At 38.5% G+C, this 144179-nt stretch overlaps 7 protein-coding genes across 9 annotated transcripts in view; 4 read left to right on the plus strand and 3 right to left on the minus strand.

The window, feature by feature from the left end:
- The first annotated feature begins 8102 nt into the window (after window positions 1-8102).
- Window positions 8103-11412, plus strand: LOC128361909 (E3 ubiquitin-protein ligase RNF14-like). The gene is made up of 8 exons (XM_053322494.1): window positions 8103-8376; window positions 8900-9030; window positions 9148-9364; window positions 9656-9960; window positions 10138-10216; window positions 10556-10759; window positions 10977-11149; window positions 11281-11412. Exons 1-8 carry the CDS (start codon window positions 8223-8225, stop codon window positions 11392-11394), a joined length of 1377 nt encoding a protein of 458 aa, XP_053178469.1. The 5' UTR covers window positions 8103-8222; the 3' UTR covers window positions 11395-11412.
- A 9974-nt stretch (window positions 11413-21386) lies between these two features.
- On the minus strand, window positions 21387-31468 carry zmat3 (zinc finger, matrin-type 3). The gene is made up of 6 exons (XM_053323036.1): window positions 31345-31468; window positions 24993-25735; window positions 24761-24901; window positions 23930-24093; window positions 23555-23658; window positions 21387-21595 (listed from the first exon to the last, which is right to left on the minus strand). The coding sequence occupies exons 1-6, from the start codon at window positions 31466-31468 to the stop codon at window positions 21387-21389; spliced, it is 1485 nt and encodes a 494-aa protein (XP_053179011.1).
- A 5570-nt stretch (window positions 31469-37038) lies between these two features.
- On the plus strand, window positions 37039-59639 carry pik3ca (phosphatidylinositol-4,5-bisphosphate 3-kinase, catalytic subunit alpha). The gene is made up of 26 exons (XM_053321744.1): window positions 37039-37320; window positions 37696-37772; window positions 41524-41630; window positions 41880-42048; window positions 42422-42548; window positions 42898-43107; window positions 43556-43650; window positions 43848-44003; window positions 44631-44876; window positions 45417-45502; window positions 46111-46216; window positions 48279-48431; window positions 48580-48714; window positions 51545-51669; window positions 52743-52824; window positions 53196-53360; window positions 53787-53890; window positions 54064-54235; window positions 54818-54924; window positions 55049-55170; window positions 55826-55904; window positions 56073-56243; window positions 56556-56673; window positions 57762-57913; window positions 58467-58629; window positions 59348-59639. The coding sequence occupies exons 3-26, from the start codon at window positions 41575-41577 to the stop codon at window positions 59453-59455; spliced, it is 3207 nt and encodes a 1068-aa protein (XP_053177719.1). The 5' UTR covers window positions 37039-37320; window positions 37696-37772; window positions 41524-41574; the 3' UTR covers window positions 59456-59639.
- A 5343-nt stretch (window positions 59640-64982) lies between these two features.
- Window positions 64983-71550, minus strand: kng1 (kininogen 1). 2 transcript variants are annotated; one of them, XM_053321783.1, is made up of 9 exons: window positions 71396-71550; window positions 71120-71216; window positions 69740-69886; window positions 69017-69133; window positions 68635-68707; window positions 66745-66917; window positions 66540-66650; window positions 66352-66447; window positions 64983-65768 (listed from the first exon to the last, which is right to left on the minus strand). In XM_053321783.1, exons 2-9 carry the CDS (start codon window positions 71183-71185, stop codon window positions 65448-65450), a joined length of 1104 nt encoding a protein of 367 aa, XP_053177758.1. In that variant the 5' UTR covers window positions 71186-71216; window positions 71396-71550; the 3' UTR covers window positions 64983-65447. The 2 variants fall into 2 exon arrangements, with proteins under 2 accessions (XP_053177758.1, XP_053177759.1); XM_053321784.1 differs by having other exon boundaries at window positions 71120-71211; window positions 71396-71498.
- A 3859-nt stretch (window positions 71551-75409) lies between these two features.
- Window positions 75410-78392, plus strand: LOC128362296 (lysosome-associated membrane glycoprotein 3). Its single transcript, XM_053323037.1, has 6 exons — window positions 75410-75422; window positions 75826-75908; window positions 76235-76360; window positions 76858-76930; window positions 77087-77257; window positions 78179-78392. Exons 1-6 carry the CDS (start codon window positions 75410-75412, stop codon window positions 78316-78318), a joined length of 606 nt encoding a protein of 201 aa, XP_053179012.1. The 3' UTR covers window positions 78319-78392.
- Window positions 78393-79321: 929 nt separating this feature from the next.
- Window positions 79322-90651, plus strand: mccc1 (methylcrotonyl-CoA carboxylase subunit). The gene is made up of 19 exons (XM_053322358.1): window positions 79322-79430; window positions 80634-80677; window positions 81813-81952; window positions 82110-82205; window positions 82491-82612; window positions 82747-82894; window positions 82999-83120; window positions 83238-83349; window positions 84356-84437; window positions 84532-84659; window positions 84810-84993; window positions 85723-85832; window positions 85964-86180; window positions 86280-86366; window positions 87231-87280; window positions 87835-87972; window positions 88527-88634; window positions 90228-90299; window positions 90480-90651. Exons 1-19 carry the CDS (start codon window positions 79375-79377, stop codon window positions 90612-90614), a joined length of 2151 nt encoding a protein of 716 aa, XP_053178333.1. The 5' UTR covers window positions 79322-79374; the 3' UTR covers window positions 90615-90651.
- A 6322-nt stretch (window positions 90652-96973) lies between these two features.
- The window catches only part of atp11b (ATPase phospholipid transporting 11B (putative)), a 59837-nt gene continuing 12631 nt past the window's right edge, over window positions 96974-144179 (minus strand). Inside the window, exons 2-30 of one of the 2 annotated variants that reach the window (XM_053321846.1) lie at window positions 143631-143747; window positions 142936-143025; window positions 140621-140701; window positions 138833-138940; window positions 135751-135879; window positions 133431-133534; window positions 132016-132063; window positions 131659-131723; window positions 131216-131297; window positions 130971-131121; window positions 129285-129482; window positions 129027-129185; window positions 128736-128923; window positions 127481-127549; window positions 127195-127268; window positions 126817-126920; window positions 125922-126103; window positions 123352-123555; window positions 122442-122595; window positions 121634-121736; window positions 121398-121543; window positions 120941-121000; window positions 120406-120533; window positions 119453-119591; window positions 116994-117059; window positions 116388-116491; window positions 115126-115291; window positions 105283-105440; window positions 96974-99218 (exon numbers count right to left, since the gene is read on the minus strand). In XM_053321846.1, the coding sequence (XP_053177821.1) occupies window positions 99137-99218; window positions 105283-105440; window positions 115126-115291; window positions 116388-116491; window positions 116994-117059; window positions 119453-119591; window positions 120406-120533; window positions 120941-121000; window positions 121398-121543; window positions 121634-121736; window positions 122442-122595; window positions 123352-123555; window positions 125922-126103; window positions 126817-126920; window positions 127195-127268; window positions 127481-127549; window positions 128736-128923; window positions 129027-129185; window positions 129285-129482; window positions 130971-131121; window positions 131216-131297; window positions 131659-131723; window positions 132016-132063; window positions 133431-133534; window positions 135751-135879; window positions 138833-138940; window positions 140621-140701; window positions 142936-143025; window positions 143631-143747 (3459 nt within the window). In that variant the 3' untranslated portion in view covers window positions 96974-99136. Of the gene's footprint in view, window positions 99219-105107; window positions 105441-115125; window positions 115292-116387; window positions 116492-116993; window positions 117060-119452; window positions 119592-120405; window positions 120534-120940; window positions 121001-121397; window positions 121544-121633; window positions 121737-122441; window positions 122596-123351; window positions 123556-125921; window positions 126104-126816; window positions 126921-127194; window positions 127269-127480; window positions 127550-128735; window positions 128924-129026; window positions 129186-129284; window positions 129483-130970; window positions 131122-131215; window positions 131298-131658; window positions 131724-132015; window positions 132064-133430; window positions 133535-135750; window positions 135880-138832; window positions 138941-140620; window positions 140702-142935; window positions 143026-143630; window positions 143748-144179 lie in introns of those variants that run through there. The other variant, XM_053321845.1, reaches the window with a different exon arrangement.

The raw sequence follows: 144179 nt of genomic DNA on the forward strand, positions 1-144179 counted from the left end.
GTTATTACAAAGATAACACAAGTTAAAAAAACCCACAGCTACACACTTTGAAAAGGTACAGAGGGATTTTTCTTTCACATCAAAATGAGCATCTACAGTAAAACATGGTGTAAATAAATCAGACAGTAAAGGTGAGATGGAGCAAAGAACAAAGAGGAATAACAGTGGTGTCACTGATGTGAATCCAGCTGAAGATACACAATTATTCTATTATTTATTAACATTGTGAAATAAGGGATATCTGATCAGTATCACAATTTCTCATCTATCACTGAACTTCCTTATATCATCTTTTTTCTGACGGCCACTTGAATCAAATAAAAAAAAATGTCTTCCTCATCACAGTCTATCACTGTATATTTTGATGCAAATCCAGAAACAGATGAAAAATACACAAATCTCTTCTCATTAAAACAGCTTCTATCAGCAAAGACTGGTACACTGCTGCAGTGTGTGAAGAAAAAGGACTGTTTCTTTCTCACATGGTGAAAAGCAGATGACCACTGAAGGTGCTGTGGTGATTTTCACTGTCATGTATCCTTGTGTTGTGTTGCTGACGCAAAAACACAACATCTCCAACCTCTAGAAGCAGTGTGGCACCATTGGCAGTGCGCCCATAACCATTAGTTTGATGCTGATATGCCATAAAAATATGCTCTCCATTCTTGACCAACCAAGCACCTGTAGCATGTGAATTCTGTCCCCATGCACCTATGTAGAACTCGAAGTGGTAGGCTCCTCTCACTGGTGCAATGAAAAACCCTGTGGGACATTTTTTGTCATTTGATATGAATGGAGAATCAACTGTTGAATTAATTGTTAAAATATGTGAATTCAAGTACCTGTGTTTGGGTTGTAGGTGTTTCCAATGTTTGTGACGACGTGTCTGAAGACCAGAGGAGTGTCTGCGTTAATTGGTCCGACATCTCCATGGCCTGAAGCCAACAGAGAGGCAGAGAAAGCCACCTGTTTGACTGAGAGTGAGAGAAACATATTTTAATACTGGCTGATATTACTGTAATATTATTAATAAATATGAATCCACTTTATAAAACCTTTATTGTATATCTATTATAATATAATATTGTAATTATGATAACAATTAAACTCTTCATATGAATTAGTTTTGAGTCTTACCTTCTCCATCTCTCTTCAGAGTCTCCACCTCGTTTTCTGTGACATTTGTCCTGGCTTGAATGGTGATCAGTTCAGCTGTAGAAAAAAAAATCATTATCACTGTTTCCATTAAGCTTTGATTTATCCACTCAAATCTGAATATTTTCTAATAAAACATTGTCCAGAGAAATCCAGTTACTCATTTTAATCCTTTGTAAATACATTTAGGAAAACTAGCTTTCATTGACCTCATTGTTTCTCATTTATAATTTTGAATCATAGACATTGTTCAATATATATATACTATATTTCTAGAACCATGATGACTTGACATCAGTTCCTGTAGTTTCAGTAATGATCACTAATTTAAAATGTGTCTGAGTAGTTTGAGGCAGGAATGATCAGTCATGATGATTTCCACACCTTGTAGCTGTTGCTTCAGATTGTCCATTTCAGTCATCAGCGTTGCTGTCTGTGCTAAAAATAAACAAAAAAAACAAGAAGAAGAAGGGACTATATCATGAGAAAGATTTTTTTTAAATGACAACAGTCTCATATGTCATTCCTCCACACCCCTACTGTACCTTCATTATCTCTCTGTAAGTGAATCATCTCCTGCTTCAAGTTGTCCACCACAGTCTTCTGCCCCTCCAGCTTTGCTGCCTGTGCTACCACCATAGTCATTTGTGCTGAAACAATAGAATTGAAGAAACATGCATGATTGGACATATTCTATGCAAACAATATTTCTGTCTTGTCCTTCATTTCCTGACATACTACTGTACCTTCATTATCTTTCTGTAGCTGCCTGATCTCCACCCTCTGTTCAGCCAACAAGGCAGTCATCTCTCTCAGCACAGCATGAATGTCTTGTGGACAGGCTGGTTGGTGATCAGAGGCATTTGCTGGTTCTCCTCCCCTGGATTCAGTCTGTTTTCCTTGTGGAATAATTTCATTGTCAGGCTCCTCTTGAAGCTGAGCTGTGGAGAAAGAGCAGATCAGCAGCAGCAGTGGAATAAACATAGTCGTCTCCATTCTGTGACTGTCAGTCTGTGTATCTAAACTTTGTAGTTTCTGTGTTAATCCCAGCCTTATATAGTGTTTTACCCTGGTCAGTCATTACCAGATTTTCTTTGATCAAACTCACGTGCAGGTAGATAACACATGGAGCACGTTATCTGGAAAACAACAATAAAAACACAACACACATATTAAACAAGATACATGATCTATCAGTAACTTTAGTGGTTCATACATTCATGACATAGTCAGATAAAGTTATTTTTATGTCATCATAAGAAAAAGTTAAGTTTGTAAACATTGAATATACTTTAATAAACAAGTCATGGAAGGAGTAGTCAGCAAAAAAACATCACATCTACCTGCTCAAACATTAACATGGTCAGATATTGTGAAACCTCTCAGATTGTGAATCGGCTGTGGTAAGCAAATACTTGATGAAACCACAATTAAAAGGTCAATGAGAGGGTAACTTTGTCTTTGCTTCCTCAATAAATCAATCATGTAATAAAGTCTGGCTTTTTGAAAAACAACAACACGTATGTTACACCTACTTTCAATTTTCCCTCACTGACAAGAAACTGGCTTCTCCTCAAACCATAAAATAAATGTTAGGTCATAATGTGGGACTCCTATCTGCATGTAAAAATCAAAACAAAAAGACACAGGGCACACAAACACACACACACACACACACACACACAACACAGAACACTGTATTAAACGTATTATAATCTCATGAACAAGTAAAACACAGTCAGTTTAAGTCAGATTATATTTATTTACACTCACAATATAAAGTACAGTTTGTGTTTAGGTGGTGAGTCTAACCTTTGTTCAACCATAAACATACTTTTGGCCAATCTATCACTTCCTACTGCCAGCTATTATCACTTAGAAACACAACAGTCTACAAATAGTACTGCAGTGATGTTTATTATTTTATTAAAATATAAGAGAATACAATCATAAAAAAGACACTTAAAATGTACAAACTATTGATGTTATTATTGCATACTTAGATATTTACAAATAAAAAAGAATACACAGCTACACGCTTTGAAAAGGTACAGAGGGATTTTTCTTTCACATCAAAATGAGCATCTACAGTAAAACATGGTGTAAATAAATCAGACAGTAAAGGTGAGATGGAGCAAAGAACAAAGAGGAATAACAGTGGTGTCACTGATGTGAATCCAGCTGAAGATACAATATTTTTCTATTATTTATTCACATTGTGAAACACAGGATTTTTGATCAGTATCACAATTTTCTCCAGAAACTGATGTAAAATGCACAAACCTCTTCTCATTAAACAGTTTCTATCAACAAAGACTGGTACACTGCTACAGTGTGTGAAGAAAAAGGACTGTTTCTTTCTTACATGGTGAAAAGCAGATGACCACTGAAGGTGCTGTGGTGATTATGATTGTCATGTATCCTTGTGTTTTGTTGCTGATGCAAAAACACAACATCTCCAACCTCTAGAAGCAGTGTGGCACCATTGGCAGAAGTCCCATAACCATTAGTTTGATGTTCATATGCCATACAAATATGTTCTCCATTCTTGGCCAACCAAGCAGCTGAAGCATATGAATTTTGTCCCCTTCCACCTATGTAGAGCTCGAAGTGGTAGGCTCCTCTCACTGGTGCAATGAAAAACCCTGTGGGACATTTTTTGTCATTTGATATGAATGGAGAATCAACTGTTGTAATAAAAAGTCAAATTGTTAATATATGTGAATTCAAGTACCTGTGTTTGGGTTGTAGGCGTTTCCAATGTTTGTGATGACGTGTCTGAAGACTAGAAGAGTGTGTGCGTTAATCGGTCCGACATATCCATCACCTGAAGCCAACAGAGAGGCAGAGAAAGCCACCTGTTTGGCTGAGAGTGAGAGAAACATGTTTTAACACTGGCTGATATTACTGTTATATGGTTTATAATTATTAATACACTTTTAAAACCTTTATTCTAGGTATTATAATATTATATTTTGAATAATGTAATTATGATAACAATGAAACTCTTCATATAAATTAGTTTTGAGTCTTACCTTCTCCATCTCTCTTCAGAGTCTCCACCTCGTTTTCTGTCACATTTGTCCTGGCTTGAATTGTGATCAGTTCAGCTGTATGTGCTGAAAAAAAGTAGCTCATTATCACTGTTTCCATTAAGCTTTGTTTTATCCACTGAAATCTGAATATTTTCAAATAAAATATTGTCCAGAGAAATCCAGTTATTCATTTTAATCCTTTGTAAATACATTTAGGAAAACTAGCTTTCATTGACCTCATTGTTTCTCATTTGTAATTTTAAATTATAGTTATTGTTCAATATATACTATATTTCTAGTACCATGATGACTTAACATCAGTTCCTGAAGGATCAATAGTTATCACTAAATTAAAATGTATCTGAGTAATTTTAAGCAGGAATGTCTTCTGCTTCACTCCACAAAACCCCTACTGTACCTTCATTATCTCTCTGTAAGTGAATCATCTCCTGCTTCAAGTTGTCCACTTCAGTCATTTGTGCTGAAACAATAGAATTGAAGAAAGATGCATGACTTGACATTTTCTATGCAAACAATATTTCTATCTCATCCCTAACTCCCTGACATACTACTGTACCTTCATTATCTCTCTGTAAGTGACTGATCTCCTGCTTCAAGTTGTTTGCCTCAGTCTTTTGTGCTGAAAAAATGGAATTGAAGAAAGATGTATGATTAGACATATTTCATGCAAACTATATTTCTGTCTTGTCTCTCACTTCTTGATGTACGACTGTACCTTCATTATCTCTCTGTAAGTGACTCATCTCCTGCTTCAAGTTGTCCACCACAGTCTTCTGCCCCTCCAGCTTTGCTGCCTGTGCTAAAATAAAAAAGGAATGAAAATGTATGATGAGACATATTCTCAACAAACTATATTTCTATCTCATCCCTAACTCCCTGACATACTACTGTACCTTCATTATCTCTCTGTAGCTGCCTGATCTCCACCCTCTGTTCAGTCAACAAGGCAGTCATCTCTCTCAGCACAGCATGAATGTCTTGTGGACAGGCTGGTTGGTGATCAGAGGCATTTCCTGGTTCTCCTCCCCTGGATTCAGTCTGTTTTCCATGTGGAATAATTTCATTGTCAGGCTCCTCTTGAAGCTGAGCCGTGGAGAAAGAGCAGATCAGCAGCAGCAGTGGAATAAACATAGTCATCTCCATTCTGTGACTGTCAGTCTGTGTATCTAAACTTTGTAGTTTCTGTGTTAATCCCAGCCATATATAGTGTTTTACCCTGGTCAGTCATTACCAGATTTTCTTTGATCAAACTCACGTGCAGGTAGATAACACATGGAGCATGTTATCTGGAAAACAACAGTAAAAGCACACAAATATAAAACAAGTCATGGAAGGTGTAGTCAGCAAAAAAACATAAACATAATCTCTACCTGCTCAAACATTAACCACATGATCAGATATTGTGAGGCCTTTTAGATTGTGAGGTAAGCAAATACTTAATGAAAACATAATTAAAAGGTCAATGAGAGGGTAGTTTTGTCTTTGCTTCCTCAATAAATCAATCATGTAATAAAGTCTGGCTTTTTGAAAAACAACAACACATATTTTACACCTACTTTCAATTTTCTCCCAGTGATAAGAAACTGGCTTCTCCCCAAACCATAAAATAAATGTGAGGTCATAATGTGGGACTGTTGTGACTGTTGCAGCACAGTAAAGCTGATACATTTTAAACATGTATATTAGGCTGCTTTTTGATTGAAATAAATGCATATTTAATCATTTTTCCATTAGGATTTATCACTCTTATTACAGTGCAATTTTCCATATTTAGTCTCTGATTAACAACTAAGAATATTTAAATCTGAACATACAGGTATATTTTCAGACGCTGGGGCAAAGAAGGAAACACAAACACAGAAAAGATGTTAAGACAATGATGGATAACAGCACCTATTTCTGACATATTTTGTTTATTTTTAAAAGGCAATAATATTAACCTAAATGAACTGAAACCAACACCAAGCTGTAAGCAGTCAGTGCACGGCTGGTGACATACCTCTAGACGACCATCTCCACCAACCAGCTGGAGTAAAGTGACACTGCAGGAGAAGTCAGAGTCAGACTCACAGGGGTTCAGGTAAAGGCCTGCATCCTTTCTTTGATGTTGGCAACCATTTACACTCAGTATATGTTACAGCCTGTAAGTAAGGTGCTGGTATTTAGTTTTAGTTTTATTAGACTGTGTTTGTCCAGTGTCCTATGACAATTTATTTTGAGTGCTTTCATTTTATATTGGATATATGAGGAACTAAATATCATTAACAGTTTATAATAATGCAATCCAATGCAACATAAAAATAACTATCAATAAAGTTTGGGATCAACACCTCAATGATACTAAAGAATAATGGAACATTTTGAACATCACAATAACCTAAAGATGTTTTAATATACTACATAGTAATTCAGTATTTTCCAAATTGGAGATTGAGACCACCATTGTCCAGTTTTTAGGAATTTCCCATTTACATTTACATTTTTGTATGTAATAAATTACAAAATAATTCTGCTTCAGTTTTCTATAAATAAAAATCACCTAAAATCAAAATTAAGGGTTAGTATTTGATTGAAATAATCACCTTTTGACATGAGGAAAGAAAGAAAAAACGACACAATTTCTGTCCTTTCTCACTCCCCAACATACTGCTGTACCTTCATTATCAGCTATGATCATTTAGAAACACAACAGTCTACAAATAGTACTGCAGTGATGTTCATTATTTTATTAAAATATATGTGAATACAATCATAAAAAGACACTTAAAATGTACAAACTATTGATGTTGTTATTGCATACTTTGATACAAGTTTAAAAAAATGCACAGCTCTACGCTTGAGCATCTACATTTCTATAGAACAAAGTAAAACATGGTGTAAATAAATCAGACAGTAAAGGTGAGATGGAGCAACTAGCAAGCCTTATAGTGTGCTATAAAGCATTTATTAAATGTTTCTATAGTGCTTATAAATGTTAAATAGTGGGGACAGTTTCATCCTTCCAGTAAACCTTATGCTAATTTATGACACCACCCATAACCTTTCCTGTAGCACCACCCTCTGGACAAACAATGGTCTGTAGTACTGTACTATACAAAAAAACCAAAAAGTGGCGTTTTTTTTTTTTTTAAAGAGATTAGACTACTGATGTTTTGTTGTGGCTCACCTACTGAATTACTGAATGATATGCAAATGAAGTTATGTTGAAAGAGGTCAAAGCTGCAAAAATAACAACTTTATAATGAGATCAGTGTGTTTCACCATCTGGGTCCACAGGCTGAAACACATTAAAAATTCATTTTTACTTTTGTACATACGTAGTACATTTCAGAGCCTGTAGCCTACATTCTTACTTTAAAAAAATGTGAAATTAGTTTAATCAAACTTCTTCTTTTACCACAGTTTTCTTTACACAAGTACCTGTATCTACTACTTAAGTACTGAATGTGAGCAGCCTACTTTTGCCACCTCTGAATGAATGAATGAATGAATGTAGTGGAGTAAAAAGTAAATCATTTCCCTCTCAAATGTAGTGGAGTGGAAGTATTTGAAGTAGCAGAAAATGGAAATACTCATGCAAAGTACAAGTACCTCATAGTTGTAGACTACTTTGTTACTTTTCCCTACTACTAAAGGACTAATAAACTAATAAAGGTGTTTGATATCCTAAACTACTCTCAGGTATTACATCTAACTTCTTTCTAGGCTGACTCCACCTATATTATATGACCTGATCAACATAAGGTAGTTTGGCCTGTTTTCCATGACGGCAGCACTGCTGGCTGGTTGCTGATGTATATTACGTCTTGCATCGTCATCACACACAGATGAGTCAACAGTGGGCAGGCCACTCCTGGACTAATTACAGCCTCACTGAACAGCGAGGATATGAACCAATAGGTTATTTTAAAGCCACAAAGTGACTAAAGTATCTAAATTCGAGAGGTCGACTTTAAGGAAACTAATCTAAATCAGACATTTTACTTGCAACAAGCAGCTTCTATGTGAGGGATGACTGCGGACTTGGAAGAGCAGGAAGAAGAAATGCTGGCTCTCCAGAGTATTTTTGATCCGGAGGAGTTCTTCCGGAATGAGTCGAAGTGTGCCGGAGAAATCCGAGTGTCCGTAGAGCTGCCTTCAGCTTTCACGGTGTCTCTGAGAGAGGGTAAATATGTCAATTAGACCATTTATTTGTTGCATGTTGACATATCTTCTACACAAGTGTGGGTTATAAACATCCTTGGCATGTGACCTGTAAGCTTGATTCGTAGTTAGCTGTTGTTTTGTCTTTTAATCTAAATGAATCTACATAGGTTTTGGAGTAAGGCCATCAATAAAAGCTGTAATGTGAAAATAAGTTAATCACCTCAATAATTATTTGAAATCAAGACTTTTCTTTTCTAAAGCTGTATTACTTGGAAAAGCTAAACAGACCTATATAACTATAAATAAGAAAAATGCTGGTATGTTTGGGTTTTCATGTAGTAGTAGCAGTACTGTATATTTGTAAATAGTCTTTTTTATCATTTTATAATTATTTTTTAAAACAAAATGAAAGACTGTCTAGCCACAATTCACAATATTGATTAATGTTCATTTATGTGTGGTGTGATGTACTTTGTTTATGTTGCGTATGTGTAGATATCCCCATTGTGGGACTAAAAAAAGGAATATCTTATTTTCCTAAGGTGAAACGTTGAGGCAGTATGAGATATCATTCCTCCCACCTCTGATTCTGACCTTTGAGCTCCCAGAGAACTATCCTTCCTCCTCCCCTCCCTCCTTCACGCTCACCTGCAGTTGGCTGACTCACACACAGGTAATCTGTAAAAGCCATTTGAGTCGATGAAAAACTGTGGGTGTGAAAGAGTATTTTGGATTGCCGATGTTCCATAAAGATTACACCAGCAGTCTCTTTCTTCATTTCTCCCTCCAGCTGTCTGCACTGACTGCTCATCTAATCGATCTCTACCAGACCAGTGGAGGCGCTGTGGTGCTCTTCTCCTGGGTACAGTTTCTAAGAGAGGATGCTCTCAGATTCCTGGATATTGATTCTCGTCTGGAGCTCCCCTCTGATGAGCACAACACCCTGAACTCTAGCCTGGATACACAAAGCTGTAATGTTTCTGCACCATCCTCTGAAGCAGACCCGGGTAATGCTGACTCTCAGGGAGCTGTGGCATCAGATTCCTGCAAAAATGACCAAGATAATATTACCTTGAGCCACAGCAAACTCAGCCAGAATGATGTAAACTCAGAGCCAAACAGGGATAATCAAAACACTCTTCCTTTACAGACCAAGGTCCAAAATACTTCTAATGATTTTGACCAATTTGCACAACCCTCAGATGTTTGCAAGCCTGGACATATCTTCCAAACCCTGGAGTTTAGGGATGAACACCACAACGATCTGTTCTCAGAAGCAAGAGAAGCTCATCTCACAGAACCCCCTCCAAACAAAGCCCAATCCCCCTCTAGTCTCTCCCTCACTCCAGCACAAGCTCTCCAGTCTCAGCTCTTGATCTACGATGCAGCCCAGAAGCAGAAAGTGTTTGCCAGCACGTTTTTTGACTGTGGTGTGTGTTTTATGGGCTGGCCCGGTTCGCAGTGTGTGCAGTTAATGGAGTGCAGTCATGTCTTCTGTAAGGCTTGTCTTGCCAATTTCTGTGAGGTCCAGATAAAAGAAGGGAACGTCCAGGGTGTCACCTGTCCTCAGGCGGACTGCACTGCCACCCCGGCACCTGCAGAGGTACTGTACAAGCTGGGCTGAATATCCAGAAACATTATATTTTTCCATCACCAAAAAAATGCTATTAATTGTCAAAAGAAGCATCTGAAACTGGATTTAGTGACTGATTTATCTAACAGACTTGCTTTTTTGCATATTTCTGTCCTTTTCTATTCTTTATTTTTCCCTCTTTGGAAGATAAAAAGTATTGTAGGGGAGGAGCTGTTCAGCCGCTATGACCGTCTCCTGTTACAGTCCACTCTGGACAGTATGCCAGGTGTGATTCTCTTATATTCTGTCAAAACATTTGTACTTTAAAATGATCAGCGATCTGGTAATAATTAAGAGTAAAGTCATTTGTCTCAGAAAGCCAAAGAATTGAACTGAATTTTATATTGGTCACTTCATAATAGTGTATTAAAGATAGTTTTTTGTTTCATTTCATTTTGGTTTTCATCTGATATATATATATATATATATATATTATATATATATATCTGATATAGATTCAACTGTGAAAGTAAGACACAATTAGCAAACTAGGAACATAAAAACATCCTTAGTGCTTCCATATTAATGGCAAAACTCACAGATTTTTCTTCTCCCCTTATCTCAGATGTGGTGTACTGTCCACGGCGCACTTGTGGATCTGCTGTCATTCTGGAGAAGGGCAGCAATGTGGCAATTTGCTCTGTATGTAACTTCGTTTTCTGTGTCACCTGCAAAAAGACCTACGATGGAACAGGTGTCTGCTGTAAAAAGAAGAAACAGACAGTAAAAGATTCACTTAAAGCTCTTGTAGACCTCCCACAGTCTAAAGGTACACAAGGATGTGTGTGTGTGTGTGTGTGTGTGTGTGTGTGTGTGTGCTTATTATGCTTATGTTTTTTTTATTTAGAATCATAAAATCTCATTAAACTTAAATCTCAACATGTATACTATTGAAATGGTTTACTTGCTTACTGCCCCATTTCTGGATTGGTTGATTAGTTTGTGTGTCTCCATGAAGCAGTGTTGTGTTGCTATGTGTGTCTCAGAGGGTTTGATGGCTCTGTGGGATGACTACGTCAGTGGCAGCAAGCAGAGGAAGCACCTGCTGGAGAGCAGGTACGGCAGTAACACCTTGAACGTCACTGTGGAGGGGTGTCTGACTGAAAATTGGTTGGTTTTGAATAGCAAGAACTGTCCTTACTGCTTCTGCAGGATACAGGTATGCATTTACATTTATTGCACTATAAGAAATTTACGAATGTTTCTCAAATGTGGCATGCTTTTTTTCTGTGTTGTATTTTAAATGTGTCTGATTTGCTTATACATACTGCATGGTGTTTTGTGTTGCAGAAAGACCAAGGATGTAACAGAATGATTTGTTCTCAGTGTAATCGGCTGTTCTGCTGGGGCTGTCTGGCTAAAGTGGGACCAGGTAGCAATCACTTTAGGGACTGCACAGCATAGCAGTACCCAACCTAGTTCTTCAACTGCTATAATATTTGTTACACTTTTTTCCACATTTGTTACAGTTGTTTATTGCAAGTAAACATATTACTTCGCAATAAATAAATTATTATTTGCAATAAACAAATTACTACCTCTTTTGTTGCCAATGGCTCTGCAGTCACCAAATGTCACTCTGCTCTTGGTGCATTAGTGTTGCATTTGATGGAAGCATCCACATGCAGATGTTTTTATTTCTAAGTGCACTTTTGACAGATGACAGACCACATAAATGCAGATATTTTTTAAATACAAATATTTTTTTTTAAATAAAAAGTTTTTCCAAATAGTAATAATCCCAAAGAAGATTAAATCTATTCATTTAAATTTCATTTCATTTTAAAATTCAACCTGTTTTAAGTTAGTAATTTCTACTGAAGCCTTAGTCATTCACTAAATCACACAATCTGTCAAACTGTGTAATGACCACTAGATGGAGCCAAATAACAAGAATGCCAAGAGCCTTAACTCTGGCTGCAGCTGCTTCACTCACTAGAGATCAATTTTGTCTCACTATTAATCAGTATTTAATAACCAGTTAATTATTATTATTAATATACCTTACTCTAAGCAGTTATCTGGCATGGCATATGTATTCACAGTTATGAGTATAAAGATTAATAATCTTTAAAAAGAAATGTTCCTGTGTGCCTTTTTGAACACAGTCAAACCATTCCTACCTAAGTCATGCATACTTCCTCCTCAGGTACGGTTAGGATATCCAGGGAATCACTTTTTAAACTGTTTCAACTTCAATTTTTATCTCCCAGTTGCGAATTATTTTCTTTACTGAAATGCAATATTTTTTCTGCAGTCATATTATAAAATGTTTAATTAATATTGTAAAACCGAAACATTTTCAATAGATTCCAAAATGGGACATTAAACAAAGTGAATGTCTATTTGATGCTCGTTTTCTTTGTGATTTTTTTAACCAACAGATCTCATCTAAGTCCTTCAGCGTCACAGTAACTTTTGAGCACAGAGGTAAAAATGCAGATTATTTTTAGACACAGTCACAGTCCTCGGTTTTAAAGACTTCTGGGAAATCTTCTGGCCTCTCCTCCCTGTACTTTAACCTATTCAGCTCCTGCTCTTCAGAAATGCACAGTACTGCATCATATATAGACATTTTCATTCCCTTCAATGGGCACTCTGCAGGTGGTTATTTTCCATTTTGCATTTACTACTCACTGATTGACTTCCTGTTTTTAAAATGTCTCCCTCCCTTCCTGCACTCGTCTGTCATAACAGTGGAACAAAGACCACTGTTGCACGTCCCCAGGCTGTCCGAGACATGATCGGAAATCTACAGCTGTCTCTCATATGAAGCCAAGAAATACTGGCTCTCTCTCTGTCTCTCTCTCTCTGTCTCTCTCGCTGTCTGTGTGTGTTTGTGTGTGTATCTTCCAGGAAAAATCCAGTTTCCACACAGGGGTCATCACTTCCTCGTAAAAAGTCTAAACAACTGTTTTCTGTAATGACCTTCAGTCCTCTTTCAGGGCCTGGAGGACTGGGCATGTGTGTGTGGTTGTCAAGCTTCTTTGGAACTGCATATGAGATATAAAATACAAATGAAAGATTAACATAAAGGAATAAAGCCCAGCAGCTATACAATGCCTAGAAAAAACAAAGTGTCATTAAGCCAAAAGTTTAAGTGGGATTAAGAACAGAATGCAGAAATCCTAAATTCACATTGTATTGGGGAGCTTTTTGCATAATTGTCAAAAATGTAGCAAAAGCTTTTAAAGTTGCACCAAAGACAGACTGGCAGTAATACTCAGTGCCATGTAAGGACTGCCAAAGTATCTGGTTTAAACTTGAAAGGTCTTTTATGTTAAGCCACAATGAACCACATGGGGCAGACCAATCTATCATCTGTCAAAGGCAAAACACCTGCAGTGAGATCATTCATTGGAGCATGGCCAAAAGTGCAACACGAATAAACTTACAGAAGGCAGTACGGTGGCAGTGGTTTTTATATAATCTAGTTGACTTCTTGCAAGGTTCACTGCAAGATTTGACTCTGGTTAACACTGATGGTGCATCGACTGAGCCTGATCATGTAGTTGTCACTGCAACAGATACATTTTTTTGTCATTGTAAGAAACATACAGGTGTAACTACTGTTAATAGGCCTATTAGCAAGTGTCTCAATGGTGATGTTTCTCCACAATGTAATAATTATATGAACTAGGTGTTATAGAAATAAAATAAAGCATTCAGATTTCAGATTTCTGACCTCAAATTGGTTGAGATACTGATTTTATGTGTCCAGAGCAACTGTTAACACAAAAATCTGAACCAAACACCAATGATAGCCCAGAGTGATGTGTTTCCAGTCAGCTTTATAGGAAAGGTTCATGTTGTCTCAGTGAAGGAGAGAGCTGTCAATCATCTACTTGAATTGCCTGTTTGAAGCAAATGCTTTGTGAGTCTCGCTGGATCAAAGTGATGAGAACATTTTGAGCTGGTGTTGCATGGATAAAGGGAATTGTGATGGAAGTCTTCTTAATTTGAGGGCACAAAATACTTATTTGTGATATGAAATTATCAAAAGGATTTACCCCTGATAACAGAGCTTCATGAACAGAAGCTCTTACCCAGCAATATTTCAACTGAACCAGATCACATATTGTACCAAAAATAACAGCTGCACATTATTGCCTCCTCTGGTTGTTTGTTTTAACACATGACACTAATTACACGATTGATGTCTACATTTATTAGAAAGTGGTAGTGAGTAATAAGTAAAAGTACTGAAGAAACTGAATGTGCCAGCACTCCATCCCAGTAAATATTTGACCAATTCGAGCAGCTGGTTTCATTGTTATGGTTAATTTTTTTTTTTTTTTTAAAACAAGTGAAATTTAATAAGTTAGACCTGAGGCCAGCACACCACATTTCAGACAATCTGTTCATAAGGTTTGTGAGATATCCTGCTTATAGACCAACAAACACACTACCAGAGGCGAAAAAAGCAGCCTTCTTGGCAGAAGTAATATCAGCAATAATGAGTAAAGCTTGGGTATCAGTGCAGTGGAAACTAGGCTATGGAGAGCGTGTTCTCCCTGTGAGCCAATTACCTCATCAGCTAACAGAATGGTTATTTCCCCCGGAGCGGTATGAGCCGAGTTGTGGTGGGAGAACACGAGACACACATTTGTTGTAAGAATCATCAACTCAGTTCAGTTATTAATATCATCTGCACGTTTATTCATCTGTCAGAAAACACACACACGGCCTCAGAAATCAGAATATCAGTCATCCATTCAGTCAGTCAGTCAGTGGTACATTGGCAACATTGTTCAGAGGCACTGAAAGTGTGCTGAGGTCTTCACAGAGTGTACAGGAGTACATACTGTACTGCAGGGGCGCTGCTAGGAGGTTTGTGGCCCCTGGCAGTCGGTGGAGGTGGGGGGTCCTGAATTTTGTCAGCGTACAACACTGACTCAGTCTGTAAACCAGGATAAATGGGCTTTTATGTGAGGCAGGCAGAACCTACTGTATAAATTGTTATTGAGTAACAACATCAGGAACCAAAGTAGCTGCAGCTCAGAGGCATGTACAGTACGTTTGACATTTTGGGAAATTAAGCTTATTGGCTTTCTTGCCAAGACTGGTGATCAAAACCTCTCTCATGTTTATGCATTAAATGTGGAGTTAGAGCCAGGAGGTGATTATCTTGGTGTAGAGGGAAACATCTGGCCTAGTTTTTTCCTAAAGTTCAAAAATACACCTCCCAGCAAAAGATAATAAAAAATGACAATTGATTTTTTTACAAAGAGTTACCACAAACAAACTTAATACAAAAGGTGCTATTGGGTGTTGTTTTGAACATTTAGACAGAGCTATAGTAGGTTAGTGGTTTCCCTCTGCTTCTACTCTTTATGCTAAGCTAAGCTGATTTGTGCCTGGCTTCAGCACCATACTCCATTCAACTGACAGACATGAGAGTGGTATCAATCTAATCATTCTATTTTTGGCACAAAGGCATCCATTTATCAGTTTTTTGCTTTTCAGCATTGGAGCTTATCTGGGGCCGGGTTGTGGTGGTAGCAGACTGAGTAAAGTCTGCAAGAGAACATATTTCCACAAATGCCAGGTTAGCATATTTACCAAAATTCCTTCATGCTACTACAAATCCTGCTATAAAAACCCCTCAAAGCAAGACATTTCGTCCCTGATAAATCCAAATCACTGGACCTGATTGTAGACATTTTGCTTTTAATCCAAAAGCTTTGTTCAGTTCTAATTGTTGAGAACATGATAGTGACTCAATGTGTCCTCATTTTGGGTGGTCCCGCCGTTCTGGTGGTCATGGTCACCTCACAGGGATAAAATAATACAGGCCAGAGTTTGTTTCTCTGTCAAACTGATTCTCCATTCTCTGGGGTTAGGGCTTAGTTCATTTTAATCAATGTAGAAACACTGGTTGGAGTAACGGTAAGATTGGGTTGAGGTTTTAAGCCTCACAGAAGATGTTTGCTTCAATACAGAAACACACAACACAATGGGGAACACTATTCCTCATACTTAAGACGTCTTTTGTCTTCAACCAGAACTCCAACTTCAATGATTTAGATTCAACTTCGTCCAGAAATAAATAGATAATATAAGCACCCAACTATTAGCGACTGTTGGTCCATTTGTTTGTGCCAATCACATATTTAGTAGAAATTAAACTTGTGTCCTTGAACACTCCTCTTATCAGCAGCTGAAAATCTTGTTTTTTACTGACCTACAGTGGTTAAACTCCTCACTCTGCTGCAGTGATGTACAAGTTTCTCCAGTGTCAGCGCACCATGGCATCACTGTGTAGCTATAGGTGCAATAAAGCACACTTCTGTCTGCACACAAATTAGAAGTGAAACAGACTTAAAGCTTTCAACCACAGAGGGTAGTAAAACTGAACTTTACAGCCTGGTTTTTAAGTTACTCTGTAATGACAGCTACAGTCCAATCACTGCAATGATTTAAAAAAAGCACCAAACTCCTTTTAGTTTAGTCAAAATGAGAACAGTAGTGTCTGACTTCATTGCAGTGATTCTGTGTCAGACATATTAGCACAGGTTCCTACCTGACCTCGCAGTATTGCCCATCTACCCTGGTCTGATTAGTCCAACAGTGCAACACATGGACAAACACACAGTTACAAATATGATACACATCCATAACAGCTTCAACTTCTCACCTTGTAAACATTAGGATAAACATTATTATTATTGAGGCAAATAATGACAATGGTAGCAAAGTCTTCACTTAAACTAAACATCATATGGTAACATAATTGTCATTATAAACACCAGTGTCTCTTTTTTAATACTCAGTGCAAAATAATGATTCTTTCCGATGCCTCTTCATAGATACAGCACAGCAAATTATAATCATTTCCAACCTCATAAAAAACATTCGTGAACAGCATCTTCACTGTCATATTTTCTCTCTACAGTAGAAACATTTCAACAGATATTAAGTATGACATGCACAAAATAAACCGGGTACAATTTATACAGTGCAATATGTAAAACATCTCTGTCATTTACAACAAAGCACTGAAGCGAGTTCAACTTATAACTTTATGGTGCTGAAACACATCAGTGTTCAGTTAACAGCGTTGGTTAAAAACAGTGAAAGCAATAATTATCAGTATACTATAGCTATCGACCGTCATATTCTCTAACAAATAAACACAGAAACAGAATCGGTAGCCCAGGTATTTAAACTATTTCAACATGTTACCAGACTAAACAACAACTAAACAACCCTTTTTATCAACATTAATGTGATCAAATCCATTTTATAGCAGAGCAAAAGTGCTCTTTGATGACATATTAAGCCGGTTAATGACGACAAGGTCATGAAGATGCCTTTATTTACCACAGTGTCTCATGATCTGGTTGGCTTTTGACTGCTTAAAACATTAGTGTAACAACTGAAGATCGTCAGATGCAGAATAGTATTTCACTGCAACAAAGTCAATCCAAAAGTATCACTTAAAAAAACCAACTTAACAAGCAGTTTACCAGATATTTGATATGTTTTAGATCATTGACTACAAATTGTGTTACATCATTACAGACAATCCCATTACCACATTTTCTTGAATCAAGTCAAATTAATCAAATTATCTTGTTTATAAGGTTGTAGATATCAATCTATTTATTACACATCAGCTTCCCAAATAAGAAAAACTGTGAATAGAAACAATTAGATAGAAAGTCCTTTTTCACTCGGGATAGAGTGATATTTCTTGCAGTGTTCCTTTCAAGCTCATTCAAAGCAGGAAAGAGTCTTTGGTTCAACCTTTCAGTACATCTTTAAAAATACATGTAAATTTAATGTTGTGTAAGTCATCTTATGGCCTCCTGCGGTGTTCTGACTCACATGGTGACAACCAGTGTTCCCAGAAACAAAACCAGTCTACAACCACAATCTGCTATGATGGTTGTGTTATCTGGGTTAGAACAATGCTTTCCAACCTGGGACAAGATTATTTCAGAGCTAAGAAAAAAAAACGTCTCTAAATTTGTTGCTTTTTCCTTTTTAAATCCAGGATACTTTTCACCTTTTCTGGGCCTCTAATTAACTTATAAGGTTCCTATTGAGTTCAGTCCATCAGGCAACATCATACTAAACATGGCAATGAGATGTTGCCTCATTTTAATGGATCAGAAGCCAAACAGAGTGTGAACCACTGGTTTAGAGGGTCCAAAAATGACTGCACAGTGAAAAAAAGCAGGTTTATAGACTTTTTTGGATGATGCCTGTTAGGAGTCTGTTATTTCCCTCTAATCTACTCATGTGCTTCATTCCTTTACTGTGTATTATTTCATTTGATGAAAGTGTCTATGCAGTAGCTGTATCTGAGTGTAATTCTAGTTTTGAATCCAGGAGCCTGTAAACATAACAAAAGGTTATGTTACCTATGTAAGACAAAGCATGTTATTTCAAGGAGGAGGGGAGAAATGCTAATAACAGATAGCAATGCCATCTAAAGTAAAGAATTCATAAACTAGCTGTGTTGCACCCACAGCTCTGCTTTCATCAGCTTTGCTTTGTCCGTTTTGATTAAACTGTACAGCACAGTCGCCTATACTGAACCTGCGTCCCATTTTATTTACTCTGTTTGTCTCTCTCTCTCTCTCCCTCTCTCTCCCCCGTATTCAAATCTCTAAACACCACAGTACCTTGTCTTCACAGTGCTATTCTCCTGAGTGTCCTCATGTGTGCGATCAGGTGTGTGTTTGTGCTCTAGAGACAAGTGTAAGATGTGAACAGCTGCCTCTTCCCACAGCTAACTATGCCAAACCAGAGAGAAGGCCAGGATATTGCTTTCATTTCACTTTACAACACATGTAATTATGTGACCTGATCTGGCCTTTGACTGATTGAATTACATTTGAGTGTGTGTGTGTGTGTGTGTGCATCTGTGTGTGCACCGATTTAATGTAGGCAAAGCTGGGAAAGCAAATTTAAAGTCAAATAGAACTGGATACACAGTGGAAAATAAGCGAAAACACACGGGAAAAAAGGGAATCATTCATACTATATAACAAATAAGTGCAAATGAGTGTATTAAGATAGTATGAAGACCAAAGTCTGCATGCTCAGAAAAGTAAATCAATTAAATCCTTGTGAACTGAAAAGGTGAAAAATGTCAGCATCTCTGAATCTATCTGCAAAACCATTTTTACTGCTACATAAAATATTTGGATGTGGAAAAAGGACCAAAGAATTTGAGTAGCAAGAGTTTGAGTTTCACACAATAAATAGGTTGATTTTTTTTTTACCCTCTCAATGTCTTCTGTGATGCACCATTGATCACAGCGAACATTAAAGGCACAGTACACTCTTTTAGTCATTTTAAAGTATAACTGTAGAACTCCAAATGCCTTGTGACTGCACTGTGTTCAGCTCAGCGCCAAGACACCCGGGCACAGGAACAGAAAATCACATAAACACAAAATCTAATTTGATACCAATTACATAACTGATCTTTTCAAGATGAGATAAACACTGAAAAACAGCTGGACCTGGGTCATATGGGGTAAAAAAAACAAAAAAAAACAAAACAAAAATCTAATTTGTCTGCGAATCCAGATAAAAAACCATGTCACTCCTACTGCAGCCGTTTCACACTGCAGGAAAACCTGGTTACGTCCCCCTTTGGGATTCAAGATTGAGTGGGAGAATTGAATGATATGTCTTACAACCAGAAACCTTCACAAGGTCTGCACACTTTCATTTGCAATTTGCCATCTAATTAGAAGTTTGGAGTTAAATGCTTCCTGCTTGCACGCATCACAATACATTTCCGACGTGTTTGCACATTTTCGCCTCACAATGCCTGCTTGGCTGGCTGTCAGGGCAGAGATTCAGTCTGCCTCAAAAGGAAGTTTACAGAGACAACCACTCCTGGCATGCGGTCCTTCTGAACAGTCAAAATGATGAAACTAGCAGCTTTTAACTACACACTGTTACTCTACCAATGGACAAACAAACCACCCACAGTGGTATGGAGGGCTTTAACAGTAAAATCCACACACAAACATACAGTGCTGATAGGTAGACATTCAGTCAGTGCACACTTTGTACAAGATTCCTGATAATCATTAAATAGATTATGAATATTTACATTATACGATAGGCTAACATTAACCAAAGAATCAATAGTATTTGTGTATATTACTCTATATTTACATCTATAATGTAATTTGAGGATATTATTTACATAACATTTGTGTGGATTTACTACAGGAAGAGAGATGACACAGAATATAGAAAATCCCAATCATTAGATTGGTTTCCACTACATTGCCAAAATGGCTAGCCAAAGCTTACTCTTTAGCGTAATTCGCACTAAAGGCACAAACAAGGCTAGCCAGGGGTGTAGCCTTTAGCCTGATACAACAGATTCATGTAACACTGTTTCTACTAGATGATGGTGGTTGTGCTTTGTCTTCAGATCAGCAAATAGTGCTTCGGATTTTATTATCTGTATTAAGTTATAAAGATGTTGAATTCACTCTTTTGTGTCCTGCGTGGCTTTATAAGTGGCCCTGAAGTCCCTAATTCAGGGCCTGTAAAAATACATGTATGGCTGTTTCACAGACAAGATTTGAAAAGTCTTAAGCTAAAACTTTGTACTCAGTGATGATTATTTTGCTTAGGATGAGACTTGTACTGATCTAAAAGTATTTGGCTCTATATCTCTGTTCCTTACACTTCAACCACCAATTTTTGAACAACTTTCTGATCCCTCTCAATACTCAAACCCTCTGCATGATCTTCTACTTTTGTGTTATTGTGTCTCCTCTCTTTTCCTGTTCGCTCTATGTACACCAGTCTAATGCTCTCTTTTTAGCCTGAAAAAGCTCAAGATCTTCTAGCAGTTCATTTGTATTTACAGCTATCCTGAGTAATAATTTGTTCCATTAAAATCATTGGATGATAGTTGCTCAGAAACAGTGTAATAAAAGGTGATGGATCAAAAATGCAATTTAATACAAAAAGCAGACTTAGAGTTTTTATTTTGCTTTTAAAATCTTCTTAGGATTTTGGAAAAAATTAAAGTTGTATGCTAATATCCACCTTTCACTAAACAGCACAGATCCTGTGTTTTGCACACGTTACATCCTGCATTGCTTCCACTGACTGAATTTCAGAAAATGGGTAATACCCAGATCAAATAAATCCATCAAAAAGGCTTCATACGATGGAGCAATATGCCAAATATGAGGATTTAAATGTTTGATCCATATATCAAATGGATTGCAACAAGATCTTGAGGCCATCTGACTAATCTCTTCACTAAAAATGCCTCTAAAAAAGTATTTGCTTCCCTGCACTTTGGTCTTGTGCTGTCTCTTCGCCCTATTCTGTCCCCTTTCCTAGTCTGCTAGTCTTCATCTCCCCTCTCATCCACCCTCCTTCCTCCCTTCTGGTGTCTCTTAGCTGTAGCCCAGGTTCTCCATCTCGTTGCGGTATCTTAACTCGGATACTTTAGCTTTGTGCTGCTTGCTCTCCAGATGTTGCCTGAAGTCTGTTTCCTGTTCGGCCCCGCAGTTGCACATGGAGCAGTAGAACTGTCCGCTGGGGGTCACGCACATAGCTAAGTCCCTGGGGATGCGCTGCCTTGGTCTGGGGTTGTAATATGGCCCTTAGGGGAGAAACAGAGGGACATGAGAAAAGTTAGGAGAGGCGACAGATAAAGAGGCTGATTTATATCAGACTTAACAATCATGACAGCTGGATGGATACTATAATATAGTTAGTAATATTTAATAAGGTACAGTATTTGTCAATAATTAAAACTTTTCCTGTGAAGGCATGTTTAATAATATCACAACTATGTTTTACTACATTGTCATTCATTACATTTATGGGTGACCAGAGGAGGAGTGTATTATAAACATTTTTGTTCATAAATTGCTTATAAATGCTAAATAAAATGACTTAAAGTAAACTGTAACAAACTGTTTTTTATTATCAGTTATCCATCCAAAAATATTCTGATTACAAACATATTAAGCCAGCAAATGTTTGATATTTTTGTTTGATAAATAACCTACATACATTTATCGATTATTAAAATACATTGAACCACCAATCATTCTTCACACATCAAATTTCTGTCATACCCAAAATCACATTAGAAACAGATTCAAATATAGAGCAGCAGCATGCCCTGATGTATAACTGACAGGTGTGGTAAAGACACACAAAACCACTAAGTCATCTGGGATTACAATTAGGTGGATCAGTGGAAAAAATAAGAGCATCGCTTGTTTGTGTGAGTGTGTGTTAACACAGCAGAAAAACGAGATGAACATAAGGAGAGAGATAAAAAGACAGTGAGAAGGCAACCGCAGGAGAGAGTGCAGCTATTTTGGGGTTTGTCCATCAAGAAAACTGATTAAATCAGCAGAACGTTGTGGTGTGTGTGTGCGTGAGAGAGAGAGCGAGCGAGAGACAGAAATATTGTAAATGAGGGAGAGTCAGAGAGGAAGGGAATTGGCTTTACTGGATGATTTATGTTTTATCTTAAGCTAAGGAGCTAGTGTTTCTGTCTGTGGAGTAAAAGACAGCAAGGAAGAGATGGGTCTTTGACGTCAGTAGAAAGTCTGATGTTACTCTACTCTGTATCTGTTTTCACAAACACACAAAGCCGAGTGCAGGCGGTCACACCAACACACACAGGAAACATGGTGAAGTAAAAAAGAAGCTTTCAAACAAAATGTTGGCACATCCTGATTAGTATTCAGTCTGATGAAACATGGGTAAAATTTAATTTATAGAAATACAGTTGCCGATATTTTGGGAGTCTTGTGAGTCCTTCCAATAACTGGGTTGATGAGTATTTAGAGTCAGAAACTAAATCAAATGGCTGTATTTTGCGTACAGCACCATTGCTACAGCGAAGAAACAGGCTCGAAAGCTGTTCAGACTAATGTGTCTACTGGTAGAGTATGCTTCAATGAACCATTAAAATTGCAAGTTAAAATGTTATTATACTAATTATCCATATGTCACAGTCTATTTTTAGGAATAAAATGTTTCGTGTAGTGTGTTGACTGCATCTTTTTAGCCAGCTGCATCAGTTCATTTGCACTGATGTATTCTGACATCAGTGGATGGAAGAACTGCATATGATTTTTTTTTCTCTATTTGCCCCCAGGGTGTCCACTACAGCTCAGTCAGCTATTGGAGTTGAGAATTGCATTCTGGACAGCCAAGTAGACTTCCTAGCATATATAGGGCATTATAGATTATATCACACAGTATGAAACATCCTAGATGTGTGCCCAGTTGCACGCCATCCTGCACTTTCAGTTTCACAGTGGACTGATGCAGATGCTAGTGGAAAAGAAGCACTGGAGTGTGTCACAATTGAAGCATTACATTTTAGTATATGGCCTAATATGTCATATTTGTTGTGGTCATGATTTCAAGAAGTGTCCCACATATGTGGTCCGCTATATCTGCTGGCTATATCTGCTGGCTATATCTGCTGGCTATATCTTGTTTTTATTATTTTATTGCAGCTGCAAACAGATTCATATGTGATGAAAATTATACCGGTATTGCCCTTTAATTTAATCACTTTTTAATGTTTTACCTGGCATGGAGGGAGGTAGCTGTTGGCTACGACGATTTTTCACCAGTCTGTATTCACTGCCATCTTTCCTGTTTCTTCTTGGGGTTGCTTCACTACTGCCTTCCCTGAAACAACACATCAAAATCACATCAGTTTGGTCTAAAATGTGGGCAAAACACAACAAATATTTAACTTCTGTCTCCACAAGTTAAAGTGGATTTTTTACACTAAACTGCCCTCTTAAAGGTTTTAAGTCTGTCTTCCACATCCACCATCATTACTGGGTGCGGTTAGAACCCTTATTGCAGCTGTAACCACACCCGACATTGATGTCATGGGGTCCTGGACCTGTACATCATTGCAGCATGGTGCGCAGTTAAACCACAGAAGCCCTACATGTTGGTGTTCTGCTGAGCCTCAGCGAGCCGCAGTTTCTTGGCGTGGTTCTTGCCCTGGTAGTGGGCCTGTGCAACTGCCGGCGAGCTGAAGGAGGCATCACACAGCTTACAATAGTCGTTCTCTGTGGCCAAAATGACCCGTGTAGCCCCCTTATACAGTGCCTGCGGACACAGGACAAAGCAGTACAGTGTTTGTGGTGAGATGAGTCAGGGAGTAAACACTGAGAAAGGCAAGAAAGAAATGTTTAGGTCTGGTGGGAGAAAGAAAGGAATTCCTTGCACAACTAAACTAGAAAATATTCACTGATAAATGTTATTGATTCATGAAATAAATCTCAAATCATTTTACTTTTAGTTAAGGTCACATGCAAAAAGGGAAGTTTGTGCAACATTCTTTATATATTTACTTGCTAAACTGCTTTTATCCAAACTGTATAACAATGAGAAGACCATATGTATAGTAATAATGCTTCACCAATATAGTAAAATTGAAAATCTAGTATTAACATCTTGTTCATCTTGTCCTTTTTCAATATTTCTTCAGGACTTTCATAAATGGCACTGGCAAAAGAACACTGACAAAAGAAAGTAAGTACAGTAAGTGGATTTTTGTTTTTTTAAGCAGTATTCTTTCAGTACAAAAGTGCAGCTAGAATGAGTGAGCAGGGACAGAAATTCTTCAAAAGAATGACTGTGCACCTCTCTACCACCTCCTCAGAGGAATATAACCTCTATCAGCAGATTGTCCACTTTTGCAGTACTCCCACCTCCTCAACTAACACTTTATTTCTCGGTTGTTTGGTGCTGAAATGTTGAGTTTGTGCCTGACCTGCTTCCCAGTGTCACCGTCGGTGGACCCTGAGCCAAGGGCCGTCTGGCCATCCGCCTCGAGGGACTCTGGGATCCTGATGGCAGGCGGCTGTTGACTACCAGCGTAGAAATTTCTCAGCTTTTTGCTGTGGTTCTTCCCCTATAGGGAGGGATAGGAATATTTGTGTGTGTGTGTGTGCATGTATCTTAATGTTTTACATGCATGTGTGTGTATGCTTGATTCAACTAACCTGGTAGTGAGCCTGTGCCTGCTGAGCGGAGTTGAGGGTAACGTTGCAGAGTTTACAGTACAGCGGTTTACACAGTTCTTCCAGCCCCAGAGAGTCCTCCTGCTCCTCCATGCCCAGTGGAGAGCCCTCGTCCTGTGGCTGCTCGCTGGCTGGGGCTGCCTGACCCGGGAGAGGACCGGGTATGAGACCGGACACTGGGGCTGGGATGAGGACCGGTCCTGGGGGCCTTGGGGGTAGCTGTGAGTGGTCTGGGACTGGAGCGAGAGGGCAGGATAGGGGGCTTGGAGGGAGCGGGTATCTGCCAGCTCCGGGCGCCACTACAGGTGGGGGCATCAGTGCATGTGCAGGATTCAGAGGTGGAGGCCCCAATGGTTGTGTGAGGTCCATGGCTGAAGGCACCATTGCTTGTGTGTGGTCTATCGGTGGTGGCCCCAAGGTGTGTGCCATTGGTGGAGGCCCCAGTGGCTGTGGGGGAGCCATTGGAGGAGGGCCTAAACTGTGTGTGGGGGTAATAGGTGGAGGCCTTAAGGTGTGAGTAGCAGTGATTGGAGGGGGCCCAAGGGTCTGGGTGGGAGCCATAGTTGGGGGTCCAATTGCTTGAGCAGGGGCCATTGGTGGTGGGCCGAGAGGCTGTGTAGGCGCCATTGGTGGAGGTCCCAGCTGGTGCAGAGAGTCCATATGATGGAAAGGTTGATGTGGATGGCTGAAGAGACTGAGCGGAGGCTTTAACATGGTCTCAGGGCCTGGAGAAAGAGGAGGGTATGCAATATATATACAGTCAATATTACTTCTGAACACTTTTCTTCAAGAAAAGTTTACATCTTAATGGCAGTGAAGTCAGTGAACATTCAGTTCAGTTGCTGTTTCTATATTTTCTCTGAATTGCATGACAATCTTTATGCTTTAAGACTACATGGCCATAAAAGCTTGAAACACTGGTATGAGCATTAGTTGTATTCTATTTAAGGAAACTAGAAAGCAGTCATGAAGTACATACAAAAATAGAACCAACTCAGATTTTTTTACTGTGCATCTGGATCTGGGCCTGCATCAAAATACACACAATGATATACTATCACCACAGATATCTTAGGAATATAAGGGCTTAGTACACAGATGAATTCTGCAAGTTCTTAAGTGTGTCAGAAAAAACATTTTTCAGACCTGTCTAAATAGGCTATGTACCAAATTTGAGAGGAGAGGAGCAAAATATCAAAATGGCAGAAATCAGTTTATAAACAGCTATTCTGACTGAAGCAAGAAATCTAGGAAAATGAATCTTTAGTTTATGCCTGCACAGTTGAAAGGTTTATATAAATATAAATTGCATTGAAAGTTAGGCCATCATATCTCCAAATTTAATTAAAATTAATATACAGTATATGTATTTTTTTCATGCCAACAAAGAAAGAAACAAGAAACATAAAAGTATACAAAAATATAACATCCTCTGCAGATATATATGTGTGATATAAACTCGATTAGACTTGATGAATGCGTTCAATGTATACTGCGGATTTCAGAGGATACTGTCTATAAACAGATTTTGACATTCAGAAGCAACTCCAATGACCAATATAAAGTAACATTAAGAGAAGGCATGTACTTCTCGGAGCCCTGCGGCTGGAGATGTGTAGAGAGATGGGCGAATGGAAACACATTCTCAGACAGAGGAGCTTCACACTCCAGTGGGCATCAGAAAGATTAAGCTGAGCCTGCAGCGCCTGCAGTCATGCATACGGGACATTACATACACATGCACACACACACACACAAACAGAAACAGTGACAATAAATCCTCAAGCTTCTCTGATCAGAAGAGATCAGAGCCTGAAGTGTGACTGCTTGAATAGGTTGATACAGTGTGTGTGTGTGTGTGTGCATGGTAGGCATGAGTGTGTCTGTAAGAATAACACAAAGATAAGAGGAATGACACTGCACTGATTAGCATTTGTGTTTGTCTGTGCTGTGTTAATGCTCTATTTCAATGTGTGAGAGAGAGAGAGAGAGAGAGAGAGAGAGAGAGAGAGAGAGAGAGAGAGAGAGAGAGAGAGAGAGAGAGAGAGAGAGAGAGAGAGAGAGAGAGAGAGAGAGAGAGAATACATTGTTGGGTCAGTAATAGGTCAACAGCTGTGTCAAAACTCACTGTGCTGGAAGCTTTCATCTGGAATTCAATCGGACGCCCAATGACTGTGATTCATGGACCCAAAATAACACATCGGGGTGTTTGTGTTTCCGATTGCTGCTCGATGTCAGCGTGTCTGTCCAGTCTGCCTGTCTGTCACCTGGCCTGGCTGACCTCACGAGAAAGGTATGCTGGGTGAGGCACTGACCTTACTATAGTTCTCTCAACTGCAAGATGAGACTGTGACAGATTGTGTTGTCTATATGCAGCTTCGTACTACTCATCTGCATTAAATATCCCGCTCTTTGAAGCTTTTACATTTGCTGTTTTTTGAAGCTCTTTCTTAGAAAATATTGTGTGACTTCCTTAGCGGGAAGCGGCATCGATTTAATTGTAATAAACAGAGAGACCGGATTAGCATTAAGTAGACAGGCTAAGAAAAGCAGCTCTAACAGAACCTTAAGCTACATCAACAGAACATTTCGACACAGTTCAAGACACACTTTGACTGACATGTGACCTCTGAGAAAAGTACCACAGAAATGCCACAATTACACTGGCTTATGAGACCAAAAATAAAGACAAAATAGTTAAAAATATGGGTTTAATGTTTCAATGAACAAGAATCATTAAAATAAAATGAAATTAAATTTCAGATCAAAATGTGTAATTTCTTTTTCAGAAGCTCATGTTTTGCTGATGTTAAATCAGACCAGCCTGAAGTGCCAAGGTTAGACACCTCCTTAACACTTAAACAAACAGCATTGAGATCATTCAGAAGCAGATTCACTCACATTACACATGTATCATCAATCTCATGAGCCACAGCCTCACGGGAACCTTCGGACCCCTGAGACAGTCTGCACAGCGGTTCAGAAACCTTTCTATAACATCACTTACCGGCAGAAAAAACAACCGACCCTTTCAGCTTCACATGGTCCATTAAGCAGTTCAGAGGACACAACGTGCCAGCAAGCACACAATAAACATGAGTAGGTAACAGTAAGGTAAGGTGGAAGTTGTGCAAATGTGACATTATCACGGTAAATGGTAAATGGACTGTATTTAGATAGCACCTTTCTAGTCTTAACAACCACTCAAAGCACTTTGCAATACAAGCCAACATTCACCCATTCACACACACACACACACACACACACACACACACACACACACACTGATGGCAGAGGCTGTCATGCAAGGTGCCAATCTGCTCACCAGGAGCTTCGTAGTGTTTCCTCTCCAAAGTGCCCCAAAATGTTTCTAACAATCAAATTGCTGTAGCTGTTGGTATTTTCACTTTTCACAGATGCCAGAGCAAATGAGCAATAATTGCTGCATTTTATTGACACTACACTGCCTATCCTGACTTAGTCATGATTATGTTTAAGTGTTTCAATAGCAGTGATGACTGTAAGTGTGTCCCCCCCCCCCCCCCTTTCCTTTTTATTATGTATTATGTGTATTATTATGTATGTGCCAATCTGCTCTTATTATGATTATGATAAAAGCATGCATTATGAGCGATGCCTCTTCATCTGATTTGGTCTGAAGAAAAATTAAGCTTAATTATGATTATCACTTTTTCTAGCAGATGTGAAAATCTTTCAGTGAGGGGACAATAATTGCCAGCGATCTGAGCAAAACATGTCTTTAATATCTAGTAGAAAGCCAAGAAGCTGCTACGTAGCTGTATTGCATTTAGTTACAAATAGCTCTATGCACACAATGTGGTGAGGGAAACTATCGGTAAATATTCCTTTCTATGATGTGATAAAAAACTGGATCCTCACACAAGAACATCGCAGCTGAGCAAATACTGTAGCTTTAATTATACCACTGCACATGCAATAAAAGAAAAGGCTGGTGCTTGACTAAATCTGTTAGTTTGACATTACTAAGAGATATAGGGTTGCTACTAACAATTACTTTCATTATTGATTAATCTGTTAATTATTTTCTCCATTAACTGATTCATTGTTTGGTTCATAGTCCACAATCCAAACACGTTCAGTTTATTATCATAGAAATACTAAAGTAATATAGTATTTCAAATTTAAGAAGATCTAGATCATTTTAGTCAATTAATCAGCTCTACAAGGGTGTCAGAAAACCACAATTACTTGGATGTTACTCTGCTCTAGTTTTAATCTACTGAAAGCATGCACTGAATGTAGATAGGCCAAGGTCAGTTTTGTCCTCTTCCTCAGATACCCAGATCCATGCCCACAAAGTCCTGCCTACAGTGGTGAAGCACATGTACACGCACGTTGCCGCAGAGTCAAAAAACCTTTGTTGTTTTGCATTCTATGTTTTGAAAAAAAAAAGACACAATCAACTTTGCAAGTCAAAATCAAGCTCATGTAATGTTGCTCTGAAACTGGAGGAGGCTGGTGATCGGTAGATTTACAACTCAGACACGCTCGATATAAAATCTAAGAATACTTTTCTAACAAGTCTCTGAAGAATCAAAACGAACGCCTGCAGCACATTTTCTCAACTTGAAACTACGTCAGAAGTTACTTCATCCCTTGTCAGATTTTTTTGCTTGACTCAAGTGTTCTTGGTTTTCCTGTGACACACACACACACACACACACACACACACACTAACACACACACTAACACACACACACAAACGCCCCGTCCTGTCCTGCAGCCTGATAATCTCATTGCGTCCACTGAGAATCTCTAAATAGGCCAAGTGTTCATTTTCTCCAGAGCTTCTCTTGCTGTACTGTGTTGTGTCACATCAATTATGGAGCGATGAGAAGCACGTGTCTTCTGCACTTATTCCATCAGCTTCACTGGCCATTGGATGAGCGTAGAAATACGTTATGGTGTACTTTGCGCTTCACGTACTGCGCTGTCACAGTTAAATCTCGGATCTTCATTTATATCTCAATGTCACCAAATGTTCAAACGGTGCTCCTCTGCTGCTGATCATATTAATGGAGCTCTCTTTCATCATGGGATTAACTTGATTTATTAGCATAAAGTATGTGGTATTCCACTTCAAAAACTCTGAGCACTATTCACCTGGAACCCATGCATTAGGCTGCTATTTCTTGATAGATTAGTAACTATCCACTCTTCCATTTATAGGTAACAATTAGCAGGTCTCAACTCATGTTCATTATTCTGAGCAAATAGATGCCTCACAGGGAAAGCAGTTTTTTCCCCCTATTGTTGATTGATTTATTGATTTTTAAAGAATGCATTTCATAAATATTAATAGACAAAAGCTCATCCCGTCCAAAACTGTGTCTTACAATTGTTGTTTTAAGCTGACAAAAAGTAAGAAAATCAAGAAGTATTCAGTTCATAATTAAAAGGCAGAGAGAGGCACACAGATCCTCATGAGTTAGAAGCTTAATTCAACAAATGTTTGTTATTTCCTACTTTCTAAATGAGCTAAATGATTAATCGATAGATTTTCTATTGACTCACAAACTGATTAATCAGCAACTTTTTCAGCACTATACATGTATTTACAGTTCTTTACAGTAACTTTCAGTCATTTTCAAACTAAGACTTCATTCAGTGTACACTATTTTATCATGACTGAAATCTGAGGGATATATCATGAGGTGACTGTATCAGGGTCATGCTGTAAATATGGATCACCTTGCTACACAACACATACTGGCCTCAAGTCCTTAAAAACCCCTGGCATCGACTGTGCAGGCGCAATGAAGAAGGAACACTTGCAGCAGAATTGCTCCATGTCACCATCAGCTGTGCATATTGACCAGAGAAGCAGAATGAACAAACCACTTGATTGACTGCCATACTCGAGAGATGAAAGGGAACATTGCATTGAGACTGCACACTGCTTCAAATTACAGTCAGACATCAGCTCAACCCAGGAGTCTCCCAGGAGCAGCTATACAGAGCTTCTACACAATATAAGATACCACTAGAGTTAAATCGACAACCTCAGCTTTTGGCATCGCAGCATCCAAATGCTTCCTAAGCTGCACAGAATGGTGGCTGGTGCACCCCTTTACATGACATTATGATGATGAGGATGATGATGTGGATGATGATGATGATGTGGATGATGATGATGATGACAGAAGCACTGGGGCAACCGGCTTCAACATCCAATTTCCTCTCTACTTAGTGCAGATGTCTCTGGTTTTTCTCCATCCCTGCACATTAGCGCACAATAAAAACCTGCAGACAGTCACTCAGGGGGGAACCTGTATGGAAAGCCTCTCCTTACCTGGCAAACGGGGGAGATAATGGCTGCTGTCACCGTAGCTGACAGGCGGCGAAGTGTAATTTCTGCAGTACTCTGCACTCTGGTAGTACGCTGCATCCCCGTGCTTCAGCTGTAGCGCCATCATTGCAGTCACATCCCTTTGCCAACTTCTTCTCTCCAATAAACCGGGCGGCCGGGCAGGATGACAGTCCCAACCACACGCTCAGACACCGCGGTGCGCACAGGAGGGGTGATCGCCAGAGGACAGCGAAATGAGGAGAGTGGCAAACAGCAACTAAACACGCTCACCCCCAAATTATAAACATATATCCTTCCTTTTTTATATTTAATATGAATAAAATTGTTATCAGCGAAGGATTTTTATTTTTTTTAAAGAGATAAACGCTGCTGAGGTTTCTCCGGCGTCCCTACCCCTCCTCGTTGGTACAGTCCATTTCCGATGCCACCGCTGCTGATTTGCATGGGTGGCAATCATGACACATTGTATAAATATGTTACACCTCACTCCGGTCACCCGTGTTGGCTATTTATGATAAATCTACTGGGAAAACAGCCGGTCTTGCTCTGTTATGCAAATGCTACTAAATATATTGGCAAATGAGATAAAAGGCTTTAGGATTAGGATTAGACATGGGGACTTACATTAATAAAATGCTATATTATTTATTATAATACCAATACTACAATACTACAACTAAAAATTAAAATTTTTAAATAAATAATAATGATAATAATAATAATTTTAATAATAGTACTATTAGTAGTAGTGGTAGTAGAAGAAGATGAAGTAGGCTAGTAGTTGTAACAATTTCTATAATATTAGGTATATTTTATTGCATTATCTTTACTGTATGTTATTTGACATAGCCTACCACATTACAAGATTGTATTTTTCTATTTCATACAAGATACATGTATGTATTACTGATAAAGTTAAGTATAAAGTGCACTCTTCTTCTTCTTCTTCTTCTTCTACTTCTCATAATTATAATATAGTGTTTAATCTGTACATATTGTAAATATAACAATGCTATACATATTTGCATATATTTTATTTGGCCTGGTATTTATTACATCTATAGACGAGTGCAGAATGCAAACACTTCCACATGGGTTAATTGTATAGTGCAATAAAGCAGTTGACATCCAATCTTGCCCTGTGGCACCATGTACAAAAAATGCTGAGCATCTACAGTTGATTCTGCAGATGTCAAGAGGAAAAGATCTAAATGACTTTGAAAGAGGGTTCATCGTTGGTTCGTGGATGGTCACAATGTTTCAGTATAGGAAGAGTGACTAAAATTACATCTGCATTTAGAATTATTGGAAAGACATAGGGCTGGGCGATAAACCGAAAATGTATCGATACCGAAATTTACGACAATAACCGACGTCATTTTGCCACATTTTGCCCATGTCGGTATATTCGGCTTTTAACCTCTTAACGCACGCTGTCCCGTCTACGGGACGGGACGGATGTTTGGAGGTAGCCACACGTTCTTCTGAATGTTTTAAACGCCAACCCTTAAACATATATATTCATGCCGTACATTGTTGGAAAGCTTAGATTGCCTTGATTCATTCAAGACCACTCACGACTTATATGGTTGCTCACAGCCGTAATAGTATTAGCGATTAGCTCGGCTAGCCACTCAGCTAAGTGAGAAAAGCTATAATGCCTACATACCTTCAAAGTCTTCCCTTTATCCACAACGATCATCTTATGACTCAGGACTTTCTGTACAGCTCGCCAAGTATCCATTCTTGTGAAATATGAAATCCGTTTCCATAAAACCGAAATACTTTCCTCAATATGTCCATGTATTTAGTCCAACACGTAACGTAATAACACAAACAACAAACCATATCCGGTCCGGTTTACGTCATTTCCTGACCTGCACGTCCATCTCAGAGTACACGTGACTAGATGTTTACGACCGTGAGCCTCTCCTGCTTCGACACCACACACAAGCCAATCGGTGTTTAGGATTAGGTAGTACATGTCTCCAAAGCCAATGAGGACATGTGACCGATGACAACGTGGGTTTGATTGACTGCTGTTCCAGCCAATGGAAGTATTCGGTGAAATGAAGTTGATAACCTTTTAGCCAATAGTCAGAGGTTTCCAACGGTGTATGACACTAAGCTATCACTTTGGCTGTCCATAAACAAACTCCAAGCGTAACCGGCGTGCGCCCGGTGCGTAAAAGAGTTGAACCATATCATTACGCACTCGGCATTTTGGTACACGGTTGGTTCTTCTTCGACTTGACATATGACTTATAACAAAATAAACAGATAGATAGATAGATAGATAGATAGAGGACAGTTCAAACGTCGAAGGGGCAGCTGCAGCGCCGGCGGCGGAGGTACATCTGGTGGAGGAGGAGGAGGAGGAGGAAGAGCAGTAGCTTGTTCCCAAGAAAAACGCGTCTTCAATCGTGTGGCAACATTTTGGTTTCAAAAGGGAAAATACTGCTCAGAAAGATGTAAAATGTAACTTGTGCAAAAAGACTGTCGTCACCAGCCAGGGCAATACATCTAACCTTGGAGTGGAGCAATTATGCTGCCACAGCCCCATCTAGTGGCCAAACTTTTTTATAGCGCACGGGGTGGTGGTAGTCTGGTGGTAGTTATCGTCCATTTATCGTTATCGAGGTGAACTGCTCAATATACCGTGATATTGATTTTAGGCCATATCGCCCAGCCCTAGAAAGACATCAGTAAATAGAGTCGGAAATTGTGGTCCACATCACACATTCAATTACTGCGATGCTTGTGCATTAGTGTGATATATGAGGAAAAACAGAAGATCAACTCTCATTGAACCCTACAGTGAGGGGATCCGGTGCCTCTGTTATGCTGTGGGGGGGATTTTTCTGATATAGTTTGGGTCCACTTGTCCCCTTAGAGAGAAAGAGGCACTACAAATCAGTACAAAGTTGTTCTAATTGATCATCTTTATCTATATGATGAAACATTTCTATCCCAATGGGAATGGTCTCTTCCAGGATGACAATGCCCCCATCCAAAGGTCACGAGGGGTCACTGAAAGGTTTGATGAGTATGAAAACAATGTGAATCATGAGCTATGACCTTCACAGTCAACCGATCTCAACCCAATTGAACACTTATGTGAAATTTTGACCTGGCATGTTAGACAGTGTTTTCCACGACCATCATCAAAACGCCAAATGAGGGAATATCTTTTGGCAGAATGTTGTTAGTAGAGTTCAGAGGCTTGTTACATTAATCTAAAGGTGCATTGAAGCTGTTCTGGTGACCCAACACCTTATTAAGACACTGTTGGTTTTTCCTTTAATTTGTCACCTGTCTGTATATCCTATAGTCCATATAGTAAGTTATATACTATAGCTCTTCATTTGTGTGACTGAATTCATGATTTTTCATCATATATGTCTTACCTATAGTACCAAAATATATTTTAACAAATCATTTATGTTCTCTAATGAAGTCTAATGTATTGCAATGTATATATTGTACATCTTTGGTATGGCATTTAAGTTCTGTTTTTATCCGCTCCAGACAAGTAAACTCTGCTTTGAACAATAATGTGTGTCTGATATGTTTTTTCCCCAATTGCCAATCCTTAAAAAGGCATCTGTCTCTCAGTCAGTAAAAACTCAATATTTCAGAAATTTATCTGCTGGACAAAAGACCTCTCATATATTCCCCACTGAGCGAGGAAATTAAATCAATGAATCAATAAATATAAACTAAAAGTGCTTTGCTCTCAGCTATGTGTGACCCCATCATCACCTCCTGTCAGACTCTGAAAAGGCTCCTGCTCAACATCCTTGATGAGGCTATTTCAGAAATGGAAAACAGATTTTCCAAGAAGGATGTAACCTAATGTCAGATTTATCCAGTCCTGTACCCAAATCTAGTGCGTTTAGTCCACCTTGTAGCGCCCTCTGTATGTGCTTGCCGGCACTGCAGCAGACAATGTGAGAAATGAGATTGTTGTTGCAAAACCAATGTTGGTCAGGAAGTGCCCAAATGTGACATACCTGTCTGCTGTGTGTGTGTAAACACGTACACAGTTACAAGGAAGCGTTTTCCTGCGTTGCATAAATTCTATGTAATAGTTCTGGTAATTGGTGTGTCTCAAACATCATGTAACAAATCCTAACTGCCCTTCATCACACCATGTTGTATGAAAGATGATGATTGATGATCTTGGCCCATGAGAAATCCATATCAAATACCTCAGAAATCGATGACTTTGTTAGAATTTTTTCCAAGAGAAACAGGAGACGAGTGTTGTAGATAGATGGATATAGAGTATGTAGTTACACTGGAGTTTGAGTAAAGGTATTTTAGTTGTTTTCTCTTTTTTCTTTCTCTTTTCAGCTTGAGTTTGAATAAGACTTCCCTCTATTTCTGTAAATATTGGCTATGGTAAGAAGTCTATCCGTATTAGGTTTTAATTGTATTCGAGAACTAAGCGCATCCAACGAAAGAACTGTTCTGTATTTTAAAATGACAGAGGCTGAAATCTGAGTGAAAATGACAAGTGACTTTTTAATGACAGGGCTATTATGAGGCTCATGCAGTATATCTGGATCGTCTGGCCCACATAAATACATCTTTATCTGTTTCCTGATCTATTACCATGACTTTTCAGTGGATAATGTGACAATCTGGCTCACAATTGGCCTTTCTTATCTTTTTTCTTCTTCACACATCACATCACATTGTGGGCTCCTATGCAAAAACAAGTAGGTGTCACGCCCATAAGCAGGGGAAGAGCTAGGGGGTTAGGGTTTTAGGGGGCTTTTGTTTTCTCATAAGCTTTATTTCTTTCAATGTGTATTATTTTTTGGAAAATTGATGATAAGGACGAAACTAAATGACTACTACTTCTATTTATGTTTACAGTAGTCATTTCCTTCCCAGTTTCATATCACATTTATTATGATATGAAACACACATTTTTAAAAATGCGCAGTTCAAGACACTAATCTGTGAAAAAAGGGGAACTGACGATATAGACAGAAACAGTATCCTTGATACACAGCCTCTCTTAATGCTTTTAAATAATATTTTCACTATTTCATATTAATTAGATTTGGCAATAACCCAACCACACATATCACATTCACAAGCTTATGGTATATTTCTTAAGAAAAGCTCTGTCTAACACTGTTGTATGGAGCACCTGAAGTCCCAATGTTTGCAGTAATCATACAATGCAGTAAAATGAATGTACAAAAAGAATGGCACTGGCCCTGGGCCTAATAAGCACTGAAATATTTTTTTCTTTAAAAAAAAAATATTGCTAGACTAATTATTTGTGGACCATACTGTGGTCACAGTTAATTATGCCTACATATGGTCCCCTTTGAATATGAATAAATAGCCTATGGTTTGGTGCATAATTTAGTCTTGGTATTAATATATCACACCAATAAAACACACACACACACACACACACACACACAGCCCATTTTCACTCTCTCTCTCTCTCTCTCTCTCTGTCTCTCTCTCTCTCTCTTTCTGTGTGTGTGTGTGTGTGTGTGTGTGTGTGTGTGTAGGAAGGAGAAGGAGGGAGGGCCCCAGACAGACAGAAAGCGTGGCTACATTGTCGCAGCAGCAGCAGCAGAGACAACTTGCCCAGCCGACTAGTAGCTCAGCTGGCTCATAACATCCTCAGTTTGAGCCTCCTGCTGACAGACCTGGACATGCAGGTCTGTTTTCATTTTTAAAGCAGGAGAACAACTTACAATCCGCGGCAGAACAAGAGGGATCTATCACCGATGTGAAGTAACAGCTGGCACACAGACTGACAGGCGGCGGACACCAGCCTGCTCTGCCCGGCGAAGGGAGCCATCAGCCGGCCACAGGGAGCTGCAGGGGACGCCTACCTGGAACTGGAAGTCGAGCTCACTAGCATTATCCAGTGAGAGCCTTTAAAAAATATAACATTTTCCTGTGTTGACAACTGCTGAAAAGGTCAGATATGATGCCATATTATCCATATTTTAAGCAGATAAATGGGAATATATGTTTTCCACTAAAGGGGGATGACAGGCTCAGAATTAGCTGCAAGCTAACCTAAGATGAAAGGTAGCTACTGTGACATTAAACACCCTAAAATTGAAATGTGTTTATGCTGAGATTGAGCAGAAGTGGTTGTTATTTATATAAGTCATACCGGTGTTATATAGCATTAGTATTTTTTTTTAATAGCTATAATCTCTGAGCTGTCATTTAGCTCAAGTTAGCCTGCTGCTAGTCACTGTGAGTCAGTCTTAAGTGCTAGCTGCTACAGATGCAGACTGTATGCAATGTTATGTATTTGTGTTTTTCTCCTCTCACATATTTCAGTGACATGGTGAAGATGGATTGAAACATGAAGGGTGGAACTGTCCCATCATTAAAATAGGAGGGCTTGCTCTCTTGAGGTATGCTTCACAAATTCCTCTCCCTCCATCTGAATCACACATCCTCTTGTTTTATTTCACATCTTCTATTTTCCTGTTTGTCACTTGAAGCTTTATGTTATTTCCTTAGACAGAAAATGAAATCTTGGTTTCATATGTATGTATATATGATTTTTCCCCTGTTGTAACCACATTGTTGTGTAATGTGATACTACTCGGCCAAACCTCTTGTTAACCACAAACATATTAATAGAGACTGAGCATATGTTTGATCTTGTCAACCTGCCATTGCTGGCCCAACACACAACTATGCTGTGTTAGTTGTGCTTCAGTATTCAATAGCAAGCTTGTGTATAGGCTAGTGTTTCCCCACTCCCCACATCCTGTGTTGTGAGGAAGCTTCCTCTTTTGTCCTAAAGTGCTTAGCTGCATCCTGATCAGGGTCACAGATCGGACTGCTCAATATGTGTTATACGTTGTACCTTTTTTTGTGGTATGTATTCAGTCAGTGCTGCAGGTTGTTTTCTCTCTCTGAATGAACTTACCAGCTCCTGACATTTTTGTCTAAGTCATGTCCTTAAACCTTAACTGGGTGGGCGATCTTTGAATATAGGATTTCGGATGAGAGTTGTTGCACTAACTTTCTCAGCCATATGCTTAAACTTTAACCCTCACATGCTTTTCATATACTGACTCATAATTAGTCTCTACACCAATTCATATTCATAAACGTAACATATAATCTAATGGAAAAAAGTTTATGGATTTACAGTCACCATTTTATGATGCAGTGGAACATTTTTTATTATATGATGACTACAACATGTTTTAATGCTCTTTAAAAAAATAAAAAATAAACATAGATCAAACTTGTATATTTGCATCAATAAAAATGTGTATAAGTGGCACAAAAACTTTTTAAAAAGATGCATTTATTTCCATTTTTGTGTACTGTGACTCAGTAAGGGTTAACAGGGTTCAATCCTTGAATACAGGATTTCACTCTCTTGATCTTTTTGGTACTGCTGGCAGTTCATTTAGCCAGCCGTCAGGGTTGTGGTGACAATGAGCATAGTAGCTCAGATCTTGTCGTTCTCCATAGCAGCATCTTCCACATAGAGGACTCTCCTTCTCTGCAGCAGCTACGAACCTGATAATGAGGTTCATTTTAGAGGACTTGTCATAACCTTTAAATTGACTTTCTCACCGGATGACTGTGTTAGTCTCTTCGGTAGCTTGTCACTGTATTTGTGGCCATTTTTCCTCTGTGGCTTTTCCTCCTGGCTCTGGCACAGGAAGGTTTTTTTTTTTTTATTCCCGCCTGCAAAGCTCGATTGGCTCGTTTGTTTTTCCAACTGGGGTAACAGCCATCACTGAGGGAGTACAACAGTAGACCCATTTTGAATTGGGTGTTCAGACTGACTAAAGTGCTCCAAAAGCCAGTGAGGAGGTTTGAACCCAGTGCCCTGTGGTGTCTGTCCAAGTCAGTCAAATCCCACAAAACATGACTAAAACATGGCTGGTGCAGGAGGGAGTGCCTTGTCCACCCAAAGTGAACCTGCAACTCTGGCAGCAATGTTTTTGGGAGTCTGAGTTCCTGGTAGTTAAAGCCTAGAGACATGAAACTAATGCTCATATTGTAATATGAGATGACATATCATGTGGGACTTCTATTATTGTATTGATAAATCCTAAATGTTGTCCTCATGTAACACAATGATCATAACGTCCATGAGTGCTACTGTACAGCTTAGTGAAATGATCTGTGAATTACTACTTTAACCTTTAACCAGAGACATAATCCAACACCTTTTAAATTAAACAAATTAGATTAGTATTATCGTTATACTGCACTTTAGATGTTTAAATAGTCCAGACATTAATATTCAGGCCTGACTGATACTGGGCTTTTGGAGCCGATGCCGATACCGTTATTAGGAAGCAAAAATCGATATCTTCTAAATTCTGATATTGATATGTCAGCCAATAATTTTATATATAAAGAATACATACATAAACCTACATTTTTTTTGACAGTAAACTTTATTGTATAAAATGACATTGCTGCACTGAAATGGTAAACTACACTGGGAATTTAATAATTATAAATAACTATAACTAACTAAACTAATTATAACTAACTATATAACCAAAAAAATGTACATATATTTAACTTGAATTAAGAAAAAGGATGCTCCCTATATGCGCTGATACTGATATATCTGTGAAAGGCCAATATCGGCTGATTATATACAAAAACATACTTTTGTTAGTGCAGTGATTCCTCCAATGTGGTTATTAATCACCTGTGATAAAGATATGTAATGGATATTGATATATTACAGCTTAACAATAAACTTTTGTATAAAATGACATCAGTGCTCTGAAACAGTAACAATTTAATAATTATAATTAGCAGAGATGCACTACAGTAAAATAAAATAAATATAACCAAACATTCCTTATTATGAATCAAAGATTGATATTGGCTCAATAAATAAGGATAATAATCATACTCGGTCTTCTCCTCATCGTGACTGCGTTACTGAGAATTTGTTTGGCTGAAGTTTAAATTAAGCCATAATGTTATAAGCCTCCTATCAGCCCACACAAACTTTCCCATCACAGTGTCACAATCTGCAGCTGAGTCACTGTTTTGTTTTTGTGTTTATGTGTGTGACCTGGGCAGTCTGTCTTAAATAGCTGTGTCACTGAAGTCTCCCAAGATACCGTTTGGTTTTGTTGTTGTTGTTTTTCCCCCCTCCTGTTCACGATGAAATAAGGTTGAATGAGATAATGTTGATTGCTCACTTTTCTTGGCTAATTTTTGTGGGAAAATAAATACTGTATATCATGAAAAGTCACTGGAGGTTTAATCAGTCCAGTGCTGTCAGTATTTTGGACAGTGTTGTAAAACTTATTTTTGTGGCCAATTGGAATAACGTCTAGGATGAATAATGCCCAGGGTTCAATTCTTACTTCTTCTTTCATGTTTCCTTGAAGCATTACCCCTGTAAATGATCTTATAAAAGGCAGAATGCAAAGAAAAGTTCTTAAAAAATAAAACAAATCTATATATTTTTTGTTTTGTTAAGAGTGTATAACTCAATATCAGGCCATACATAAAATGCTGCCTATATAACTGCTATAATGCCTAATATAAAAAAAAATATTGTTGCATTTCAGACTAAATATGTGCTGATACCGATATATCTGTGATAGGCCGATCTGATTCAACTCAATATAAATGTTAAATTACTGTTAAAAGTTTTATATTTCATTAAATGTAATTGACATAAAGTAGGCATATCTGTTTCAGACCTCAATTTATGCACAAACTCTTCAATCAATGTCCATGTTGATGTCACCACATTTGTCATGCTAAAAAAATATATAAATACAAACAATAGATTTCAAACATATGTATATTTTTTTAAGTAAAGTCACCTAATGGAGTTAGTAAAATCACAAAGCACATTGACAGTAGTCCAGTTGGGAACAATGGGGTCGTTTGTCACATGCCTTTGAAGAATGTGTGTCAGTCGGTCAGTGAGGGACATTTACTCTCCGAGGCTGCACCGGCTCCATAATCTGCCAAAATATTAAATCTCTCCTTTGATTAAAGTACTATACAAAGTACATCCGTAGTCGGATGAAAAGTCAGGACCTGAGGTTTTTGTACATATTCATGTAGTTACACACAGATAATTTAGTATGTGCTTTACACTGTGAGGGGGTCAGATTGTGCTTGAAATGTGTTGTTATCTTTCAGGTGGTGCTCTGCAACTGATCTGTGTGACTGAGCTGGGGGACATAGAGGAAGATGCCTCCCAGGCCGTCCTCAGGGGAGCTATGGGGCATCCACTTGATGCCACCCAGGTAAGATATACTAAATTCTGTTTAGGTATAAATGCATTTTCTATTATTGTGTGTACACATGCACTTGATTAGAGTAGTTAATGCACCCTAAAACTGTGTATTTATTATATTTAGTCATTATTTTTCTTATTTATTTATTTCCTTTTTAAATGTAAGCAAATTCTTCACAGTGAAAAATGCTCAAAGAAGCCTCAGTAAAGGGTTAAGTTTGTCATCAGCGTTGTATAAACATACTGAGTGTATCTGCAGGATCCTGGTGGACTGCCTGCTGCCCAATGGGATGATTCTGACCCTGGAGTGTCTCCGCGAGGCCACGCTCATCACCATCAAACATGAGCTGTTCAAGGAGGCCAGAAAATATCCCCTCCATCATCTCCTACAGGAGGAGACTTCCTACATCTTTGTCAGTGTTACGCAGGTAGGACCACTTTGTATGAGTAAACATAATGGAAATCTGTTATTAAAAGATTTATGAAATGACCCCGGACCAGCTGTAAGATGTAAGGAGAATAAAAATTTGGCTGAAATTGCCATGGCTACTGTAGCCACTAATAAAAAGTAATAAGATTGGAGGGCTCACAAAGATAAGCGGTCCATATCTCGCTCGTCCTTCTACAAAGCTTAATACGTCTCAACTTTAGAGGCTTTTCTGAACATACTTTTCCAACACATCCACTCTACACCTGCGTGAAGATTGTCAGCGCTCACAATGTTTCAGCAGTGTTTTTTTTTGGCGAAAAACAAAAGTGTAATGGTTTGTAACACAGACTGTTGTTTTTTCCTGCCTGCAGGAAGCAGAGCGGGAGGAGTTCTACGATGAAACCCGGAGGTTGTGTGACCTCAGACTTTTCCAGCCCTTCCTCAAAGTCATTGAACCAGTTGGCAACAGAGAGGAAAAGATCCTTAACAGAGAGATTGGTGAGAGATTGTTTTTTGTTGTGGAGTCTTCTGGTTACTTCGTCTTTCCTCATTTTAACATTATTGCATCTGTTTGTTCAAAAAGGAGTGTCACTTTGTTCGTAGCTTGTGATAAATTCAAAATAGATTTTCCTGCTCAAGTTGGCTTGAGAAAAGCAAATTAATCAGTTATTTTGTAAGAGGTGGAGTGTTGAATTGTTGAAGTTTCTAAAAAACTACATGCTATGTTTTTCATGAAAAAGAAAAGACAAAAGTTGGCAAAGTTACTGTATTAGAGGGTCAGACTTAATTGTATTGCATCTCTTAATGGATTAATCCAACCCTATTTCTTTGCTCTGTATTGTGTCAGGTTTTGCCATTGGTATGCCAGTGTGTGAGTTTGACCTGGTGAAGGACCCGGAGGTTCAGGATTTCAGGAGAAACATCCTGAATGTCTGTAAAGACTCTGTGGAGCTGAGAGATGCCAGTGGGCCCCACAGCAGAGCCCTGTATGTTTACCCACCCAATATTGAATCCACACAGGAACTACCCAAACACATCTACAGCAAACTGGACAAAGGTAGGCAACAGATTTAGTCTAATCCTTTTTCAGTGTGGCATCTAATGAGTAGCACAGAGTGTTTCTTGGGGCCTCTTCTGAATAAAATCGGTTAGTCTACCAAGCCTGGGATTCTTATTACTATTATTTTCAAAAAATGAAACACAAATAAAGCACTTAAACACACGAGTAGGACACCATGGAGAAAGCAATAAACATTTTAGCCCATTATCAATACCAGCCTTTACAATTGATCCAAACAAAACTAATGAGTCAGGAAATCAATGAATTGATTAATGTGGTACTAAAACAATACATAGAAAATAAGTAAAATACTCAATACAGTAACATCAGAATATAATTGAGGGTGGGCTTTTGTTTCTGGGTTGCTGCTCTAGTTAAATGTGATTTATTGATTCTTTCTTTCCCAGCATACATGTGAATCTCTTTGTCTTTCTATTTTTCATAGGTCAGATTATTGTTGTGATTTGGGTGATTGTTTCTCCAAACAACGACAAACAGAAGTATACATTGAAGATCAACCACGACTGTGTGCCTGAACAGGTAGGGGGGGGGGGTATCTACCAAAATAAAAAGATGATGAATCATTCACGAGAGTTTTCCTTTAAAATACCTTAATGTGTTCATTCTAGCTGAAGAAACTGAAGGGATTGTATACGTTTTATAGACTAAAAGCATATCTACTGAGTAAACAAAAAAAAATAAAAGCTTTACTGTCTGCTTGTTTCTTTGTCCTAAAGGTGATTGCAGAGGCCATTCGTAAGAAGACACGCAGCATGCTGCTGTCCCCCGAGCAGCTAAAGATGTGCGTTCAGGAGTACCAGGGTAAATACATCCTCAAAGTTTGTGGCTGTGATGAATACCTTCTGGAGAAATACCCCATCAGCCAATATAAGGTAAGCAACATGCAGACATACATCAATTAAGAGCATCCCCAATTTAGTAAATAATAATAAGTGAAATTTAGAGCTTCAGTGATTTCACACAATTTTGCAACATTGCTGAAAGGATATATTTTGAGCAGATCTGCTGGATCAGGCTCAGGTTTGATGCCTGACTTTTAATAAATTAATATCAGGCTGTAGCTGAAGCCTGATCCGTTTCAGATCCTTTATTTATTGTAACCTTTGTGTGCATGAAAAGAGACTAATGTCCTCTCTTTCCATTGTAGCAGTCTCCTAATAGCCCTGCACCTATGTGATGTGCGTATAATTACACCCCGTCTTTATGTGAACCTCTGTGGACATGTCAGAACAACATTGCTTTTCATTAAAACACTGGAGCCATTTGCTCATGCACAGCGTCCAGCGTATGGAGACATTCCTCCTGAGCCAGATCAAAGCAGACGATGCAGAGTGTCACTCTTTCCCCTGCAGTCACTCGTCAGCTGCTGGAAAACGACCAGCTGACATCATTGGTTACACTTACACACAATGTAACTCTATCAAGACCTGTGTAGACTTTCGTTTCTCACTGTTCTTCTCTGTGTCATTCTCTCTCTCTCTATGTCTTTCTCCTTCTAGTATATCCGTAGTTGCATCATGCTGGGCAGGCTGCCTAACCTGATGCTGATGGCTAAGGACAGCCTGTACACACAGTTGCCTACAGATAACTTCGTCATGCCGTCATACTCTCGCCGCATCTCCACGGCTGCGTCCTATATGAACGGCGAAGCATCTGCCAAGTCGCTGTGGACCATCAATGGGACTCTGCGAATACGAATCCTCTGTGCCACCTATGTTAACGTCAATATACGGGATATAGATAAGGTGGGGATGGATGCTAAGTCTAATTTACCAACAGAAACTTGACTCCAGTATAACCCTATATGCTCCCACTTCAGTAAACACTATGCTGAATGGTAGGAGAAGTGTGTTTTTGTAGTAAAAACATTATGAATGGAATTTATTGTATTCTCCGCTGATTCATGAATACAAAAACACTTCTTACATCAACACACCAGATGTAATAATGATTATTTTTGGAGCTGTTTCCGCTGTTTTTTTTTGTTGTTTTTTTTGAGTCGTGCAGTGTCTCATCAGCTAACCCCCTCACTTCCTGTGGAAACATGCAGTCATTGTTCAGCTCTCATGTGAATAGAGACCTTTTACCAAGTGAAAGTAGCTCATTTTATGTTGCTGTTTTGAGTTATTTGTTTTGAATGTAACTAACGTATTACAAAACCGCCAGACAACATGAGACATTGACCATTTAGCATGAAAACTGTTGTACTTCTTAGAAAAAATAAAATTGTTATTATTGCTATTATTGTTTTATTGTTAAATGTGTCCTCTCTTGTCTACATGTAGATTTACGTGAGGACAGGTATTTACCATGGAGGAGAACAGATGTGTGACAATGTGAACACACAGAGAGTACCCTGCTCCAACCCCAGGTAACTGACCAACCTACAGTATCACTCACATGTTCACTCACCACAGTGGCCCTTAAATACAGTACATAACATTTAAATCAGTTGTGGCATCTTATAATAGAAAATATCTGCTACCTTTACTCACTTTCACTTTACTTTCCTGAAATAGCCCTCTAGACAGTCTGTGCCTCTAATTTACTTTAAGTAGTCTTCGGCGGCCGGGTAAGTTAACAGTTTAGTGCTGTCTAGTAACACTAAACTGCTGTATTGTGTTACTGTTAAAAGCATTGGGCCACTTTTAATACCCCTGGAGAGGTTAAAGGAATACTCTCTATTAAAACAATTTTGGCATTGAGGCATGTATTTCTAAATGTTCCTCTGAAAGTGTTTCTTTGTGAAAGTAGAGGCTCAGCTGTGTTATAGCAATGTTAGATTTCTGAGCACTTTATTTTCTATCAAGGGGCAATGGAAGCACTTTAGTGTGCCTCTGAGAATTCATCTTTTTAGCTCCTCTGTTTGGTGATAGTAGCTTGACCTTTAAGCCCATACTGTATATGAGATTGTCTCCATTTTTTTAAAATTAAAGCCCTTGTCTCATAAATCACCTCTCCTATGCTATTTATCTACAGGTGGAATGAGTGGCTGACCTATGACATGTACATCCCAGACATCCCCCGAGCTGCCAGACTTTGCCTCTCCATCTGCTCAGTCAAGGGCAGGAAGGGAGCAAAGGAGGTAAGAGAGAAAACAGTGTAGGAAAGCAAAGTTGCTCCACAGTGCAACTTAAGAGTTCATAGCTTCATTTTCAAACAGGTTGTAGTTTGGCAGGAACTGGATATGCAAAAACAGGAAGTGCCCCACTGAGCTATATTGAAGCCATTGTTCCATGTTTTGGGGGGAAAAAACATGAAAAAGTAAAATGCCTTTGCTCACAGTTTCACCTACACAAACAAATAAAAATGCTATGTGGTAGCCAAGAGAAACTAATAATAGATCAAATAGCGATGGAGATATTTAGAGGTTTTATTCCCCACAGATAGGCAGACAATACTAGAGTTGTCACAGCCTAAAGATAGCAAACAGCAGATGACCTTTATGTGTCTAAACCCTAGCATGCTCACACATCCTGGAGAAACTTATACGTATAGGTATCATGTGGGTGGACTGTGTGTGTGTGTATGTATGTGTGTTTGCATGTGCCGGTATTGGTACATGAGCCCTGCTCTATGTGTCAGTCTGTCGGAGTTTATGTGTCCAAGGTGAATGGGAGCTGTGGTATCATCCTGGTTTCTGTTTAATTACTAATCAGTCATGGGTACTGTGGTGGCAGACAGCCTCAACAGAAACACAATCGGCAGAAGGAACTTTTCCATTCACGCAAGACAGAACCGAGGATGTCTCTTGTTGTGCAGCAGCCCATTGATAACATGTTGTGGAGAGAATTCAATGATCTTTCTCAAATTCATGAAAATATATAAACTCAAGAATTATTTGACACTCTGATAATGTGAAGTCTTCATTTGAGCTATATAATTAATTGTTAACACTTCAAATAATACAATTTAAAAGATTAAGTTAATTAAATCCAATTTATAGTTAAAAGAATGACTGTCTATGCAGCTTTGTATCTGCACCGGGATTGAAACTTGTTAAAGACACCCGTGCTGATTGATTTTTCTTCCATCTCTCTCTCTCTCGTGGAGAAGCTGGAAGGTTAGTAGGTGTGTGTGTGTGTCTGTGTCAAAGTGTGTGTGTGTGCGCACTCAGTATATCAATGAATGCCAGACATGGATATTGTAACAGACACCCGGGGCGAGTCCTGTCCCCTGCTGTGCCATGCCAGGTTGAAGTCAGGTTAGCGGATGCTCTTTCATGCCCCACCTGAATTAAAGATACACCAGCCTTTTGTTCCAGCACTTAGCTATAAATAGTTGCATTTTGACTGGCTGTCTGGATGTAATTCTGTCTGCCTCACCGTGTTGCCCATTGTCACTTGGTTCCATCGCTGCCCCTTAGTGAAAACTCACCCTGAAGATTAAGATGTTATCTAAAACATTTTCATAGTCTTTGTGAAGGCGTACATGGTAGCTTTTTGTTGGTAAAAGATTTTTTGATAACCTTTTATATCTAGAGATGAGTCTATAGTACATATTCACAAGCCATGGCTAATGTATTCAACATTTAGAGCTATCAGTACTCAAGATATCATTTTACTACTGCCTTTCATGATAAAAGGCAAATGCTCAAAGAGAGGTCAATACTACATGATAAGCTACTCCAATGAGAACCTCAGCAAACATCATGTTGTTATATCATAAATCTCCATAAGATGGGCAGTCACTTTCAGAGCTTGACTTATTGAGACTTTCAGGATGAGTATGCTTGGGGATGACATTGTAGTAATAAAGCGCACCAATCTTAAACTTTGTTAAGGCCTTTTTAAAACCAATTTAGATTAACTAGAACTTTTTTAAAGTTATTGAAAACATCACAACCCAATAAAAACAGTTTATTACCATTTAAAAAATCTTCTGAATCCCAATGAAACTCATTTCTGTAGGATATTAACAGTCTGCAAAAAAACCACAGAAGGAAAATTAACTATCAAGGAGGTCTGAGTTGGTACTTTTAATGGTAAAAGTGTCCTTGATCCAGAGTAATTAAACATATCTGCTTGTGTTTATGTTTTGTTTTCCATGTAATTCTCACATTATGTTCAAACTAATGACATTGGCAGTCATAGGCTGTCTCTGTCTCTGTGTCTCACTCTTTTTTTTCTGCCCTTCTCTCTGTTTAGGAGCACTGTCCTCTGGCCTGGGGTAATATCAACTTGTTTGACTACACTCACACTCTAGTGGCTAACAAGATGGCTCTGAACCTCTGGCCTGTTCCTCATGGCCTTGAAGACCTCCTCAACCCCATAGGAGTCACAGGCTCCAACCCCAATAAGGTACTCCTATTGTTCACATGCTTTTTTCCTCAGTTGTAATCAGATACTACATATCTCATTTGGGCACAGGAAACTTACTCACCTACTCTTTTAACAGATAACACTGATGTACACATGTAACCACATCCTATGACTGTCTGTTAAACAGGAAACGCCATGTCTCGAGCTGGAATTTGACCATTTCAGCAGTTCAGTCAAATACCCAGAAATGAATGCTGTAGAGGATCATGCAAACTGGACCATCTCGAGAGAGCTGGGCTTCAACTACAACCTCTCTGGACAGGTAACTGCTACTAACCAGTGGGTGGGTCAGGTGCAGAAACACAGCAGTGGGGTCATGATTTATGGTGTGAGAAGGGTGTGAAATTTTAAAGATTCATATTGTTTTGTCCTGGTGAGTTAGTTTTGTGTTTGACCTGATTCTATGAAGGCAGATACACATAGGAAACACTACTACTGTATGTGCATCTTTATCATATGTCAATGATTATCTGAAAATTAATGTACTTAACTGGATTAATCTATCAAGTGACAGTATATAATAGAGATGAGGTAAGTTATTAATGGAGGGGTTTATATTTCACCTCTCATTCGCCCCCTTTGTGGCCACAGACATGTTGACATTGATTTATGAAGCCCTGATGCAAGGTGTGGTTACCATTACACATAATGAGACTTTCTGCTTAATTAGTTGTGATGGTTATTTGTAAATAATGTGAATAGATATCTGGGTGTAATATTAGATATGTAAGATGTGTTTGATTACAGTTAGTTGTTATATGGTGTTTTGGGCTATATTACATGACAGTGTTCAAAGATGTCCATATAAGAAAACATAATTAACTTTAAATAAGTTTAAATAATACAAGTGTTAATATTGTCAACATCAACCATTAAGAGTAGGAAATAGAGTATCTCATGCCACTTGAGATAGGCAAATTTACAAAATATTGTATAAAATAAAATTTGCTGTATCACATGAGATACCAATCAAACATAAAATTTGCCACCATTAATAACATGTAGACTCAATACTTTCTATTTATTGACAATACTTCCTTTTTTGTGTTGGCACATTTTTCATATGTGTCTGCCGTGCTTTATTACAGGACTACCAGTTTAAGATTACAGATTTTGGACTTTGGCTGTGTGCTCATTAGTCGCGAGTAGATGTCAATTCTGTAGCCATTCCCAGTATTTATTTAAGGGATTCTGACATTTTATTCATGTAATTTTGATATCACTAGATGTAGGTCAGTAAGTGAATTAATTAATGTAGTTATTTGCTAACCCTTCAACAAAATCTAGAAATAGTTTGGGTGGGTCAGTTGCTCTACTTTTTTGTATCATCCGGTAGTGTGAATGTAAATTACTGTGCTCAGTTATTCATGACGGTGATGCTGTTATCAGATCTGTAGATGATATGAGGCGTGATGACTGCTCTGATGTGATAATGTGGTTGGAGTTACTGTGCCATGTGAGAGGATGCGAACAGCATGAGACGACGTGTTAAGTTATTCATGATGTGTGTGTCAAATGTGAGAAATGCTAATGATAACATCAACTGGCCTGATCCTGAACAGAAAAGAAGTCACCTTTGTCTGTATTAAATATCTAAATTAACATTACATGTATAAAGTTACATTAGGCAAGGGACAAAGCAGGTGTGGAGCTTGTGAGGAAAAGCTCAGGTTAAAGATAGAGGATATTGTCATAGTTGTTAAAAGCCGTATCAACATTTCTGGTGAGCTTGATTTAGCGCTTTGCATCATGATTTCTAAGCTATACAGATAAAAACCTCAATGACCTCTACTTGGATTATATATAAATAATCTCCTGACCAGATTAATTGAATAAATTAAATCATAGTGAAGGAGTCCGGATTCTGTATATTATAACATAATGTGACATAGACATTTGATAAGTTTGGATGTGGTATGTTTTCACTGGTCCACCAGATACTGTGTTACACTCTGTGCTAGACCACACAGTATTGATTTATTGATGATCATAGTGTTATGTGGCGGACTAAGTGATTCCTTTATCTGTAACTTGAGTTGTTGAAGAAGCTCCCCGAACAATAATGGGTCTTAAAGGTAAAGTCAGTAATTCTAATCCAGGGTCAAATTCAGTGAATACTTCTTCCACTAGCTGTCTGTTTCTATGTGTGCGTTGTTCTGTAAATGGGCATATGAATACAGTGGCTCTTGCCAATCAGCAGCAGGAGGTGTTTGTGCTCGTGCACAGGACGGGGAATTCAACAGAGCAGCTGTCTGTATAAGGACATGACAGTCTCCCGTCTCCAGCACCCGTTGAATGGTGTGGGGGAGGGCTGGCAACCATAAGAGAGAGAGGAGCCTTGGCCAATTTAAAGTGTTTTCTCACGGTGTAGATACGCTTCCATTTTTATTAAATTTGTAATCCACACTGAATCTGTGACTCCTGGAGACCCCTCGCATTTTCTTACACTCCCAAGTCTGTTTTCTGTCTCATTTAATGAAGCGTAATCTGAGTGGGCAGCAGATTAAATCATATAAACATCCAGCACTATATGTCTTGAATTTATGAACAATATCAATGAATGAATCAATACAAACACTGTCGAGTTCTTCCCGTGGAGCCAACATGCAAACTATTTTGGTTCACTAAATTTCTGCCGTCAGTCCGCCTGGTGAAGGCAGTTTGTCCTCTCAGCTCTCCAGAAGCTGCAGCTGACAGACGCTTTTTTTGTTACAGCGATTGAAAACAGAGGAAATAAACTGATTCTCTTTAACTGTGCAAAATGTATTAAAAATGATCATGACCTCTAAGCCAAAATACATGGTTATTATGGTTTTTAGTGGATCTTATCAACTTTCTTTTTGCACACTCATCAAGTAACATACTGTAAAACCAGAGAACAAAATAATAGTTATTAGTATTACTTTATTAGCCATACATTTTAACTGTGAAATTAAAGAAAAATATACTTCACAGTGAGTAACGTGTATTTCATCCCAGTAAATGTTGGCCCCCGTATAATAATTTGAGATAATGTGATGCTAACCAAGATGTTTAGTAGTAATGTGTAGTAATGCAGAGTTTTTAAGTATTTTCTGTCTGTTGTGTTGCAGAGTAATCGTGTGGCCAGAGATCACGCCCTGACAGAGAGCGACACTGAGCAGCTGAAACAGCTCAGTAACAGAGACCCTCTTTCAGAAATCACTGAGCAGGAGAAAGATTTCCTCTGGAGGCAAAGGTAACCTCAATTACTACTGTATGTAGAGGTTTCACATGTCAGACTCATATGTAGATGTAAGTTTGTATGTGTGTCTGTATGACAGTATGATTAGCCTCCATCCAGATGTGATACATGCTTATTCTAATTAGGGCTCTGCAATATGATGATATGATAAAAACATCTATTGTTTCATATGTTGCTCTATCGTTCATTTTCTACTGATGCAGATCACATTCTTTACGGCTGTATTTTTTCATCATTTGGAGTCGATCCGTCTTTTGTGTGGGTTACATTGTTAAATTACTTTTCTTGGCTTTTCACTCGCAAAGTTTTTATCGCACTTAAAGTAACGTAACACGTTTAATTGTCATCAACTCTCCATCACTGTCTGTATCTCCCCACCTGTGCTGAGGAAGAGCACAGAGGACTAGAAAAGCAGCCAGACTGCAAATATAAGTGACAGCAAAACAACAGACTTTCTTTTTTTTTCTTTTTCTATTTCTGTTATTAACCAAATGTATGTGTACTCGTCTAATTTTAGCTCAGTGTGAGTATGTACAGTGCTTTGTCGTCTTTTATAGTCACACTACTGTCCTCTGCTCTGCGGTTCACTGCAGATGGGGCTGAGCCCTCTGTGTGTGTGTGCTGCACAGGCAGAAGAGAAAGTGAACTCACATCCGCAACTATTTATTCAATGAATTAAAATGTGCTACAGTATATCAGGATACATATCGTTATTGGGTTATAAAAATACCTATATATCACCCAGCCCCAATTTTAATTGGTGAATGATGTAAAAAAAAACTTCTTTTTTTTAGCTTGCATTATCCTGTGAACACACAAAATTTGGCATGCTTAATACATTACATGTAAATACTGTACATCTGGTAATGTGGTTTTGTTTAAATAGGCAGTAGATCTATATTTACTGAACAAAAAAACAAAATGAACACTTCTGATTAGTTATCCTCTCTCTCTCTCTCTCTCTCTCTCTCTCTCTCTCTCTCTCTCTCTCTCTCTCTCGCTCTCTCACTCTCTCGCTCTCTCTTTCTCTCTTTCTCTTTCTCTTTCTCTCTCTCTTCCTCTGCCAGGCACTACTGCATGAACATCCCAGAGATCCTTCCCAAGATCCTTCTGGCTGTCAAATGGAACTCCAGAGATGAAGTAGCACAGGTAATCCCTGCTACTGTAATAATATCTGTTCATCTTGTCAGTCTTTCATAAGAGAAAAGGAACCAACTGTGAAAATGTTGTACCACATTTTTGTGTTTTTTCTTAGCTTATAATTACCAAAATGCTAAATCTGCTGAAGGTACACTTGTCATTTTATTTGCAAATATCTGTTTTATCTTGACCACTCATGTCAACCTTTTTTTCGATTTGGATGTATACTTTTTTCTGAATGTCTGTACCTGTTGTACATACGCTGCATTTTGTACAGACTAGGAGTTTGTTTATTTTGAAGGGTTTTTTGCATATTTGTCAACTATTAATGACAGTACAGGCAGTATTAACTCACATTTCTTGGTTTGTGTGTTTCCCAGATGTATTGCCTTTTAAAGGAATGGCCGTCCATTCGTCCCGAGCAGGCCATGGAGCTGTTGGACTGTAACTATCCAGACCCCATGGTCAGACACTTTGCTGTACGCTGCCTTGACAAATACCTGACCGATGACAAACTGTCACAGTACCTCATCCAGCTTGTACAGGTGGGTCCAATCATAGGTCAGGACTATTGAGTAAAAGGAATCATTGACAAAAGAAAAGCATAAAAAAGGAAGACATTTAAGAACTAAAGTACACTTAGTAAAATGGATTTTGGAGTGTCTTTATCAAGTATTCTCGGCTTCAGTCTTATTTCTGATGGAAAGCTCATGATAAATTGGTTCAGAATGGGCTTGTGAGTTTGTGTTTTCTGTGTTTTTGTTGCAATTTTTTATTGTTGGCGGTGTGAATAGTTTTGAAGTATTTCACATTTTCATGTTTTTTTTTCTTCTTTGTCACGCCCCTGGTGTGTAAAAGCCTTTAGGTTTAATATGGTGTTTGTGTGCACAGACTCCCAAAGTGGCTAGACATAATAGACTTTTTGCAAATCTGTTTTTAATCTTCTCCTCCGGTCTCGCCTACTGTTCCAGGTGTTAAAATATGAGCAGTATCTTGACAGTCCCCTGGCCCGATTTCTTCTTAAAAAGGCCCTGACTAATCAAAAGATAGGACATTTCTTCTTCTGGCATCTCAAGTGAGTCACAGTTTGTATGTTTATGTGCCTTCAATTCTCTGCCTTCCTACAAAGCTAAACTCAGTAAATCCTCCATACTGTGTTGTGCTTGTTAAAAGCCTCTCTGCTTCTTGTTCTTTTTCTAACACCTCTCTCTCTCTCTCTCTCTCTCGACTCTCTTTCTTTCTCAAAAGGTCAGAAATGCACAATAAGACAGTGAGCCAGAGGTTTGGGTTGCTGTTAGAGGCTTACTGCAGGGCTTGCGGCATGTACCTCAAACACCTGAGCAGACAGGTAGAAGCCATGGAGAAACTCATTAACCTCACTGACATACTCAAACAGGAGAAGAAGGATGAAACGCAGAAGGTAAGGAAGGTGGCAAATCTCCGAAAGCAGAGATTCAGCAGAGTCCTGTAGTTTTGTACCTGTCCACCTAGCTGTGTTATTTTTTTAGAATTAATTTATAATGTTGACATATAATACAAAATAAGCAGCAAATGATCCAGCAAGAAATATGCATGCAAATAAAATAAGCTGATTTAGTTTGTTTATCAAATATATGTCCTTCTTTTGGTCTTAATCAATCACTGCTGTGGCTTCTCCATTTAATCGACTCTGACATAAAGGTCAATTTACTCTTTTAACTGACACCAAGCACACAGAATTTAATTATGACCTATTATTATCCAAAAACCGGCCTGTTGAACATCCAGATTTCATGTGGGACCTGTGATGTGATGCTTATTCTTAAAATAGAAAAAACATGCCTGTCCATTTTGATTACTACTCATCGCTTAGAATAGAATAGAATAGAAAGCCTTTATTGTCATTGTACAAGAATATGCAAAGAGATTTGGAGTGCTAAGCATAATTCACATTTTAAAATATGTTAAAATCACACAAATTCAGTCGGTTTTAGAGGATTTCTTTGTGTTTATGTCTGTGGAGGTCCAGATGCGGTTTCTTGTGGACCAGATGAAAAGACCAGACTACATGGATGCACTGCAGAACTTCACCTCTCCTCTCAACCCTGCACACCAACTGGGAAACCTGAGGTTAGAAGCGTGTGTGTGTGTGTGTGTGTGTGTGTGGGTGTATGTGTTAGTGTGTGAGAAGTGGTGTGTGTATGTGTAAATAAAAAAAGAGGTTAATTAATCATTTGATACGATTCGTACGCAGGTTAGATGAATGCAGGATCATGTCATCAGCCAAGAGGCCGTTGTGGCTAAACTGGGAGAATCCTGACATCATGTCCGAGCTGCTCTTTCAAAACAATGAGATCATCTTCAAAAATGGAGATGGTAACATAGACACACACACACACATATACACAGAAATACACACACACAGCCAGCCACTGCTACGCTCACTGCAAACTGAAACCATGTGTCCTTTTAAACAGATCTGCTTCAAACTTCTCGCGAATGTCAAGTCTGAAACAATATGTGCTAGAATAGATGAGGCATCGTATAGCACATGACTGTCAAATAAACTGTGATAATTTAGTTTAGTGATGAGCCTGAACACTAAACATTGTGGAAAACTTCAATCTCAAAATCAGTGGTATTGTTTGTGATCTTGTGTCTTAAAATAAATCTACATGTCTCATAATTCTCGTTGCTTCCTGCTACAAAACAATGGGCAACAACACACACATAACAACAGATTGGAAGATTTTTATTTGCCTCTCATACTCCTACCACAATATGCCATTGTAAAGACTCAGGAAATTTTAAGTCTGTTTTACAGGGAAGAACATTTCACTCTTTCTGACTTGTGCTTTAAAGCAGTAAACCACATTTCATAACAATTTCTAAACAGTGACACGAGATATAAACTACTGTATCTTGGCTGCAGGTCTTCTCCTGTAATCACACCTGCTCTTCTTTATGTTGCTTTTGTGTATAATCTGTGATGTTATTTGTAATTGTCTTCCTTGTTGTGTCTGTGTTGTAGACTTGCGGCAGGATATGCTGACTCTGCAGATAATTAAAATCATGGAGAACATTTGGCAGAATCAGGGACTGGATTTAAGGTATTACACTCTCCCTCTGTCCCTTTGCCTCAATCTGTACTTCATTATCTCTCTATAACTTTTTCTTCTATTCTCTCGCTCTCTCCCTACGACAGAGTTTGTGGGGCTAATCTTTTGTGGGGACTATCTGATTTTTGTTCATCTGTGTGTGTGTGTCTCTCTCTCCAGGATGTTGCCCTATGGCTGTCTGTCATTAGGAGACTGCGTGGGTCTTATTGAGGTGGTTCGCAGCTCACACACAATCATGCAGATTCAGTGTAAAGGCGGCTTGAAGGGAGCCCTGCAGTTCAACTCCAACACTCTGCATCAGTGGCTCAAGGACAAAAACAAGGGCGAAACGTAAGTTCTTTTCCCCTGACAGTATTTTTTACAGCTTCTCCGCATCATTAGACTGTAGAGCTACTACTGTCCATTAGAGTACTGTCCATTAGAGTACTGTGTCTGCTGGGCTCAAAAAGAAATGTCTCAAAGGGGGATTTAGTCATTTAAGAGTTCCAGTCCATTTAGTTCAGCCTATAATAAGTTTATATTTCTCATATGTGTCATTTATGTCATTTGGAAGTACAATTACTACTACTTTATTTTCAATTTTTAATTAAAAATACAGAATTGATGCTGTCATAGCTTACTATGATTTCTGTGTTTGTGCAGGTATGATATGGCTGTGGATCTGTTTACGAGGTCCTGCGCTGGCTACTGTGTAGCTACATTTATTCTCGGGATAGGCGACAGGCACAACAGCAACATTATGGTCAAAGATGACGGACAGGTAATCATACAGCATACATACAAATACAAATACATACACAGCACACAACAGCATGGTTTAGGATGGATAGGTTTCACACATACACAGATATTTTCTGGATATAATGAACATTTGGGTCAGTGGTTAAGGGTTGGTAATCTGAACAACTCAAAAATTGTCTTAAAAGCAGTTTTATGTAATTTGAAATGAAATTTGCACCCTTTTGTAATCACAAAAGAATGATAAATATTACATATTTTGTCCACCTACAGTGTATTTAAGTGGACTTATACAAAAGTTACTTCATTTTTTAGAAATGTAAATGGTTCCTGATTTACATGATTCCTCAGACTTAATATTTAGAACAGTTGAATTCCATTAATTTTATTTAATATTAAAAGTTATAATGTAAGATCATGCACAACTAGTTGATATGCAATATGAACACACCATAACAAAACATAACATAACATCCTTGTGTTATTAAGCTGCTCCATATAAATGTTGCCCATTTACACCTATAATCTGTTTGTGGGTGTTAATTAACCCTTTATTCATGAGTCATTTGACAAACATGCATTCTGTCTTTGTTTTCTTTGTCTGATCGGTTTCTTTGATAGCTATTATTTTTATAAGTATGGTGAACTACTCATTATACTGTAACTGCTGATTCAGCCCTCAATACTTAAGAGCTGAGAGGAAAAATGTTAGTGGTGTTACAGTTCACAATGGCAGCTGTTATATAGTGTAGAGGAGAAGCAAAGCACCCTAAAACAAAATAAAATAAAAAACAGAATTAGTATAAAATGTAAAATCACTGATTATAAAACATATGCTCTAAGACTTTCAGGAGGAAAAACTTGATCTTATATGCTTTGATTTGATCATTTGTAATGTAAAACCTAACATTATTCTGGATTTGTTTATTGGCCAGTGCTTTATTTGATCGAATGAATACGTTTTTAGCCAATACTGTGTAATTTTAGATACTGCATTCATCTTTGTAATAAGATTGGTATCATTGCCTTGTGCTTTCATGAGGTTAAACAGTATATAGTGTTACTGAACTTTGTCTTCCTGTATCTGTCTGTTTTTGTTCTCTCCTCCAGTTGTTTCATATAGATTTTGGCCATTTCCTGGATCATAAGAAGAAGAAATTTGGCTACAAGAGAGAGCGAGTGCCCTTTGTTTTGACGCAAGACTTCCTCATCGTCATCAGCAAAGGTTCCCAGGAATGTGCAAAGACCAAAGAGTTTGAGAGGTACTGTAGCATGTTACTTCTCCTTTCCTCTCAGCTGTTAGGCCTGCTTGTCTTTTAACTGGGTTTTAAATGGATGACACAATGAACTGGAGAGCACGTACCAAAAGCAGAACTGCTAAACTTAACATGCAACTTTGAGCTCTTCTCAGACGTCAGGAGATAAAAACTGCTGCTGTAATACATAAAAAAAAAAAAAGAATTGACCAACACCCTTCCTGTCTGGCAAGCAGGTTTGTAGCATCTTTTACCAAATTTGCAACATGCAAGTTGCACGTTGCATCATGTCCTGTCTTGTCTATTTTGACTTATACGTGAGCCTGTGAAAACCTCAATTGTGAAACAGCTCACTAGTGTCACTATTTGTAGGCGCCATCACGGTCCCCTCAGCCTTCTTAAAAAAGGCGTCAGACCTGAAAGGAAACAAAGGTGCTCATCTGGTTTTGGGTGGGTGCTGCAGCTGTTGCTATGGCGTCCCTGCACTTCAGCCACCTAAGGAAATTGTACAATAATACTCTCTTTTTTTCTCACATTCTTCTTTTCCATCTCCCTCCAGGTTTCAGGAGATGTGTTATAAAGCCTACCTGGCTATTCGGCAGCATGCTAACCTGTTCATCAACCTGTTCTCCATGATGCTGGGCTCCGGCATGCCTGAGCTGCAGTCATTTGATGACATTGCCTACATTAGGAAGACATTGGCTCTGGAAAAATCTGAACAGGTATGAGTCAATGACGTGTTTTTTGTGTCCATGTGGTTTAGTCAAATTTAAAAGGTTTAAAATGTGAAATTAAACGTATATGAATAACTTGCACACATTATTTTTTGTGGACCCAGCATAACATTTCTGCTTTTAATTAATTTTGGGAGAATATATTAGAGGATTATGGCAAAAATGTCTAGGTAGTGTAACCATGAAAACTCATATAAAAATAAAGGTAGTCCAATTGTTCTAATTACATTTAATTTCAAGTAATTATTTCTATAAGTCCACTTAAATACACTGTAGGTGGATAAAATATTTAATATTTATAATTCTTTTGTGGTTACACCATTTGACATTTTCAGGAGCATTTTCAGTCTTAAATGTCATTTCAAATGACATAAAACATACAAAAACGATGCTGCTTTTAAAACTATTTTTTAAGATATTTTTGAATTACAGTACTCATGTTGCCAGCCCTTATTTGTCACTGACCAGTATATACGGTCATTTTTCTTTGAGGCTTATTTTAAATAGTCTCAATTATAGTATAATCCTTTATTAGTCCAACAATGGGGAAATTCGCATTTTACAGCGGCAAGTGGACAGTATGAATACAAATAGAAGAGCAGCAATAAGAAAAAGAATAAGAACAATTATAATAAAGGTGATATAATAAAATAATCCTGATATTATTTACATTATTTACAAGAGTAATATTGGTATTGTGTTGTAGGAGGCGCTGGACTACTTTATGAAGCAGATGAACGATGCTCACCATGGAGGATGGACCACCAAGATGGACTGGATTTTCCACACAATCAGACAGCATGCACTAAACTAATCTGCACACAAGCAAAAAAAAAAAAAAAAACGCCAGTCCCACCACCATGGAGTATTTACTTCTGTCAGCCAGCATTCATCCATCACAGAAGTTTCAGTTTTGCAAAGCAGACTCCAGAAACTGCTCAGCGATGATGGAAGTTTTGGAGCTTGATATTTTTTTAATCACACCAGTACAACTTCTTTCTTTTTTTTTTCTTTTTTTTAAACGAGGTTCCTGTTTTACCTGCATTCTCTTGCCATGTTCACCTCTTTCTTTTGGTGTGGTCTATGATGGCGCTCACCACACTACCCTCTGCTTGTTCTGGGTCTACAAGAGAGTGTCCTCCTCATGTCCTTGAAGATGTGCGCTACTTGGCTGATGTTTGTAGTTCTGACTACTATGCTTCCTCTGCCATATTCTTTACATACATAAAAGAAGAAAAACAAAAAAATTTCACCCTATACAAATCCACAAACTGGATAAAAGGTGTAAAGGAAATGTATCGGCCAAGCTATAAATGTAGCCACTGAGTCCGACCCGCTGCTGTATTAGTGCTGCACTGTGGCTCCGTCCAAGAGAGGAGATGCTGGGGAAACTTTTTTTTTTTTTCTTTTTAAATCTTATCAGTGCTGAGAAGACAGACAGAAGTGATCTTGTTGTATAGTGCAGGATTGGGGGGGGGGGGCAGTTATGATGACGGATACCACTGCACAGTCTTCCGCCATCTTTTTGGTGAAGTCGCCCTCGTGACCTGATTCGTGTGTCAGCGCTTCTACCTTTTAAACCCTTTTGTGAGGAAATGTCAAAGTTTAAAAAAAAAAAAAAAAAAAACTTCGGAAGAGTATCTGAGTTGTTTTGCTGCCGCTCTACAGTCTCTGTCAGTCACAATGAAACAGCAGCACTCCACCTTCGGGAACTTTTTGTTGGTGGTGTAACTTTAAGACTCTTGAACAAACTTCAGGGTGATGATGCCTTTCCATCCAATAACAGCACTTAGAAGAAAAAAAAAACAACAACAGAGTAATATACAAATTTATTATGACTTTTTAAATTTATTTATGTATCTTGTTTCATTCAGTTTATACAGTGGCAAAAACCCTGACTCAGCTCTTCAAATACATGCCATTGTTTGTGTAAATATATTTGAATTTCTTTTCTTTTTTTTTGTATTTGTGTTTACCTGTTTGCAGCCTCTTCTGACTCCCATGAGTGCATCAGCTCCCCCCCTCCCCCCTTTGCTCATATTTCTAAGTTAGGACTGCTGCTGACACCGTCTTTTTTTGCCTCCGTCACTTTTAAGTTAAACATTCATTCGACCTTACCAGTAGCTCCATTTGTTTAATTGTGGCTAGTTTGCAGCCCCACCTCGAATTTTCAACTTCGGTTTGTTTACCAACGCAAAATGGCAAGAGTGAAAGTGCCACTCTCACATTTTATGAATAATGGGACCTATTTTGAGCCTCAAGCTGTCTGTTTTGTCAGCGAGCAGAGGCCCAGGGGAATGTCACATCTTCCTGTTGATAAAATGCCTTCGTGTCACAGCACAACACTCCACAACACTGCACACTGCTAAGCCCTATAAACTTTGCTCAGTCGAGTTGTAGAAGGCAAACCTTGAAAAGCATGGCTTCATTTGACCCTAGTGATGTTTTTGTATTTCTAACCGTGTTAGGTTGATGGATTTTGGCATATCCGTCATGAGAATGTATGCATCACACATTTTTGTTATCCAGAACACACGCTTCAATGAGCCCATAAACCCAGGCAGTATTTGACCTCTGTTTTTTTGTTTCCAGGCACTGTGAAAGCCATGATCTCCACCTTTCTGTGAAGCCTGGATGATTTAGCATTTAAACAAGTCACTTCTTCATCAGCTAGACGTTACAGTATGTGGGCGAGGTTTAGTTATGAGACTGACTTAATGGTGAATGGAATTAATTAGACCTCAATCAAATTCTTGGGAATTGTAACAAAGTTTTGTCAACATGACATCCAAAACACTGACCCAGTTTTATATGATGGGTGAGGTCAGCTCGTCGACCCGGATCACATTTGATTGGATACGGTCATGTAATAGCCCCCAAGTTCAAGATGACTCACCAGAAATATTTCTCATCTTTTACTGGAAGAGGGATGATAGGGATTTTGATATGATAACACTTCAAATGAGTTAAAAAACAAAACATATTTAGCATTAAAAAAAAATCACTGTTTTTGATTTTACATTGTCTTTGCAGCAGATCATAACTGTCTGGTCTCTGAAGTTATGTAATTTTGGGAATTTTCTAAAAAAAAGAATGCATTTTTTTAACACAATACAAAAAGCACCTTGAGTGGCGGTCTGCTTTACAGCTTTCGTAAGTTCACTGAGGAGAGAATGTATTTTATTTTACAAGAAAAGGTGCCTCAGAGCAGCCTCTTAAACCCCCCCCGCCCGCCCCCCTCCTCCTCTGCAGTATGACATTTGGATGTGGGCATGGCTACATTATCATTTACATTAAACTGTATCTGTCAGGGAAAGAGAGAGAAAAAAAACTCTTTCCTTGTTTAACAGTTGATTGTATTGAAAAGCCAAAGTTGTGGTGTTGTTCTGATGTGGCGCACGTGTGTGTGATGTCAGATTATTGCAGCATTAACGGCTCGAATGTATTTCATTTCTAATGCGGACCTTAAATGCACTCATCTTTTTTTATGTTTTTGCATCCGTTGTGTTTTCTCTCTAAGGTGAGATGCAGTGCCACTAAACATGTTGTCAACGTGCCATGTCAGGACTGTGAAAGCTAATGCTTGATGATGCAGTCGGTCGAATCAGTTACAAACTTCTTTCTTTTTTTTTTTAAAGGGAAAAAAAGGGTTGGGGGTATGCACTTAAAAAGTTCTTGTACTCAATGCCTTTCTGTCCAAAAGTACACTGTAGGAAGAAAGTTAGCCTAGTATGCATGTTTCTCTTAAGCAGCATTAACCAGTATGTGTGTACAGTTACAGTCTAACCTCTTTTTTCTATGTTAGGCTTCATGTGTGACAAACCTGTAGTGCTGTTAGCCTTTATTTATCCTTTCCCACGTATCCTCAGACTTGTGTGTGCGTGTGTGTGTGTGTTTGCGTGAGTGCGTTTGCCCATAATGCATTAGCTGTTTCTGTGCAGGTTGCAGAGCTTCATTGGCAGGCCCCAATGAAAATCTTCATTATGTTTGTATGTATGTGTGTCTGCGTGTGACGACACTTAAACTGTTGCAGTGACGGTGTCTCTAAATGTTTTATAAGCCTTTTTTTCCCACTGGCTTGTTGTATGTGCCAGAGCAGAAGAAGAAGAAGTAGGAGAAGAAAAGGGAGAAAAAAAATGCTGAAGTTTTTAGCATCATTTGTAAACGGAAACAAAAACGAAGGGGAAACTTTTTTCATACATCAGTTGTAAAATGTATTACTTGAAATGACACAAATCGGAACCACAGTTGTAGTTTTAAAAGTTTTAAACGGGAGAGTGCAGTGTCTGTTTAATACTGAGGAGTGAAAGTGTGCATATGTCGTACTGTAAGTAAGCACCGAAGGTCGAAGCACTATGTTCAGACTGTTGGTTCGATACTGGATTGTGAATGTTATCGATGCCGCCATCAGACATTTCAGAATGAAGACTACTTCATGAACTTAACGAAGGACTAAAGTTGATATTTAGGCCAAAATCTCTAAGATCAGATGCAGTGTGAACTATGACAAAGTAGTTTATGTGATTTTAATAAGATTTACTCTCTCTTGTATTTTCTTTACTTGAACCTCAAAAACCGTAACCATGACGTCCAGCTGTGATAGTTCTCAAGTCCTCCTCAGAGCATGTTTAGTTGTTTTTAAAAGTTTTTCTCGGCCCTTAACCGTGGCACTGAATAGGTGCAGGAGTTCTGCTGTAAAGTGTTGCACTATGTTTTCCTCCATTATGAGAAGGCTCTGAAGGCACCAGAGCTTTCTCCAACTAAACAAGAAGCTAAGCAATGAAAACACAGGCAGACATTTACAAATCTGCTCATCACATGATCAGTTTGACTGGTTTTGTGTTGTGTTCGAGCTAAGCCGTCTTGTTAGCAGAAGATTGAGTATCACATAATGATGTGTAATCATCACACCTGCTGTATAGTAGGTTAACTTAGAAATGGTTGATTCTCCTTTAAGCCCCTTATGAGAAGTGCTGATAGATTGTCTGTGCAGTTTAACAGAGAAAGGAGGGAAATCTGGTTTTCATTCATCCTTTAGTCAGTTTGTCCCTGCTAATACAATCATCATCTGAGCTGGGCAGAGAGTGAACACAATAACATGAACTTTAAAAAAAAGCAATCCAATAAATTAAACTATCTATGTTAGTTTATATTCAATTTTTGATGACTGTGAAAAAAAGTTTGTTCCTGTGTTCTTGTTATTGTGTCCACCCCCTGTATGTGCCCAGATATTCACCTTTAAGCAATAAAAGGTGTTGTTTTTGTTTTGTTTTTCAACCTTAACTTAGGGAGTGTCATTGTTTTCAGAGAGTGTTTTTTATAAAGCCCTTAAAGAGGCTTCAAACTGAACGAATGTCCAGAGTTTTGAACTCTTACACCCTCTGATCTAAGATCAAATATGACTAATGATTCAGATTATTCATGATTTGTGATCTGAAATGTCCTAAATTCTCCCTGGGAAGAAAAATATTGATATAAATGTCAGATTGTTATCTTTTTGTATGCAGCACTATTAACGACATCGCAGCGTCTCACTAATGTATTTCCATTACATGCTGTCAAAACCTTAACCTATACTATGAATGTACAACGGGCCATGTTATTGTATTGTTTTTCACAGCCTACTTGCATGAGATTGGGTGACAATGAATATTATCCTTCTTGCTACCTTGTTTTGTGTTTTTGTTTTTTTGTTTGTTTTTTTAATAGTCTGCTAAGCAGCCACACAAATATTTATAAATTAATGCCTTAAGTTTGCTCCCTGTAGGAACAGTTCATCCTCACAATAACCTGCGGTTTCTTTAATTTATAAATGTATATTGTGTTTTATTTTTGGTTCCTTGGTCACAGAGTAAAGGTTTGTACCCTGACTGACTGACTGACTGACTGACTGGTCATATGAGTGTTCTGTGAAGATGTACAAATAAATTTGTTAAACATTCACCCGACTGTGTTTGCTCTTGTACCCCCGCCCGCCCCCCCCCCCCCTTTCAACCCCCATCCTTCTTGCACTTGATTGATTTCTGTCCAGCTTTAAAGTGAATTTGAATGTTTATTCCTTTTAAATTACGAAATTACGATCTCAACAGACCGGAAAGAACATTTAAGACGATGGAAAAGTGCCATGAATGATGACTTCTGGCTAGTCATGGGATACTCTGTTAAGGGAAAAACACATTGTGAAATTGTATCCTCTGATCAAACAGCTGAATATTGTCTGTCCATGTGTAAGTAAGTAATTACAACACATTTTCTTACTGGAAAAAAAGGGGGAAAAAAGAAGCATTTTTTTAATCATTATCCATGTGCTTGAACTTCTATTCACACATTAAATCAGCATGGACCAAGTATTTACTTTATTTTCCTTTAGAGAAGATTTCCAATGTACACCCAGAACTTGTCATCTTTCATTATCTCAGTTTATTCAAAGGAAACATCAAACTGGCAATGTTTTTTTGTTTGTTTTTTAACTGCTAAACTTGCAATTAATACAATAACATTATATCTCTTCATGTTTATCTCTGGCTTAATTTAGTCCTTTTTTTTGGCCCACTGTGCTTTCAGGAGTTACAGAGCCTCAAAAATGATTTGCTCTTTTCCCCTTGAAAACTGGCTCATCTTATTACCAAAACTCTCCTGCTTTTGCAGCATTAATTCTGCACAATGTAGCTGCAAATGTGCCCTTCCAATAAACAATCCCTGCAATCCAATCCTTTATAATGGAGAATTAGTCTATAAAACAACAACAAATCAGTTAGGACAGCAGGATGAGTGAGATTATTTTTCGGGAACTGTTGTTTTTATATTTATCCCAGCAGGTCTGTATCACTGAAGGTCCCAGGTGAAGGTTCAGCAGGAGCCAACTCTAGAGTAGCCTCCGTGGGATCTGCGGGTGCACCAGTTTGGACTGGCTTGAAGGGTTTCCAGGGCTTGGATGGGCAATGGAAGGGGTCGTCATTCGCAGGGGAGCCAGCCTGTTTGGAGCCGGTTGTGTCTTCCTCCGAGGATTCCTCCTTGGCGGAGGGTTTGGGGGGCAATAGTACGGGTGGAGATGAAGGAGAGGGGACTGTGTCGAAAAGAAAGTTCCTGAGTGGAGACCAGCCGGGAGGACGGCGCCTGGTGAGTACCTGAAGAAAAGAATAATGGATGAACCTTCATCACTGGCACAGGTTTCTTCTGAAGTGCACCCATGGAAGAAGAGCCTTCAGGCCTTCAGGATTGACAGTGAAATCACAAACCATTTTACACTGTATGTGTTCATAGCATTGTCTTTCTCACTGTCTAATGCATTGGCTCCCAAATTATTCCAAAATGCTGTGAAAAAGTTAAAGTTTCGGTAATTCCAAATAGATTTATGTCAAACTGAGCTCACATTTGATTGTTTTTTGGTTCAAGACTGGCTAGTTAACACAACACTTTCTGGTTGATTTGATGCACGAACCAGATATTTGTCTAAAGAGTTGGTGGAGAACAAAACCGTTGATATTAGAGTGAATGCTAGGCTTTAATTTGTCAGGAACATGACTCCAAATTAATGCTAAGGTTGGTTTGTGTCTGATGGATGTGTAATTTGCCACAATTGTTTTAAGGTGATCATATATCAGAGCTGTGATACTCTTCTGACCTCAAGTGGCCAGAAAAACAACATTTGCAGCTTTTAAATGATGAATTTCATCAGTAAATTCATATAAAAAAAGGCAAAATGCTTACCGCAGGCAGTGCACCTTGTTCACACTCTAACTGGGGGTCTGGGGCCTCAAGTCTCCATGGTGCTACGTCCACTGTAGAGTTACAGTTACTGAACTCCTGCACACACATAAATACACACATACATACATCAGCTCAAGTAAGCCTGGAAAACATGATGGTGATGGTGCGAGTTTTGTATCCATGTTTACCACATTCTCTTCATCAGGGACACACAGCACGTTAAGTTCTTTGTGGTCAACCTTGGCGCAGATGCTCTTCCTCATATCAAATCTCAACTTGTATCTGAGACCTGCGACTACCTGCAAGGACACATACACACACACACACAGTATGGTCAGAAAATGAATAGACATTTTCTCTACCTCATCGCCAACCATTGCACCCAGTCTCTACCTGTCTGGTGGCGTAGCCGACACTGTGGAAGGTGAACAGGTGTGTATGCTCAGAGACGACATGGTTATACTTGGAGAGGGAGGCGGTTAGGGGGACCCTAAGGTCCTCTGAAGTCTCACTAATCTCCTCAGGGCAGCCCAAACAGGGAACTTTCTCTGGGACGATGTAATCATCTGGAGGTGGAAAAATATCAGGAAAAAGTGTGAAGAAAAGCAATAAAGTAGAGATTAACTACTAACTTTGTAGCTGTAATGTCGATTAGCATACAGTTATAAAGCTTCTAATGTACGTTTGTAATCAAATTAATAAATTGCAGCCTTAAGGTTAGAGAAGTGAGCTTGCGACCAGAAGTTTGACGGTTCAATCTCCGGGGCTGCACATCTGGGTGGGGAAAGTGAAGAAGCAGCGCCTGCCGCCTTTATTACCACTACTGAGGTGCCAATGAGCAAGACCCTTCACCCTAACTGCTCCAGTGGTCAGAAGATCAGACTGTGGTTGTACTGGGCAGCATCCAAGTATGAATGTGTAACTGTGTGAATGTGATCATTAAATCTCATTAAAACAAACGTTATAACATTAATTTATAAGATTACTTTGTTAGTCCATCTCTCTGTCTTTAGCTCCCAACGCCCCAATCGCATTAGTTCCTTCTGAAGATGAAAAACATGAATGAATCATGAATATTAATATTAATTCATGAATATTCATTCCTATGTTTTTAAAACAGCTGGGCACTCTAGTATTTATGGAAATAATTGTCAAACAGGAGTAAATAGTGTATTTGTTGGGGACTGCAAATTAAAACACACTGGTTAGTTATTTGTAGCCACAGGACTGCATATATGGAATTGACTCAAAATAGCAACAGGGCATTGATTATTTTTAATAGTTTTGGCATAACATGGAGCTTTATGGCACAGAATCTCAGATATCTTGTTTGCTATATAATATAGGTAGAAGGTGTCATTATAACTTCATTTAGTATTTTTTGCTGAAAATGTCAAGTCATCATCAGCCATGACTAAAATGTAATGTTGAGTATCATCTGCATATTTGTGATAATTGATGTTATTGCATGTTGTCATGTAATAGCTTTTGTCTGTAGCTAAAAGACCAGATTCATGTCACAGTTTCAGAGTAGGTACTGTAGGTGCTGATGCTTGTTTACTTTATCTATTTTAATATTCAAGGCCAGAGCCTTGAATAGTGCAACACACAGATATTACGTTATCATGAAGAGGAATATTTCAAGCTGAGTCAAGCTATATTTGAATATTTTGGAGAAAATGTTGAGGTCGACTGTGGGCTGTGGTTAGGTAAACAGATTAAAGTCTAGGCTTAGACATGGCCTTTTATGGTGGGATAAGTTAATATTGTGCTCTCTCTATCTACAGATAGTGTTGAAACATTACTCAATCAGCCCCCCTTTTGTATCCTCTTCGCCCACCAGCGTACATTTTCCTAAGTGACTCACTGTTTTCTCAAAGAGAAATACTGCATGTTCTCCTCTGATAAACATCTGCCACGGTGGACTATATCGATTGGACGATCTGAAAATCTTTGACTATGACTTGCTCTTTCTGGAAGGGGTAGGATTGGAAATGAGTACTGTGAAAAGCTTTTAAAGGATCTTGCTTATGGAGAGCTTTTTGAAAAAACCTTCACTTCACTTAAGGGACAAGTGGTTTAAACCACTTGTCCCTTAAGTGTCCCAGATTATGTCACACCACAAAAACACACAAATTGATTAGACTTAGTGCATGTAAGTTAAAATATCTCACTTCACTCAAGGTTTATTCTGCTGGCTTTACTTGTGTCATAACTGTGAAATCAATAATCTGATGCAGAGTTCAATCACCCAGATCCATGTGAGGTCATATATTTACTCACCGAGCAGGCAGGAAACTTGTTTAGTGTCTGTTTCTGTCTCTGTCACGTGGACTGTGGCATTGCATGCAAGTGGCTTTTGGAGAAACAACAGCATATACGATATGATTATGATTGGTGCTATTAACAGTCAATATAATTGTATAATCCAAACATTTACATTATTTACTGCTTCCAACAGCAAGCAACTGTATAAAGATAGTTTAAACTCATCTCAAATTGATCCAAATATTAAGGTGCCACATGGAATCTGCAGCTTATTGCACTTTATTTCATTTTAACCTCCACAGAAATAAATAGAGGACATATGTACTTTTTTACTTCTGAATTGAGATTTATCAAGAACAACAATATCAGCAACTCTTTGTCATCTATTTGTCACTACCTTGTGGTCAATAGGCAGATAGTCGCAGTCTGTCCAGGGTTTGCTGCTGCTTACTGGACAGTCGCTCCTCCTGGTGGTGAACTGCAGTGAGTACACCGAGTCTGGGCCGCTGTCTGACTGGAGAGGGAAACAAAACACACACACACACACACACACACACACACACACACACACACACACACACACACACAAAGTCAGTGTGTACCAGGGGTCAAAGTATTTCAGCATGTTTTCCTTGAATTTCTTGCTAATCGTCCCACGGCTTCAATTCCTTTTTGCGTCATCATCATTTTCCACTTTCAGCACTGTGTGGATTTTTTTTTAAAGGAGGCAACAACCATTAGATCATTTCACATCAGGAGAAGTCCATAACACTAGACAAATTCTGTTTTTGTGTTTGTTTAATGATATTTCATTTAGTTTTTATAAACATTTATCTGACAGGAAGCTACTAATATTGATCAGATTAGGGATCTACACATTCCTCTAGTTAAAAACAACAGGAGAGAGAGAATTAGTAGGGAAATTATTTTTCTGTAAGATTTGTAGTGACAATTTGAGTTTTCCTCAACAGATAGTTCTCTGCAGATTTGATAATATATACTGCTGGGATATTAGCAATAGTTTTTCTTTTAAGACCTTAATAGAAAATAAGGGAAATTACGTTCTCTGCCTCTATTTTTCCTTCGAGACAAATCCAGGTTTTTTTTTCAGACACTGTACCTTGGTGGCTGTTAGGATCTGATAGAGGGCCAGCTTGTTGTCGCTAGTCAGCTCCTCATTGAACTTGTGCACAGCGCTGGTCACAGCCTTCTCCACAACTGGGTCGTCACAGAAGACGAGGACGCCAGGTTGGACCTCCACTGCGTCCTGGAAGAAGAGAATAATGATTTAATAAAGCAACTCCTAATCTTTGGACCCCCTGAAGCAGTCACAGGATAAATCTGAAGGATTGTGAGCTGATTAACAAGACAGAAAAAATAACAACACAAAATTAGGTTTGACTTTTCTCCAGTCTATTCTTTTTCTGGTGAACATCTCATAGTCTTACCTTTTCTTTTAATTAGAACATCTGAGAAACACGCTCACACTTAGTCAAACTGACAACAGCTCATACAAACTGTTACAACCAGCAGAAGAACATAACCAAGTAGATTTAATGAAGGGTTGTATGTATATGCAATTGTGTGGTACTATCCTTGTTTATCTCCATTTTCTGTTATTTAAGACTATTTTACAACTTATACACTATGCAGTATATCTACTGCACTAATCTCACCAAAATATTGTAGTTGTACCTGACAGCCATAGTTTTATGTTATGAAATACAATGCATTGCCACAGATCAACATCCCTCCCACATGTTAATGCATCAGTAATAAAAAATCAATATTAAAGAGTTGCATAACAAGAACTTTTAATACTTTAAAATCTTTTACTTTCTTGCATTATCCTTTACTTATAATAGAGTTTTGTTTGTTTATGGTACAGTATGGCTAGTTTTACTGAGGTAAAGAGTTTTAATACTTCTTTTACAACTTGTGATGAACACCACAAGTAGAAATGGCTAGAGGTCAGTTCCAAAGTTAGTTTTTATTTCATAAAGTGACATTTAATTACTCAAATCTGTACCTTTCAGATAAATCATGCTCATAATCAGGAGGTAGAAAGTAACTTAATACATTCACTAAAGTCTTGCATTTACATACAAGTATTTCCATTTTGTGCTACTTCATACTTTCAGCACACTTGCAAGTACACTGGATATTTTATCAGCTGTGAATATAACAGCAGCCTCTGGAAAAAATATTGGACTTTTTAGTTATAGATAAGCAGTTAGTCGAACTCCAACAAGCTGTATCTTTAAAATGCTGTTTACGTGATACTGAATCAATAATATTATCTAATTAACTAATACATATAACTATGTGATACTCTGGAAGTCAGGCAAATCTTTTATTAAGATACTTTAAGACATTATATTTCTGTAATTGTAGCTTTTGCTGTAAATTTTATTAAAGATCTTTTTATGCAGTCCTGAACATCTGGTTTAATGCAATAAAAGCAGGTCAAAATTGTAATTTCAGATTCTTTTCTCCTTACCTGCCCAAAAACTGAGCTGTAGAGGCACAGCAGGCCCAACACATACAGCCCGGCTCCACTCCTCATCGTTTGATCCTGATGAATGTTCGGCTCTGCTGAGGAGGCACAGAGTAGTGATATTTAACTGTAAGTGCATTTCTTATACAGATGGAACCCCTCCCCCCAAAACTTGGCAGTGATAGCTTAATCAATCCTAATTATCTTATTTAAAGCTCTGCAAACAAATATATATAAAAAAACTCTTATGTAAAAAAAAAAAGAGCAAGTGGTGCTTACAGTTTCTGAAAGTGGAGGCCTTCTTGTCACTCCTGCAGGGCTTGAAGGGGGAAAACGTGACTCCTCTCCACACAGGGACGGACGACTGAGTGAAGTTCTCCTGAATCTGTGGGCGGGAATCCTGCGAATGATGAAGACACAGTGATAGACAGAGGACAGGAGGGCAGAGAGGACACACACACACACACACACACACACACACACACACACACACACACACATTTACGACCAGTGGGTAAAAGAAGAGTAAATGTTTGCTCATTTGTTTGCCCTCCTACCTGTTGGGTCAATACAACAGTCAGAGAGAGAGAGAGGGAGCATGTAAGGAAATGCACAAACCTCCATCATTAATAACTTTGTAGGAGCAAACAATCACACCTGAACATTTTAAAACATTAAATTAAATGACAGTAGATTTGATTGATTGCTGATTTTTTTATGGTAGCAAAAAAACAACAACTCCCCTCATAATTTAAGGGGCTATTTTATGTGTGTGTGTATATGTATGTGTCTATGTGTGCATGCTCAGTATGTGTGTGTTTTGTGTATTTTAACTGGTACTTTGTCCCTGTCGACCTTTATACCGCTTTGATTTCCCCACTGTGGCCAAATGTTACGCTCCACATATGGTGGATGTATCATACAGGCTGTGTGATTGCTTTGCATTTGTGCAAATTAACTCTGAGTTTACCAAGTGCACTTTCCTGTCACCTGAAGTAAACCTTCCATGTGTCCCTTATAGATAACTGACTCTGCTATATTTAGGGAACTATTTTGGCTCCATCATGACATGTGTAGGTCTGTATGATTGGCACATGATGTTGGTCCTTAAAGTGGATATTTTGTGGCGATTATGAACAATTGTAATTCTGTCAGAAATCTCAAAAATCGAGACATTAATTATTAAAAACATAATTCTGCCCCCTGGTGGTTATTTATGTGTAATGAAACAGTGTGCTGATTGACACCACAGCTACTAGTATAAATCCAATTAGAGTTGCAACAATTAAGCGATTAATAAGCAACTATTTTGATAATTGATTTGTCAGTAGTGTCCATTTTCAAGCATAAATTCAGTTTTTCTTTGTCTTGAATTTCTTTCTGAAACGTTATGTTTAGGTCTGTTAAAACTGTGGTGGACATCTTTGACTATTTTATTACATTGTCCTGATGATTTGACTTAACAATTGTAAACGTCCAACCTGAGTTCACCCACTAGGTGTCGCAAGAGAGAGAGAGAAAAAAAGATTTCTGCTACATACATTTTTGCTAATTTCTAAAAATCGTTCCTCTTATCTTTGCTCTTTATCTTGTGAATTGTAGTTTAATTTTACTTCTGCATGACTCTGAGAGATATTCAAATGTAACAAAAGTTATTACTCTGATGTGTGTAGACATGGCTTCATTTTAAAGCGTCACGTGCCAGGAACTTCAGAACCACCAATACTTTATAAACCACATGAACTTTATCACGTCCTCAACCACAGAACTCAAAGTTGACATCATTTTAAACTCAAACTGTTTTATAAGGTAGGGTGAGTTGTGCAGTCAGGAATGATCTGGTGCTTGTCATTGAGTTTTATGACATTTTTTGGTATGGTATTTCATCATAATTTAGAAATTATTTTGCTGTTTTGGATGTATTGTATGGCTCAGTTTAGTGTACTTTTAAAGGCCTGTTGTAAATACTGGGAGGAGGAGGGTGACATCTTGTGTCCATGCAGCAGATAAACTTTGAAATGAAAAATATGTTGCATATTCGTTTTGCATTTTTCAATGAGAGAGGATAATGTGCGGAAAATCAATGCTAGATACAAATTATTATTAAAACAGATGTTTTATATATCTTGAACCATATATGGAACATTTCAACTCTACATTTGTTGTGATTGACAAGTTATAAGTCACTCATCTTGAAATCTAAATGCAGGTTAAAACAAACACCATTAACCCCATCCTCAATCAGAAATAAATCACCTGGACTACAGCATATGGCTTTGGTGAGAAGGGTTTTTAATATATTATGAAATTTTAAAAGCATTAGTACTTTAATTTCACCATAACATTAACATATGAACCTGTTTTGTTTTCTCTTCAACATTATTACTTTGCATTCAGCAAACCTAACCAGTGACACCTCTTTAAGCACATTAAGTTATGTGTGGACTAACTTTTGATTCAGGAACTGTTCTCACATTAAATGTTTGACAGTTTCAGGTTGTGTGACTGACATGACATCACCATCAACGGTGCAGCAGCCTCTGCCCCACCTCCTACCCCACCTCCTCACACTTCATTTCCTCTGCTCAACTGATTTAGGTGTTAAATACATCAACACAGTTTCACATTCACACACCAGATCAGACCACAGCTGCAGCATTTCCACTGTGTTTCAAATCCAGCGGCATCATTTCATTATATTCAGTTTGATTCTTTTCTAGCTACAATGATAAGGGGCTGTGCAGGTGGATGGTGTCTTTTATTCCTGGCGGCCATTTTTCCAGGTAAGCAAGATAATATTCACATTTAATTTCACCCTCAGATATTTGACTCTGTATTCTCATGACAGGAAGCTTGTTGTATTTTCTCTCTAATTTCAACATTTCAATATTTATGGAAGAATTATGAGTTAATGAAGAGCAGTGGTCAAGATTTTCCACACTTTTAACTCCCAGTTTTATTGCATTTATGTCTAAAAAATGAATCACACAGCAGTAACGTGATGCAGCTTTTTAAAATTAAGCTTCTGCTATGTCATGAAAATATTTTAAAAAGATGAACTGATCAAATTTCATGTCTAACATTGTTAAATATACTATATACATATATATGTGTGTGTGTCTGTATGATGCTTCAGCACCAGTTGAGTTTTTGTCAGGTCAGTAATGGTGAGTCAAATTTCCCAGAAGTAGCAGAGGTGTCTGTTGAGACCGCTGCTGTGGTTTCCTGTCCCACACAAAGAACATTGGTTTACTGATACTGGTGTCTGGTGGTCGCATGCTCTCTTTATTTCTCACTCTGTGGTTTATGCAAACAGATCATCTGTGAAGTTGATTTAAAAGAACTGAGAAAATCTATTTTGCCGAATAAACATCTTACAATGTTTTTACTTTTGTTTACTTATATCAATTCATTTTTAAACATCCTGGAAATGGGGATCTTTAAAGAGAAGAGATTTGTGTCAAAAGGCGTCACAACTTTAATAGAGCAGTATCAATGTTTAACATGATACGTCATGATATTAAATTAATAATGAAACTTTTGTTTTATCATTCTAAACACATACAAATTTACTGTGGTCAAGACAGTTAGTAGCCATTTTTGGGTGTAAACCTAGTTTCATTTGTGTCTTGTTGCAAAGGCGAAATAATTTCATTGGTCGATGCATTTCATTTTAAGACAAAGAAGAAGACAAAATGCTGGATATAGTTTCTCTATCTGTTTTGCACTTTTAGCACCGTTTACCACCTCAAGATCATCTCTAAGCTTTGGTTTCCTGCTTTGTGCTATAAAGAAATGCAGGAGGTTTCCCACCAAAATCCAGCCTGGTTCATGTGAAACACTCTCTAAAGCCATCCTCAAGACTGCCAAAGCATTGCTAGTTGTAATGTTTAATTGATCTTGAAGTTTTTGTAACAGATGATAAACAGATAATGTGAGTAACAGGTTTCTTCCTCCATCAGGTGTTCACCTCCAGGGAAATATCCAGTCCACTCAGGCTGCCTCCCACTCTGTACTCCCCTCAGAGGCTCAGATCTACCAGCCGCCGGTCCTGTGGCCCTTTGAGACCACTCCTATCGTTGGTATAAAACATCACCTTCATGTCTTACAAACATACAAACATACAATCAAGAAAGTCAGAAGGATGTTAGTTACAGTAGTTGGAGTAGTGCTGCTTTTTGAAGAAGTTTTTCTGTGTCAGTTATTAAAACTTTGCAAATGTTTGATCAGCACATAGTGAGTGATATGAGATTTTTTATACACATACAGTATACACTCATATAGCTCATATAAATGCATCATTATGGTAAGAGTTTAAGAATAGCAGATCAGTATATAAACCTAAACTGTATTCAGTCAGTTACAGTGACAATACATTGAAAGGGGCAGAGATTTCATCTTTGGACGATTTTGTCATGAGCTTGTATACAGCTGATCAGTATGCATTAATGAGTTTTTCAAGATTTGAGTGTGTACTTTAGATAAGAGCTGAGATTTTAATGCAGTGACTATCTATGTAATTGTTTTTGTTATTTAATTAATAAAAAATCATATCACCTGATTGTGAAACATCTCGGTAGTATAAAAACCGTGAAAGGAGATGAAATGAAATTTATTCTGCAATTGTGTGTGTGTGTGTGTGTGTGTGTATGTGTGTGTGTGTGTGTGTGTGTGTGTGTGTGTGTGTGTGTGTGTGTGTGTGTGTGCAGGGACCTACACGGTGGAAAACCATGCTGGGAAAACCTGCATCAAAGCCACCATGGGAGTAGAATACATTGTCCGCGAAAAGAAGGTTAGAGGATGTATGTGTGTGCGTGTGTGTTTGTGTGTGTGTGTGTGTGTGCGTGCGTGCATGTGTGTGTGTGCGTGCGTGTGTGCGTGTCTGTGTGCGTGTGTATGCATCTGTCAGGGTCAGACATTTTGAATATTGATGTGCATGCTTGCCCCTGTGTGTGTATTGGTGTCATTTTCTATCATTTCAGCACTTTTTGCAGTAAGGGTGTGTTTGTGTCAGCGTTTCTTTGTGGGGTGATGCGAGTTGGTTTCACTGTTCTAAGGAGAGATTTTTAAATGACACTGTCTTGTGATATAAAGTATTTCTCTCTTGTGTGTATTCAGAAGTCCTGGTATTTTAACCTGAACCCGTCCAGAGTCATAACCCATGGTAGTTGTGGAGAAGACATTGCTACCCTTTTTCTCATACTGCCGGGTTATGGTGCCACTCTGCAGTTCGAATTCAAAAAGGTAAAACAACACATTAAATAAGATACTGCACATGCTCCCCTCTGTGTAGAGTTTGATTGGTCCTAGTTAAGCCAAAAAGTACCACGTGCACAGTTTGATGACATTGTGAAAGCAATACAGATGAGATATTGATCTTCCAACTTTAGTAGAATATTCATTTAAAAAGAGTCTGCAAAAGTGCTGAAAAACATTTTTAACAGTTCAGGTCTGCGCATAAAGAGATATGTGTCCATGTCAAGAGAAACAGTGACATTTCTCCTTAAAGAAAATGTTGTCTTTTGTTCTTTATGGAAACTAAATAGATATTCAATTCATATGTTTCCATATAAGTATTCTTTTCACCCATGAACACAATACATTCATACAGAACCTCTGTGAGTCTTCAAGATACATATTAAGATCAAAATGTTCACATCAAATGATGAAATGTTTGTTTACTTGTTTAAAAATGTGCAGATTTCTGAATCTGTTTCATTTTTTTTATATTTTGTCCTCAGGCAGCGACTCTTTTCTATGTCACCGACCTGACTGCTCACCTGTCTCCTCGGCCTGTCTGCCTGGGATGTGCCAGTAAGACCTCAGAGAGAGAGAGAGAGAGAGAGAGAGAGAGAGAGAGAGAGAGAGAGAGAGAGAGAGAGAGAGAGAACAACAACATACAGCTTCTATTTCTGATTTGGAACAATAACCTGTTTGTCCCTGTTTGTCTTTTTATCTTCTTCCTCCCAGATAAAACATACTCAGGTTTAATCACAAATGACAAGCTGTTTGCAGCAGGCGATGGTCAGAGCTTCAAGTGCAGTTCTGTGAGTCTGCTTTCCACCTCTTCGGAGCTGAGGATCAAGCTGGTTGGCTTACAGGTGCAGGCCTTCAGGGTGCCAACATTCCTGTTTGGATCAGGTGACTGAACTGATGATTTAGTGTAGGGGTAAACAATAAGGCAGCTTAAGTCTGGTGCACAATTGATCTAATCGATATATTTCTTCTTTGGAAGGGGAGTTATAAGTAAATCCGGGCTTGCAAACAAATTGAAGTTGCATTTGTACTGCTAGATGATTCTCTGATCCCTTCACAGCTGAGCATAATAATCTTGTTGTGCTTCCTCTCTGCTGTTCAACACACACAGAGAAGTGCAAGAATATGAACCACAGTTTTGCATGGGTTTCCATGTATAGACACACAGACATTTTTCATATATAGAATATAAACCTCTTTGGGTTTTGAGCTTGTTTCCTGCCGCAGGATCACACTTTGTTCTTACTTTTAGTGGTGCATAAAACAACATCATTGGTAGCTTTACTGCTATGCTATTAGTGTCTGAAGTATTTTAAGGGAATACAAAGGGGGCAACCATTTATGCTGTCATGACAAATCTCATTTCTAAATCGGGATGGTTTAAAATAAGGGCTGCAATCCGTGCTTTCTATCAGGTTTTATTGTCTTTATTTCTATCAGACATCTGTGCCAGGAACAGGAAGAAAAAAAAACTGGAAAGGCTGGTTTGTGACTCTTTGTATTGATTAAAGAAGCAGGCCTGTCTGTGATAATTTACCCCACTGAACTGTGTTTAAGACCAGTGTGATTCTGCTGCAGAGTCATAAACTTGACCTGAAACTGTTAAGTGTGGTCCTGCGCAAACATGAATGATGTGACACGAAATGGATTTAACTAGCAGTAAACCTTCCTGTCTGCATGGTTAATGAACAAAACACTAGAACAAAGCGCTTTTTACATGCTCGGTGTGAGTGTGCAAAAATTGCTATAACTTATAATCATCAACATTCTTTCTTTTAATCCTCCTCCTCTTTGCTTGTTTTTCAGTGGTGGATTGTTGGACTGATTATTACAAGGAGCTCATTCCCATCATCCTTGGGGCCACAGTGCTGACCCTCGTCATGACCGCTTTGCTGGTCTTCTTGCTCATCAAAGACCGCCACAGAACAGGCTACGTGAGGATCTGAGTCTGATGTGAACCTGGATGCAGATTATCTTCACCTCAAAGACCACTCCAACCCCTGTCACCATTACGAAAAGTTCTCACATTTTCTATCTTTAAATAGTATTCGACTTTTTCCTCAATAGCTTTCTCTGATATCATCTTATACAAGCCTCATGTTTAATATTCAGCCTGTAAATGCAAACAGTAGACCTATTGTTGAACTTATTACATTTTTAACTTAGATTTTTTTGCATTGTCTTTGTAACTCTGAAGTACCTGAATTTCATTTTGCATTTCATTTGTCTTTTGTCCACTGCTGTTCATTGTAACATCCTGATTTGTTGTATATTTGACGGTTGTTTAATAAAAAGAGAAGTGCTGACAACTTGAAGCATAGACATTTTTTTCATAACACTATAAACATATATGTATATATATATATATACAAACACACAGATTAAACACAATTAAAACCCAGAGATCATAATTAAGTCTTTAGATGCATTTTAAACTTATCAGCTGTCTCAGCTTGGCATGACCCCTGGCAGGTTGTTCCAGAGCCGAGGGGCCGCCACAGAAAAGATACATCCACATACATTCACACACAATACATTTATATATGTATACTCCTTATGAAATATATGTTATTGTTGTTTTTACTGCAAAGGTAATGCACGATGATTTAAAAGTATTAATAAAGCCAGTTTAGTCGTTTAATGTCTGCCACCTGTTTATTAGAGAAAGAAACGGCGCCCTCTGCTGTTGAGTTTCAGTCACTGCAGCTTCCTCCCCACCTCCATTTCACCTTCTCCTATTGGCTGTCGACACTACGAGTCCTTATAAAGGTCAAAAATAACACACAGAAACTTTTACATGTATATAATATCGTTTAGTATAGTTTATAAGTGCAATTGTGATCTTTGGCTGTTTTAATATATCTTCTTGTTGTACGTTTAGTGGTGTAATGCAATAATAAGTTATTTATGAGCTATTTATTAAATTACCGCTTCGCTTTTTTTTCCTCCTTAGGGTGCCAGTCACTAGGTTAGCAGTCAGCTAGCCGTAGCAGCTGTGAGCTATGGCTGCTGTTATCCTGAGTTTCCCAACTCTGCAGGGTCTGAGGATATTTACACAGTGAGTACATGCAAGCTTTTCATGACTGCAATGATCATATCTCACACAGGCTGACGGTATCTTTTACTTCGTTGATATTTAGTGTCTGTTTTAATGTTAGCTCAGCAGCTAACAAGTCTGCAAAGCCAGACAATGTTTTTTTTTTAGGTTGTAGTTTGTATATTAACTAACATACCGGTGCTCATCAATGCAGACCTGATCAAAGGCATGCTATTTGTCCTCTTAACATCAACATGAGCATTAAATGTTTTGTCATTTTTGCAGCTGCTGGATCAGATAATAACTGAGCAAGGTTAAATAAAGGTAGCAGACTGACAGCTAGCGTGGCTAATGTTTCATACAACACCTGTGCTACCAGCTTTCATTTGATACAAGCAATTAATTCAGTCACATAGGCTGGATAATGCTTCACTGTGTCTGTGCACATGGTAAAATATATCATAAAGTGACAGTGAGGACCTTGAATAAACTTTAAAACATGTTTTTCTTGCAGGAATAATTACTGAGCATTAGTAAATCCATTCATAATGCATTTAAAGTGTAAGAGATGGGGACCAAAATTCACAGTCCTCCTAATGTGTAATAATGTGTTTTAAAAGTTTATCTGAAGCCAGTGGCGGACTCAGGCTGTCTGAGAGGCATGAGCAAAAAAATAAAATAAAGGGCACCTGGTACTTTTAGTGGGCTCTGATCAGCAGAGACCAAGGATAAGATAAGATTTGAAGCTAAAAATACTGTAAATGTGGAAGATATCCACTTCATATGACTAACTCAGACTGCTGAAGCCTCACATAAGCTTCACATCAACTTTTAAATCACTGTGTGGACACATTGTGGGTTTTGGCCTCCATCACTTACATTAAAAGCTCATTAAGGCATCTTTCTACAGCCAGGATGAACAAGAAGAATGATTTACAACGAGGAAACCCGCTGGCAGTGTTCATATGGACACCTGACTGTTGTTTTAGGACAGGCTTGAAGAATTATGAACGTTTCTTTAACCTTGTTGCCATAACAGTTGGTTCATCGGCATCTGCTCTGTTAATAGTTAATAAGTCTTTATTGTTATTGCAAGTATACAATGAAACTCCATTTGATCAGTCCAACTGCAGCATAAAAAATCTAAAATATATACACGTAATGCTAGCACACACACAGTCATGTAGAAAAATGAAGTTGTTAACATTTCTCTCCTCTCCTCAGAAAACTGTCATGGACCAAAAAAAGTGTGAGGCTTGTTTCAGGAGGTGAGTGATTAAAGTGCTCCTCATCATATTTCAGGTTATCATGACACACTTGGCTGTCTTGTATGTGAAACTATAAATGAAACAGTTTAGGGTTTGGGTAATAATGCCATATTATTATTATTATTATTATTATTATTATTATTATTATTATTATCATTATTATTATTATTAGTATTATTAGTATCTAGAGACTTGCAGCAGAGTTTTATTGGGTTGAAAGTTTTAATCTCTAAAAGTTAAGTAAGGATACTTTCAAAACTGATGCCATGAATAGTTATCTATCAATTAACTTATGCAAAGTTCAGTAAACATTCATTCATTTATTCAGCTTTGCCTTTAAAACAGCACCAGGTCTCCTTGGTACACCTGCTCACAGTGTTTAAAGGTACTTGGCAGGTCAGCTGTTAATGCATCTTGGAGAATTTGCCACATTCTTCTGTATGTTTTACTTTTTAGGCTGTCACAGTTTCCTCTGTCTCTTTATGTAATCCCACACTGACTCCATCATGTGGAGATCAGGGCTCTGTGGAGGCCAAACCATCTGTTGGAAAACTCCTCGTGCTTCTTGTAGCTGAAGATACTTCTTTATGACTCTAGCTGTATGTTTTGGGTCGTTGTCATGCTGTAGAAAAAAATAATTTGGGACTGATGAGACACCTTTGTGATGGAATTGCATAATGGATAAGAATCTAAAGTTATGTACAGTACTTTGTAAAATAGCTTAAAACTTTTGCACAGTACTGAACATCATGTTATCATTTACTAAATATATGTTTACCAGCTGAATTATGAGGAAACTGTAAAAAATCTTTATTATTGTTGTGATTATTATTTCAACTACATCACCCAGTAGTAGGAAGTCTTAGTGAGCTGAGTTGGGAGACTCTCAGTGATTAAAATATGATCTTTCTTTCAATATTGGTCCTTATTGTTGATAGGAAACATTGTTTAGAAAGTACAACTTCATTTCTAGGAGAGTGATGCTTACAGAAGAGTTTTCTGCACCTGTTGTAGATGGTAATACTGCATGTAGCTGCAGTTATAGAATATGGCTCCAGACTTCAATTTACATTTTCATTTAAAGAACATTGAAAAAATAAAAAAAACCCCACTGTGTCTGTTGTTTCCTGTCCAGGGGTCGGGAGAATAGAGAAGGTGCTGATAGCCAATCGAGGCGAGATAGCGTGTCGTGTGATGCGCTCAGCCAAGAAGATGGGCGTCCGCTCTGTGGCTGTGTACAGTGAAGCTGACAGACACTCCATGCATGTGGCCATGGTGAGAGGCTGCAAACCTTTTAGTCTTCTGTTTTCTTCCATTCTCTATGCAATAAGACATTTTTCTAAAACTACTTATTGCTACTTATTACTATTTTGAACTTTGCTTTACTTACATTCAGTCATAAATGGTCTGTTTTTCTTTGGTTGTTTTGTAGGCAGATGAAGCCTACCACATCGGGCCTGCAGCCTCCCAGCAGAGCTACCTCTCCATGGAGAAAGTTTTGGAGGTGGCCAAGAAGTCTGGATCTCATGTGAGTACTCATGGTCATGTTGTAAAAGCTTTTGGAAAAGAAGATCCTCGGAATTGATACTTTCATTTGCTATTAATCCTGCTGAAAGGAGAACTATTTTAAAACTCATTTGTAAAAGTCATGTTTCATTATCGTCAACTTTATGATGAGCTGTCTTCTTTGACAGAGTGTTGACAGGCGATTTTGACATTGTAGCACTTAATGTTTTAATAATCTCCTGTGTGTCTGTGCGTGTGTGTCTGTGCGTGTGTGTCTGTGCGTGTGTGTCTGTGCGTGTGTGTTTAGGCGGTCCACCCTGGCTATGGATTTCTGTCAGAAAACACAGAGTTTGCAGAGGCGTGTAAACAGGAAGGCATCATCTTCATTGGACCACCTTCCTCTGCCATCCGAGACATGGGTATTAAGAGGTAACACACACACACACACACACACACACACACACACACACACACACACACACACACACACACACACACACACACACAAATCATTAACTAACTCTTGTATTTGGCAATTGATTTGTCTTGTCTTCTTTTTTCAGCACTTCCAAACACATCATGTCAGCTGCTGGGGTGCCAATCATTGGTGGTTACCATGGAGAGGACCAATCAAATGAGAGGCTGCAAGCAGAGGCTGCCAAGATCGGCTACCCTGTGATGATCAAAGCAGTCCGTGGAGGAGGAGGGAAGGTGAGACGACGTGGAAGAGCCTAAATAACTTAAAGTAATTTCAGTGAATACAAAATAACTGTGTGTGTGTGTGTGTGTGTGTGTGTGTGTGTGTGTGTGTTTAGGGGATGCGTATTTCACGGTCAGACTCAGACTTCTTAGAGCAGTTGGAGTCGGCGAGACGAGAGGGCAGAAAATCCTTCAACGATGACGTCATGCTGGTTGAGAAGTTCGTAGAGGATCCCAGGTAACACTCGCATGCTTAAATATTGCCAAGCGGTCTAACCACCTTGTTATTTTTGTGACATAAAAAAGATAATTTCATTCTTTTCCTTCCTCTTTCCTTCCTGTCTTTGTGCTGCAGACATGTGGAGGTTCAGGTGTTTGGGGACACGCACGGCAACGCTGTGTATCTGTTTGAGAGGGACTGCAGTGTCCAAAGGAGACATCAGAAGATCATAGAGGAAGCACCAGGGGTGAGAGAGAGTGTGTGTGTGTGTGTGTGTGTGTGTGTGAGAGAGTGTGTGTGTGTGTGTGTGTGTGTGAAAGAGTTGGCCATGTACTATCAAGGAATTTTTAAGGTTGATGTGAATAGGCTGCATGTACATAGCAGTTTTTCACACACACATTCATAAACTGATAACACAGCCATCCCGAGCAGATTGGGGTTCCCTATCTTACCCAAGAACATTGCAACATGCAGACTAGAGGAGCTGGGGATCTGATCTCAACCCGTTCAAGTTTGAGTGAATTTAAATTCTGTACAGTAATTGAAATCAGCTGCTCTTGCAAAAATAAGTCAGGATTTTGCTCCATCTAGCTAACAGGTCCCTGAGTTCATGTGTAAACTCAGGATCACACACACACTCACTCACAGCAGTGCTGTAGCTAGGCTGCATAGTAGAGAGTATTATGTATATTTCTGTGCAGCATTCACATTAGTTTCTTTCTCATGTAGATTATTTGTATGTCACAAACACTGCAGTGCTGTCTAAATTTATGTACCGTTTATTAAGGATGTATATCATGTGTGGACTGTGTTATTGTGTTGAAGTTTTATGTTCACACTGCAAACCAGTTTCCCTCGAGGATAATCATAAAGTTAATCTAACTTTTTCCTGAATAGAAAATGGTCTAGAAAATGATTTCATAAAAAGATTGGCAGCCTCGATTATCAAACATGCCTCCCAGTGTGAGTGAGTGCAAACAGGCAAACTGAGGAAACCAATATTTGTATTATTAATGCTTCTCTTGAGTACCATTCAGAAAGAAAAGCTCTTAGTAAGGAGACATGAGAAATGCAACAACTGCTGCTTTTTAAGTAAGAAATCTATGTGTACCATTTACCATTGCCATAGGAATGTTGCATAAGAAATATAATAGGGAAAGTGGATTCATACTGTGAAACTGGACTTTCAGGGCTTTAATCACTTGAATGTGTTTGTTTTTTCCTTTTCACTAAATGTTTTTCATGTTTTTCAGCCTGGCATTAGTCCTGAGGTTCGGAGGAAACTCGGAGAGGCAGCAGTCAAAGCAGCTAAGGCTGTGAACTATGTAGGAGCAGGTGAGGCATAAACATACACACACACACACCTGCATATCCACCTCACCCTAAATTCCCCCCAAACCTAAAAAGTGGTGTTGTTTTTTCTGTGTAGGTACGGTAGAGTTTATAATGGACGCTCAGCATAACTTCTACTTCATGGAGATGAACACCAGGCTGCAGGTGGAGCATCCCGTGTCTGAGATGATCACTGGCACTGACCTGGTGGAGTGGCAGCTCAGGGTGAGGGAAAAGTGAACTTTATTTCTACCATTCAAGCCAAATGCAAGTGCTAGTGGTGTGGATGCATACAGAGAGAAGGGGCCAGAAAGAAAAGTTTGGATTTTAGTCAAACTGACGAGTGAAAATCTTTTCTCACCTGCTCTCCTCCAGGTGGCAGCAGGAGAGCGCCTGCCTCTCCTCCAGGATGACATCATCTTGAATGGGCACTCGTTCGAGGCTCGTATATATGCAGAGGATCCAAATAATGACTTCCTCCCGGGGGCGGGGCCTCTGCTGCATCTCTCCACCCCTCCAGCGGACCAACACACACGCATAGAGACTGGAGTCAGAGAAGGTAGGACGCCAAGATGGAACTCACAGATCCTGTTAGTACAGATAGTTTTTTCCATTCTTCATTTAATAACATAAAAAAAGACATAAAATCACATGAAATCAATGACTGATGGATAAGAAATGAGAGGACTCAAACAACAGCAAGAGTGCTTGAACAACACTGACTGGTCTCTATTCATTTCTTTCTTTCTCTGTTGTCCTTAAGGTCTGATTTGTTTGTACAATCAAAGCATCAAAATACATACATACAACTACATGAGTAGGGGAAAAAACTGGAAGGTGCCCACACAAAATCCTCTCCAACACAAAGAAATTTGATCTGATTTAGTTGGAGACAGTTTAAACAACAGAGGATGAATAAATAGAAAGTTAATTACCGTAGTACCAAACTGTGAGCACTGTGGCTGCCAGTATGTATGTACAGCTGTGTGTGTTTTAGGGCTGCAACTTACAATTATTTTCATCATAGATTAATTGTTCTGAATATGAAATGCCAAAAAGTTGTGAAAAACGCTCCATCTGAGTTTCTCTCAATTAAATGTCTTGTTGTGTCTGACCAACAGTCAAACCTGAAGATATTCAAATTTACAACAAAAAAAAAGAGAAAAGCAGCAAATCCTCACGTTAGAGAAACTGGAACCAACAAATGTTTGGTGTGTCTGTTTGAAAAATAGAATGAATAGTTGCAGATAATTATTATTTCATCTTTATTGTGTTTGTTTGTTTTCAGGGGACGAGGTGTCTGCTCATTATGATCCCATGATTGCTAAGCTGGTGGTGTGGGGAGAGGACCGATCTGCTGCCTTAAAGAAGCTGCGCTACTGCCTACGACAGTACAATGTAAGACACTCAAATGATGTTTTGCATGTCATACAAATAAGTGAATTAATGTAATAATATTAATTATTAGTTCATTGCCAGAGTTCATGTTTCCTTGTGTTCACCTTTCTTTTCATCCTTCCTGCCCTCAGATCGTGGGTCTGAACACTAACATAGACTTTTTGCTGAGTCTGTCGGGTCACCCAGAGTTTGAGGCCGGTAATGTGACCACCAGCTTCATCCCTCAGCACTACGCTGACCTCTTCCCCACACCGAAGGCTCCCTCTGGGACGACGATCTGCCAGGCGGCCCTGGGTCTGGTGCTACAGGAGAGGACACACACACAGGACTTCACACAGATCTCCACCGGTGAGGAGATAAGATGCTCTCAGTAATAACACATGACTTGTAGTAAAGCTGAAAAAGAAATACTTGATATATAAGTGCATGTGTTTATATGATTTCCAGATCCCTTCTCTCCGTTTGGCTCCAGCAGCGGGTGGAGACTCAACGTCCAGTTTAACAGAAACATGACGCTACAGCTGGGAGATAAGAGTAAGTAGCAGACATGCTGGGTTACCTTTGCTGCCCTCTGGTGTGCAGGACTGTAAGGAGGTGGAAGAAAGGCAAAATAAGATGGAGAACAAGATTAAAAGTGTTTCAACAGCTGACAAACTTTTTCTTTTTCAATAAGTAACAGTAGTTAAAGTCTAATGAATGCAAGACAGACGGACAGCTTCAGAGCCTTTAGATCAGAAAGATTCAGAAAGTGCTCATTTATTCAAAAAATGTGAAAAAGGGAGAAAAATATCCATCAGATTCCCAGAGCCTAAGGTGTCAGGTGTTTCTCAGACTGACAGTCTGAAACGTAAAGAATTTAAAAATGAAAAGCAGCAAATACTAAAATTTAAGAGGCTGGAACTAATGAATGTTTGTTGTTGATTAATTTTCTGTGGAGTGAGTCTGAATCTGTGGTAGTGTTGGCAGATAACCAGGATCATGTGGGACTAATGGATTTCAATATATTCAGACTAATGTTTTGGATTGTTCAGAGGAAGCTTTAATTAGAGTTTTAATTTAGGTGAAGAGCTGATATGTTAGTTATAAACAGCAGGTCAGGACAATTTAGATGAACTGTGGACTCACAACTGCGGATATGATTCATTTAATGACTGTTTGAGTAATTAAATTTAGTACTGGTCTGTTTTATGACTTATGTCCGTTAATGAACTCCTATTCATTATTCAATGTTCTTATTAAAAATTGTCAGTGGGAAGCCAAAAATAAGCCCGATGGCTGCTGCTGTGTCGGTCTGATGATCATGATAAAGCTCAGCTGAAGCATCAGCGTTAAGTTTCTTCTTTCTTTGTTTTATTTATTACAAACCTGTTATTAAAACATTTCTTTCTGTGTTTTTAGAAGTTCCTGTGGTCGTTATATACAACAAAGATGGAAGCTACACTATGCAGGTAAGCTAGAAAAACAGTTTTACACAACTTTATTGATAAGATTTTAAATTTTTGTTGTACTTTATTCTATGCCTGTTTATCATAGTTATTTCTCTAAGTTTTATCTACTTATTCATTTCATTCATGTTTTTTCTCTTTTATCTCTTTTTTTATCTCTCTTTTTTTCAACATAGTTTTGGTGTATATTTTATTAAACTTTATCTTTTACTTCATTTTACTTTTGTTTTGTCTTTTTAATCTATTTTAAACCCAGTTTGTTATCTTAACTACCGAAGCAACTATAAAACTGTTTGAAAGATGTTCTATAAATAAAGTTTTATTGATAATAATTTGTTATATTTATTATACATGGATTATAAGAAAATAAAAGTCCTACATGCAGTTATAATGGTGACATTTAGTTGTATTAATGGTGGTAATAGTCACAGTATGAGCAGCAGGAGGGTATATTATATATATTTGGGTAATAATCTCATTAGTAAGAGTAATAGCAGGAAGTAAAACAACAGTTCAGATATGCTTTCCTATCAGTAATTATATTTTTGTACTCTCAGGTTGGTGAGGAGTCGTACCATGTGACTGGGGAGCTGGAGATGGAGGGCGGAGCTTCATTCCTGCACTGCTCCGTTAATGGAGTGAAGTCTCGTCCCAAACTGGTGATCCTAGACAACACGGTGCACCTGTTCTCCACGGTACGTCCCCGCTGAACCACTGCTGTCACCACTAGAAAAACACTGCATGGCTGACCTGAATGTAAATGATGACAGAGACCTTGCATCTCTTTTTCCCTCCACATCTCATCTGCATCTGCTTTGCATTGTACTGATTCCTTAAGTCATTGAACCCAAGGACGTGTTTTGAACAGGGATTTAATGCTTATGATCTGCAATTTAAAGTCACGAGAGGCAGAAATTTGACTTTTTTTTAGTGATTAAAATGATCAAAAATTAAAGGAATAGTGTCGTAAAAACTTTGTCTTGTAGATTTATAGTCAACTCACTGCAGGTTCATTTGTCCAAATAAAGGATTCTGTACAAAGCTGTAAATCTCACGCTTTCCCCAAGTCGATTTTCAAGATAAATACACTTCACCTGCCACCGCTGAGTCTGTCTTCATTTCCAGTCTTCATCATCCATCATTTGTTAAACCCGACACCTGGAGACAAACACTCAATAATAAAGACCGTTTGAATCCTCTCAGCACTGCCAGCTCTGGTTTTTTTGACATCTTTATGGTTTTTCTGCAGGAGGGGAGCGCCGAGGTGTCTATTCCCGTGCCCAAGTATCTGGCTGGTGTGAGCGGCTCCGGGGCTCAGGGTGGAGCGGTGGCTCCCATGACTGGAACCATAGAGAAGGTGAGTTTGGTCTCACTACATTGTGATTTCAAGTTTGCCAAACTAGTTGTCAAATTAGAGGAAATGTCTTAAGTTGAGGGAAATTAAACTTAACTTAATGACATTTTTAAATATGATGATGTAAGTAGGAATGTGTTTTATTGAATAAAACTTTCACATAAATCATTTTCCATTGTCAGATGCTAGAGTCAGCTAGTATATGTGTGAATTGATGAATAGGTGAATAATTACGACTTAATTGGTGAATCAGAGTCATTTACAAAGTGCTGAACATAAGGTAGAGTAAAAAATCGACATAAACTGCCGAGCTAAGTTATAAAAGAGACTGATGACGGATTCAGAACATAATGAGATCCTTTATTGCACAGATTTAATTGGTTGTGGGAAAAACTAAAAGGCCTTAGCCAGATGATTGTAGACACCATGAAGTCCAGTCAGGCATCGTTTATATACTGTGTGTCCTGTGTTGGGGCTCAGTGGCACACAACCTCACAATGGAGGAAGGTTTCTTCAGATTTTGTGACTATGAATCTAAAGTGTCTAAAGTGAAAACCACAATGACATAAAGCAGGATGGTATCTCCTCTGTTTCATGTATGTGTGTACTACTGTGATTGTTATTTAACAAAATAAAAGTAGTGCTTTTTTTTTTTTTTGATTAATTAAGTTTCAAAATGTTTTAAGTCTTCACACAAAAGTCAACTACCTGTATGAAAAGAGTTTTAGCTCACTGTAATCATTCCTCCTGCTCATACTGACCAGTAAGAGATCTGTTGTTAATATGCTTCCAGTTTAAGTGACTGGGGACAAACTCCACTCCTCTTCTGTGCAATAATTCATAATTTAATATGTGACTTCAGCAGTCTGATTACAACTAATCAAGTAGATATACTTAGTGTGTCATAGGCACGGAAATCCTTCTTGTGTAACATTCACTACACACATCTACACGGAAACACAAAGGTCTTATAAAAAATGTACTAAAGAGACAAATGTGCTTGATGTGACTACTCTGACTGCTGAAGCCTCACACTAACCTCAGATAACTTTTAAATACATTATTATACAGAGCAAACCTGGTCAGCTAAACTTGCTTCATTATTGCTTTAAAAAAATGTGAACTAGTCCTTTAAACAATACATAACTGTGGCAATGATGCTTTTGCTTCCCGCCACAATATCCAGTTAATTAACTTTTGAAACAAACTGCTTCCAACATACTTTATAAATGTTTCATTGCAGTGAGTATCTCTGTTGAAGAAATGCTGCCCTGCTTCACATCACCTCCACTTTCTTTATCATTTTATTCTATGAGGACAACCTCTGAGTGTATTACTGTTTATCTAAACCATGCTGGTAGCCAGTGTAATGAAACTGAAATAGAAATGATAAAACAGACCGGCTGCCAGCTTTTCAACAAGCCAACGAGAATTTTTACAGCAGTTTAATCAAGAAATAATAAAGGCATGATTAAGCTACTCATTATCCTTCAGTGACATTATGAGAATGATGAGAATGATAAGTACAACGACTGACTTTCCTTTTATATTGAAACAAATAGAGATCATAAGTGTTGTGTTTTGTGGTGCGTTCAGGTGCTGGTGAAGGCAGGAGACAAAGTGAGCGTCGGAGACCCACTGATGGTCATGATCGCCATGAAGATGGAGGTGAGGCAGTCGTGCTGGCTCCATCTTTGTCTCTGTCACACACACACACACACACACACACACACACACGCTGACCTTTTAACCAGCAGTCTATCTCTAATGTAGTTACACACACACACACACACTGTGTCTCTGCCGAGTGTCCCGATGTTGATCTATGGCTTGTTTTCGTCTCTGCAGCACACGATCCGGGCGCCCAAGTCAGGCGTGATCAAGAAGGTTTTCTTCAGCGAGGGCTCTCAGGCCAATCGCCACGCTGCTCTGGTGGAACTGGAGGAGGAGGAAGGGGAGGATAATGGGGACGGTGGCCAGTAATCGCAATTAAACACATAATCAAACTCACAAAAAAACACCACACACACACACACACACACACACAGAGGCAGATAGGAGAGCCAGAACGAGTTACTGTGACTGAATGAGGGGAAGGGAGGGGTCGGCATCCATCACTTGATTCATTCATATGTCTGAAAATGTGAGTCAGGACCACCTGAGGTGGGGCGAGTCTAGCTCAGTCGGGAAGGGGATGAGACAAATATTTTGTCACCCCAGGGACCCGAAATGCATTTAAAGAAGATGGAAAACAGCTTGAGAGACCTGAAAGATCACTTTTGGAAAAGACTCGCATAGAAACGGTCATTAAGTATTTAATTCTCATAAATGTACAGTTGCCTTTCACACAACAGAGGATTGCCTTTATGTTGATTGTAGAAATATTAGTTTCTTCTTCTTTTCTTTGTTGTGAGTTTAGTTTTTTTTTTGCAGAAATCATTGAATCTGGCTTTTCTACAGTACGTTTGTGTTAGCAGAATATTTCTTTTTCCACGTCTTCCTTTCTCTGTGGTGGTTCCTGTCAGCGGTGTTGGGTATTTCATTATCTGTATGGACACACTGTACTACTTTTTATTCTTATTTGAGGCAGAAGATAGTGAGTTGGTGAGATGGTAAGTGATAAAAAAATACATAAATCTTGCTGAATTATGCCACAGAGGGTTATAGGAATAGTTACTGATAACTTTAGGGAGGGAAAAACTCTCATTCACATTAATATTTGTGTGAAAACTGACAGCCACACTTATTGAATTAATGCTTTGTGTATCGGCCTGTCTGAGGAAGAAATGCCAGGAAAACTTTTTGTGACTGTCCAGTAAAACTTCTGCACCTTCAAGCTTGGTGATTTTTACATTTTCAGACAAGTTTAAGGCTCCAATGCTCCTGCAGAAAATGATTAAACTCTCCCAACACTTGTGTATATATATCAGTACCTCCTAGTATTACAAAATTAATAATTTTCAACTTCATTCATTAAAAATGAACACGTTTTGGAGCTGCGTGATTTTTACTGAGCAGTGAAGACAGGAGGGAAAAAGAGGTTGGATATTAGATTCTGTATTGCAGTTTGTTGCTCTGCAGCTTTTCTGTCCTTCAAGACTGACTCCTTCCAAACTCTCCATCCCTCTTCCTCTTTTTGTTCTTGCACTTCTAAAAGCAGCGGCCTAGTTTAACCCTGCAATGTTGCATCATGATGTCTCTGTAGAGTAAAGGCAAAAATGCAGCAGTGAGAAAGCTCCTTTTTTTAAAAAAATTGGGAGGCAGAAAAACACTCCACCACCTTAAAAATCAGAATCATACAAAGTTTAAAGTCTTGTTTTCAGTGTTTTGTTTTTTTTTTGTTTTGTTTTTTTGTGCCCTGATCTGAAAATAGCCCCTAAAGAATGAAATGTCGGTCACGGATGGCTTTTACCAGACAGATGGTTTGCCTGTGTGTAAATCCACTGTCATTCCAACTGATGTATTCCCACAGTCGACATGTGAACTTGACCTGTTTGAGCCGATCGCTCTCCTCTTACTAACTGTGTGCTACGAGGCCTTGTAGACTAAAACTGATCATTTAAACACCTGTGTTTATTTTCTGGCTTACTTTGTAGATGTAAAGCAGATGATTTTTTAAAAAGAAGATTTTTGGAGTGGTCAAATACTGTAATAAACTTTTGTGAAAGTACACACAGCTTTATGTTTTACTTGATGCATTTCAAACTGTTAGGTTGTTTTTAAAGTGTTTTTAAAATTTCATTCTAAAAACAAGATTGTAGCTTTTTCAACAACTTCTGCTGGCCTGTTGTAATGTCTGTATGGGCAGTGTCAGGGAGTAACTAGTTACTTTCACTTACAAAATAAATGTAACTAATCCTTTACATATGATTACAATGGGGTTATATCTTAAGTCAGACCTTTAACATTTTCTCAGGAGGGTTTTTTCCTACTTTTTACATATTCAACATGTTACTGAATACATGTGTTTTTAATTCTTTGAAATCAATATATATATTTTTAAATATTTTATAAATAAATCATGATGTGGGTTTATATGGAATACACATGGGCTTAAATGATGTCACAGTACCAATTACCAAGCCCAACACAGTACCAAGCTCATGCCAGACTTCTGACTTCATAAAATATTTTTATTTTATATTCCAAAATCTACATGAACTAATGAATATATTTTCAAATGAGAGATAAATCTGGCTTTATACGATCATGTCAGTATCCATGAAAAACACCTCAACTTAATGGGTACACTTACCCTAACAGTTGAAAACATTGGTTAGTATAGTGATCAAAAAGTAATCAAATGTAATAAGTTAGTTAGTTTGATTAAGTAATTGAAATAGTTCCTTTACTTTTACATTTTAAACCTGTGTGTGTGTGTGTGTGTGTGTGTGTGTGTTCAGACTGAGCTTGATTGACACTTCCTTCACCCTCCTAGCTTTGCTTTGTTGCACTTGTAAGGAGAGGAAAGCGTTGTCATGTAATCCCAGAGCTCTGCCCCGCTTCACCTTGGAAGTGTAATCAGCCAGAATAAATGAAAACACCTGTGAGGCTGTGCAGCACCTTCAATGCTGCGAGTGTGAAAAATGTCCGACTAGAAGTGAAATAGAGAGAGCTGCTACTAATTGATGCAGTGTGATTGTTAACTGGAGATCTAATTAACCTCCACAGCTCAGCAGGTAAACCTTTGTGTTCCTGTGAGAAATGGCTGCAGAAGTTGAGCAGCTGTGCAACGTTAACTGCAAGGAGTCACAACAGCAGGAGGAGGGTCTGGTTTTTTTACAATCAGGACTTCAAATAGCTTTATTATACATCTTTTATTTGATAAATTAACCAGATAAGCTATTAGTCTATAAAATTTCAAAATAAATGCAATTTACAGATACACACACCCAAAGTGTTTTATTTATTAAATAAGACATTATGCAATAAATGAATACAGGCTTAATGAGTATAATCAGGAGATAGGAGATAATATTCCATTTATTTATTAAAATTCAGTGTGTTGTGATTATTACATTTTATTTTATCGTGCTGTTTTTTGTCTTTCCAAAGTTTCTTTACTTTTCTATGACAGTTAACTGATTATGTTTTGGGTTGTGGACTGTGGATGGATCCCAGAGCTCAAGGTGACAATTTATAATTCTTATAAAACAAAGAAAAACAGACAATCTTTTAGATTTGCTTGACGAGTGACTTAAATTGATTATCAAAATGGTTGATTACTCACTTAATTGATCATTTTAAGAGTCATAAAGTACAAAAATAGGGGGAAAAAAACCCTTCAACCCACTTTTTAATTGAACTTCTTTTTACTTATAGCCCTTATCCAATGGTTGTGTATGACTTGAGAGAAACTGAGTAGGTCTGTTGTATTAATTGCAGCTACCAGCCTGATATTAAGTCTTAATTGTCCTTTTTTTCTCCTTCATTAACTACTCTGGAGATTTCTTCTGTGTTGTTTGTCACTCGCTGCTGTTTCATGTGGTTCTGTATTTAAAGGAGCACTGATGTGAAAGAAATCACTTGATTTTTTAAAGACCAGTTTCTTAAAAATGTATTTATTTCGTAAATAGAACTGCATTTTCATAAACAGTTATAAGACAGTTTTACAGACAGGAGGAGGAAGACATACAGACACAGCGACAGATATCAGTCAACAGAAGAATGATGATGGCGGGTTATTTTAACAGGAAGTGATTTATTGACACGAAGAGGGGGGAATAAATATCCTTTCAAACAAAACGACTTGATCCCGCAGCTTTGTGTCCGAGCTGGGAGATGCTGAGTCACAGAACCTTCTGCTGCGGAAAAATGGTCGGTTGACATTTTAATTTAAAGTTGTTGTTTTTTTTTTTTTAGCCGATTTGATCAAGGAACCCTTTAATTTGATTCAAGTCTGCAAACCTAGGTTCGGCTTTCCAAGAGCATCCGTGCAATGACATCATCTGTCACCTTTTCTTTCATTTTCATTCATTTTGTATTTGATGGTAACTAATGTTGATCACATTTCTTGAATTGAAACAGTTTAAGATCAGGCCTCAGGATAAATATCATATTTCACTCATTTAATTTTTGACCAGTATTTCAAGAAGCAGGAATATTTCTGATTTAACTTTTGCTTTTTTCTGTCTTCTTGTAATAAGGTATTCCATTAAACCTGGATAATGCCTCTGGTGAATGACATGATGATCATCTCTGGTGGAGGCTTGATAAAAAATTAATAATTTTTTAAAAATCATGCAGCTGAGTTATCTCCTGCTTCTAGAAATACCTCCAGAGGCCTCGGATCCAAACAGGCTCACTTAGTAATGAAGCTCAGGTGACGTCAGTGCTGCGATGCTTTAGAGAAACAGATCCAGGTTGTTACTTACATCAGAATCTCATCTTTTTAAAAAGGAAAAAACAGGGGAGAAAAACTGTTTCCTGCACATACTGTATAACAGCAGTAAAAAATATAACTTTCGTGCCACTTTCGGGCTTTATAATTCTGATAGTGAAAAATATATCTGCACCTGGACAGACAGTCTGGATAAAAGTGCAATTACAGAACTGCATTTACATGTGAATATTTGATACTATATGAATAAGTTTTTGATGTCTGCTTTGAATCAAAACTGACTGGATGCTTCTTCTGGTTTTCACCATCAGGATAGGAAAGACCCAAAATGTTCAAAGTGATAAATATATGATCATGAAATTGTGAATCTATCCTGTTGTTGTTTATTGCGGCCCAAATAGGTCATTTTTATACCGTTTTTTTTTTTAATTCACACCATTTCCCCAATGATTGTTTATTTCAAAATTACTCTTCATCACCAAGTCTTACAACAGACTTTTAAAAAAGGACATTTTGAAATAAAAAGTATTACAATATGAATGTTATTATGTTTTTTTTTTTGTCGTACTCGTCACTTATTTGTGTATCTCTATAAACCGGGTAGGCTGATACATTTTGTTGGTATCTATTTGAAAGGCTTTATTTATGCTATGTCAGCATTTTGAACATCTTGGGTCTGTGAGCACTAGCTACGTTTAAATAAAATAAATTGTACCCATATGGCTGCATAATGTAATTTGAGGCTCTGAAGGAGATTTCCAAAGTTTGAGGATCATATCAGCTCGAGCTTGAGTATTGAAACCATCAACATAAAGTAGAGCTGACATTTGCTAGGCATTGTGGGAATTGTAGGATCCAATTTTTTTGACAGATATGTAAAAAGTTTAAAAGTCAAACTATCTGCTTCTGCTACATCAAATTTGACAGTTTCTTATTAATAGAGGTACTCCTGGATATTAGTATTGCACTTCAATGAAGTTGGTGGACTTCAAAATAAAAGCAGCAAGTGTCCTGATTTAGTCCCTGGTATGAGTCGAGCTCCAACAATGCTGGATCCTACAGTTCACATAACACAACTCAAATCAACCTTTACTGCCTAAATGCCCTTTATCTGTCAGAGTCCATGACCTAAATGAATAACAAAGGTTAAATATCAAAGTCTTTTACATCAGCGGGGTTACTTCCTCAAACGTTTAGAAAGCTCCTCCAGAATAACAGAGGACATTATAAATCTGTACACTGACCTTTTTTAATGTGTAAAATATGTGGAGTATTAACATATCTATTTTTTTAATTCAAGTACTTATCACAGGTGTATCCAGGTAGAAATTTTAATATCAGATATGAGGTCAAATGGTTACAAATTCCTGTGTAAATGTGGAGTAAGGAGCTTAAGGAGCAACTGATGAAATGTGTGATTGATATGAACATCCTGTTAGCTACATGGATCTCAAAGCTCACGGCTGCATTCAGGCCATGTAAAGGACACATTGATATATTGATATGTAAGAAAAAGTAAAACATAACGGGCAGAAAAAAAAAAAGTACTGTAACAGCAACTACACAATTTCATCATCAGCTCCTGTGTGAACAAAAAAAAAGGGATACAACAGATTTTGTACCATTTTGTAAAATAAACATCAAGAATAATAAACAATGACAGGAAATATTACTGACTGATTTTTCAAGCTGCTTAGGGGACAACGATAGCTCCTTGAAACTGTAACCGTAGCAACAGAAACATCCTATGACTCTTTTCATGTTCCCCGTATGTGAACTGAGGTGCGTACCGGTCTCTGTGGAGGTGTTGTTGATGTCAAGTTTAAAACGGTTGTCTTAAAAGGTTTTTCTTTTTTTTTCTCCCTAAACCTTCACCGTCACCTTCTGGAGTCTCATAGATGCCCCCCCTCCCCCGCCCCCCGCCCCTCAACAAGTCTCTTAATCCCAAATATGAACCGTAAAAGTCTGACTCAGATTAACGCTGACTTTTTTTTCAGGGGGAGGGGAGGGGGGCGTAACTGAGTGAGTATTATTAAAGAGAAAAAACTTTGACCTGCGGGCAACAAAACTACAACACTGTACCGCCGTTAACCAACATGGCTGCCGTACAGAGAAAACACACCAACACTCACACATTTAATCAACAGGTGAAATAGAAACACACATGGAAAAGAACAACGAAACAGAAAAAAAACATGATTCACATGATTTCGATGGTGACAAACGAGCAATGATTTGAGAAACAAACAAAAAAAACAACTGTGATTTTTTTTTTTTTTGATATGTGACTTGTGCAAACTCTCTGCTTTTCTTTTTCATTGCTGTTGAAGCTGAACCGTATTAATCTGATATATTTATCTCTAAAAGATAGAAAACATTCTGCTGTCTGGTTCAACATGCATCAACCGCGATCTGCAAAATAAAAGCATCTCATCCATTAAAGCCATTTTTTTTTGTGTGTGTGTGTTATTGAAATAAAACAATTGTACCATTATCTGATTGGATGAACAGGAAATATTTTAAGGTAACTGAGAAGGAGGGTTCTACCTCGGTTCGATGTTATAAAACCTGATTAGGTCCATTTTTCAGCTTTCATTACCTCCAAAATATTCCCTGAGCATCGTTGGCTTTTAATGCTGAGGTGCTTTTGGTAACTCGGCTGAGTGAAAAAAGGCATTCAAGGGGAAAACAAAGTAACAACGGGCTCAAACAGCTTCTATTTACAGTACCTTCAATAATCTATTATTAATACAACTTCTTGAAAATGTATGGCTTTATAAACAGACCCCGTCTGGCCCTCTTTCAGAGCAATGCATCACGGAGAAGAGTGAGAGAGAGAGAGAGAGATAGTGAGATAGAGAAAGAGAGAGAGAGAGAGAGAGGGGGAGAGAGGGAGAGAGAGAGAGAGAGAGAGAGAGGCCTGAACAGTCAAGACGAGTAAGCAGCACGAACAATGATAATAGTCTACACAACAATATAAGCTTCTGTACAATCAGGCACAAAAATAAATCTTTGAATCTCCAGTCTGAATCCTTTTTGGTCTTTGGTACCACGGTAGAGATAAATCTCCACATACAGCATCTCAGGGAGTACTGTAGGTCTGAATGATAAAACATCTGCAGAGCCGCTGGATCAGCAGGGTTCTGGATGCTACAGGACTGTGGGTGCTTGAGCTTTTTTTCCCTTTCCATCTTGAATGAGAAATGAAGGTGCAGCGGGGGGGCTGACAGCTCTAAGAGTGATGCAAGTCGGAGGTCTGTAGCAGAAACGATTATAGTTCATGGAAGCGACATGATGGAGGGTCTCAGCTACAAGCCAACACCTCAGAGATGTGGTCTGACTTTGCTGAGCTTCTGTCTTGCTGCTACATTGAAAGTCTCGGTAGTTGGTTTCTACAAACAACCTCAGTTCGGGTGAGTCTGCGAGTCCAAACCAGCTCAGGTAAGGTGGCAGTCCTCAGGCTGCGATGCTTTGAGCAGGACTGACTCCTGACATGCAGTAAAAAGTCCAGAAACACAAGAATCTGCATTCTGTGTCTACAAATATATAAGACTTACACTTATTTCAAATCCAGTTGCGAGAAAAAAAATAAGTTTGGCAACTGTTCTGAAAATGAAAAATAAATAGCTGCGTGCAAGCTTGTGTACCAAAGCTGATCTCAGGTCTTCTTTCACCATTAAAGACTCTTTACACATGTACTAAATTTGATGTTGTCAGATACTTGCAGCAGAAATGTGATTATTAAATGCTAAAAGATGTGGATCTCTCTCCAGGAGCAGCGCCACAGATGTCGACTTCATGCTGCGCTAACTCGCTCCACACTTCATGTTTCATTTCCCTTCATGTTGCGGCTCTTACTTGATGTCCTTTTTTTAACTTTTTCATTTTTTAAACAAGATTTGATTCACTCTGGGACACAAATTGCTGAGGGATAAAGTAAACCCCCCGCAGCACTGAGCCGAGTCCTTTGGTTTCATACGAAGCGACTGCTCCTGTTTTTAAGCCTGCTTTGCATCCAGCTGAGAATGCATTGAGTTTTATGTGAAGTAGGTTTATAAAATGGTGACGGGGAGGGGGCTGGGGTTGTGATTATGACTCATAGCAGAGTAGCAGCTTTCCCCCCAACCCCCCAGCTCTGTGCGTTACAGTCAGCTGCCACGGGGATTCAGCAGTGGGTGGCCTCGATGGGCGACAGCGTCAGGATGCTACGATCGTTGGAGTAGAAGTTCTCTGTGGAGCTCCAAGATCTGAAAACAGGCAGCAGTGACTGAGGGTTAGGAGGCTGAGGGGGTGTGTGTGTTTTTTTTTTGGGGAGGGGGGGTGGGGCAGTGAGCTGGATAGTCCTTAGCTTACACACTGCTGTCCAAAGTGTTTTTTTGATTACAACCTTCACAACCAGGCTGGAGGAAGCAGAGAAAAATGATGAATGGAGGAATGAGGCGTTGATAATAAACATGATGGTGGTTGAGTACCAAAAGTCTCTCCCTCCTTAACTCACATTTACATCCTGCTCTTTCAGGATAGTTTATAGACCCTAAAACTACATTTTCTCAATCACAAGTATCCGTCACTTGTCATCTATTCCCAACACTGATCATCTACAGATCAGGTTAAACGCTTTATAAATAATACCAATAAAAAAGCTTAGTCTTGAATATTCAGTAGAAATACCTGAAGCTAAGTTATCACGGTTTCTATAGCGATGACATTTTTAAAACTTCAAATAAAGAAATAGAGCATTAAAAAGAATTGTTGAGGATCATTACAATCATTTGTGTTTAGTAAAGCTGGTAAAAATGATTTCTTAAGTATTTAAAGAGAGAAAAAAATAATAATTACTGCAGAAACAATTGCTTAAATCCACTAATAGTCTCTTATTTACTTGATGATTGTTGAAAAATGCAAACATGTTCTCAGAGTGCATGGAAAAGATGTAAGCATGCAAGTATATCTCAATAGTTGATTAAGTTGAACAGTGAAATATATATCTATAAAAAAAGTTAAATACCGGGATCTGTTTCTAGAGAAAAGGAAGTGAGATGAGACTTGAGCTACTCAACCCATGAATGAAAACCAACACAATAATAATAATAATAATAATAATAATAATAATAATAAATAGAACAAATCATGATAAACAAGCATCAGAAACACTCTTGCCTCATAGATCCACTCTCAAGATGACCAGGGGCCAGATCCATAAACCATACACACACACAAAAACCATGAAAATGCTTTTCCCTGCACACAAACTGGTTCTTCTAGACACAGAATGTATAAACCTCACGCATTCTTCAGACCACAGGGACAAACGTTACTCTCAACTGATCAGTGACGAGGTGGACATCTATCTTTTAGTAAAATATTTGTTTTGTCTGATTTTAATGTGTTCACACAGATTTATAAAATGCCAATCGAAGGTGCACTTATAAACATATGTATTATTTCTATGTGAATCATTTAATTATTCTTTTAAATTACACAGAAATCAACATTTTATTTTGTTATAAATGTTCTTTTTTTTCTTAGTTGTGACACACATTGTAAAGTCTGTTCAGATATGAGCGCCTCAAACTAATCGATTACATTTCTGCTGATGACAGACCATGTGATGAATTTATGAGATGGACGCTATAAAGAGACGCACAGCTGTGTGTTATCATCAAGTGTAATGATCGTCCTCGCTACTGACAGGTGTTCAGACTAGTTGAGCAGCTGGTGAACTGATATGAAAACTGATGGTTAAAGTTAAGCCTTCATCCATTTATGGCTAATTTTGGGAGTAGAAATCAGGCTTTATAAATATATGAAAACAACACATATGCATATTTCTGGCTTTGTGTGTGCACAGTTTTTAGTCTTGAATCTACACAAAGTTTTATGCATCTGGCCTCTGGACTCCTAAAAGATTCCCTGCAGGTAAAATATACATCCTTACGTTCATTCATGGCTATTTAAACATCTTCCCTTCCTCTTTTTTACTCTCTTTACTACAAAAATAGGTATCACAGTATCATTTATAGTATTAAATATATGCACAATGCATATAGTATAAAATATATTATCTATATATTTCTATTTATAGACAGCCTTTGGAAAATAAGGACTCACCTAAAAGTCACAGTTCTTTTCTGTAATTAGCTCATCAATCTGGATCTTCTTTGGAATTGTCTCAGTGGGACAGATCAAGTACACAATCCGTTTTTAAACCACTCTAAAATGGTTTTTGAACTAAAAAGCTGCTAAGCAACGCTACATGGAAACATCATGAAGTTCACAGCTTGCCAACAGTCATAAAAAAGGTCACAACAAACCAACCTCTACCTCTCCAGCTCACATCAAAGCACCGCTGCACCTGATCTGACCCGCCTGGTGCATTTGTAGCTTTTTACATGTCTCAATCAACAAATCTATCCCCCCCGTAATCACACTTTTTTTTTTTTTTTTTTGGACTTCTAAATGTCAGCTGCTTTACTCTGAATAACTCTCATGACCTTTTAGTTTTAACGCTGCGCTCTTGAGATGAAGACAACCGTTTTAAGACCTGGTAAACAGGAAAACAGGGCCACCCAGGGACTTTAAATAGGCCGATGACTCAAATGGTGTTTTGACTGGAGGCACTATCATGTGCTACATCACTAGCTCGGCTGTCTACCAGGGCCGGGGTCAACTGAAACATCTTATTGCTAAAATCCGTCTTTGTTCTGCGAGTTTTAACGACAGAACAAAAGAGGACGTTAGCACCATAACACTTTAAAAGGGTTGGGGTGATAAACCGGTGGGAACACGGACCCGAGAAAAGAAAAAAAAAAAAACAGAGCAAGCAGATTTCTGACAAGACGCAGCTTACGGGTGACGTTAACAGCACATGAATAATTCATCTGGAAGGTCGAACAACATTATGCAGATTTCAGACACAGAAGGACAAGGACACAGAGCAAGAGGACAGAAAAAGACAAGTGCAAGAGGAGTGTATGACAGGGCACGAATACACACGTTTTACATACATTGTATACAAAATACCAAAGGCAACAGCAGCCCCCATGCAACAAGACAAGAGTCTGGACACACTTGTTCTGTAACCTGTAGTGGACAAGCCAGGTGGAGTTATAGACTGTTCATTTAAACATGCAGAAAAGGAGAACTCCACCTGCTTGGGGCACCCCAGGTTATAAAACAAGCATACCCCTCCCTACTCCCCAAAAGTTGGCCTCTTCTTAGAAGCACATATAAGGCTTCAGGATCCAATAGAAAAAGATTAATAGATACAGGAAGTAGCAAAAAAAAAAAAAAAGAAGGAGCAACTTTTGAACGTATTTTGATGCACACAGTGTGATGAGATCATGACGTAACAATCAGGAGTGGCTTTGATTATGTGCACCTAAATTTTAGCTGTGGATATACGATCCATCCAAAACGCCTTATGCCTCTCCTCATCTGCATTTTCTTATTTAACATTTCAAAGGTCAAGGGGAACAAATTGCTTGACATTTTGAATGGAGACGCAGCTACTGAGGTGTGACAACTACACACGACTGGCATATCAGTTTAGTTTATAATGGAAAACATCTGGACTCCTGACATCCATGTCACTTCTCTCTTTGTTGCCACCCCCGTCACCACCCTTTTTCCCCCACCCACCACCCCCCCAAGCAATGACTCAGCTGTGGGCCAGCGTTCAGCACCGCAACGACAGGCGCCCATGTCGAGCAGCCAGCTACAGTCGAGCTTCCAATAAATGACAGATTAAATACTTGACCTGTTATAGAAGTTTTAAATATACTTGCTGTATGTGTCTCTTCCACTCATTAGTATCATTAATATGTAATGTAGAACCTTCTGTATGGCAGTATCCTAGCATTAAGGCCAAATATGGACCGAGTCTCACTAGTCTTTCATTCATTCTGTGTAGTTTTCTGCCTACAGAGAAGGTGAAGAAGAGGGGTGAGAAGATGAAGAGGACAGGGGTAGAAAAGGAGAGGATGGATAAAAAACTACACTTGCAGATTCATCCCTAATTCTATAAGTTGGGGATCAATAAAGTTCACCTTAGGTTATATGTTTTTTTGGTGTATTTTACAGTATAGAGCACGCCTAATCAGAGCATTTTACCTGTATTCATCATTGTTTAGCATTATCCTTCTGGGAGTACAAATTGGCAACTGTTTCCTTAATAGGAAGAATCCAATTGTTTGCTTTGTGCCAAGGTCAGAAAACAAATCAATCATTCCCACAGGAAGAAATTCATCTAAATTGAATCATGCATTTAGTGCTAATTTGGCCAACTAGCAATGGGGGAATTGTTTCCTTCTTTCACCCTGACAAACAATTGAAATGGATTATTTCGTGCTGCATATCCCGCACGATATTGTCATTAAAAAAAGTGAATATTAAGATGTAGGACTTTATTCTCTCTATGGGCTGAATGAAAAAAGTTTAAAATGATCAGAGGAAGCCTGCGATGTTAATTAATTGCGCACAGGCCTAGATTAGTCACCAAGACGTCATTGCAGATGGTCATAATTTTACATCTCGACTATGAGATTACTCATTATTCATTAAGCCTGACTGATGGCGACGACACAGTCCTCTAGTCGACCACAGAGAGTCTGCAGGTTGCTATCCAGAGGGGCTGGAGGGGAAGGGAGGGTGTGTGTGTGAGGGGTGTTAGGAACAGTGCTTCCCTTATTTGACCTGCATGCCATCATTATTTTTACACACACACACACACACACACACACAGTCATAAATGAACAAACATGCGAGCCCACGCCACATGACTCTGTGCAAGGTTCACTGCAAAAAGACTCACAATGAATACAAAGAACAAGAATGCTACATCTTCATTATTGATCTAATCAATACCCAGTGTCCCAAGATGTTTTGGGGAATATTGATTGCTCAGCAGAAAGAGCTGATCAGGTCAATTAATCAATGATCCTACTGAGTCACTGGCATTCAGGTTCAAAAAAAAAAGAAAAGAAAAAAAAGACACACAACAACATTGAAAGCGCAGACTGGGCAGACCAGCAAACTGTGAACTCAGCTTTCCCGTCCTTAAAGCTGCACTCTGCACAATATTTCATGAATGCATCCGGTTGCTTCGGTTTCATCTTTTAAGTGGAGCTGCAGCAGAGGAAGAAAGACCTGTCTGCATTAACTGAGAGTTCACTTTTGTGCAGTAAACTGACATCATGGTTTTATTACTTCTGGGCACTGAAATCCTTAAATGTCAGTTACGTCCCGCTGCCATTTAGGGGTGGCGACAATATGCTCGCTGCAGCTTGAAAGCTAATTTGCCACAACCTCACACTAGTGAAGCCTTCTCACAGCTCTTCACAAGCGGATTAATCATTTACAATCTGACCAGCTAACCGTTATCTAGCCTTGTCTCTAGTGGAGTGTAGAAGCCCTACGATGAACAAGAAGAGCTGCTTTACAATAGAGGAATCAACCCAAAGCTAACGAGTCAACATAACAAGACACGTGGAAGTCATCTGTTAAAGTGCAATACAGATTTAACAGTTTTCTTAGAAAACTGGCTAATCAGGCTAACCCCCATTTGGTCAATAATCTCTCTGATTTGAAGGGGAGTACTGAACAGAAACAGAACCAGAGGTGACAGACAGAAGAACAGATCATAGCATAGATGATTAAGACGTAAACACAAGAGGTGTTATAGACCCGCCCTTAATGTATGGGCTATACAGGTTATATTGTGTAGTATTGAGACCTGTGGGGTGCTTGTAGATCACAGTAGGTCTTCATTCTAAGGGCCTACATAAAAGAATACTGGGATTCATATCCTCCCTGGCTGGTCTGCCAAACATCCACATCAGCATGCTATGTGATGTAGAGGGCATGGCCATCACAATCTACTCAGTCATTGGTCTCTATACTTTTGGTTACAAGGTGTACTGATATATTTCTGATAGTACACAAGTGTAGATATGAGGTGAAGCACACTTCGGATGTCCAGACTCACGGACTCTGATGAAAATAATAAAACTCATAACAGTGCGGTCCATGATGGCTTGATCAACACATCTTCTGCCTCTATAACTCCTCCTTTTGGCTGTCGTCCACCAAAGGCTCGATAAACCGCACCCTCATGACCGTTTTGAGACCCCAATTTCCCCCGCACAACTGTATTCAACCTGGTATAGATCTGAACAAGAAAAACTTACAGTAGAGCAGAAGCCACATTATGAGCTGAAACCTTCAGGCGTGCAGCCCAAATTTTTGCAACCAAGAGGTGGAGAGGGTTCATCGGGTTTCAAAATCATATCTTGCCGTTGTTGTCCTCCCCACCTGTTGCTGGATGCGTGACAATGGTTGGCGCTGGCCTGGCACTGCCTGGTCATTTGCTCCAGGAGGTGGGCCAGGCGGGAACAGCCGCTCTGCCCATGTTGGTAGCAGCACAGGGACTCCATACAGCTGAGGGTCTGCGCCTGGGAGGCTGGTAGAGACTGAAGGAAGGCAGAGGAAGGTGGGACAGCAGAGAAAGGTGAAGTAAAGGGTGTAAACAATTAAGAGAATAGCAATGGCAGAGAGTGAAAGAGGGAGAAGTGAGTGAAGGGAAAAGGCAAAAAAAAAAAAGAAAAGAAAAGAAATTATTACCAACACAATACAGGTTTGCTGTCACACACTGACAGGATGATGAAGGTGACTGGAGGACAACATATTGCATGCTATCACAGAAAGAATGATGAACAGGGAAAACATTCAAAACATGCTATTGAAGGGACTGAGATGTTTCAAATGAATATAAAAATTAAAAAACAACAGTAAACAAAGAGCTCGGTGAGAAAACAAGCTCAACATGTTAAATCAAAATAGTTTGTAGTATATTTCAGGGTGGTTATAAGTCTTTTACCTTGTTTGGTAATCAAAGTCTATCTCAAGGTTTCCAACACTGACAGGGAGGTACACTGCTCTGTCTTTTACCTTGAGTGCCTATGAAGGGTTTTTTTTTCCTCCCGCGGCTCTAAAGCACAAGGCTGCTTCCCTCTATACTCATCTAATGCTATAAACCTCTGGATCAAACAGATATTTCACTGCAGTGGGTCAGGATAATCATGCACAGTATTATAATGTGCTTTCAGAGTGCTCCTTTTAAAGTAAGATGAGGTGTCGCTCTGTTGCCAAAGCCTCTAAAACTCAGCTCAGTCAGGCCAGGCTGTTATGATGTCTGTGATTGATCGCTCAGCATCAGAGCAGTCCACATCCCTGAGCATGAACCAACTATGAACCAAGACCAGCTGATCAGAATCAGAAGCTGTAATACAAACTAACCTCTTTTTCACTTTTCCTGTTTATTTTACTAAGTTATGTGTGATTCTGGTAGTTCTATTTTTTGCACTTATTATAAATTACTCCACATCCTGAGATTAAATTTAACCTAGAAACACCTCCTCGTGGTTATATGCAACCCCCCCACCTGTCAATATAATATTATATATATATATATATATATATATATATATATATATATATATATATATATATATATTTGTAGCGAAGACTTTGAAAGAATTTAATAAAAGGAAATAAGTGTCTTGAGTTATGGCTAAAAATATATTTTGTGGGGTCACAGTAACCTTTAGCTTTGACCACTAAAATCTGATCAGTTAATCCCTGCTTACAAGTGGACGTTTGTGCCAAATTTGAAGGAATGCCCTCTAGGCGTTCCTGAGATATCACCTTCACGAGAATGGGATGAACGGGCAACCTCCAAACATTACGCCTCCTGTCGTAGCCATAAAAAATATGCCTCTGACAGCAGAGGGATACTTTTTATGCCTCTGCTGTCGCTGGCGCGGAGGCATAAAAAATATGCAGTACTCTCATAGATCTGAGATATGCAGCTTACTCCAGTTCTAATATTACTGGATAAATATATTTTGAATGTACATACATATAAAGCAATATGACATGAAAATCAATATACCATTATTCGATAATTATTTGATGATTTGTTATCATTTTTCTTGTCATATGAGACAAAATTAAAAGATAAAGTCAAATTTTGTCTGTGTTAACATGGGAGTTGAAATACAATGCCAAGAAAACTGTTGAAATAACAAGACTAAAAATATATTTTATGATGAATCTGTCTTGAATTTGCCTTGGTAGACAAAGTTGAATGAAACTGCTGCCTAGAAACCTGTGGGATCAGGTGGCTTTGTTGACCTGAGTCAGCACCCGAGAGAGAGACAGAGAGAGAGGGAGAGGGAGAGGGGGAGAGAGAGAGAGAGAGAGAGAGAGAGAGAGAGAGAGAGAGAGAGAGAGAGAGAGAGAGAGAGAGAGAGAGAGAGAGAGAGAGAGAGAGAGAGAGACAGTGTGTGAGGGGGAAGGAGAAATTGAAGAGCAAAGAGGCAGATTGTGAAGTTACACTAATCAGGTTTTATCCTGCACCCCGTTTCCCTGCAGCATTACAGTTACATAATTAAAACAAGTTGGAACAACACTGAGGTTAGGTTATCATTTCATGTTTTTGCGCCTCTGATGTGGCTGAATGTGTGAAAAACGTGTATTCCTGTGCTTTGACTTGTGATGTTGACTTTGTTACATTTCTTTCTCTGCAGCAGAAATTGGAGATACCCTTGGCATGAAACCAAAACTTCTCCTTCTTGGCTGGCAACAGCAAAACACAGTGAAGACAAAAAATTGAATATGAATTACACTGGCAGAGGAAGGTGTCCCCAGGTAACAAATGCATGGATTTATGCTGTCTCTATCATGGCCTTTTTTTTCCCGCCTTTCCTTTTGGGGACAGGCATACAAATGTGTTCTTGTTACTATAAAACAACTTAAACCTCTCTATAGCTGAGGGGAAAGTGGAGGTTGGAAACCATTCCAAACACACAAACGGATCAAACCACAATAGAAACAGCTGTAGCCATTGATGGTAATGTCAATGGTCAAGTGTCATTAGTGTATCTATATCCATATGGGTGATTAACACTCAGCTTTTCATTAATTTAAAAGATGATTAGCTTACTCTGACCAATGAGTCATCACATCAATCTGTGAAGCGGCAATTAGTCAGTAAGTGTGGATGAGTCAGTCATAGAGCTTGTAAATCAGAAGCAGTGGTGGGCAGAGTCAGAGAAACTTCTGGTTTCAGTCACAGTCATGTTAGACTTAGAGTTATTCTCCAAAGCACCTCATTGGAAAGATGATTAAGTATCAGCTGAAAAGGCAGAAAGGCTGAAAAGGCTGAAAAGGCTGAAAAGACTGAAAGGCGCTGTTGAAGTAAAGTGATTTTCAAGCCATTACTTGTTTTCATTCTGGAGAAGCAGCTGCAACATGATACTCAGACCAAAACCAGGCCGAAGTGTGTGATTAATAGTTGTGTTGTACGCTGCGGTTTTCTGAGAAACAAATACCAAAATTAAAGATTTTGTCATAAACTGACCAAGGCCTCTGTGACAACTATACAAGCGACATCATCTCCCGGTCTAGATTTACTAGAGGAGCTAAAGAGTTCAGCTAAAGTTCATGTGTGCTGTCTTTTAATCCTCTACACTGTTCTGTTGGTTTATAGAACAAAAAGAGAGTTTTTCTTTGACAGGATCTTTTTGGTAGCTGTCTGTAGGAGTATGTTATTCTTACAATCCTAGATTTATAATATATATGGGCACTCAAAGCAAACTCTGTATGTAGAGAAGAAACAAAAAGCAAATCTGACAGTTTAAAATAACACAACTCGACAGAAGAAAAGAACTCAAAAGGCTTTCTCAAACTTGGTGTGACAAAAAAATAAATACTTAAAACAACAAAAAGTATATGGAGGCATCAAATACTTACAAGCAGACAATGATATATCATCCAGGCTTCAATATGGAGTAACATTACGAGCATGGAGGGAGCATACGGTGGAACGAAAAATAAACACGGCAAACACAGTGAACTTTGCATGCCAACAGCATTCTCTCTTTCTCTAAACTCTGAGGACAGACCTGCTCAATAAGAGCAAGGGGGTGAACTGAGACCAGGTTGGGAAAGATAGTGTCAGCCGTGGTTGGGAAGAGGAGGACGGGGGGTCATGGAGGGCAGGGAGGGAATGGAGAAGGGGTTGATCATGTTTTGGTGAGGATGGGTCATTCATGTCGGACAGACACATACAGGGAGCATACTACGCATGAAGTAAAAGGAAAGTGCTGGGGCAGCTGTAACAGGCAGCCATGAGAGCATGACTGAGGGCGCATAAGTGCGTATGCTGTCGACTGCAGCTGTTAGGGGGTGCACAGGGTTGGTTGGTCCTCAGGTAAAAAGCCATAATGCTGGGGACGTTGACAGTACAGTACAGGGGGGGACAATGAGAGTGAAGAATGGTACGCTACTACCTAGGGGAGCAGGGGTCTGGGCCGGGGGCAGCAGGGGGAGGATAAGCAGCTAGCAGGTGCCAATTGTCCTCCCCTGGGCTTCGCTGGGCTTTAACAGGGTCATATTCTGGGCCGACTGAACCCTCACCCTCTTCCATCTGAAGGACACAAGATGCTTACAGTGAGCCCTGCTGGCTAGTCAAACAGCTCATCAGTCAGCCAAGTAGACTGTTGGTAGGTCAGACACCCAAATAGCAACAGAACAAGTGAAGCCAGCTAACTAACCGGTGACACTGCGGAAATAGCCATCTCAGCCATTTAGTCTCATATTCAGTCTTTAAATCTTTGTTAATGGGATGAGATCATTACTTCTGTTTACTCTTTTTTGGGATTTTCTTAAAACTACTACTTCTGTTGAAGAAAGGACTTCTTAAGTATCTATATTTTAGTGAATTTCCATTTGATAGAGATTTGAAACCATTTAATATCATTGGTATTAATTTAAATTTAATTCAAGAAAACTATGATCGTAAGACTCAATACGAGACTAAACAACTAAAGTTAATGTGGATATGTTTTTTTTAGTGTTGCTTATTTACCAACCAGTGAACTAATCAGTTAGTTAGTAAGCAAGTGGTCAGTTAGTAAGTCAGTCCAAGCTGCACTGTAGTGGGGGCAGTCAATTCAATGTCTGACCCTCAGTCCACAGTGTGCCCTAAAACACTTACACATACAGTTTACTGAGACCAATACTATGTTGGTCCCATTTTTAAAGTCCTTCACAAGTGACCTCAAAAACTATCTTCAAAAAAAAAAAAAAAAAAAGCGACAGAGCTGTGCAAATTTTTGGCTATCAATGCAAATAAGAACAGTTGCTTCCTGTTTTTTTTTTGTGTAACAAGACACCAATGCGCATCTCTGGCCTTATTCGCCTGCTGCAGATCTAAACTGCAATTGTAATTGGGACTGTGTTATAATAAATTACCTCATGAGAAGAGGTATTTGAGAAAATCTGAGTGGGGTGATGAGGTCACTGAGTGAGGGCTTTAATATCTCACAAAAGCAGAGACAATTGAACACATTAGCAAGAAGCTCAGAAAATAGCTGTAAAACGGAACGACAAATGAGCAGAAAGAAGCTGCAGGCATGAAAAATATGTCTCGAGGGAAAATGATCCTTCTAGCTCAGATAAGAGCAAATCTATTAGCATCCAAACTAATTAACCTGCTGCCGAATCTATCAGAGCTACAGAGTGGCCAAACAATGGAAAACCCAGGAGAGATCTCTGGGTTCTTTTGTGATTACCTCCCTCTGATCTAATTAGGAAAAAAAAGGCACTTCAACACATCTGAATAAATTGAATTATTCAGCACATGGACATGAATGCATGCTTAGATTTTGAAGCTAATAAGAGCATCTTTGTATAGATCCATGGTTTCAAAAAGCAAATTACTCCAACTGAGGAATCTCTCTTGCATAATCCACGCTCCCTCTCTTACTATAATAAACAAGACACTGATGATCAGTAAGTCTACAGTTTGCTTCTGCTCATCTGGTTTTTGGGACGGGACCTGTTCTGTCTATATTATCTAAGTCTTGTAATATACACTTAGTTGCCAGTTTATTATACAGCTAGTTAAAACTAATGTAAAATCTCTGCAACAAGTCCTACCTTCAAAATTCCAAAAAATTTTCAAAAACCTCAAAGGTGGTGAAACTATTTCAGACAGGTGTTCACCTTTATGTTCATCTGGAAGCTGTAATTTTGTTAAGTGTAGACTAGAAACCCCCCTCAGTGTAATGCCATTTAATACAACCTGCACCACAAACTACAGCCTCCATAATGATCATTAAGTTGAATCAATACCTCTGAAACTGTTTCTAGCATTAAAACCTTCGGTACAGTAAGATTTGTTGCAGGGCTCTTGTATTAAACTGCATTAGATTCAAGAATGTGTATACACTGGTGACTAAGTGTAACGTAAACCACTATAAACATAAATCACAGGCTGTTATTTATCAGAATTAGTCTGCAATGTACGTAGCAGTAATACTAATTAAAAAAATGCATGCAGAAAACAGCCTCTTTTTTTTAAATTACCCAACAAATAATAAAATACACATCATATATAATTCACATGATCTTAGACAGTTGACAAAGCCGTCAAAGATCAAGGTATTTTTCTCCTGGCTTTGATTTTTTTCTGAACTCAAGAGAGATCATGCTAACGTTAGCATTTCCCCTGCAGCGTGTTTATATTGATATTTGCTATAACAGCACAAGATCTTTCAGTCATTAGTTTGACAACGCTGTGATAATAGCACAGCTGTCTTGTCATGCTTCTAGGAGGGCGACAGCATCATGCTGCTGTACAAGGCAGCCCAGAACAGTCCAAGAGTCTGTCATGCAGCTGTTGAGGAGTATCAGTCTTGTTCTCTACATGCAAGTGGACAACTTGCACATGAGTTGTCAGGTGGTGGAACCAGTTTGAGGGTGTTTGGTTGGGTAAACGTCAAGAGGATGCACCATGCCAGAGATAAAGGGGATGATTTGATGGGCTGCACCATGCGACTATCTGATGTGGCAAGTCAGACTGGGGTTGTAGGACAAGACCATTAACTGATGGTCAGCAGGCAGGTCTGACCAGTTCTGATTTAGCACTGATGCAGATGCAGAACATCACAGTCAGAACGGTGCTTCTTAAATTACGACTCAGGACCGCAAACGGGAATCGGAAGGAATCTGAAGTGTTTTTGACATTCATTCATCCACTCATTCATTCATGCAGTAGAGTGAGTAATGACTGTACCATGCTGTAACACGCAGGAGTGGTGGAGGTCACATTCTTTAATACCAGCCTCTCGATGAAAATGCAAGACATGCAGGTGGGTGAAATGCTTTATGTCACATTCTTCTGCATTACTATTTTTCCCCGATCCCAATCACGGAGAATGCTGATTGGCTTGTCTCAGCATGCACTTACAGGAATCACACACACACAAAAAAAGAAGCCCTGCTCCAACACTAACAGCACATCTCTGCAGTCAGCATTATGCCAGTGTTGGAAACAGGTCTCAGTGGAACTAAATCAAGTCCAGAACTGGGAAATCAACATTTAAGCATTGATCAAATATTTATAGGGTGGAGCGCTTGTTCCATAAAGCAATGTTTCTACCTTTTAGAGGCTATCCAGAGTATTCAAACCCATATAATCTACTGGTTTAAACTAATTTTAAACTTTTTATAACAATCACAGACCTATCTGACAATACACATATCAAAGCATTTGTATTTTTGAAAAGATAGGTCTCAAAATTTGCCTAAAAAAAGTACACCAATTAGTTGTCGAGAGAATATTATGCACACTATGTAAAATCCTTTTATTAGTCATTTTAGTCTTCTAATGACTGCACTGAACTATGTAGTTTGTTATGGGTTCCTGAAAAAAGGTAAGATGTCTCAAAGATATAAAAACAGGCATTGTGGTGGTTTGCCTGAGAAAATATTCTAAACTAAAGGAAGTGAAATTTTAGAGAGAGCGGCATCAGTGCAGGCAAACAGGAAAGGCCTCTCTATTCACTTTAATATACAGAAGACAAAAAATACTGATATAGAAATATTGCTTTTCAATAAAGCACTCCAGGGATACTTGTGTTATTTGAATTGATTTTCAGCTGTATTTTTAAGCTCGGGGCTGAATCTATCTTATCTCCTCTACCTAATTTTGCCCAGCTGGCTCTTGGCTCTGGACAGAGGCTGCAGAGCGATGAAGTCATCACCTATTGCCACGCGGTTGGAATACATCTACACCAGGAGAATACAGACAAAAGGATAGGAGGAAGAGGACATAGACACACAGAGAGGTTAGAAATCAAGCATACTGTAAAATCTCTTCACACACACAGGCGCGCGCACACACACACACACACACACACACACACAAAGACAAAATGGGATAAAGGTTAGAGCAGAAACAACAAACAACACACAACGGATTTGAAAAGGCTAGTTAATTTTTTTTCTTAGAAACAAGAGGAGAGTTTTTGAAAGGACGAACATATACTGTAAGATTTAACACAAACAGTCTCCAGCTGGACAAATCAGCACACTAACAACATGGGGTCTGCTGAGAGGTGACCATGCCCACTGTGTGTTTGTGTATGTGTGCATACATTTCTATGTAGTGGATCAAAAGGAAGTCATGCGGTATGCGTGTGTGTGTTTGTGCAAATGAACATCATGCTGTTCCTGTAAAGAAGTGAGATACTCATGACCTTAAACAACATGAAACCCAAACCTTTTTTTCTTTTACTCACTGCCTAGCTTTTGAGTTACCTTGACATTTTTAGATGATTTCTCTCTCCCCCTCCAGTCACTTGTAACATTACCGGACACAAAATTACCACATTTTTCATGATACAAGTAGGGAATAAATATTAAATCCATCAAAGCACACAGGAGACACTTTAAAGACTGGAGTGTGCTTGGCTTTGTGTGTATGAATACATTAGGGTGCTTTCACACCACTAGTTTGATTATTTGGTCCGCACCAGGCAGTAAAGTTGTTACTATGTAGCATACAGGCTGCGGTGTGGTCCACGTTCACACCTGCAAACTAATCAAGATTGGTCCGATTGACGTTCCCTCATCTTCCGGTAGGTCGGCATTTGGTGCGGAGTCAAGCGGACCGAGACCACCTCTTTTTGGAGGTCTCGGTTCGCTTGATTTAGTGCGCACCTGAGTGTGATTGATGCTTTCACACCAATGAAAACAAACCGAACTAAGAGCTTTTTGTCCGAATGGACTGTTTAGTGCGCACCAACTGCTGTTGATGTGAAAGTGCCCTTAGTTTCAGTAAGTTTTACTTTTGAGATTGGATTTACAGACCTTATAGAAAATACTAAAATCTACGAAGTATTTTAAATTGGGCTTAAACAAACAAACCATGAAAAGAGATGAGCAAAGACAGCTTTGGAGATTACCTTCATCTGATCTAATTAGGAGAAAAAGCCACTTCAACACAACTGAATACATTGCATTATTCAGCACATAATTATGAATGCATGCTTGGATTTTGAACCTAATAAGAGCATCTTTGTATAGATCCATGGTTTCAAAAAGCAAATTACTCCAACTGAGGAATCTCTCTTGCATAATCCACGCTCCCTCTCTTACTATAATAAACAAGACACTGATGATCAGTAAGTCTACAGTTTGCTTCTGCTCATCAAGTTTTTGGGACGGGACCTGTTCTGTCCATATTATCTAAGTCTTGTAATATATAATTAGTTGCCAGTTTATTATATAGCTAGTTAAAACTAATGCAAAAGCTCTGAAAGTTTGAATAAGTTTCACTTTTGAGATTGGATTTACAGACCTTATAGAAAATACTAAAATCTACAATGACAAGTATTTTAAATTGGGCTTAAACAAACAAACCATGAGAAGAGATGAGCAAAGACAGCTTTGGATATGGATAACATCTACCAATTACAGAGTAGTTATAATGCGGTGTGGATGTCCAAGACAAGAGCACAATCATACAAAGAGGTGCTCAATTAAACAGTGATTTAAGAGCTGTAGTGACCAAGAGTTTGTACACTGCACTTTGGTGTCAGACGCAGGGTTCAGGGTGTGTGAAAAGTAGAGAAAACCTCCCAAAGTTAGACAGATGATGTCTCTTTAAATCCTATTTTATTTTGATTGCAACCATATGCAATTAACCATAGAAAAGCTCATTCTTATCCAGAGGTGTTTTCTTACCACACACTCTCATTTCCCACTTGTTTTATAAGTCCTCGTCTCCCTCCACCCCCATCCTACCTGACTCTTCTGTGTGCTGGTGGGCTGCAGATGTCGGTAGAACACCTTCTTCACTATGTCAGGAAACAGGCAAGTTATGACGATGATGATGATGGCGAACCAGGCTGAGCCGCTGGACAGCAGCTGCACGAAGACGAAGTACATGTCTTGGGTGTGGAGGAACGGCCTGAGGGGGAGGGGAGACAATTATTTGATGCTGAACGGGAAAGACTGTAAGTTTGTATGCTTCTTATCAGTGGTGGGAAAAGTCGATTTGTCTGAAAGTAACAGAAACATTTATCAGTGCGTATACAGGAACTGACTGGAGTAGGCTTTAGGATGGAGGCACTGTTGAAACCCTTCAAAATATTTATGGAGGTGGTTGGCTCACTTTGCCCTCTAACTGTAAATTCAGACCTCACTGGCCTTTCTCTTTGAATTATTTCATTGTCTCCAGACAGTACAGGACCCATGCAGCTACCAGACCACAAATATTAAATATGGCCCAATATTTTCCAGAATGGCTCCAACCAGTCTGTGAGCTGTCTGGACTGGGTTAAGTGATTAAGATTGATCCGATCAATCCAACGCACTTTCAGATAATCACTGCTTACTGCTGATCCAAACAAAGTCTTAAAGATTTCTCTGCCAAGCAACAAAGCAGCCTAATAATTCTCGACTGAAAGTATATGTGTTTAATGAACTTTTTTTTTAATAAACAGCCAAATTCAAATGAACAATACGTTAACTTGAGGAAAATAATCCAATACTGTGAGCAATAAGTGAGCAACACAGTCTGTTAAAAAGAGGCTGTCAGACGAGACAGCATCTGTCTGATGGCCCTTTTATCATTAAATGCAGTGCAAGTGTTTTTGTTGTCTTCTTCTCCTTCGACGTTTCATAAGGAACACAATGCTGACAAAATATTAGTAGTCCTTTTGTACTGTATACAGTGTATTTACTATAGTTTTCCATGTTTATAAGCAGTAAATGATTACGAGTATCATTGAATATTGAAAAATGCAAATTTTATTTTCCCTCTGCAAGTATGATTTAAAACTTTTAATGCGAGTGTCATTTAAGATAACTGCCTTTATGCTGTTTATGTCACATCTAAAACTGCTCCAAATGTAACAAATAACAAATGTAAGGACCTCATTTTAAACGTGTTGTAAATCCTAGGTAGTATACCATGGCAAAACACTCAATCTCAGTTTATCTCTTAAAACCTGCATTTTTGTATAAGAAAAGCTAAAGAAACTAAACCAAGATGCTATTCTCACCAGATGATGCCTCCATAGAAGAGAGAGAAGATGAAGTAGAAGGCAATCGAGCCCCACGTCACAAAATGGTTCATCCATGTCCAGAAATGAGTCTCTAACGCAAGCTGTTATTACACACACACACACACACACACACACACACACAGGCAGGCACACACACACACACACAGGCGCACACACAGGCGCACACACACACACACACACACACACACACACAGTGGAGGGAGAAAAAAGCTATGATCTCAGTGGCCAGTTAATGGCCACTGAGATCATCCTAATACTTCACAACACACAATATTTCATATAACAACAACAGCAGCACTACATGTGTGTCCCTGTCGACCTAAACGTGTTACCCAGCTTACAGCCAGCACACACAGTAACAATCATCTTAAAGCTGCTTAAAGCTTTCAACTTCTGGTGGCCAGAAAAAAAACACAAAGTTGCTAAAACACAACGCTGACAGATGGTGAGTTTATCAATGGATTATGGATATGATGTTTGAAAATAACCACCTATTTTTAGTAGACAGAGCATCATGATTATCCTATTGCAATGTGTTTCTGACCACTTGATGAGCTAAGTCTAATATTTGCTGTAATGTACCTTTAATGTGACAGTGATGACCATGACAGTAAAGACAAGCGTTCCAAAGGTCCAGTTTCCAAACATCTGTAAAACAGATACAAAACTGTTAATAAAATGGTCAACAGTATAACACAGTGAAAAAGTGGCTATTTTAACATGCATGGACTCACTTCCTAGCAATATAACAATATATGGTAAGATCATTGTGTTGTCAACCTATTTATATAACTTGCAATTTCTTCTTCCTGTTTTCAAGAATTGACTAATAATCATGATGTTACTTCACTATTCGGTTAGTAAAAGGTTGCAAATCATTCAAATAGAAATCTATGACATTTTGTTGGCATTTCACTACAATGAATAATGGATACCAGCTGAAGTCAAAGTCGTTGGTAATATGAATTATTTTGCTAACATAGCACAATATTATTATTATTATTAATTTTTCAGTCAAAGTCAAACCACAAATATGGATACAAGTTGGAAGTTAGGAGAGTAGTAGAATCAGTTGAGCAGAGTTATCCTCGAGTTTACAGATACAGTGTGGAGAAAAAAAAAAAACATCCAGCAAGCATCGGCCTCAGTTAACAAGTCGTGTTGTATTAAGGTTCCTATAATGAGGCCTCGCCCTCCGACAGCGTGCCCATCTCTGATAACGCCACCGCTTGCTATGAGAATCACTCTACTTATAGGTTGAGAGCTGTGGGGGGGATTGTTTTGTTGCCAGCCAATTTAGGCCCCTGCTGGAGCACTGAAAACTAATAGTGAGTGGAGTACGAAATGTTTCTCTATATATCTATGAGATGCATTTCTAGAGACACTAAAGGAAATGGACAATAATTCTGGGACAGTTAAAGGAACAATATTCAAGTTATACTTTACTTGTACCACAAATCAACCGGTACTCCGTATTTATCATTTATATTATTTGCATTTTATATTTACTTTCTTTACATTTTAAAGTGAAAGTAGGAGCTGTCCCTTGGTATTCTAACTAATTATAAATATATTAATCCAAAAGTAACTTAGTTTGTACAAGAGGGTCCCAAACATGTCCTCGGTTTGAAAAAATGACTTACTGTATGAGACAAAGCTATATACTATTATTATATATACTGTTTTACTACTGGTGGTGCTAGTGTACCTCAGACACATTTTAAGACTCAGGGAAACCGTGCCTTCCAGTCTGCAGCACCAAAGCTATGAAACAGTCTCCCAATAAGCTTGAGGTCCTTGGATACTGTGGACTCATTTAAAAAGCACTTAAAAACCCATCTGTTCAGTCAGGCATTTTGGTAGTTTGTGGTATTTTATGTTTTAACTTGACAAATATATCTGTTCCCTTTGCTTGTTTTTATTTATCCCACTTTTATATGATTGTATTTGATTAGTTTTTTTCTGAATATTAATATATCATATTTGTGACTGCTGTCTGTGAAAGGTGCTTTATAACAAAATTTTGCTTGCTTGCTTTTGCTGTGGTCTGTTGTGTGTGCTCGACAAAGTAAATTAATACAGAATTCATCACGTTTTTCACCAGAAAATAAATGACTAATACTGCATTGGAATAAGAGACATGGAACTAAGAAATGAACACTAAATTAAAGCAAAGAGAAAATGGAGGAATCCAAAATGATAGTTTTCAAGAATCATCGGGGATCAATGAGCCACTGAATGTTTTATAAGTACCAACACAGCTCATTCAAATGTTTAGAGAGAGGAAAACAGAGCCTGTGTGGCATTTTGTGGTTCAGCATCGTACAAGACTGGATTTAAACTTAATGAAAGTATACTGTAAAGCATACGGTAGCTACAAGGATTTCTCTAATACTACGGTGTTGTTGCCAACACAAAAACATTTTGAGGAATCTTGATAGTCCTCTCATTAACCCCCTTCAGAGACATGCATTCAACTGTAGAGCAGACTCTTACCAGCTGCCTGTTAGCTCGCAAGATCTGAAGACATGCACAGCGTGAAGGCAGAAGGAAAAAAAAGAGTAATCAACAAAAGATAGAAGAAAAAAGATAAGAAAGAGAGAGAGACCAAAGTCTTTTCTGAAATACCAAATGTCAGACAAAGCAAAAAGAGGGCAAAGATATGGAGAGATACCAGACACACAGATGTTAGAAGAAGACAAGGCAAAATTATTAGAACTTACTAATTAACACGTGAATGATATTCATGCTATTAGAGTAATAGAGACAAACAGACTGTATGAAAGGTTGGCAAACAAAATGAAGAGAGAATTAAGGTGAGACAGACGAGTAAAGAGAGTTTAAAGGGAAAGAGTGACTGCGGAGAGACGAGCAGGCAACCAGCCCCGTCAATAATAATGACACATGTACACACATAGCTAGCTGTCCTGCATTTGTTTATACATAACATAAAACACTGGGAAATCCTCTCAGCATGTCTCGGGATTCTGTAATGGAGACAGTAAAAGCATACAGTAGATCACACACACGCTAACACACACCTGCCCGTTCCCCATAAGTGTGGTGTCTTCTCCCATCAGTATGTAGGAGCCGAAGAAGAAGACAAAGGCGTGACAGAAGCCCAACAGAGTCCAGTACAGGAACGTCCAGAAAGACAGCAGAGAGTTCTTGCTGATGTCTCTGTAAGATATAAACGGGTCAATGATGGGTTTTTTTTGTGTCCATGTGGTTTAGTCAAATTTAAAAGGGGTTCAAATTAGTTTTGTTTTGAGAGAATATATTAGAGGATTATGGCAAAAAAATGTCTAAGTGGTGTAACCATAAAAACTTTGTATCAAATAATTAAACTTGCTTAAAAATGCAAAATTCTCAATAAAACACCATATCAACTAGTTTGGCATGATCTAACTTTTATATATAAAAAAAAGATAATGGAAAACACTTCTAAATCTTAAATTTAATCTGGGGAATCATTTAAATCAGGAACCATTTACATTTTTTTAATGAAGTAATTATTTCTATAAGTCCACTTAAATACACTGTAGTTGGATGAAATATTTAATATTTATCATTCTTTTGTGGTTACACCATTTGACATTTTCAGGAGCATTCAGTCTAACCTTTGGTAAAGAATTGTGCAAATGTTCAAATGATATAAAATCAACAAAAATACAAAATGTACATTTGAACAGACCTGAAAAATATTTTTTAAAGATATTTTCTAAGTGTTCATTTTGCCAACGCTTATTTGCTCCTGACCCAAACATGTTTTTTTGTTTTTCACACTCATGTTTCATGTTTAATTTACAGAGCTATTTAGAATTTGTTTAATGAATTATGGATCAAATATTATGCATATGCCAACTTTGTTATTCTGCTTCATTTTATTTTAAATGTTACATAAATGTTCTATTAGTGCGATCATTGCTGGAAAATACTCTACAAACAGTCAACACAAATCCATAGTGTGCACACAGGTATTACACCATCTTACCTGTACAGGCCCGGTTTATTCTGCAGGACGTGTGGATGGACCAGCTGTTCAAACAAACTGTACACCAGGATGGGCAGCGAGGTGAAGCAGATGTTGTACAGTGTCAGATAAACACTGTCATACAGAGTCTAAATGGGACAGAGCCAGAGTTTCATTCAACATCAGCTTATTGGCTTTAAGTTTAACATGAGCAGATATCAAGTATATACATATGCAGGAGGGGAGAAAAAAAAGAAAAACAGTAACTGCACATGAATATTTGATGAGTTTAAATGCAAAGTGGGGCATCTAACATTTGAATATTAAAGCAACTCTACACAACACCTAACATTAAATAAAAGTCATGACTGAATCAAACAAAATTGTTGCTTGTTGAACCTTTTAATTCAAATTCAAGATTACTCTAAGAAAGAAACATATTTAAGAATACAGTTATAATGTTCAGACAGTGAGACACTGTGCCACATTAAAACCACAAACAAAACTACAATGACATATGAGATAGTGGAGGACATGAAGAGAGAATAAGACTTACTTGTTGTGAAAACAGACAGAAGAACTGGTATAAAAACTGGGGCGTGATAAAACACACATTCTATAAAAAAACAAAGAGTGCAGGAAAGAAACATTAAAAACACTGCAGTGAAAGGAGACTATTGAAACTTGGGGTGTAAGGCATATCTACACAGTCCTGTTAACAGCTGATATAAAATCATTTTTCTGTAGCTCAGGGTGTATTACATAAACACATATGAGACAGGGTGATTCCTGTATATACCCACGAACTGAAAATAGTGTATCACTGAAAAGCTGCTGAGCTGGTATCTCTTATTAACTTATTCTGCCCTGGGAATGCATTTAAATTCCTTAAAAAGAAATTAAGATGTGTGGGTCTGGTATTTTCTAAAAATGCTTTATCAGTAAAAAAAATATTATCAGCTGTGGTGCAGATAAACATTTAAGAACATTTTGTACCCAGTGCAGAATCTTACCTTGTAGAAAAAGTACTGTACAAGCGTAGATATTCGAATGTAGTAGAAGTGACCGTGGACGAGCAGTAGTTTAGCCAGGAACTTAAATCTGGCAATTGCATAGTCACTGTTCCTCACGGCCTGACGACCCTCCTTCCCCATGATACCTGGAGACATGTGCACACACAGACATGTTGGAGGAAACGCTGCAGAGACAGAATTTGAGACCATCTCATGTGGCTGTGAGGAGTGTTTACCTATTCCCACGTGGGCTTCTTGTATCATACTGACATCATTGGCTCCGTCCCCAATAGCTAAGGTGATGGGTTTCTCTGGAGATGTTTTTAAAAGACGCACCACCTGGACAGAGAATCATCAACACAACGTGAGAGGCAACAGTAACTGCACATATGTAAGACTTTCATAACTTGACTCAGCTTTAACCCTTTGTAGGTCTGCTCCTCTGTAGAGGTCACTTTGTGTCATGATGTCTGATCGAGAACAAAATCTATTTAATCCAAACTTTTTGGGCAATCTTTACCACTTGTATGAGGTATGTAATGCACAAAAAAACCATCAGATTGCATTATGGTTGCTAGATACACGGGCTAGTGTATAACCAACAAAGAAAGACACAAATCACTGCTGACATAAGAGATCCTGTTGGAGACATTTTTGAAATTGAGTTTCATTTTTTCATCTTGTACACAAAAAGAATGAGTCTCAAAACATGCTAGTTCAAAAGTTTTGAACAAATGAGGTCTGAATAAGGTCTGTAAAACATAAAATTTAGGGCCATTGAAAAAAACCCCAACATTTTTTAATGTTGTCAAGGCCTCAAAGAGGTAGGAAAAAAATCTAAAATTAAATAGCACTTTCTTGGTTAAGTTAGAACAGAAGTACAATAAATACTTTAAATAATATTATAAGCACCATTTTCTCCAATCATGACTCTTTATCAAAAAAGAAAGACAAATTCTAAATGTTATCAGTGATGGTGGCACTCTCACTCATTAAAAACATTAATTAGGGGGTGGGCTGTGTGTGTATTGCAGAGGTTGGTACCTTAGCTTTCTGCAGTGGGGCCATGCGGCAGCACAGCACGGCTGAACAGTTTTTACACACTTCCATAAAGAGCTTCTCATGTTCCCTCAGCGCTAAAGACAAACTGGCTCCATCCACAACCAACCCATGCTGAATGACATGGTCCTCCTTTATCCTGGGAACACATGGCGAGAAAGAGAGATGAAAAAGAGCAGGAAAGAAGAGGAGAAGGGTAAAAAGATAAATTACTGCTGTCTTTCTATGTGGGTTTTTTGTTTATTATTTAACACATATACTTAATGTTTTGCTTTAAAACAGACTCTTCATGTTTTATAGGTCTATCAATATAGAGCATATTAAAATTCTGACAGGTTCCTCAATCAATGGCAAGTTTGTGGAGGGGCCAAAACACAGAATTTATATATTTAGGCCCACTTAAAGGGCTAAACCTTCCCAGAAAGTAACACACACAAAAACTTCAGCATGTACCTAAATGAAGCCTTGTCTGCTGAATCCTGTGATCACACTTTAACCACAGTGCGTAAGAGCATGTTAAAACTCTTTTAACACTTTGTCAGCCATTCTTGTTTTTTATACTTCTAGTTATTTAACTACAGCATTGTTTTTCTGCTGAAACATAGATTATTAGGCCTTACCACCTTGAAATACAGTATATTTACTTTGTTCAATAATAGGCAAGCTTAGGTCCAGACTGTGAGCAAATATGTTGACGTAAAGATATACATCACACAGTCAAAAGCAAAATCACACTACGGCTGGTTGATATGGGCAGAATCAAATATCACACTATGAACACTTATTCCATATCACGTTATCCAAAATCTGAGACAATATCTATAAAATATCACTATATCGACATAACATCATTGCCCAGCCCTCAACCGCATAGTTCTGTCTCACACACACTCACCTCCTAGCCAGTCTGCGGAGCTGCTCGGCACACTCGTTGTCAGAGCGCTGCTGCAGGAGCTCCAGGATGTTCATGGTCCTGTGGAAGTGACCACAGGACAGGCTGACACTGACCGCGGTCTCATGTTTGTCCCCCGTCAGCACCCATACTTTAATTCCTGCCAGCCGCAGAGCCTCAATGGTCTCCTGGACTTTGTCTTGGAGTCTGAGGGAGATGAGAGGGAGAGAGATGCAGAATAAATATGTAATATAAACCCTTTTAGCTCTACGGGTTCAGTGCTTCTTATGTTCAGTTATACTGCTGGTTTATTACGGGTGATGCCACCAGCTGGCATCCAAACTTTTAACTGCAGTTGGTTTAATGCTGTCAAACCCTGAAAAATTCATAGTCAAAGAAAAGATGGTGCCCATTAATTAAAGCACTGACTAAAAGCACAGACTCAGTACATTATACTGGCAATATCTCAATACTCAAGTGTTCAAACTGCAGCTTATGATGAGAAATTCACATACTCAAATACACAACTACTCTTGGAACTAGTTCATGATTCATTTTCTTTTCACCCACACACCTTGTAAAATATGCATTATGGTTAGACATTGAGAAAAAGCAGTTTGAGTTTAAAATGAACTTTCTTTGAACTTTGAGTTAAAGCTTTTCTAAGTCTTTGCATCCTAGAGTGCCCATCCTATTTCCATTTGATGAGAAGAAGAGGGTGAGAAATGGCACTGAAATCAGACAGCACTGATTTTATGAGAATACAGAATTTATCAGATATCTGTGCGACAGCAATTAATATTCCCAAAAAAGAAGGATAAAAGAAGGTTAATAGACACTGAGTATAATCTAATAGTACCACAGCTATCAGATTTATTATTATTAGACTGAGGGAAAAAAAGAATGGTTTAGTCTTCTCGTCTGTAATGGTGATCATCTGATTGTGACCATGTGTGCCTGAGGAGGAATTCATTCCAGATACAGAAACAGAGCTGGGAAGAGAGGAGAGAGACAGCAGAGAGATAAATAGAGTGGGAGAAGCGAGAGGCTTATGTGAGGAGCAGATGGTGAGCGCATGCAAACACATATCAACATTCGTTTCCAGCGAGGTTCAATGAGGTGACGTCTCCATCTCTCCCTCCGCTGACTATCCTTTTGATGAAGATTCTCCCTCCCGATGTGTTTTTCCTGTTTTTGCCCCGCGTGTTTCCTTGAGTACTGTGATGCCCCAGTTTTTCTTTTACATCAAACTATTTTTAATTCGCGTAGCTTTTAACACTTTAAAACACTAACAACATTTTAAATAGTGGTTCAGTTTTCTGTGCTTCACTGTAGATCCAAGTAGCTGTATAAACCTTTATAAAAAGTTCTTGTTTTTATTGAGTGTACGTTAAAAATAAAGCTGATTGCAAGATGTTCTATTAACAGAAAATGAAAAAATGCAAAGGAAACATACAGAACATACTGTCAACCTAGATTGTTATTAAAGCTAACTATGGTTTATTATTTAGGGTCTAAGGATAGAGGGCCATATATAAACCCTGTGGGCATAACATAAATTAAATCTGACTTGACTTGACTATCCTAACAATAATTATATGTTGTTTATCCATACATAAGTTTACATCATACTGTACTGTATGTTAAATATTAAATAACATCGTAATTGGGCAGCTGAAGCAGCTTACAGATGACAGTCAATCACCTCTTCCTTTACTTTAATAGAATAGTTCACGACACCCTTTCATGATGCAAGTTAGATGAGAAGATCAGTACAACTCTCGTGCCTCTCAATAAGCTGAATAAGAAACTAGAGCAAGCAGGCGAAAAGCTTATTATAGCAGAAAATATGCCTATGAGCAACTCTAATGCACACTAAATAACACATTACCTCATAAGTTACATGCTAGGTGCATCTTTTTATATTTTGGAAAGAGCGAGGCAAACGTTTTCTCCCTGCTTCCAGTGTTTACTCTACGCTACATTAAGCTAATCACCTGCTGGATTTACCTTCATATTTAACATATACAGCTGAAAGCATTATAATCAGGGTGTGAACTACAGGGGAGCCTGGGGGAGCCCAAGGTCTCTAAAATATTGACGATATATGCTATTTTTAACATGCATTTCTACTTTTCTGCATTCTCATTATCATGGATCATGCGTAAAATTAGACCATTATGGATGTATGATTCAGGCATGATGGTTATTCATCATTAAAAAAATTTGAGCTCCCCTGAATGACACAATATAGTTCACACACTGATTATAACTATCTTCCGCTCTCACTGTCGGCAAGTAAGTGAATAAGTGTGTTCCCCAAGCGAATTTCAAAATCTACCTGTTTGTGTATATATATATGCATCAATTTACATAAATCATAAATGAAGTAAACAACTTTATAAAGGGCCAGCATAGAGGGTAAAAAGCACTGTGCTATCTGTTTGCAATGCACGTACAAACTGACTAGATTAATTCTTTACATAGAAGACTTAAATTAAATCATTGATGAGAAATGGTTTACGGGAAAGACAACAACAGTATACTGCAATTTATTTTTTAAGTATCCATACTTGTCCTCCACCCCCGTTGCTCCCAGGAGATGCAGATCTTTCTCTATGTAGCTGAAGGCCTCCTGCAGTCTCTCCTCTCTCTGCTGCAGCGCGGTGCGAGCACTGTTCAGACGCCTGTCCACATCAATGTACTCCTCCGGGCTGAAGTGGCGACATGCTACCACCAGGGTCCGCAAACCTTTCTACAGTGGGACGAGGAGGGTGGGTGATGGGTAGAGAAAAAACAGGAAAAAAGAATGAGGAATAGAATTGAATGAAGGACACAGGAGAAAGAAACAGGGGGGTAAATGTATATAGAAAAATTCAAAGAAGTTTTTGTGGTAAGGAACAGTAGAAGTGATGAAGTTCAGAAGACGGTTGGTTGGATGATGTGTGTAGCATGAAAGAAGAAGGAAAAAGGAGATGAACATAAGCAGAGAGGGAAAAAAAACAGAAAAACAAATTATGAAAGCGTGGCTTTAAATCACGGAACCAGCCCGAGGGGCAGACAAACACAAATCAACCCAGTCCACAGCACCGACTCCTGGGTACTGACGTCCAATAACATGATGTGGGGGCCGGATGTGTGTGTGTATGTGTGTGGCTGAAGAATTTACAGTCTAATACAAACAGAGAGCGACAGAGTCAAAAGTGATCACTACAATGCTGTGAAATGCCAGGCCTAGACATGCAAACACACAATTATAAACATATGGACCAAAAGGCATTTCAGAGTTAGATATTTCAAACTTTCACTATAAAGTTCAGGTGGATTTTTTCTGCATTTATATTCCCTTAAGTGGCAAGTGTTGCACTGTGAGTTCATGTCCCTTATTGACTAAATTGACCTCTTACTGAAATAAATCTTATGCCACATGTTTCATGACTTCTTGTAAAAACATAAAGATTTTCTCACCAAGGCAAACTCGTCAACGTGAAGTCTCGTCTTTTCTATCTCACCACTGGTAGTGAAAGGCAAGATGGCTGACTCTGCTCCCTTGGTAAACAGCACTTGGCCCCCTGAGGGTCAAGACAAAAATGCTAAATTTAAGTGTGGTATGTTAACATATGAAAATATTAAATATACCTTTCAAAAATACCATATGGAAAATTAAATACTGTAAATTTGTATACATAATGAATGCATGCAAAAACTGATGAAAACCATCTTTACTGTATTTCCATTGTAATTATTTCTTATTTAAGTGTATTTTAAGAGTTGTCTTTTATGTTTTTTTGTTGACTATTTCATCAAAAAGGCAAAAAAATGATGTGTAGTTCAAAGTGGTTTTACCTGAGGGAGTCTCAAGTATGACGCTCATCCTCCTGCGGTCGGCATCAAACTCTAATACATGGAGAAGTTTGTACCTAAGAGAGCATAGAGAGGCTAATGTTAATGCAAAGTAGAGTTGTGGAACTAGTAAATACAAAGTTTAAGAGAACATTTAAACTGATTTTTCGGCATGGACACTAACAAACCTTGACAGTTGGTAAATACATCTCTGCTATCCTTAAATAACTTCACGAAGGAGTCAAAAACAGCTTTGTGAACTGAGAGATAAAAAAAGAGTGAGACATACTTCTCTGATTTGCCAAATGTTTTGATTTCCATGGTATCTCCGCTGCAGAGTGTGAAGGCCACTCCAATTCTGAGAGGAAAAAACAGCAGTGACAATCAGATTTTAGAGAATGGAAAATTCTGACCTTTATATACTGGATGAGAACCCAATTTAGAGTTTAAAAGGTTTTGAAGGTAATAGAGTCTTTAAAAGATAAAAACTCTCTAAGGGCATTCAATCATTTATTTATTGCACCCAGTTATTAATTTTCCTCAGAGTTATGGCTATGCCTATAATATACAGTATGTGTGACAAAGGTGGGACATTATAAGGAAATCCAAGTGATCAGATTAAAAAGAGATGTCAACTTAATTTTTGAACCCCAAAAGGAGATCTCTAATCCCTACATGTATGATGATTGTTTAAATTTAAAGTTGGAGTGTTTTATTTACCACCCATTACTGAGGTTAGAGGTCCAACTGTCTGTCCTTTCAGTTTATGTCAACGGCTACACTGTCTGTGGCTCAATGGAGCATGGAGCCACTGGGTCATGAGTTTGAACCTTTAGCGGTTGACAAAATTAATTTTGATGGTTTGAAAATTACATGGTGCATGAAGCCAGGATCTCTTCATGCACCGTGGATCCATAAAGCTTTCAAATATACTCTGACATTTCAGAGGTGTGCCCCCAGAGCAATCTATTAAATACTCAGACAGCCACATCTCTTAATAATTTTCCTCACAGTCTCGTGGATCCTTTGTTCTCTAACTTTACCCCTTTAAAGCCATTTTCTTCACATGTATGACCGGGTCTCAATGATCCAGGCTAATTTTTTATATTTTTTTGGAGTTTTAGAGTTTGAGTCCAGTGCTGTGAGACAATGCTGCCAGAAATCATATGACTCGCTACCTTGCAACTGTGTGGGTACATCTCTGAGAAGTGGGTGTTGTAAACTCAACTCTGAAAGAACAGTCTGCAATAAAAGTGCACATGTACCTTTATAAAAGTTTCAAAATAAAGATTTAACCTTTCAAAGCTCTTCCAGTTTCAACGTTACACAACTTTTTCCCCCAAGTTTAGAGATCACCAAGGTTTCAAGTTTTGTTTGTTTTTTCAGCCTGTCAAAGCATTGTGCAAGCCTTCATAACTTACTTTCAATCTTTCCAAACTTTTTTTATTAGATTTCGAGCTTTCAAACACTGAGAACCTTTCCAAGCTTTGTTATTTTTCTCCCAGTTTAGAAATATGACATGATATTCATCCCATAATCCTTACCTCTTAGCCGCCTCTACCAAAGCTTTCTCGTCCGGTGAAGAGGCGTAGTACTCCATGTGGTTGGAAGAGAAACCGTTTGCATGGGAGAATGGATCTCCTCCCCCGGCCAGGCAGTCTGGCTGATCGTAGCTGATCTGAACCGTGTGACACAACGATACCGCCTTGAGAAATAACAATTCCTCATCAATCTGGGTGGAGAAGAGACAACAGGTAAGAATGAAGAGGTGATAAATACAAATATAACATCTAATGACATCATTTTTTGGGATATTGTATGTATATGGGAGTTACCAGTGGAGGCGTAGAACCATCTGGTGAATCGTCGGTCATTCCCTCTGGTATCAGTTTGCCGTTAACTTCACGGTACTTGGTTCCGTTAACTGAACACTCTCGGAATTGCATCTCATTTTCCGTTAGCGTACCCGTCTTATCAGTAAACACATACTCCACCTAGGAGAGAGGAACACACACAGGCTCACATATACACTGCATATTACCAAAGTTCTCTAAAATGTGTTGAATATGTACCCTTGTGTTTCTATTTCATACCTGTCCCAACTCCTCATTGAGGTCAGAAGTGTTGACCTGAGCTTTCTGGTCAGTCTCTTCGTGGTAAAGGTCCAAATCCCAGCCAATGAAAAAGGAGCCCATGAACTTCTGCATCTCCACGGTAACATAGAGCGAAATTGGGATGATGAAGTTATAGAGGACCAGAAATGCCAGGAAGTCTGAGATGAACTTCAAGATCTGACGGAGATACACAAGAGCAAATTTTATTAGAGTGAGGGATAAGTGGAGGACAATACAATGAGATTAAACCAATTTGAACGTTTTAATGGTAACAAATAAAAAAACTGTGCAGAAACTGGAAGGAGAACAAAAAGCAAGATGAGGGGTGAAGTGAAAAGATGACGATGTGTACAAGAAGAAAAAGTTAAGTAGAATATTTTCATCTGGATTTCAGCCAATTCCAAATGGACTTTTTAAAAGCCAAAATGAATTAGATGAATTAGTTTTAATCATAAAGTGTAGTGTGAGTTGATAATGGACATATCTGAAATTAAAAAAGGTAATATTCTAATGCACAATGTGAAGATGTGTAGAAGATGTATGACAATTTAGTTTGAAGAAATATTTGCGATCTTTTTATTTAGTTGCTTTAATGCAAATGATACTAACATGAAATATAAACAAGTAGAAGACTGAGAAGGCTGCCTGTCAAAATGTAAGCCCTGCACCAAATGCTAATGCCTTAAGCAAACATTGTTTTTAATCCAAGTAGACAGAGTAATTAATTCCAATTAAGCCGTTAATTAGCTTCCTTGACAGTGAAGGAGCGAGAGAGATGACCACAGACTGAGATAATGCTTTACAAGAGCCAATTCTTTGACCTTTTAGACCTACTCTGCTAAACCTAATAAACACCTTCAAGAAATAAAGCTGGTGAAATTAGTATATTTCTAGGGGGGGTTTAGCAGAGAGGCAACATAACAAACCTACCAAAAAAGATCAGTCATGAAAGGTACTAATTCAAAGTATTTTTTTTAAATGAAATGAATATATATTCAGAATACTGAAGGAGTGGTAGTTGACCCAGACACAAGAGAGAGCATGACATTAGCTGAGATGTGTAGACAGGCAATCATTGGTGGAAGTAACACACTGAAAATACACCAGGGGATTTCTGGAGCACTTCTTATTCTAAATAGAAAAATAAAGCCATTCATTTGTTGCAGGTTTTCATTTCTCTGTCTCAAGGGAGGAGGAAAGCTATTGTACAACTCCCAACTTTTTCTTCCTCTCTGTCTTTGTACAAAGAGGTTGCTGTTCCTCTCTGACAGATTAGTGTTGGCAGGTAGGTTGATAGGCTGGCACACTGGCCCAATGAAAGGCACTTCCTCTCTTATACCTTGTCACAAAATCAAGAGACACTAAAAGCGCCCAACCAGGACTGTGTGTGTAGATGTGGATTCAAGCATGACCTAATCTTTATATTTTCACTGACTGTCCCCGTTAATGTATGTATATCTGCAGTGGAGAGACCATTATTCTTTGGTGAGGATATAAAAGCATTAGTAAGTGCATGTTGCATAGAGGTAAAGACAGAGAGAGGTGGAATGTCGGCTAAAATCTCACCTCATCTTATCTCTGAGGCTGATAGCGTGCACTACTTACGAAAGCAAATCAATAAGAATGTTTTTTTTTTTTTTTATGCTTGATGTGAAGTGGACTAACCGGACTGCTGTTTTTCTCTTGTTCAGTCATTTGGTTGTAGAAAGGCTCGTCCCATTTCTCTTCAGCCTGCCAGGCGTACTTCAGGATGGTGCTGAGTACGGCCTCGAACAGCAAGATGACCAGGTAGATGATTAGGAAGGTATTCATGGACCTTATGAAGTAAAGAAATAAATAAATAAAAGATATAATAAACCATATTTTAAAAGCAGCAATATTTTTTTATACTCTGAACAGAAAATGCTCACTTCTCTACTGCAGAGCGTTTCTGGGACTTGCACTTATAATTGAGAGCCATCTTGGACTCCATCCCCGTGTAAACCGCCACACCTGCAAGAGCACAACAGGTTAAATTATTACACAGGGCCTGTGGGAGATGAACCTATTACCTCACTTAATCATCAACTTACACATGAAGTCATGAGAACTTAACACACCAAAACCATCCACGTGTCCATTGTAGATGATGGCTTTGGGTCTACATGCCAACCACTAACACCAGGACATTTTCTGTATGTTATAATTTCTATAAAACCCGCAGATTCATTTCAGTCTTAGCTCAGTCTTCGGTTTGCGTCACAGGTGCAATGTGGCTCTTTTTAGCAATCATTTACCCCCCCTACATGTCTTCTCTCTTGTGGACAGATCATTTGCAGGACCATTTCTTTTGACCCTCACTGTATTGACTCACCGAAAATCTCTTTGGTATTTTTCAACCTTGCCCCTCGCAGCAGCAAGTTTTCTGGACCCAGCGGTCTGACATGAAAGAAAACACACACAACATAAATACATAGTAAGATGGATGTTGCTGCAGGGTTTTAGTGCAAACAAGAGCCATTAATCTTTATTTTTCTACACATCATCTTCTTGTATGAGGCCCAACAGTCTTTCCAGAATCAGTGTTTGTAATATTACCCAAATGTTTTAAAATAAGGGGAAAAAACACTTGACGCTCTGCTAAAAGCTGCACGAACAACTCAATTCACAGATTACTTTTATGTTTAACACACCATAATTAGCCATTACAGCTGAATAAAGCTAGTCTCACCTGACTATCTCCTCTCCTTGTTGAGTCACTGTCATCCGACCAACAAACCTGTAAAACATCAGAGGCATTGTAGTGATGAAGAAGGTCAACTAAGTTTATACATTCATGCAGAAAATGCAGCAATCTGAGAAAACTGTTAACACACACTTCTACAACCTTGTTACTGCCGCTCGAGGGACACACTCAGAGTAGCCAGGAAGTATGCTAGAGGCTAATAAAAAGCACACTTGACTGGTCTGATATTTCACATTAAGCAATATCCTGAACTACATATTATATATTGTTATTCCCATTACTAAATAAGAGTCAAAAAGGCTGTCTATGTATGTGTCAGAGTGGGGCACCAAAGTGAGAGCAAATTGACTCCTAATTAAGAGTTTTCTGAAATGTTCAACAGTCCTTTAAAGTGCATGCAAACGGAGCCAGGACATTTATGTGTATTACTCAGAGAAACCAGGTTGCTGAGGTAATCAGAGATTGTTTTTACATGTATTGTAGTAACCAGCTGATTATTGTAAATCACTGTATTATTCTTATTTTGACTTGACTGACAGCACAGTGAACATAAAACAGGGAGACAGCCAGGGCAGAGCTTTACTTCATAGTGTGAATGTGTCTGAATTTAAAAGTTGAATGTTTAGACTGATGTATTACCTCTCTAGCCTCACTTTGGGGGCGAGGCTAGAGGGTGGGGTAATCTCATGAAGTTGTCTCAAGGATTAATCACTATGTGAAATAATCTTTCCTTTTTCAGCTGTCTGAACCCTTTCTCATACATGCAATTCAATTAGAAACCTGGTTACACGTATATACATTGCCAAGAAATCAGCGTTGTCCAGGAGAAATCTACCTGAGGTAATCAGGTTACCCGATTCCCCAACCTTAATTACGGAAACATGGTTGCACATTCACATTTAAGAAATCAGCTTCCTGGAGGAAGGCGATCGTAACTCTGTTACTTAAGAGCATGTAAATGCAGAAAGAGACAGTAAGTCAGAGTGGGGGATGGGAGGAAAACTGCCATTGAGATAAACTGCTGCCGATCTAAAAATACATTGATCGATCCTGAAGTGGCCAGCTGAGACAGATCTGATGTGTAAGGATTGTTGAAGCAGGATATTTCAAACATGTATTTATCATAGGCTCTAAAAGTTCTGCAGGGGATCCCAGAAAATGAAATGGGTGAAATGAACGATCTATACTCAAAGTATTGACCATTACACAGTTAAACCTGACAACCAAAAATAAATATGAAACAACAGAATTCCTTCAAGAGGACATCATAATAGCAGAATTTAAATTTCTGATGTTGTAATTATTTAGATTGGAGTATCCTTATTATGTTGTATGATACACGAACACAGCTTCCTATGCTCTCACTCTGTTGGGTGTATATACACATGGGTGCAGAGTACCTGTACAGGTCAGCGTCTGGTTGTTGACATTCCACCACAGCCTGCAGGGCCTCCAGTTTGGAAACAGACTGACAAACTGATGTCTCCGCCACAGAGAAGTGGGTCTACAAACACAGCCAGAAAAACACAAACACAGATAAAAGAGAAAAGGGAGGCATTGTTAAAAAAAAGAGACATTTTCATAAAAAAGACAGGTTCTTCCCTAAACAAATCTATAGTAAATATATCCACAGTCAGACCAACTCTCTATTTATAAAACAACTGGTTCAACCGGTTGCCACCTCATTGCTAGACAGGAGGCTGCATCTCATCCATTTGCCTGGTTATGGGAATGAAGGAAAAGGCTATACATTACTTTTTCAACTTATTTGAAGGTATTCAGAACAGATCCAAAAGTGGACCAATTATTGAAACTTCTTAAAAAGTCCCAGTGCTGCTGACTGAGATACTCTGTAGCATATAGATGAGCAAACTCTGCATTACTATGAAAAGAACCACAATGCAGCAGTGAGATACATCGATCCCATCAGGTCCGATTAAGATATGATCAGTAGTCTTGACTTGGTATCATCGCTACCTTCACTACTATGAATGTGATGTTCATGTCTGAATGCAGTGTTGACTCCATTAAAACCACTAATCTCTTTCTAATCTTCAGACAAGAAAAAAAAAAAAAACCCACAAAAAACAGCAATTATAATGTAGCTACACTATTTTTGGTAATTGGTCTTCCTTTAGGCACTCAAACAGGAAAAAGTACATAACATTAACTAAAATGTTCACAGCATAGAATAGAAATATCATGGCTACTGCAGTACTACAGTATAAACAGCTGTAGATGACATCAGGTGCAACAACGGTACAAAAACGTTTCTGGACCAGTAGTAAAAACCCACCGCGCTGTATAAATAAACTGTAATAGAAAGAGCAGCATGTCGTTAGAAAGACAATTAAGTTACTTGGCTTCTGGCAAAACAGGAGGGGAGAGGAGCCGTGTGGACGAGAGGAGCAGGCATTAGTAATGTGACAGCAGTCTGTCTATTTTCTAACCAAATTAAGACTAGGAATATTAATTCCTAATATATGCAAACTATTTCCACTTAACAGCTTATAAATGAGTCTCCATGAGGCTCTTTTCAGTGCATAGTTTTATTAGCCTTATGTTCCAGGAGTAGCAGTGTGTCCAGTCCCTGTCAACACTAAGGAAAGAAGAAAAATTCTCAGATGCATCATGCAGACATGGATGATTCTGCATCGATTGGGAAAACTCAAAAAATTGATTTTCTAAATGTTATTTCATAATGTGATGTTGGAAAAAAGAAAAAGGTGAATGCAGTGCAGCACCCACACCGTCTACAGCCCAAACACGCTGGAGTCTGACTTTACAAAAGGCAGCAGTTAAAAGCATGTTTTTATTTAATGATTGGAGCAAAGTGGAGCAGCGAACTCCAACAGTAACAAACAAGCTCGGCTGACCAACACACACTGCAGCATTGATCTACTTAAATAAATAATAAATAACTCTAACTCTAACTAAGTCTGTTTCACCTCAACAACACTACACCTGCTCAGAGTGTTGGACAGCGATGTCTTCCCCCAAGCTAACGGTGCAGCAGAGAAGCTGCTCTCAACTGCTGGAGACTTGACGTTAATACCAACACAGTGGAGCACTCAGCCTCCTCCTCGTGTTGTTATCCTCAAACAGGCAGGAGACGGGCTAATTCATTCATTAATTAATGCACTTAACTTTTCAAAATAAAAAGGCTGCAGACTATTCATCTTATGTGGCAGTTATGTGTCATATTGTGTTTTAGTGGACTAAGAACTGAGAACTGAAAAATAAATAAATAAATCATGTAAAGAAACAAAACATTTTGATGCATTGAGATACCTCTGTAATCAATTTATCATGACATCGTAGACCTCTGTATCAGAATCTGAATCGAATCATGAGGTGTCTGCAGAGTTCCACCCATTTCAAACATCCTTCTACTGTAACGTTCATGAGTTCAGCAGCAGCTATAAAAACTTGGGAAAATCTGTTCTTTTAAAAATGTGATTAAAAGTGAGAGATATGTAATGTGCATTTATACATTTATACCATTTATAAAAATAATGTGCTAACTGCAAAATTGCTGTTCATAATTACATTTGCTTGCAACCATTTATTTGCCAATGAAACACTATCATTCATCAAACATGTCTCCACTTGTTGCAAAGCGTCATAACACACACATTTTTTTTCACACCACATACAGTATACTCACACTCACAAATTCAGTGCACTGGCATATACACACATACACACACACACACCGACCTTAAGATTGGTCTCCCCATCGAGGCTGGCCGTGGTGATGTGACAGGTGCCATCTGCACGGTCCGAGGACAGCAACACCAGGTCAACTGGGAACGTCTCATCTTTAGCCACACGCACTATGTCCCCCACCTGGACAGACATGCAAGGAAAGACACATACACACACCCACACAGGTTAATACTGTTAAACTTCAACATCACACCATTCAACCCAGGAGCATCTACATACATACAGCTCTCTGGAGTTTTTTTACATTCCTTTTGTGTGCTGTATATTGTAATATTTATTTGTTTGTATGTTTATATAAACAAATTGCCTCTGGTGAGATTGACAAACTGGTTTGCATCATATTGTATTTTATACCAATATGTGACTGTTTCCTCTTAACACCTACCAATACAGGAATACATTTGGATCATCATGTTTAGAAAAAAACCTTATTCATGCTGTTATATTATGCTGTTTGATTGGGTGCATATCCTGCTGCACAAATGTTCTTCTTTTTTTTTTTTTGCAAATAAGATTTTCCTTACAGGCTTTAACTGTAAATGCACAAACTGACATTTAACCAAATGTAACGGTTAGGCAATACGCCTACCCAGAGTCTATGGCGCTGTGCCTACCTACCAGGAAGTCCTCTTGGCATTTGTATTTTACTGCTTCTTGTTGCTGACACATCCTGGGAAACGTTGGGTGACAAGCTTACTATTTCAACATTGTGACTTGCTCTACCGGTATTCAGCCCACTGATGCTGAGCCATGCTGTGGGGTATTAAACTAGGGCAGTGCCCATTCAAAGCAGAGTGGGCTGACTGCTTGGCCTCCTGCCACTACTTTATACAGTTGATGGGATTTGTGATGAATGAGTACACACCAACAACATGAAAGAAACATTATACACAGATGTTATAAATAATAATTAGTCTAATAGTGAATAAATGTTCTTTACTCCATTTTATGTACTTAACCACAGTCATTGTGTATTGGGCTTCCAAAACGTGGGCGATCTCGCTCAACAATGTACCCGAACGCCTCCTGTGTACTTACTCACTGCTGTGGCTGCTAATCTGCAAAAAGTGCTGCTAATGCCAAGCTTTCTGTCTCAACACGGGGTCAGAGTGTCCATAAGCTGTGATTTTGCTGTCTACTCTTCTCTCTTTAGAGCTCTTTCCCTCTTTCCTGTGACTCGTGACACGCTTCGTTTCTGGTCTCTCCCCGACACACTGGAGTCAGTCTGCAGAGCCCTGAAGCTCCACCCTGTCCCTGCACAAAGCCAAGTGGCTTGTTGATTGCTGGTTTATTCAACATTTATTACCATTAAACTTATTATATCTCCGAATTGCACCAAATTCGACACTGCACTCTCTTGGGTCCCCAGCGATACACCCAGCAGACATGGAGTCGATCAGATGAACGATTAAAGAGGTAAGCAAAGGCAGGCATACATACAGACAGAGATTATTTCCTTTAGTAGAGAGATAAAATAGCTCACTCTTGTGGGTGTCATCAGGTAAACATTATTATGCTTGACAAGCTTGAGAATATTTCTAACTGTATGACTACATGTTTGACTAGTTACAGTGTCTCAGCAAAGACATAGAGTCATGTCTGCACTGAAATGTTTTGACTACCAAACATATTTGGACAGCGGAGACTCATTATCAATAAGAAGAGAGAGAACAGCAACACTGGACAAAGGGCTGAAGGATGCTAACATCATCACGTCTGTACATCAGGGGGATTCATTCTTTAAATCTGGGCTACATAATAATTTTTGAATGATTAGTTTTATTAATCAAGTAAACATGTTAACAAAAGTGAAATATGCCCATGACAAGCTATGTTTGAGTTTTCAAATTGCTTGTTTTATCAGATCATCCAAATCTCCAAGATATTAAATTCACTATAATATAAAAAAGAGGACAAATCCTGACATTTCTGAAACTTGGATTAACAATAGACTGGGATTATTATAGTTAACGAAAACTAGCATTGAAAAAACAATTTAGCGAAATAACTGAAATAAAAATAAAAACGAATGAACAATCCAAAACTAACTAAAACTAAACTAAACTGTTTGAAGATGCTTGACGTGCAATTTATGATTATCTAGAAAGAAGAAAAAGTTGTTCCGCAGAAAACGTCCCAGCCAAATATGGAAATATTTTGAGTATGACCTCGTAGTAGCTAAAAGTAAAAATGTTGCGATGAAGAATGATGGGAACATTTGTAGGATACAGGTAAAAGAGGAAAACCCCCAGTAATTTGAAAGTCCACCTTCACAAGGAAGCACACAAGAGTTGACAACAGGAGAGTTGAGGGTGCAGGAGACAGCTAACATAAGCTCACAGTAACACAGCTGCGCCACAAATACATTTACCTCAGTGTCAGGCATTATTTCATCCTATTCAGCTTCTATATATGAAGGCTTTCCTCCTAACACCTGACAAACTAAAACTACTTAATCTTAAAAAGAAGAACTAAATTAAAAAGATAACTAATGAAAATTTAATAACTATAATAACCCTGCAAAAGACTGACACATCCATTATTCAATTTATTCTTAATTCACAGTTAACTTCAAATTTTAAACAGGACAGGCTGCAGCAACAAAAAAAGCCTTCAATGTCACCTGATAAGACCAAAACAAACCCATAATTATCACAAAACTGCCACAACTGGACAGCTACATGAGCAATAAAGTCACTCTGAATAAAGATGCCTGTGGTACTATTGCAGCACCTTGTCCACTCAACAAAATGAAAGACATGATTATTAAATAGCATCAATATTGCAGCATCTGTGTTGCATGCTATGAAAGTCTCATAAATACTGCTATTATATATTATGTTACAGCATCAGTCTATGCATTCTATATGCACAGAAACCAGCAGCAGTAAGAATTTAACAGCCAGGCTATAGAGAGTTATGGCCGGTGGCTAGGAGCTGTGAAAAGCTATTTTTAGACACTATGAGGTAAAGGTACATAACGCTTGCTCCTGTTCTTTATCAGACAGAAACCCTTTGAACTGGACTAACTGGTATCATGACATGTCTTAGTGAGCAGCTGTTGCCGTCTTACCCTGATATTCTTGGATCTTGTCTGGACCAGACTTCCACTGCGAACCACAAAGACTGGAGCCCCGTTCACCTCATTGTCAGCCTTGTGTCTCAGCCAGTCCTCGTAGCCCTGGAAGATAATTCAGTTAATAACCAATCAAACCAAGCATCTGACAGCTGGTTAACTTCAGTGAAATATATCATTATTGATCAGCTCTAATTGCTGACGAAATGCAGACATAACCGAACATTCAATTTCAATTACATTTTAATTGACTGTAAAAACCAATAGATAAGTCGTAGTCTATTTTGGGAGGTCTCGTGTGGGGAAAAATGCTTTTCTATTAAAGGCTGGTTTATTTGAATGCACCAGTAGCTATTCATTTATGAACACATACATTTATACATTTATAATTCCACTTTTATTTGAAACACAATCACAACACACATATTACACCTGAAACAGTGTGTTGGGTTAATGGTTAATGGTCCGTTAATGATTTGCTTAACTGAACTGGGCCGCTTTATTAACTCATATTAACATATTAACTTTGGATTAGGCTACGAGTTTCAAGATCTCAGTAACTTTACATAATTGATACAGGGTGTAGCTGTATGCTCACTCGAGTCCCAAAAACATTCATCAGAGCTGTTGCTGCTCTTCGTACAACATACAGTGGTAGCGTCATCAATATCCATTTCATTAGCTGCCGACACAGCTCAAGCGCAGTGCGTGCTTGATACCGCTGTTTACAGGACGTTATAGTTCATAAGTGTGGATGCTCACATCGTTATTATAGTTATAGTTATAGTTATAGCTGTTAGTGTGGACGGCCCTTTACAGACCTATAACCAAATCAGATCCAACCTCTCTACATTTTACTGCTGTATAAGATGCACCCCACTTGTATCAAATTAGGGTTCTGTGATATGGGTGGAATCAAATATCACAATATTTTCAACCAAATACTTCAATATCGATATTTGGACAATATTGTAGGTATGACTACTGGTGCAAAATATATACGCAATGAGATTTTTTATTAATTATCATCAGTAATGTGGATAAAATGACTAAGTGGAAAAAGGCAGGTAACAGAGCAGAACATTCACTCTATATCACGATATTATAATATTCAAAAGACGATTTCCCTAAAATATCATGATATCGATACATGTAGTCATTGCCCAGCAGCCCTAAACCAAATCACAATAAAGTTATTTCAAGGCACTTTTCACACAGAGCAGGTCTAGACTGTACTCTGCAATTTAATTTAAAAGAGACCCAACATTTCCCCCATAAGCAAACACTTGGTGACAGCGGCAAGGAAAAACACACACACACAGAGAGAGAGAGGGTCAAAGTGACACCAACAATCATAATAAGAGCATGACTAATGATGATGACGGTAGCATGCATGGGTGTCAATCAAGACAAACATCCATCATCTGAAGCGAATGACAAGCGATTCCAAACACACTATTTATGTAAATTGTGTTGAGTGCCGAGTTGTGTCAACACCACAAACTGAAGAATAAACCGTGATGAAGCTATGATTGATTTTTCAGATACTCAACACAGAAACTGATAGTTAGAATTCACAGGACTGGTTTTAGTCAGTATGATTTAAAAAAAACAAAAACACAAACAAACAAAAAAGAGAACAATGATGAAGCAGGCACAATGCTGCAAGTCAGTTGACGACAACTAATCTAGGTACTAATCAAGGTCACGTCGTATTTGTGCTGGTTCCCCATTTTCGACTCCATGAAGAGGAAGTTATTGTGTGCTTGTGCTTGTGCTTCTCACCTGTTTTATGGCAGTTACTGTGATCACAAAGAAGAGAGGCAGACCGCTGGTGACTGGGGAGGTCGGGGTGTCTATCATTAACTGGAAAAGACAGATGCAGAGAGAAGGATGCTGAGATGTTAACGAAAATGGAAATGCACTAAAAAATCATGTGACAGTAAGCATGTAAGAGCAACTGTGTGAGAGAGTGGGTGTGTCTCTTTGGTAAACGACAATCATAACCACAGACTAGAGACAACACAGGGAAGTAGCGGCTGATGTGTCAAACAGGAAACCTCTTGAACATCCTTCATTGGTTAACTGACAGTTCAGAACTACTCGAGCATATGTGAAGGAGTAAAAAAGGGCATGAAGGTCTTGAACATTTCCCAAAGCAGACATGTCTCGGCTTTCCCTCACGTAAATCAGTCTGAAGTCTATCTCTAAGACTTTTACTATTGAATCCTTTGTTTGTATAAAAGCTTTTTTGGGGTGAGATTTTAATCTTTATTGGAAAGGTGACAGTTTGAAAAGGCAATATATAGATGAAACCGCGGATGCTGTGGTGACATTGTGGCGCCCCTCAGTCACGAAGTGTCCCTTTATTAAAACACGTTTTTTTTGTGCAGACTATCTTATAATTAGATAATAGAGAAGCATAGAACGTGGAACTACACTGATATATCCTCTTAATGTCACAGCCATTACTCACTGGGTTACATTTTAACATCAACCAGAAGTGCATTTGCTTCCTGGTAGCTGATAGGGAACATTTTTTAATCACAGTCATAAGCTTTAAAGTCCACATACACTGTTAAGTTGCTATAGACAAGAGGATACCTATCTGTAACATACACTGAAACACATGTGAACACGGTTGTGTGACTGATGTAATCCATATTGCGGCTAACTTCCTTTCTTTTGTAATTTAATATCATTTAAACTCCATCCAAGAGGCCAAGGTGTAAATTAAAGGTAATGTGTGTTTTTACCCATTAGTAATGTTGTTATGAGCAGCACAAAGTATGCAGGTGACTCAATGCACAATCCTGCCAAAAGTTTCACATTCTTTCTCTGACATGCAGTGTTTATGTGTCACAAAAATGCGGCAATGCTCCAGTAAAAGCCAGGAAGAGTAAACCTCCAGGCCAGTAAACACCATTTCATTTTCTGTTTAAAGTAGCTTTGCAAATATTTTACACCGAATCTCAACTGAAACTTTGTGTACACTTAAACAAGAAACACTGAAGATGTATTTGTACTTTTTTTTTTCTTAACAAACATTAACAACAAATATTGCCTAAGAATCAGAGCCCCGCCCCACCCTTATCATTTGCATCGTTCCTGCGGTTGTGCTGACTCTCAGTCACTGTATCAGTTTACTGCATCATTTAAGACAGAGTGTTTTTAACAAGCAGCTTCAATCTCTTGACATAAATAGTGGTGGAGAAATGCTTTCCTGTTGTTTTCATTGTATCGATAAAAGAAGTTCTAGTAAATACGAACTGGCGACAGGTCGCTGTCAAAAACCAATTTACCGAACACCTGTTGTATAATTGGTTTTTATTAAGGGCTGACTGTGTGTTGAACATTTTTATAAATTTAAGTATCTCTGTTAAAAATGAATACCAGCCTACTCATTTTTTAAACCCTCATATATCAAAATCTGCATAGGCTTTAAAAATCCTGTATCTGTCAGGCTCAAATAAGAATTAACATAAACTATAATGAGTTAAGACATTTCTTAACTTGATTTGATAGGGGAAAAGCTGTTCACAACAGGTATCTAAAAAATCCATCTCAAGGAATCTAAAAATGGTCACATCAGCCTTTTAAGAAGACGTCGTGTCCACAATGTCAAGAGGAAAAAAGGCTCTTCTTTCAGTGATTTGAGACTAAGCTGACTTCAGCTTCACTGACAAGTTGAGTGGGTGAAAACAGCCTTTTTAGACAGAGTCAAGTCGATTGCTTTGGCTTCACTTCACAGGCCCAAATAAATCAGGAGAAGCCTGAAAATTTGAAAGCCAAATTCTACTTGAGCAAAGGCTGACTGATGCATACTGAAGGCCTGACGCTGAGGACTGGCTGCAGAGACACATGTACTACTTAATGTGTGGGTGTAATGTTTTAATACTGGGGCAGACTTGTCTCTCTACTAGTCCCTAGAAGTCGATGAGTCACTCGCTCCTGCACACGCAGACACGCACATATTTGTGTCGAGAGCAGCAAGAATTGAGGTCATACTTGACTCGTCACCAACTGACTGAGGAGAGCATGTACCTGTAATAAAGAATACTCTATGTGTGTGTGTGTGTGTGTGTGTGTGTGTGGTTTACCTGTACAAGGAAGATAATGAGAAAATAGAAGTTGGCTATTCTCCTGAACTGCTCAAACAGATTCTTGGGGACAAAATTCCAAATTGTGTACTGAAAGAGAAAGAAACAAAGTTATACTGACATTATTATAATATATATAAAATATCAATGCATGCCAGGAGAAAATTAGGTGCAAATAAGTACTTTAGCCATGTCTTCTCTTCAGAAAACTGTTTTCAGATTGCTTTTTTTATATATGATTATATATTCTGTCTCTCTTCATGACTTGAGATCAATTTAATACAAAGCCAGGTGACTTAACCCATCTGTCAATCATTTCATCAGCAACAGCCTAATCACTGACAGTCATCACTGCTGGTGGCCGTGATCCTGTTATCAGCAGACCATGCATCTCCTTCCACATATCTTAGACTACTGCTGCTGCTGCTGCTGCTGCTGCTGCTAGGCTCCAGGCTGCCTTTATAAAATTAGCCAGACTGGTTTCAGTACACTTTTTTGAAGTCATGTTTGCAATGTTAAGATATGAGAAAATAACTATTATCTCATCTTATTAAGTAGACACCTCTCCATAAAGTATAATCAATAGCCATATAGACTAATTCTGACAGACTAACATTTAATCCTGTAGTTAAAACACCGCAGGGAAAAGATACCATGGATAGAGTGTCAGTACTGGCTAAAGCAACGTTTGGTACCTTGGATGAGATGATTCTGTTCTCAGCAAAACGTTGTGGTGTGTAGAGGCCATGCTGGGGGAAACGGTTTGCCACGTAAACCGTCCTGGTGTCACTCTGATGGGGGGGATCAAAGCCCTGAGAGGGAAAGAATGGATGAGAAGAGGGATGAAGTGGAGAGATGGAGAAGGCGGGGCAAGAAAAAAAGAGAGAAAGAGGGGGAAAGAAGAGGGGGTTGAACAAAGAGACAGCAGGTTAATTACATAACAACTCCTCTCTTTGAACATCTCTTATAGCTCGCAGACATCACACTTTTTTTCTCTGTGCAAGTTAACTCATGTAAAAGTTATTTCAATAAGTAGGCCGTGCTTTTCTACAAAGGTTACCTGGCTTTAAACTTTTGACTTATTTGTATGTACTGTATAGCAGTTTGACAAAGTAGTGCCCAAAATCACAATTATTAAGCCATACAGTAGTAATAGGAGAAATACTCATACTGTTATTATCATAAATGACATAACAGAGATACACTTGATTACTGTAAGAAGACAAAGAAATATCAAAATAGAT

The sequence above is a fragment of the Scomber japonicus genome, chromosome 7, assembly GCF_027409825.1.
Source record: "Scomber japonicus isolate fScoJap1 chromosome 7, fScoJap1.pri, whole genome shotgun sequence".
In the NCBI taxonomy this organism is placed as follows: Eukaryota; Metazoa; Chordata; class Actinopteri; order Scombriformes; family Scombridae; genus Scomber; species Scomber japonicus.

What these genes read in the sequence shown, in the direction of transcription:
- LOC128361909 (XM_053322494.1), top strand. Translation starts at nt 8,223, where the DNA reads ATGACTGCGGACTTGGAAGAGCAGGAAGAAGAAATGCTGGCTCTCCAG. An exon ending in CCACCCCGGCACCTGCAGAG is followed by an intron (nt 9,961 to 10,137) that starts GTACTGTACAAG and finishes CCTCTTTGGAAG; the next exon opens with ATAAAAAGTATTGTAGGGGA. An exon ending in AGACCTCCCACAGTCTAAAG is followed by an intron (nt 10,760 to 10,976) that starts GTACACAAGGAT and finishes TGTGTGTCTCAG; the next exon opens with AGGGTTTGATGGCTCTGTGG.
- zmat3 (XM_053323036.1), bottom strand. Translation starts at nt 31,468, where the DNA reads ATGATGGCGCTACAGCTGAAGCACGGGGATGCAGCGTACTACCAGAGT. An exon ending in TTATCTCCCCCGTTTGCCAG is followed by an intron (nt 25,736 to 31,344) that starts GTAAGGAGAGGC and finishes CTCTTTCTCCAG; the next exon opens with GCCCTGAGACCATGTTAAAG. An exon ending in GCTACCTCCCTCCATGCCAG is followed by an intron (nt 21,596 to 23,554) that starts GTAAAACATTAA and finishes TTCTCCCCTAAG; the next exon opens with GGCCATATTACAACCCCAGA.
- pik3ca (XM_053321744.1), top strand. Translation starts at nt 41,575, where the DNA reads ATGCCTCCCAGGCCGTCCTCAGGGGAGCTATGGGGCATCCACTTGATG. An exon ending in ACCCCATCAGCCAATATAAG is followed by an intron (nt 44,004 to 44,630) that starts GTAAGCAACATG and finishes TTCTCCTTCTAG; the next exon opens with TATATCCGTAGTTGCATCAT. An exon ending in CAGGCTCCAACCCCAATAAG is followed by an intron (nt 48,432 to 48,579) that starts GTACTCCTATTG and finishes TCTGTTAAACAG; the next exon opens with GAAACGCCATGTCTCGAGCT.
- kng1 (XM_053321783.1), bottom strand. Translation starts at nt 71,185, where the DNA reads ATGAGGAGTGGAGCCGGGCTGTATGTGTTGGGCCTGCTGTGCCTCTAC. An exon ending in AGATCCTAACAGCCACCAAG is followed by an intron (nt 69,134 to 69,739) that starts GTACAGTGTCTG and finishes TTCCCTCTCCAG; the next exon opens with TCAGACAGCGGCCCAGACTC. An exon ending in AACAAGGTGCACTGCCTGCG is followed by an intron (nt 65,769 to 66,351) that starts GTAAGCATTTTG and finishes TCTTTTCTTCAG; the next exon opens with GTACTCACCAGGCGCCGTCC.
- LOC128362296 (XM_053323037.1), top strand. An exon ending in TGCAGTTCGAATTCAAAAAG is followed by an intron (nt 76,361 to 76,857) that starts GTAAAACAACAC and finishes TTTTGTCCTCAG; the next exon opens with GCAGCGACTCTTTTCTATGT. An exon ending in AACATTCCTGTTTGGATCAG is followed by an intron (nt 77,258 to 78,178) that starts GTGACTGAACTG and finishes CTTGTTTTTCAG; the next exon opens with TGGTGGATTGTTGGACTGAT.
- mccc1 (XM_053322358.1), top strand. Translation starts at nt 79,375, where the DNA reads ATGGCTGCTGTTATCCTGAGTTTCCCAACTCTGCAGGGTCTGAGGATA. An exon ending in CGAGACATGGGTATTAAGAG is followed by an intron (nt 82,613 to 82,746) that starts GTAACACACACA and finishes TTCTTTTTTCAG; the next exon opens with CACTTCCAAACACATCATGT. An exon ending in GCTACAGCTGGGAGATAAGA is followed by an intron (nt 86,367 to 87,230) that starts GTAAGTAGCAGA and finishes CTGTGTTTTTAG; the next exon opens with AAGTTCCTGTGGTCGTTATA.